The 144179-nt window shown below is 43.3% G+C and overlaps 1 protein-coding gene across 1 annotated transcript; it reads right to left on the bottom strand.

Moving 5' to 3' along the window:
• Positions 1-32395: 32395 nt before the first annotated feature.
• LOC124554033 (BTB/POZ and MATH domain-containing protein 3-like) lies at positions 32396-128503 on the bottom strand. Its single transcript, XM_047128067.1, has 4 exons — positions 128338-128503; positions 76714-77290; positions 68729-68902; positions 32396-32882 (listed from the first exon to the last, which is right to left on the bottom strand). The coding sequence occupies exons 2-4, from the start codon at positions 77277-77279 to the stop codon at positions 32498-32500; spliced, it is 1125 nt and encodes a 374-aa protein (XP_046984023.1). The 5' UTR covers positions 77280-77290; positions 128338-128503; the 3' UTR covers positions 32396-32497.
• Positions 128504-144179: the final 15676 nt, after the last annotated feature.

Here is a 144179-nt window from a genome sequence, read left to right as displayed (position 1 = left end):
GTACACCACTGGTGATCGTCGAGGGGACACTGAATAGTGCACGGTACATCCAAACCGTCATCGAACCCATCGTTCTACCATTCCTAGACTGGCAAGGGAACTTGCTGTTCCAACAGGACAATGCACGTCCGCATGTATCCCGTGCCACCCAACGTGCTCTAGAAGGTGTAAGTCAACTACCCTGGCCAGCAAAATCTCCGGATCTGTCCCCCATTGAGCATGTTTGGGACTGGATGAAGCGTCGTCTCACGCGGTCTGCACGTCCAGCACGAACGCTGGTCCAACTGAGGCGCCAGGTGGAAATGGCATGGCAAGCCGTTCCACAGGACTACGTCCAGCATCTCTACGATCGTCTCCATGGGAGAATAGCAGCCTGCATTGCTGCGAAAGGTGGATATACACTGTACTAGTGCCGACATTGTACATGCTCTGTTGCCTGTGTCTATGTGCCTGTGGTTCTGTCAGTGTGATCATGTGATGTATCTGACCCCAGGAATGTGTCAATAAAGTTTCCCCTTCCTGGGACAATGAATTCACGGTGTTCTTATTTCAATTTCCAGGAGTGTATTTACTGAACTGTGCATTCCGTTATAAATTCCCCAACGTGATTCTTATGCACTTAATGATACCAAGGTAATGCTGTTCCTTATCTATATAAACGATTTCGGAGACAATTGATGAATCGTCTGAGGTTGTTTGTAGATCGGCTCTGAGCACTGTGGGACTTAACTTCAGACGTCATCAGTCCCCTAGAACTTAGAACTGCTTAAACCTAACTAACCTAGGGACATCACACACATCCATGCCCGAGGCAGGATTCGAACCTGCGACCGTAGCGCTCGTGCGCTTCCAGACTGAAGCGCCTAGAACCTCTCTGCCACTCTGGCTGGCTTGTTTGTAAATGATGCTGTCATTTACCATCTAGTAAAGTCATTAGAATATCAAAACCAATTTGCAAAACGATTAGAAAAGATATCTGTACGCTGCGAAAATTGGCAGTTGACCCCAAATAATGAAAAGTGTGAGGTTCTCCACATGAGTCCTAAACGGAATCGGTGAAACTTCGGTTAGACGATAAATCAGTCAAATTTAAAGGCTGTAAATTCAACTAAACACCTAAGAATCACAATTAAGAACAACATTAACTGGAAACCATACATAGGAAATGTTGTGGGTAGGCGAACCAAAGACTACGTTTTATTGGCTGAAGATGCCACAGATCTACTAGAGAGACTGCCTACTCCACGCTTGTCCGTCCTCTTCTGGAGCGCTGCTCTACGGTGTGGGATCCCTACCAGACAGAATAAACGGACTACATCGAGAGTGTTCAAAGAAGAGCAGCACATTTTGCATTATCGAGAAACAGGGGAGACAGTGTCACTGACACGATACAGGATTTGGGGCTGACATAATTAAAACATAGGCGTTTTTCGTTGCGGCAGAAACTTATCACGAAATTTCGATCACTAACTTTCGCCTCAGAATGCGAAAATATTTTTTGAGGCCGACCTACACGGGAAGAAACTGTCATCATCATAAAATGAGGAAATCAGAGCTCGCTCAGAAGGATATAGGTGTTCGTTTTTTCCGCACGCTGTTTGAGACTGGAATAATAGAGGATTATCCTGAAGGTGGTTCGATAAACCCTTTGCCAGGCACGTAAATGTAATTCGCAAAGTATCCCTGTAGGTGTAAATATAGATTAAGGGTTTACTACGAGTGATATTACAGACTTAAAAGGCCGTCTATGGTTCTTTCACTTGCTTCCATAAACTGTGATAATAATTAATTTAATGCATGAAACTTCCTTGGACATTAAAACTGTGTGCCGGACCGAGACTCGAACTCGGGACCTTTGCCTTTCGCGGACAAGTGCTCTACCAACTGAGCTACCCAAGCACGACTCACGCCCCCTCCTCACAGCTGTACTTCTGCCAGTACCTCGTCTCCTACCTTCCAAACTTTACAGAACCTCTCCTGCAAACACGGGACGTTTGGAAGGTAGGAGACGAGGTACTGGCAGAAGTACAGCTGTGAGGAGGGGGCGTGAGCCGTGCTTGGGTAGCTCAGTTGGTAGAGCACTTGCCCGCGAAAGGCAAAGGTCCCGAGTTCACTCATCAAACAACAGCGGACAATTGATACACTCGTTAATATTTCTGTCAAACTGATTTCATGCCTAGTGCATGTCCCACTAAGGTCTCGTTTTCAAGACCCAACGTGAAATACCTCCCCCTTGTTTTCTAACACAAGATTTACTAAGAAGATAGTAATAACTCAACATTATTGTAAAATGAATAGAGCACATCCACAACTCAAAATATCTACAAAAATAATAACAATAATAATAATACCATAACTAGTAATGAGTAAAATTTCCACAAAATAACTTTTTTTTGCTATTTTTTCTCTGTAAATGACTAGATCGTACAATCAATGCTTATTCCCAATCCATTCTGCCACACGTACACATGTAGTGTACAAAGACTCAGAAAAAGCTAAACTACAACAATAAACAGTGCAAGAAACAAGTAACGAAATGTGACTGACAGACTCTCGAAAAATATATATAAAAAAAGGCACCAAATGAAATAATTACCTGGTCAGTACAGTAACAGAAAAATGAAAACAAAGAATGGATTGTCTCGTCTTTACAAGTAAAACGCAAACTGTAATTGTAAAACGAAAATTGTTATTTTGTAAATAAAAGTCTATATACGTTCCAAAATAAAAAAAAAAAGTTCGAGTCTCGGTCCGGCACACAGTTTTAATCTGCCAGGAAGTTTCATATCAGCGCACACTCCGTTGCAGAGTGAAAATCTCATTCTGGAATTATTTTATGCCTGTTTGTTTTTAATGTTGTTGCTTTCTTTTTTCTTACCTCAATTTCTTTGCGATATAACTTGTGGCTATTTAATTCGCGTGAGCTGCTATGAAATTTTATTGTATGTATGTCTATTATCTTTCTTTTCTGCGATACATTCTTTGCTTTAGGAATAAACCTCATTGCCTTCAGATGTAGCGTCTGTGACTTAGATATGGCGTCGAACAAAGACATAGAGTAGAAAAATCTCTGGAGTGTGCACTGCGTGATGCTCACGTTGTCAACATTAAGCAGAAATTATCACGTGATCTCGGCATGACTCTGTTTAAGAACAGTTCATCTTGGCCATTGAGTCCCGTCAAAACGTTCCACAATGCATTTCAAATGGCGGCATTCAGTCAAGCCGTCAACAGACCGTAACGTCTCGTCACGTCACGGCAGGTCACGGTTTCCCGGGAAGGAAATGTCGACGGTATCATCGTCTGCTAACGTCGTAAGTTAACCTATTTTGCCGCACTCACGTGTGTTATAGTAGTGGATATTGTGCTTTGTATCTTCTTAATATTTCTTTTATTATTGTGCTTTATTTTCGGGGCAAATTGTATATGTTTCATGCCGAGTAGCAGGTTTTTTGCATTGGATGTTTTTACACAAGCAGTGTGAGATATCCGAAAGCGACAAATTTATTTAGGTTTGACAGTAACAGAACAGATGCCCACTTTCCCACAGCACAGAAATGTCGACGTTTTGAAATGTTGTTTCACGTCTTAGCACAAACGAAACTGATCAAGAACATACTTTATGAGGTTTTCTTTGGCCATTAACAACCTTGTTTCCTCAGTTGCAATACTATATTCTCACACAGACTAAGCGAACTGACGTGACATGACGTGACAGGCAGTGTGAACACGCGCTGACGTGACGGTGCAGTGAGACGACGCCCGCTCATTTTACTCATCAAAGCTGAGAGAAGAATTTATTCCAGGTATCGAATGCAATTTGTTATGGCGTCTATAAAACGCCTGTCCCAAATGCGCAGCACCTACGAAGGAACTCTGTCGGTACTAAGGATATGGCGGCATTCCAACTTTGTGGGACGTTTTACGGACAGACATACGCCGCCCCGAGGTCACGTGCCCACTGTGGCAATGTGTGTCGACAACAGAAAATTAAATCCGTGCATCCGAATGCTCACCCTGTGGTCAAAGCCGAGGGTGAAACGGGACACTAGAATTTATTCATTGCTTTTTTACCGTTTGTGTGTCATTAAATGAGGCGTCTTTATCGTCCTTGCGCCAATGAAATTCGTATCCTTAACACCTGTGCAATGCTGTCACGTTATGTTGGCTTCTCATCTCCCTGGAACTGAAATAGTAGAGACTGCACGAATTCGAGCTGCTGATACTTTGATTCATTTCGCTGTCGACTTTGGCAAAGGCAAATTCTCGTACTTTTCTGTAGTATGGTACATATGACACATGGACATGTTTCTCATTTAAACCTGTGTATGATGTGGGTATTCCTTTCAGCATGGTGTCACATTTTCATGCTATGAAGTGCTGTTTACACCTTGTAGACACAGAAAACACTCATCTTCCAAAGATGTATTTGTAAGTGTATTCACAGAAAACATAGTTCTTCCAAAGATGTATGATTTTATGTACCTATGATCTTCCTGTGAACATGTCATCGTACAGGGACATACAATGCATGCTATTCATCTGTGGCCATCAGTCAATCAGTATCTTCCATAGTATATTTTCAGACCAAATTCCCCAAACATGTAACTACTGTACTAATGTTCATTCTGTGGCTCGATTATTTAATGACTGGAAAACATATTTGCTACCTGTTTGTCATATATTTAGACGATTTTGGATTTTCTGCATGCTGCACATCCATTTCAATAGATCTCAACGATGACTTCACTTAACAATGTCTAATTATACCGAATGAACGTGGTAATGACTTAAGAACAAAACCATGATATTAATATAGGACAAGGAAGTCTGTACAGTCAGAAGGCGGAAGTATCATTCAAGAGCTGTGATCGTCATTGATTAATGCTGTGTTTCATTTCGGTGATATGTAATTTACAGCAGTGAGCATCATTAACCCGTGACCTCTTACACACTTCTGTGTACTGTTATCTGATAGGTTCGCCGACGACGAGTTCATCTAGCAGCCTACGCATGAGCAATATCTCGCTGGCAATGTCATGAGCAATTGTTGCCAGTAATTGGTCACAAAACACACCAGCGATTAATATAGCAATTTTAATCAGTAATTCGAACGCCACTAGGTCTGGAACACCTGCTACCGGAAATTACGTGGAGTGATGAGCAAAATCTCGCATGTCGGTTAATATTCGCAGAAAAACAAGATTTTAAATGTATTAACGTTGTTTTGGGATGTTACCGACTGAAAATTGTAACATGTCAACTAAAATGGTGCTCAGACTTAAACTATCTGCTCTTCTTCCTTTTCCGTTATCTTGGTATTTCTAACAAGGCGTCAGGATTAACACATCGCAGCTTATATGTATTATGGGTATTTTATGCTGTACTACATTGTTGTCAGTTAATTTTTCTCAAAATTTCCCTGGAAAGAACTACTCGTGACAATTCAAACCTATTCGTGAAAAATGCGTGTTTCTCCTAACTCGTACACATTTTTAAGGCATAATATCCAGGAACCCATAACAGAGAGAAAAAAATCGTAGATGCAAGTTTGGAGAAAAATGCTCTACAAAATCTATTGACACTGCTTCTACCGAAATTTCCACTGGAAAGTAGACATATAGGGAAAAACATTTTGTCGCGATTTCGGCTGGTTTTTCGAATGTGACCACATGCACACGTCCGCTCTAATGTCGAGACCTTAGATTTTACAGCAGGGGTAAGTTAATATAACATACTAAAAATCTGGAACTACCGGAATAAATGCGATCGCGGATTAATGGCATTGAGCTACAGGTTGTTCGGAATTTCCGGTTACAAACTTCTAATACTTGTAGAGGGGAGTGGGTACATAATATTTTGAACAAAAACCCGTGGCCGAAAACGTACGGTCTGTGTTCAGCTGTTGAATTCATCCACTTCTACTTGAGGAATTGTATTATGCGTTGTTGTTGTGGTCTTCAGTCCAGAGACTGGTTTGATGCAGCTCTCCATGCAGCTATCCTGTGCAAACTTCTTCATCTCCAAGTACGTATTGCAACCTACATCCTTCTGAATCTCCTTAGTGTATTCATCTCTTCGTCTCCCTCTGCGACTTTTACCCACAGCGCTGCCCTCCAATACTAAATTGGTGATCCCTTGATGCCTCAGAGCATGTCCTGCCAACCCATTCCTTACTCTAGTCAAGTTGTGCCACAAATTTCTCTTCTCCACAATTCTGTTCAGTACCTCCTCATTGCTTATGTGATCTACCCATCTGATCTTCAGCATTCTTCTGTAGCACCAAATTCCGAAAGCATCTATTCTCTTCTTGTCTTAACTATTTATTGTCCATGTTTCACTTCCATACATGGCTACATCCATACAAATACCTGCAGAAACGACTTCCTGACGCTTAAATCTATACTCAATGATAACAAATTTCTCTTCTTCAGGAACGCTTTCCTTGCCATTGCCAGTCTACTTTTTATACTTCGATCATCATCAGTTATTTTGCTCCCCAGATAGCAAAAGTCATTTACTACTTCAAGTGTCTCATTTCCTAATCTAATTCCCTCAGCATCACATGATTTAATTCGACTACATTCCATTATCCTCGTTTTGCTTTTGTTGATGCTCATCTTATATCCTCCTTTCAAGATACTGTCCATACCGCTCAAATGCTCTTCCGGGTCCTTTGCTGTCTCTGACAGAATTACGATGTCATCGGAAAACCTCAAAGTTTTTATTTCTTCTCCATGGATTTTAATTCCTACACCAAATTTTTGCCGGCCGAAGTGGCCGTGCGGTTAAAGGCGCTGCAGTCTGGAACCCCAAGACCGCTACGGTCGCAGGTTCGAATCCTGCCTCGGGCATGGATGTTTGTGATGTCCTTAGGTTAGTTAGGTTTAACTAGTTCTACGTTCTAGGGGACTAATAACCTCAGCAGTTGAGTCCCATAGTACTCAGAGCCATTTGAACCATTTGAACACCAAATTTTTCCTTTGTTTCCTTAATGCTTGCTCAATATACAGATTGAATAACATCAGGGATAAGCTACAATCCTGTCTCATTCCCTTTACACCCACTGCTTCCGTTTCATGCCCCATAACTCTTATAATTGCCACCTGGTTTCTGTACAAACTGTAAATAGCATTTCACTTCCTGTATTTGACCCCTGCCACCTTCAGAATTTGAAAGAGAGTATTCCAATCAACATAGTCAAAAGCTTTCACTATGTCTACAAATGCTAGAAACGTAGGTTTGCCTTTTCTTAATCTATCTTCTCAGGTAAGTCGTAGGGTCAGAATTGCCTCACGTGTTCCAACATTTCTATGGAATCCAAACTGATCTTCCCCGAGGTCAGCTTCTACCAGTTTTTCCATTCGTCTGTAAAGAATTCGTGTTAGTATTTTGCAGCCATGACTTATTAAGCTGATCGATCGGTAATTTTCACATCTGACAACACATTCTTTCTTTGGGATTGGAATTATTATATTTTTCTTGAAGTGTGAAGTCTTGAAGGCCTGTCTCATACATCTTGATCACCAGATGGTAGAGTTTTGTCAGAGCTTGCTCTCCCAAGGCCATCAATAGTTCAAATGGAATGTTGTCTACTCCCAGGCCTTGTTTCGACTTAGGTCTTTTAGTTCTCTGTCAAACTCTTCACGCAGTATCATGTCTCCCTTTCCATCTTCAACTACGACCTTTTCCATTTCCGTAATATTGTCCTCAAGTACATCACCCTTGTATTGACCCTCTATATACTCCTTCCACCTTTCTGCATCCCCTTCTTTGCTTAGAACTTTTTTTCGATCTGAGCTCTTGATATTCATACAAGTGGTTCTCTTTTCTCCAAAGTTCTCTTTAATTTTACTGTAGGTAGTATCTATCTTCCCCTCAGTGAGATAAGCCTCTACATCCTTACATTTGTCCTCTAGCCATACCTGCTTAGCCATTTTGCACTTCCTGTCGATCTCATTTTTGAGACGTCTGTATTTCTTTTTGCCTGTTTCATTACTGTATTTTTATATTTTCTCCTTTCATCAATTAAATTCACTATTTTTTCTGTTACCCAAGGATTTCTACTAGCCCTCGTCTTTTTATCTACTTGATCCTCTGCTGCCTTTACTATTTCAACTCTCAAAGCTACCCATTCTTCTTCTACTGTATTTCTTTCTCCCGTTGTTGCCAATTGTTACCTAACGCTCTCTCTGAAACCCTCTACAACCTCTGATTCTTTCAGATTATCCAGGTCCCATCTCCTTAAATGCCCACCCTTTTGCAGTTTGTTTAGTTTTAATCTACAGTTCATAACCAATAGATTGTGGTCAGAGTTCACATCTGCCCCTGGAAATGTCTTACAATTTAAAACCTGGTTCCTAAATCTCTGTCTTGCCATCATATAATCTGCCTGAAGCAGTCCAGTGTCTCCAGGCCTCTTCCATGTATACAACTTTCTTTCACGATTCTTGAACCAAGTGTTAGCTATGATTAAGTTATGATCTGTGCGAAATTCTACCAGGTGGGGTCCTCTTTCATTCCTTACCCCCATTCCATATTCACCTACTACTTACCCTTCTCTTCCTTTTCCTACTATCGAATTCCAGTAACCTATGACTATTAAATTTTCGTCTCCCTTCACTATCTGAATAATTTCTTCTATCTCATCATACATTTCATCAATCTCTTCGTCATCTTCGGAGCTAGTCGGCATATAAACTTGTGCTACTGTGGTAGGCGTGGGCTTAGTGTCTATCTTTGTTACAATAATGTGCTCACTGTACTGTTTGTAGTAGCTTACCCGCGCTCCTATTTTTTTATTCATTATCAAACCTGCTCCCTATTTGATTTTGTATTTATAACCCTGTATTCACCTGACCTGAAGTCTTGTTCCTCCTGCCACCGAATTTCACTAATTCCCACTATATTTAACTTTAACTTATCCATTTACCTTTTTAAATTGTCTAACCTACCCGCTCGATTGAGACGTAACACATTACAATTATTGGGTAACAGTTCGAAAGGAAGCATAACGAAACATCCACTTATCACTATAATACATTAGTTTGTATCAACACACTACGCCCTTCCTTACACGTCGGTGATTACATACAAGCATCGGAGTCATGCTGGCTTTCATATTCTTTGCAGCAACACCCTCATACTGAAATTTTTAGATCGCTATTTACAGCTCCTCTCAAAATACGGAAAGTAAAGAGCTGGCCGTAGAAGCGATTTGCTTCACGGTATCGAAGATGAAGAAGAGGTCACAGCTCTTAAGGTAAGTGCTTTAGAGCACACGTTTGCTAAGGCTTTTTTGTTTCGAGTGATTGCCGCTGGAATATCCGCGAATATCGAAGGTCCCTGCTGAGACACCTTCTGCATTTGTGTCTGTCAGGTATATTGTAGCGCTAACAGTAGCCCGGCAGTCATTTCAGGCTTCACAATATAGTTGGCGGCACTGCTGCACCAACTGGTTGTCACCAACCCGACACCACAGCACCACAGCTATCGATTCGTTCAGTACAGCGTTTTCGAATTCAGATCATTCGTGTGCCGCGCAAGGTATGATGAAGATAAAAATGTCGTCAGCGTCAAAGTAGGTGCCATCAAATTCGTAACACGTATTTCCTGATTCGCATATCGGAAAAACCCAAGCCACAAAAGGCATTCGATATGACCAGAAAGGCATGCTGTTATGGCATTGACGACAACACATCAAAGTTTTCTATTTGTTGTGAAAGACAATCAATAGTTACTGTATCGGTTCTGCCTATGAAGGTTGTAATGTATACTGACTATTGTGGAACAGGGAGAAACAGAGAGAGAGAGAGAGAGAGACAAAACGCTAAAAACTATCTGCTTTTCGAGCACATGTGATTCATACATGTTAAATGGCGTAAGACAAATGTCACGAACTACATACGAACATTTCAGCTCATTTCCCACCTGGTCTGGAGGCGAGTAACTCACACCGCAAAAATTCGCAACTGCGACTGGTTACCATCACAGCTGTCTCCGCTCTCCTGCTGACTGGTGAATTATTCTTACCTTTGCGCCGAGAAAACTTCCTTGTCCTCACTGAGAACTGAAATTCAAATCTCGTGTTACCGATTTCTTTAAAAGAAAACTAGTAACTTCGAATTCTCTTTTTATGCAGGTGTCTATTACAGAACAACCATGACTAAAGCCGAAAAGGAGTAAATAAGATTTTAGAGCCGCGTTTCTCGACCTTTTCGACTCTTTGGCACACCAACTTACGTGACACCCCTGCATCTGACCATTTTTCGTAGATGCAGAAAAGCGAACACATTATGTTCATACAATACATCTTTTTATTATTATGCGTGTAATAATGATGAGTGATTTCTCTCGAATTCAGCTATTCCAAGAAATGGTTTGGCGATAAATTTTTTGTGGTCAAGATGTTTTATCTGCGGACCACGGGAACACAAAGGACTCCGCCCGAACACGCTTTGAAGGCACAACGGTTCCGACCAGCCGCCGTGTCATCCGAGGCTCACAGGCATTACTGGATGCAGGTAGGGATGGGCATGTGGAGAGCACACCGCTCTCCAGGCTGTTGCCAGTTCTGGTGACCTATGTCGCTGCTTCTCACTCGAGTAGCTCCTCAGTTTGCCTCACGAGGGCTGAGTGCGCCCCGCCTGCCAACAGCGCTCTGCAGACCCGGACAGTGACCCAGCCAGGTGCCAGCCAAGCCCGACAGCGCTTAACTCAGGTGATCAGATGGGAACCGGTGTTACCACTTCGGCGAGGCCGTTTGCTGGGAGACCAGAAGGCGCTGAGGATCCTACGACACACCTGACGTGTATTTGTGTATATCGCGTCGCAGCGGCTGCGTGTTGTCTAACCACAGTCTGGAGTTAACAGGTTACTCTCACCACACTGGTGCCCGTTTTCCTTATGCACAGCGACGGCAGCGCCCCAAGCGGACAGTAACCTGCACTCCTGAAGACGATAAGGGATGAGAGCCGGCAGTAGTGTGTGTGTGATGACTTACAACACAGTTTTCACAAGAGGCAGCGCGTGTAGTGCAGTAAAAATCGGCATCAACTAAAAAACTGCGCCGTATTTGTCTCTCTCTAGTTTGCTAAAGACCTCGGGAGGTACAGAGTGGTACATTGAGCGGGGTTTACACGGGCACGTATCGGTCGCGCACGTCGACTTACACATGTAAAGGTGCACGTGTGGGCGCCCAAAATAGCACGTCGTAGCAACTGGCGCACGTAGAAATGGAAATTCAAACCAGGTGTCCCTAGTATCTTGTCTCGTTTTGACTTTAGCCATTTACCTACCTTCGTGCAAAATTTGAACCCATTTATGCAAGTTAAAAGTACAGAAGCTGCAAGTTTCAAAAAATTCGCGGAAAAACGTTTTTTCTGAATGCTGTTGCACGCAAAATGCTATCGCTGCAACTACAAATGGTGCCATTAGCTGTGCACTAGTTTCATCCCAATTAAAATCTTTTGCAAAACGAATTAATCGCATTCCACAACTTGCCTGGGCGCCAGCTCGGGGTCGTCGTTCGAATCTCGCTTAATACATTACTCTGTAACGTAGCTGCACTAAGACAGATGTCGAATGGCTACACAAATGGCCGCCGGTTCGAAGTAAACCAAAGGCAGTTAACCCTACGCAGCCAGCTCAGACAGGAACCGAGCACCAACACCTCCCTCCCTCCCTCCCCCCACCCACACACACTGTTACAGTGGTCCTGCGTTGTAACGATAAGTAGCCCGGGACGGGAAAGACAGTCTCGTAGCGAACGTAATTCAATGTTTACTGTCAGTCATAACAAAAAAGTTAAGCGAACTGTCGATTTGAGAACAACTACGGCGATGGTACTAGTCCCACGTTACCCAGTATACGTATTGGCAAAAATGTTACTCCAATTCTATCCAGTTAATGAATTTTTCGCCCCTGTATTTTGCACGGCGCGTCTTTTTCAGTAAGCCGAAATTAAACCTCCTGGGAGATTAAAACTGTGTGCCGAGATTCGATCTCGGTCCGGCACACAGTTTCAGTCTGCCAGGAAGTTCCATATCAGTGCTGACTCCACTGCAGAGTGAAAATCTCATCGTGGAAGCCAAAATTAGACGCACCTGTGCAACTGTGTTTTGTTAGTCTGCTGAGGATGACAACCAGATTCGCAGTGTGTCTCAAACTAACCGGTGCTCTTTCACCCTGCACTCAACACAGAGCATTTTCTTAGAGCAGGGTTGCCCAATCTGTGTCCTGTGGAACATTGATGCTCCGCGAGGGCAGAATATGTGCTCCACGAAAAAATGTTTATAACATGGCCAGTTTTTTCGTGAACACCTTGACGATATTAATTTTTATTTCATTTTATTATGATTACTGTGTTATTAGTCATGAGTTAAATTGAAGTAATCACTGAATAAAACAAATCCTTCTCATTTTTTAAAGTTTTTTTTTAACATTCAAAACAAAAAAGGCGTTCCGTAAAAGTACCAGCATTCTCGAAGAGTTCCGTCAGAGGAAACGTTTGGAAACCCCTGTGTTAGATGGGTACTTGATATTACGTTACAGTGTTTGTGCCACGCCTTGTCCGTCTCTGCGCTATATTCGGAGTAGATAAAAGTGAGGCAAAGTACCTTAGGTTTCAGAGCAGTGTGTTCTGTACGAAGCTTAACAGAGCGGCACAACGAATGGAACCCTATACGAAATGGGCAGTGGCGAAATACTCCGTGTTGGTGAAAGAGATGTAGGAGAGACGAGCACTACCGCAAAACACAAGGACAACAGACTCTTTCTCTCTCAGGAGTTTTCCATCTTCAAGATGTCCTCTATGAAAATGGGTAGGTCGTAGATTTGTGTTTACAGACAGGGAAGGTAATATCGTTGAGTTTACTGGATTACAGCGAACGACATTCTGTGCTCCTTCTTCTACATTCGAGGCATACGAGGGTTTGTAAGGGTGAGTGATGCGTGTAGGTAGAGTGCACCACACGAGGACATTAAGACAAGAAATGGAGAACGAAGCAGCCGGCTGCGGCAGCCCTCGAACTGGAAGCTTTGGACCGAAGTTCGCCTCGTGCGCAGCTGTGCGCAGCTGTGCGCCGCCGGTGTAGTGCGCTGCTTCGTGAGGAAAGCCTTCGTAGGGCGAGCACGGCGTGGCAGAGTCCGCGGGGGACGCAGCCGGGAAGCTGCTCCAGCGGCAGGGGGGGGGACCCTCAGGTCTGGAGCAAGGTGCGGAAACTTAGGGACGGTACGTTTTTGTAGTACACTCCGCAAACGAAAGTGGAATAGAATAGTACACACTATTTTCTTGTACCAGCCAACTAGGTAAGTGTTTTCAAGGCCGTTCCGCTCCCCACACAGGGTGGAATGGACCTCGACCTTTTCTTTTCTTTTCTTTTTAAGTTTCTTCGATGACACGTCTTAGAGGTGAGCTGGGATCCACCGTCCTCGCTGCCTGTGCCAGCACACGAGTCACCAGCCCACTGTTTGCTCTTCTGTCAGGCAATCCGTCCCTCAGTTGGAGTCCAGTACAATTCCTTGCGATATGTTCATGCCGCATCTTTGTCGTCTTCGTATGTTTCATTTTCTGTAGAGTCAATTTCTTTTTCTTTTGTGTTCCTCTTCTGTAAGGGAAGACATGTTTCTTCTTCTCTTCTCCAGCCAGCAGCCTGATCTCTGCTCTATTCTGTTCAGATTCTTTAGCTTAAGTGGTTTCTTGGTCTCTGGTTGTACCTCATTCTCGTAGGCAGATGATGTGAGAATAGCGGTTCGACCTGTCTTTCTCGTCACTCTCAGGTGCTCTGGATACTGGCTTGACATTTTCCGGGGTAAAACCAGGGACGGTTGACCCAGTGGAGTTACTTATGGACGAATTTGGAGCGTCAGGCGTCAAAGAACACTGACGGCTTTGCTCCAGCTCAGTATTTTATAATCTGGCGCTGCAGTCAGCTTGCACGAGTCCACGAGATGCGTCTGGGGAGTCAGCGGGAGCGTCAGTGCGTGGGTTTTGCTGAACGGTCGGCTGAAGGCTTCTGGGTGGCGGCGGAATACCAGTCGTCGCGGCTGGTGGCAAGTCACCACCTGAAAAGGCGTCGAGGATCGTTGGACAAACACCAGTCTTCTGAAATCAGTTCATTGCAGTTCTCATGTTGGCAGCAAACACGTAGGATGAGATTTGCCACAACATAACATATTTCCCCGGGTTCTATCTTAACCACCTTCTCAGTTTGTCATCATAATATGGGCATTTGGAGCCGAAGGCCCACAAACCTTTACGCCTGGCCTGGGCCCGTCAACACCGACATTGGACTGTTGATGACTCGAAACATGTTGCCTGGTTGGATGAGTCTCTTTTAAACTGATCGAGTGGATTGACGTGTAGAGCTATGGACGCTGCGTGTCAGCAGTGGACTCTTCAAGCTGGTGGAGGCTCTGCAAAGGTGTGGGGCGTGTGCAGCTGGAGTAACGTGGAACCGCTGATACCTGTACATACGACTCTGACAGGTGACACATACATAAGCGTCCTGCCTTGTCGCCTGCATCCATTCATATCCATTGTGCATTTCGACGGACTTGGGCAATTCCAGCAGGACAGTGCGACACCCCTCACGTCCAATATCGCTACAGAGCGGTTGCAGGAACACTTTTCTGAGTCTAAGCACTTCCGCTGGGCACCAAACGCCCCTTAGTGAGCATATCTGGGGTGCCTTGCAACGTGCTGTTCAGAAGAGATCTCCACCCCCTCGTACTCTAACGGGTTTATGGGCAGCAGTGCAGGATCCATGGTGTCAGGTCCCTCCAGTACTACTCCAGACATTACTGGAGCCCATGCCACGTCATGTTGCGGCACTTCTGCGTGCTCGCAGGGGCCCTACACGCCATTGGGCAGGTGTACCAGTTTCTTTCGCTGTTGGGTGTATTATATTCTGCTACCTCAAATGCTCTCTACTGATTCATATATGAGAAGTAGTAACAGAGTTGTTCTCCACTGATTTACCACAGCAGGTTACCAAGCGTCTTCTGGCTGCCGCCATTTACTCTCCCATCGGCTGCTTTTTGTCTGCAGACAGAACATGCGATACTCGAAAACTGGCTTCGAGCGGTAGAGAAATGAGTACTTCTTTCTTTCATTTGATAAAAATGATATCTACAGATTCCTATAAGAACTGTAGTACATCTGCATAGGTACCCCTGAAGCCACCGTATGGTGCGTGGCAGAGGGTACCCTGTACCACTACTTGTCAGTTACTCTCCTCTTCCACTCGCAGACAGAGCGAGGCAAAAACGACTCTCCATATACCTATTTATAAGCCCTAATTTCTCGTATCTTCTCTTCGTGGACCTCACGCACAATCCTTGTTGGTGGCACTAGAATCGTTCGGCTGTCACCGTCAAATGCCTGTTTTCTAAATTTTCTCAGTAGTGTTTCTCCAAAAGAACTATTATATCGAGTACATTTTATTTGGAAAGTGAACATGCCCTACTCAAAAGATAGCATTGGGAGGTAGGGAAATGAGTACTTCCTTGATTCGTGTGGTAAGTAATAACGTCTGGTTAGCATTTATAAAATTGCGTTAATGCAATCTACAGATTCCTGTACGAAACGTTGCAATAGGGTTGTTCTCCTCTTCTTTATCAGCAGGTTAACGACCTCCTTTTGACTGCCAATATTTACTCAGCAATCGACAGCCTTTTTCTTGCGAAGATGAGATGCGTTACACGAAATCTGGCTTTCAAATGTAGAAAAATGAGTACTTCCTTCTATCGGATGTTAAGTAATTAGATCTGGTTAAAATTTTTAATATTACATTCTGCTACGTCAAATAATATCTACAGATTCCTATGTGAAATGTGATATTGAAAGTTTCCTTTAAAATAATTCCTTTCATTTTATTTGAGATTTCGTACTAGTTTCCTGTTGTTTAGTCTTGGCAGCATTTCCAACAGCGAGAGAAACGTAATATAATTGTCTGCCAGAATGAGACATGTTGCATAATCGTTCTAAAAATGTGAACTTTACTATTAATCTCTTTAATTAAATTAAGTAGTTCCTATGCGTTAATGATCTGCCAAATAATGCTGTTCATGAAATGGTCTCTGTGCTCTGATAATTTTCGTAGCGAACAAACAGATCGTGAAATGAAAATATCTCACCTCGTAATTTAACCGCTTGGAAACGCAGTGCTTGGTGCTCTCTCTGCAAGCCAGTTGCGAATTTCTGACTACAGTTGCTGAGAGTCCAGTGCAATGCTCCAGACAGCAAGTACACTATTTCACACACATCACTGAGTGAGGCAGTCCTTAAATGAAAATGACTTGGATCGAGGTTGTGGACAATGCTCGTAGATGAAATGTCTCTTTAACCACCTTTTTTTAAAAATTATCTGATGTATTATTACTCGTACGCAGTTCATATTACAAATTTATTGACGCTGACAAAGGACGAAACCGATACCAAACTCTCACTCTCATAAACGTTAGACAGATAATCAATAAACATGAAAAATACCTCACAGTGAAAATTACAGAATCTTTAATGAAAAATCTGAAGTTCCCTGATGTGGATGTCTCATTCAACGTGCGACTGCGGTGTCACTAAATAAGGAATGTTGCCTTCATTCCACCTCATACTCTTCCCTGATCTCATTTCATTCCAAATCACTAGTCAAATCTTCCCCCCCTGTCTCACAATATCCAGCCACAGTTCACTTTAACTCAGACGCGCCCACGCCCACCTCCACGGCTGCTCTGCCACGAGTCCCCTGCTCGGCGCCTGCCTCGCTACCCCTCTGACGTCACAACTCCCGCGCTCCTCGCTGCCAGGCAGACTCTGACCAAAGACTGCCCGCGAAGAATAACAGACTCAACATTGTCGTTTGGCGTCTCAGACACACATAGTACGTATAAAGTACTGAAATGCAAATGACAAACTCACAGAAGGTCAGAAGAAGAGTTTTAAGGAAAATACTGGGAGCTAAAAGAGACGATAATGCTGAGTACAGGTTAAGACCAAACAGAGTGCTGTACTTGAAAACTGAAAAACTAAGTGATGTAATGTAGAAGAGAAGACTACAGTTTTTTGGAGGTATATTCGGAATGGACAACAACAGACTAACCAAACGTATATTCACATTACACTATAGCTACAAATCCTAGCCCACATGGTTCATAGAGAGTGGAAAGGACATGGAAAACGCTGGAATTACAATACACACAACAGAAAACAGAATACATTTCAGAAAGTCAGTACAAAAGGCAGAATTTCAGGAGGAAAAGAAAACAACTAGACGAGAGTGGACTCAACAAGAAAGGGAACAACACTCTAAAAGGAGGATGGAAATCTGGAAACTAAGGAAATCTAATACAATGAAGAGTAGCCAAAGTTGATTCATCGTACCCTCCAAATAGGTTATTCGAAAGAAGAAGAAGAAGAAGAAGGAGAAGAAGAAACTTACAGTAGACCTATTTCACAATCTATTTCGCTATCCCACAGCATCTCCAGCCAGAATTTTGCTCGAAGATGTTTACACATGTCAAAGATGGTACTGAAAAATTCGTCTGCGTAATATTACACGAAAATAGTAGTAAGCTAGGAAGTGGTATAGTATACTATAAAGAAATATATAGCGATAACAGAATATGCAATATATACATGTTAAGTGCGTATATATGCACTATAAAGAAGTTTTGTAAGTAGCAGTGCTCTGTCGCTCATAAATTAATTTGCAAAAATCATCGCACATTTCGCGCTCAGCTGCACTCCAAATATAATGCTGATTACACTGGTGCTCAGGTCTATTTAGAATGCGCTACATTTCGTTTGAAGGCAGTGTGCACAAGTTAAAGAAAATTGTCCACTACATTAGTGTGCACTAGTTATAAAGTCGTTAATTGTGGGGAAAATGACACTGACGGAATTTTTCTTTGTCGTTATTCCGCACAAAATGTCGTGAGACTGGCTGTGATTACGTCGTCTTTTTGTCGTAGCAAATGTGTATCGAAGCAATGTCTTTTCGTGGTTTTCGTACACGAAGCTGCTGGCTCGAGTGTACACAGTGCGCTGTGTAGCTCATGCTGAAGTGTCTTCCAGCACTCACTCACAGCGCTGTGATATCTGACCAGGTGAGAGCGGCGCACCCTGACTGCGTGGGAGGCGGCTGAGGGCGGACTCGGTGGACGCTGCACCTGTCCATAATGAACCCAGTGACAACTCAGAGCCAGACCGCTCACAAAAGGTACTTCCACGTCACTTTAACAAAATGTCCCTTGAACCCATCTAAAATCACGATAACCCATTTGGCTTGCCGTCGGAAAGAAAACGTCCATAATACGTCCAACTGTCTCACTGTGCAGAGAATATCTCTACTCGAGTCCATCAATGTGCTGTTTTCTCAAAGTACGTGTATCCTGCTACAACGCAGTGAAAGAAAATGAATCTTTTACATTTATCTAAAACTACATAAATTATGGTGAATTCTCAGATTAAAAAACAAAGAATAACAAGCATTTCTTACGAATATTCAAATTACAATATACACTGCTGTGTCGGCAGTGACATGTCACACAGAATAATCATAATGGAAATCGGTTTCACGCTGTGAGAGAAAAGAAACATTAAAATACAGTAACCACTACACGTACAATGCGTTGTGAGAATATCAGTAGGCAAACATTGCCGTCTGCCTTCTTACTGTTCACACGAGCATGCGTCTGCCACTCGTGTTGTTATGCAAGCGCACAATACTGATTTCTGCAGCGTGTATGTTTTTATATACTCGAGTAGATGCCCATAAGGATACAGGCTAAAGGGAGGGAAAGGAATGAAATGTGAACAATATTTTACTTCTGTAGAGAAAAAAAAAGAAATTATTACATCTGTCTTTTGCCTCTGAGTCACAAAACATAAAGCAAATGAAAATGTGTTCACAAAACCTATGCACGTGCCAATTACAAGTAACTCCCCCAAATGAAAAATGTAAGTGGTATCAGGAAGAGTACTTAATATCTACGAAAAAGTAAAGTCAAGGTGCAGAGCGAAAACAATTAAGAATTTATCTGTTTCCGATTAAGTCTATTATCTAGAGGCGAAAAAGAATGAGAAATGGTATTATCCTGTAAATGAGAAAAAAATACACTAGCGCAAGCAAAGTCAGAAATTCATCAAAACAAGTACATCGTAATAAGCGTCTTCAACCCTTCTCATTGCTGTTCACAAAAAAATGCATATTTTTGAAACAATGAGTTTATCTTCCTGTAAATTCATAGCCTTGTATTATCGTTTTGCAACATCTTTTCTCAAACCATTAGAAGTACTACTCGTCAGAGATACACATCAAAACATAATCAACAAAGCATGCAACAAGGGTAAAATCATCAGATAGTCCCTGAAAACATCAATATGACACTTCATATCACAAATAATAAACGTCTGCAAAATAATCATAAAAAGATCGCTATTCTCACTTCCTATTATCTCATCGTATTCTCATTATAAAAATCTATAAATCATTGCTACACATACTTCATCTATAATGAAGGCTTAAGTCTTCACTTCACATACGACACCGACAATAAAATTCTGACAGTGAATGAAGAAATCCTGGTTATATCTCAGGGTTTGAGTATCTCAGTGCAAGACGCTTAAATTGAATATCTCCTCCGATTACTGACAGTACGTGGTATACCTGTGAAAAAATATATACTCTACCTGTTTTATCAGTACTGTCTGGAATCCGAAGCTGCATACTTCTGTACGTTAGCTTGTAAGAGAAAATGCTTTATGACGCGCAAAATTCGATTTATTGTTTCTCGTGTTGCTTTTATCTTCTGTGATGCCTTTGTCATTGACGAAAAAAATCATTGCTGCCTTCTTTTACGTAATCTCTGCTTGTAAAATGATGTAGTGTAAAGATCGGGGTGAGTTATGTTAGAGCTTGCGTGATATGTGTTCTGTTGTATCTATTGCATAAAAATAATGACAGTGAAAATTAACATACAAAGTGGCTTGTACTTATAGTACTGTATGAGAAAAAATTGTTATTTTCATGTACACATACATGTCAGTAAAACAAAAACTGTAGAAAAAGCTTAACTACTACTTGCAAACGCTTGACGTCATTAGAGAGTGAAATACGTGTTGTCAGAACATAAGTGTTGTATATTGGTGTGGTGTAGTCATCTCAAGGAAGAGTAGAAAGTCAAATAATTATACAATGAAAGGTTTTATGTTGGTGAGGTGATGGAAACCTCTGGAAACTTTCGTTCTGAGTGTTTCAAGATGTACTACGTTCGGAAGTGGGATTCGTCGACTCCGAAATCGTCCGTTATACAGGAATACAAATATTTGACACCTGTTCTTTGCTTTAGAAGACAAAGGGTGTGCTCGAACTAAAACTTTTTGTCCAACTTTGAATTTTCTATTGTGACTTACCTTCTTTATTAGCATTTTCCTTTTCTCAGCTGCCTTTTTTGTATTAGTAATTGCAATGTCATTCAATTCACGATGACGTAAACATTGTGACTTGCGGAGAGAAAGAAGTTCTTTTATTTTGTCTGGCGGATTTTTATTCTTCAAAACTAAATGCAGCGAGAGCAAAGTTGAATCATTAGAAATTCCATGAACGGTGTGCTGAAATATCTGCCCCTTCAGTGTGTTGTTTGGTTCGTCTGTTGCTGCTTCACAAGTGTCTACCTTGGCTTTGATTCTTCACCTGTATTGGCGAGAGCAAAAGACGTGTCGGTGAAAAATTGTGTATACCATTGTGTATTGTTTGTGTGTGGAAAAAGCTCCAATCTGTTAATTTCCTGTTCCTCGATGGAAATGCTCTGCTGAAACTGTACTGTTAATCTCTTGAACTAAACAAAGTTGTCCCTGTGCTTCAGTGGTCTGCCAAATAATGTTGTACATGAAATGGTCCCTGTGCGCTGATCATTTTCGTAGCAAACAGATCGTGAAATGGAAATGTCTCACCTCGTAATGTAAGTGCTTGGAAACGCAGTGCTTGCTGCTCTGCGCACGCCAGTTGCAAAGTTCTGACTGCAGTTGCTGAGAGCTTACAGCCGATGCTCCAGCCAGCAAGTAAACTGTGTTATACACACCACTGAGTGAGAGACTGCTTTAAATAAAAACGACATGGACTGAGGATGTGGACAATGCTCTTAGGTGAAATATGCCCCGACAAACAGTTTTTACATTAACTGATACATTATTAATTCTATGAAATTTATGTTACAACATGCATTAACATTGAAAAAGGACAACATTGATGTCAAATGCTTACTCTCACAATTGTTAGAAAAATAATTGACAGACATGAAAAAACCCTTACAGTGAAAATTAAGCAATCTTTAATGAAAAATCTCAATTCCCTTCACATGGCTGTCTAATTCAACAATGAATCTAACTACGCGCGACTGCAGTGCCACCAAATAAAAAAATGTTTCCTTCATCCCAGCAGCGATGACAAAAACGAACACACCTTCCAGCGACACAGTTGCCCTGAGGAAAGACTGCGAGCGAATAATAAGCGACTCAGAAGTGTCTCTCAGCGTCTGAGAGATACGTAGTACGTACAAAATCCAGGAGTGCAAATAACAGACTCCCAGTAGACCTGTCCAGTGACAGGTTTGTTCTCCTGCTCTTTCTCGGCAGGTTAAGCTGTGTATTCTGGCTGCCACCATTTACTCTGCCACCTGCTGGGCTTTAACTCCAAATAACGATGAGCTACTGGAAAACTGGCGTTGAGAAATGGGCAAATAAGTACTTCAGTCTTTCATCTGGCAAGCGATTACATCTGATTAACGATTTTAATATTACATCCTGGAACCTCGAATGCTGTCTACAGATTCCTATATGAAATGTAGCAATGGCTTTGTTCGCCTTCTCTTTATCAGCAGGTTAATGAGCATCTTATGGGTGCCGCCACTTACTCTGGCATCGACTGCGTTTTATTTGCAAAGGGAAGACGCGCTGCTGCAAAGCTGGCTTTCAAATGTAGAGAAATGATTACTTCCTTCTTTACTCTGGTAAGTAATTACATCTGGCTACATTTTTAACACTACATTCTGCTATCTGGAATGCTGTCTACAGATTCCCTTATGAACTGCACTAATAGCATTGTTCTCCTGTTGTTTTTCAGCACATTTATGAATTTATTCTGGCTGCCACTATTTTTTCTGTCAACAACTGTGTTTTATTTTCAAAATGAAGATGCTCTGCCCGAAAGAAAGCTTTTAAACACACAGAAATCAGTACCTCCCTCTTTCATTCGGTAAGTAATTACATCTGGTTAACATTTTTACTATTACGTTCTATATACTAAAAGCATCACCTCGGTTCCGAGACTTCCGGAAAATTAATAGATGCAAATTTCTCCACAGAACTCACAGAAATAGCTTAATTAAGAGATTAATGGTTGATTGTTAATAACGTCGAAATAATATATAATCAGAAAATTGAAACTACTGACTTATTTTAGTCTTTCATTATCATAAGAATGTATATTAATTCACTTGATGGCTGCCAGACACAAATCCGTCTTGTTTTCATTTGATGTGGAAGCTGTAAACGAAGAGAGACCGGCAATATCACGAAACATACACACGGGTCACGTGGAGAATGACCCCGCACTGTAACTCAGCTTGCTCTGCGCAAGCGCGAATCTGGCATTATTAAAAAAAAATTTCTGGGTACCATCTGGCTGCTCGCTGCTGCTGCTCATACGGCAAACAGCCGCGTTTCAAGTAGCCAGGAGCGGGAGAAGGCACTGCACATACGCGAATTCAGCTCTGCGCATGCGCACGAACGCGCTGGCAACTGCTCACAGGAACCTCGGGCTTCCCACGCAGTCGCCGCCGCGCGTGCGCAGTGGCGCCTGTTTCCTGGCGCTCCCTGGCAGCCGCTCAGACGGACGTAAGCAGCCGTAGCAAGACGAAAGGCCCCACAAAATTGTCGCCAGAAATAGAAAATACTTTTTTCCGTTACAGATGTGACACAGGCTGAACTTAATTTAATGTTTATCAGCGTATGACGCGGAATGTACAAAGTAGCTGTTTAGCGGAAGAGTGGAACTGTTTTCTGGCAACACTTCGATGATTAATTCTGGTTGGGAAAGACGGTAGCTTTTTAGTTTCATTCCGTTCAGCTAAACACAAATCTAGAAAGAAGAGGGATTTGGTTCGTGAAAGCGGAAGGAAAGCGTGACGCATTACAACTGTGACAACACTCATGTTGCCATTTTTCCAGATGTCGATGAGTCTATCACTACTTTGTGTGTGGGTGACGTTGACCTTTCCACAAGTCCTGCACTTTCCAGCCGATTGACACAGGTAACAATGAACACCTGACCCACCCAGAGTGATAATGTGTATTACCCTGTATCCGCCTCTTAACGCCTCTCAATGAAAGCGTCCTTTTATCCCAAATTCAGGGACTGGTATCATTGTTCACGGTAGAGTCACTGTGAACAGCGATCGTATTCTTTACCATCAAACGAAACGTACTAACACCGAAATTTGAATTATACAGTTTTAAGACCTTCTTCTCGCTACCTTCTTTATTATCTTTCTAGACGTGATTTTCTGCGATGTTTTCGAAGCGGGTTGTCCAACTTGGTGAAGCACAAATTCTTTCGCTCCTTATATCGTTAGCAATATCGGAAACCATGTCCTGCAAGATGGTGTTTCTGTCACTGATTGACTTTTCTATTGCTTCATAGGAATAGGTCCAAAGTGTGTACATTAAACGTCGCGATTATTAACGACCGGATTTCACGTTATTCTGCATCTTCCTATTCATCGGATTGCTTTCCACCAGGGCTACCAGTATGTAAGCATTCCTTACCACACACTTCTCAGCACGTTCTTTCATCCCATACACCAACGCTTTCCGTACTTGCGGCATGGAAATTTTAAGTCTCAAATTTATTTCGGAAACATTTGCTGGTCATCTAAGTCACTATCGTTGGCCGTTTCTTTACGAGAGTAACTGCCTACGATTTCTTCACTTCGGAGAACCAGCAGTCGGTTTTATCGAGCATTTCAGTCCCAACGAACCACATGCTGCACTATTCAAACGCTCATCTGGGAGGTTAACAACAATTTTGTTCTTCACACAGTCCTTACAGGTGTCTGCCTTTGATGCGTGTTTCACTTTGATGCATTCAGTTGGCGCCAATCCTAAATCTCCGTAGCAAGCTGCGAAACATTCACGGCACTCACTATGACCTGGGTGGCGAGACTGAACGCGAAGAATTTTTTTAACACGAATTACGCTCATGAGGTGATGGTGCGGATTTATTCTTTGCTGGGCGTTGTGTAGCTGTGGCTGTGGATAAATGACGAAACGTGTAAGCAGTGGGCGTGGCGCGAATTGTGTACGACGTGAGATCGACTTAACGGCACTACTTTGAGTTCTGGAGGACGCGGTGTGTGTTTTGCCGTAACCTCTCACACCTCGCTACAGCCGGCAGCTGGGTACAGGAGTGCGCTGTGTCGCCTCTACACAGGGTGTCCAGCACCACGGCGACGGTGTGGAAGATTGCGTGCGACGTGGTACGAAATGTGTAATGCAGTTCCTATCGCAATATTGGGTATAAATAGCAGAGGACGCGAAAGAACAAGACTAAAGCCAACAGGTGCTCGCCATCCAGAGTAGCTTAACTTGGGTCGGCGGACGAGAATCGGTGTATTCAAAGAGGTACATCCGTGTGGGCGTCTCTCCAGACATACAGAATTCACAACTGTCGGCCGAAACCGGGCAATATTTTATCCAAGGATGGCCGCCCTGCATTGTGTAGGATGCGGCAATGAAATTACGTGTGTAAGTGGTGGTGAAGTGTTGGTCTGTTTCTACTGTACTCCACTCCGTTCCACCCTCGACTGGATTCAGGAGTTGATACTGCCGCTAAACTGGACGCTCACGCTTTTTTGAAAATGCCCATAATGCAGAAATATCTCGTGTTGGCACTTGAATGAGAAATGGAAACGGGGTGTCCTATTTTCTGTGTCAATTTTCTAGACGTCTGGGCCACAAATCTGAATGAAGTTGTGAATGTGACAAATCCACTCAACTTCTGTAGTATCGGTACAACCATATTCGTTGTAGGTGTGTTGCCGAGACCACACGTGTTGCTTCCTTTCACGGCAGTAGCAGGCAGTGTCTGTGTCGGGCGGTCTGGCTGTGTACTCGGCCTGCCGTGTGCTGGAGACAGCGTTAGCTCAGGGGGACTTTGTACCGACATACGTCGAGTAATGAAAACATGTCCGTATTTCACATACTTGTAACTGTGTAGTTTGTTATTGTTATGACACTGCGTACGGCTGAAGTTTGCACAAGAAATTTCAAAATGGTTCAAATGGCTCTGAGCACTATGGGACTTAACATCTTTGGTCATCAGTCCCCTAGAACTTAGAACTACTTAAACCTAACTAACCTAAGGACATCACACAACACCCAGCCATCACGAGGCAGAGAAAATCCCTGACCCCGCCGGGAATCGAACCCGGGAACCCGGGCGTGGGAAGCGAGAACGCTACCGCACGACCACGAGATGCGGGCGAAGAAATTTCATATTGCAACATAACGTTTTGTCTCGTAAGTGAAACAACTGTCGTCCAAATAGTGTTTAGTGTTGGTACACCGTATACGGCCATTAGGTAGATGTAACCTGCTGAGATACAACTGCGAAATTACTGGTAGATCGGGAGAAAATATCTTTGTAATATCGTGACATTAACATCGAGCCGGACGCTGGTGTCTGCGATCACGGCTGAATTTTGAATTGTTGAGTAGAACTGGAGCTCGAATCGCCAAACAGTGTTGCAGATTTTATATGCCAAGTGATAATCCCGATTTAGTTTCGGCCTCCCCGTCGCGTGGCCGGTCTTCTCTCTCTCTCTCTCTCTCTCTCCCTCTCTCTCTCCCTCTCTCTGCTCGCAGCGCCCCTACCGCCTGTCCCCGCCCCGCCTGCTGCTTCTGCGCATGCGCGGCCCTCGGCCGGATTCGCTGCCCGCATTCCGCGTCGCGCCCCCACATGCGACTTTCCCCGCGCGGCGTAAATGTCGCCCCCTGCAGCTACTTGTACGTGGATAAAAGTGCTGTAAGCGTTTTTGCCTAAACCACCAGACCGAATGTTTACGCAGGTTTTCGTCACGTAGAGAGTAACGCAGCTAGTTACAGGTGTGGATCGCTTCCCACAAAGAACTCTTTCTTTGGCTCGAGTTCCATTGTTGACATTCGGATCTCTGACATTTCTGTGCTGTTCTCTCGTGTTCTGGCGTGCGCCGAGGCGCACTTGTATGCAGATCGGTGCCTTAAACTCATCGCTGTGATCCTAAAGCGTACTGTACGATACTCTTCAACTTCTCCCACTGACACCCACGCTGTTTGTGCTGCAGAGGGAATTTTGGTGCTGACTGCTCAGGTAACCTGAAACCTGTTTCTCGTCGCTCTTGCTAGGCAGAACGACCTTCCCACCTTTCTTTGTATTCCTGTTTACAGTCGTCTTCAGTGATGCTGTAACGGCCTTGTGATCGCCGATTCCCATTTCTACCCCAACACATTCGAAAAGTTCGGGTCTCTTTGTTACCGGCAGGCCTAAGATGCTATCTTCACCAGTCGCTTCTCAGACTAATGGCTCAAGGTAGTTTTTGGGTAAAGCACTTGGATTAATTTATTATGATTTTCTGGCCCTACCACCAGTTTTAGCCACCTGAGTCTCCCTGTATACATGGCAGCATAAAGTATCCACCTAAAACTATAACATGGCCAGCAAATCCACGCGAAATATTCTCCAGGTTCCCCTCAAACAGTTGCGCCACTGTTGCTGCTGAGTCTATAGAAGCGTCCGATCACCACGTTTGATCCAACTTTAATGCTTGTCTTGACACCAATTATTTTACATTCGGGATCTCCACTGATCTCTCTAATGTAATCCTACTTTTCACTGCTTTAAACACCAGCGGTCGACCTCTCTTTACAACCTACGTTGCGACCGGAATTTAGAATCTCGTTGCTACTGACTTCGCGCTTCACCCAGCTTCCCGTCCCTACTGCTGTGTGGACATTGTTACCGCTTATAAGCTAGATGAGTTCTGAGAACTTTCCGTAGACGCTGCTGCAGTTAACTAATACCACGTTGAGACAGTGAGAACAATTCAAGGCCAAGTTCTCCAGATTATAGCGTGCTGCATGCGTGACGGCGCTGGATCGGTTGTAATAAACACGTCACGAGTTGAGTGGATTCTGGGAGCAGTGGCCGCCCAACGTCGGTCTGTCGCCAAAGGACGAAAAACCAGACAGAGCTCTTAACAGACGAGTAGTCTGAAGATATTTCTCGAACCGTCCCTGAGGACTAACCTGGCACGGCCTTTTACTTACCAAATATTCTACAGTCCTCCGTTCCGAATCATTGATACATGGGAAGTATGTCAGTACAAACGGCATAATTTCAGCTCCGTTCTCGATTGGTTCCTGAGTTACAGTAAGCCTAGCGTCAGAATGAACCTTGTCCACTACAGTTGTGAAGCACCTTTTTGGAAAAGGAGGACAATGCAATTTTATAATCTCAATGCAGTTCTACAGAACTGTATAAAAACTAAATTTTGAACGGAAGTACGTGAAGGATGCGCTTGGCACTTCGGCTAATCGTAATTGGAACTGATACTTTGAGCTGAAACTTATGAAAGCTGTTAACTCTTGTGGGCGTAAAGTTTTTCAGTCGATTTCAAACTTTTTGATGAGAGTACAACACATTCGCGACTGCAACAGGAAATGCTGAAACACCTGTGGTACTGACAGTATCCTCCGCCACACACCAGAATGCATCTGTGAAGGTATCATATCATTTCAGACGTTTCTGATCGGTAAATTCTTTCAGAAAGGTGTTATTTGTCAATTTTTAAGCAGTTTGACACAAACTCAGATGTGTTAGATTCTATGTTCATTTGAATTATAAATACAAAAGCAGTTCTGGTACAGTCATTGTTTCCATGTCTTAAGATAAGTATTAACAGTATCAAGGGCCAACATTTTAATCTGAGTCATTAGTTTTGTAGACTAGTTGCGTATATAAATTACATACAAAACGGCCTGCTCTCTCGCAGGCAAATTGTTTGATGAACTGGCTACAGGGGATTTCGCATCGTGTAGCGTGTCCTTCACATACATTTTTATACAGTTCTGCTGCACTGTATTGAGATTTACGCATTTCGGTATCAAATTTCAACAATTTCTCAGATACCAGCCACACACTTAAAACGACGAGTTTAAATGAATACGAACACGTTTCAAAAGATATCTCTTTACTTTTATCACAACATATATGCTGTGAATGCCGTTGTGTTTGGTGATGCGATGAACGCAGACGGAGTTCTGGGCTGTTTCCCCTCTGCTGAAGCGTGCCGTACCGTTGCAGTGCGCCGTAATACCAGAGAACAAAAGACGAAGGCCGTTAAAGGACCGTTCCGAATTTTCGGCAGTCGCCGTTCTTCAGCGCGCTCTAGCGCCGTCATTGCTCGTCACAAAATCAGACCTGATTGTTGCGTTTCGTAGAAGAGTTTGACTGCTGTAATTTTGTGGCGGGTTTTCAACTCCCAGAAACGCATAGTCTTCGTGAAACGAACGAAAATCTGAGAAAAGAGTGAAAATTTGTGGGATCTTTCGTTGTGAAGCCGATCTCCTACAATGCACCAAACACGAAATTCGGATTATAGAATCACAAAACACGTAATTATAGAAGCGCTGAGAAATGATGTTCCGCAGTTTCGTTATGGGACAACCTCCAGTTTTCTGCGCTTCATTCAGTTGCGGAGGTAAAAACAGACATACACACAACGTTGTATTTTAAGAATCTGCCAAAGGAAAGACGTCTAAAACTAAACTCTGGAATATTTCTAGTTATTTAGCTCCGTTACTTTGTAGATTTTTCCATTTTCTTCGAAGGCGGTGCGCTCAACACCGATTATGTTAATTATTTTTCCACTTCAGCTCTAAGACATTTTTTTGCACAATCAGATGTCCGTTGCGTCACTTGAATTACATTACAGTTACGAAATTACGGTTGAACCTTTCTTCGCCCGATTGTTCTGTAGTCTCCTAGAGACTGTCGCAACATGTAAGAACTGTTCTATAACTGGCAATGGGAGAAAAACAGAATACTTTTCCTAATATCAGCCTTTACTGTGCAGCTGTCAATAAACATATACAGGGCTGATCATATTTCGTAATTATTTTCTCATGTAGGCTGTGGGTCGTCAAGCACTGCATTCAGACTCAGTTCTGGAGACATACTGTGCTGGACCAGCTGGAGGCTGTCAACCACAGACGTATCAGTAAAAACACGAAATGTAGAAATTACCCCAAAACTAATAACATAACACAAAATATTTAAAATATGAAACGATGTAAACAATCATGGTGGCAAGGTGGACAATATGTTTTGCATTATAGCACAGCACTGTAGCTATCAACGCAGCACGCGAAATCACAATAAATTCTCCAGTTCCTGCGTGGTGAGTCGTTTTAAGTATTTTACTCGTAGTATGTAAGCGCGTCGCACCAGGGAGTGTGCTGACATGTGTGGTTGTGAGTAATTCATGAAAGGGTGTGTTGCTGTTGTGGATTAGTGAGGCATAGTTATACTTGGAACCTTTCTCTCATTTGTCAGACGATAACTTCAGTTCCTCTTTTTTGGTTTTTGACAGTTCTGTCATTATACTAATACTAAATAGGTTGCAGAAGAAACGAACCTTCCGTTCTCAGAGGTAGGCCAACATATTTAATTACCATTGCCCACTGTCAGAGAGTGTATTTGTCGGGATATATCTGCGAAAGTACATCATTTCAGAGGTTTCAAATCGGTAGATGATCTGAGACAGGTGTTGCCTTGGGGGGGGGGGGGGGGGGGGTGTTTGGAACAGTTTTAACACAAAGTCGGATGCGTAAAATTTTGTGTTCATTTGCTCTGTAATTACCGTAAAACTGCTGGTACAGTGATTCTTTGCGAGGCTGAAGATAAACATTAACAACATTCAGGGCCAACATTTTAACCTGAATCATTTGTTTGCAATCAAATAGCACTTGTAAGTTTCATCGAAAACGCCATGCTCTCTCGCAGGCGAATTGTTTGACGTGGTGCCTCGACTGGATTTCGCATCGTGTAGCGTGTGCTTCACATACTTCCGATCAAAATTTAGTTTTAGAACAGTTCTGCGGGCCTGCTCTGAGATTAACCTATTTACATATCAACATAAATTTTACCAGTTTCTCAGATACCAACCAGACATTTACATACACGAGTTTAAACAGGAACACGTTTCAGACTATTTAGCGTCCGGTTGTTGAGCGATATGAGCAGTGAATTGCGGCGTGTCTGACGATGCGAGGAAAGGGGACGGAGTTCTGGGCTGTTTCCCCTCTGCTGTAGCGTGCTGTGCCGTTCCAGTGAGCCGCACCAGCTGGAGGGCGTCAGGCGCGTGCCGAACTTTCGGCGAGATGCACAACATGGCCCTCTGTTACCTCCACGAAGAGCGTTTAATGTCACGGCGGAGGCGTGTAAGATTGTGTCTGATGTGGCAGTCATAGTTGCACACAGAGCAACGAAACGTCAGCTTACATGTGCCACATGTGGGGAAGACGTGGCAAAAAGAATCACTCGAGTTAACTGCGATACTTCCCCATGACGTTTCTCCTCTGTCTCCAGTACAACTGCTGTTTCTAAGGAACTCATTTAAAATGAAAGTGGCAGCTACGGACAGTTTTAAAAGAAAATATCGGCAACGAGAGGGTCTGTGTGGGTAGGTGCCATGGATCCATTTGCCGAGAATTGGCCAGGATTACAATGGGCGGTTGAACTTGCTAATAACCTGGACTGCGGGAGCAACACATTGAACTAAGGAGCATTCAGAAGTATTTGAAATTATTGGCTGCAATAAACATACGTAAAGTTGTACTTCAAACCAGAAAAACAGATGTTTCAAGTAGTAGTAAGAAGAGTCTCGCGGAAGAATTAAATCAGCTGAGAAATGTTGAGATACTATTTACGCAGAAAGTTGCGAAGTAGCGGAAAATATTGGAATATCACCTGAAGTGAATGTAATGATTGATGACGGAGAAAAACGGCAAGGCAGAAGAAAACGCTTTGTTGATGAAGCATCAGGGGACGATTTAAACCATAGCTCGCTAAATGTTTGCCACGTTATTACACAGCTGTAGGGAACTTGACTGTACCGTGTGCAGCAACACGCAACACGGACACATTCCGTTTCCCGTGGAACTACGTAAGCGAACACGATTCTCCGGTCCAAGAGCTTGTGGGAAACGACGAATCTTGCTACAGTGTAGACGTTAATAACGAGGGTCTCGGAGAAGAAATTTTACTGTTGAAAAGATTCGTGAAGGCAATGTTGTGTGCGAGCATTTCTTCTGCGCCTTGTCAGTACTCTTTGTGAGTGAAGTTTGAGTGACGGCCTCACGGACTGTTCTGCCGTTTGCCTGCTGGCGCCTCACAAGCAGAGGGGCGGCTGACAGTTGTGGCAGGAGCCACGGACTGGCGGGGAGCGGCGAGCTGCGGACACAGGGAGTGAAGTGAGGTGACAGCAGCTGAGTTGACAGGCGTACACTCTCCACTACACTTATTTACTCGATGTACGAGTCAAAGTAAGTGTAATTTTATTACCTGTAGCTCCACGACTTGCGTCACCGTCTCAGCTGTGCCGTTGTGGCCGATGAGTGTGGAGACTCGTGTGCGTCGTCGCGAAATTGCTTTCGTGTGCTGAAACTCGAGCCTCGGTGTTCTGTCTCCAATACAACTAGGATTACTTTGCTCGTTGCAATCTTTTACGTCAAGTAGAGACAACAGTACCAGATAGAGAGGATTTCCTTCACATTTTGTATGCGTGTCATGTTGTGGTCTGATTGTGTTTAGTTCAATGTAGACTGACTGTATGGTTCCAGATGATGGTCGCATTATGTGGTGTGAATACCGCTACTACTATGTCATTGTTATTAAACACAACAGGTACGGTAGAGTAGAATGTTTGCTGAATATGGAGAAGTAAATTGAGTCTGGTATCAGGAGCGAGAATTCTGGTGATAGAACTGATATAGCATTAATCTCGGTATGTTGCAAATTAGAATAGTCTGATGCAGCACCTTGCTGACTGGTATGAAATACTTTTCAGCGATCAGATATTATAGAGCAGTTGTGATTGTTCACAATGAACTGTGGACTTTTGCCAAGTTTAGTCTGGAAGTTTTACTCGGGACATTTTTCTTGAGAGAAGGATTGTCCGTTGTTACCTGAATTATTTTGCTGTTATCTGGCGTTGTCTCAGTTTTGCTACAGCATTGCTTAGAGTATTTGTGTGCTGTATGCTACTCGAGGAGGGCTGAAATTAGTGAGTCACAATAGGATTGAGTTTTTTGGATCTTTATTTAAAAAAATATGAATATTGCTCTCGTACAAACTCTTTCAGTTCCTGTTTTTTTTGCACAGAGTTCGCTGGACTGCCTGCCTCATGACAGCATCTCCACCAGCCGCCTGTAGCCAGACTCCCTGGCGAGGTCCAGCGCTGTCTCCCCACGACGAGTTGTGGCCCCCCTGTCGGCCCCCGCGACGAGCAGCGCAGCCGCCACTTCTGCGCGGCCACTGAGTGCCGCAACATGCAGCGGCGTCCACCCATTATCATCCCTGGCGTCCACCGCCGCCCCCGCCCCCACCAGCAGCCTCGCCGCCTCGACGTCTCCCCTGCGCGCTGCCCAGTGCAGGGCGGTCCACCCCCACGGCACGCCCCTCGCCTCCACGTCGGCCCCTGCGGCGATCAGCGCCCTCAGCTCCCCCACTGCCCGCTGCTGAGCCGCCTGGACCAGCCTCCTGCCCCTCTCCTCTGCAGAGAGGCTCCTGCACAAAACACACAAACTGCCACTCTCTGCTGCAAACACACAACACACAGAACAAGGAAAACAGTCACACGAGGAAACAACTGTTGCGAATACAAATCTGTCCTGAAACAAACCTACCGTACTCCCCCTCCCACACTACAAAACAGTGCGCAATTGTGTGGATGTATTAAATTACAGCAAATCTGTTCTACCCCCCTCATAAGAAAATCTTCATTCATCGTCCATTACAAATAGCATTATACAACCTCTGAAAGAATTTCATTACCACATTTTGTCACACTCATTCCTGCAAGTCAGCTCCTTTGCTCTCGGGACGCTACACCTAACCAGTCGCTCACCTCCACTACAGAACACGCTTCTTACAGCTGACACTGGTCTCTGTCTGCAGCTTCACTGCCAGACGTCACACACAACAAGAATTCCGTCTCCTGGTTTTCAAACAGACACTTTCCTGGTATGCAGGCAAAAAAATTTCACTGCAGTTAACGGCAGTTTTCTTCATTCAGCCTCACCAAACACAGAAACTTTCTGACACACAGACAACAATTTATTCAAAACATGTGAGAGATAACAAACACCAAATCGGCAACACCACCCCCATAAAAAAACTGTGTGTGTGTGTGTGTGTGTGTGTGTGTGTGTGTGTGTGTGTGACATTTTATGAACTCATAGCATACGCACATGTATTTAATATGTGCTATCATGCTCAAAATCATCTGAACTATCTCAGTTGTCGTCCATCTTAATGTTGTTGCGGCGTAAGGACTGTTCCATAAAGGTTCTGGCGCGCAGCAGCATAAATTTAAGTGGTTCGGTCCTCGGGTTTAAAAAAACGGAGCCAGTGCGGCAGCGTCAGTCACCACAGCTCACTCTGGAGATGGCTGGACGGTGTTCGGCCGAAATATTAGGAGAAGAGGCTGAATTTATGCGGCTGCACGCCAGAAACTTTATGGAAAGATCTGAATTCTGTTTCGCCTAATTTGTGATCAGTCCACGTAACATTGTTCCTCTGCTCTCTTTTCGGTACAGTCTTTGCCTATACAAAATGTTCACTGCATGAGGCCACAAGAGACAACAGCTCTGTGCGACCATCAGTTTAGATGCAAATTAATAATTCGATAATGCAAATACCAGGAAAGGTGTTATTCGAGATTACACAGCCATTACGCTTCCAAATTCAAATGTATTGTAATAAATGAAACCTCAGAAAGCAGCATCCTCCTTTAAATGACACGACGAAAGTTTTCTTACTGCGCTACTATCCGGGAATGCAATCTAACAAGTAAAGACGAAATATCTCAAGTATGGTTTCAGTCAAAAGTAACAAACAGTGTGCAAGTTTAAACTCGAAATGATCTGCCATAAAGTTGTGTGTTTCCTGGAGATTCGAACGCAGCACTTAATCGGATGGTTCACTGAGCGCAATCAAACGTTAGAAATCGTTAGTTTTAACCAGCAACGAGATGACAAACTAAACCCAGGAGACGAAAGTGTTGTCTTATGGGCATTCGAAACCAACACCAATCGACACGGACCTCTGGTCACGCGTAGACGTTATATAATGATTTACAGGGTTATTACAAATGATTGAAGCGATTTCACACCTCTACAATAACTGTTATTTGAGATATTTTCACAGTGCTTTGCACACAGATACAAAAACTCAAAAAGTTTTTTTAGGCATTCACAAATGTTCGATATGTGCCCCTTTAGTGATTCGACAGACATCAAGCCGATAATCAAGTTCCTCCCACACTCGGCGCAGCATGTCCCCATCAATGAGTTCGAAAGCATCGTTGATGCGAGTTCGCAGTTCTGGCACGTTTCTTGGTAGAGCAGGTTTAAACACTGAATCTTTCACATAACCCCACAGAAAGAAATCGCACGGGGTTAAGTCGGGAGAGCGTGGAGGCCATGACATGAATTGCTGATCATGATCTCCACCACGACCGATCCATCGGTTTTCCAATCTCCTGTTTAAGAAATGCCGAACATCGTGATGGAAGTGCGGTGGAGCACCATCCTGTTGAAAGATGAAGTCGGCGCTGTCTGTCTCCAGTTGTGGCGTGAGCCAATTTTCCAGCATGTCCAGATACACGTGTGCTGTAACGTTTTTTTCGCAGAAGAAAAAGGGGCCGTAAACTTTAAACCGTGAGATTGCACAAAACACGTTAACTTTTGGTGATATGCGAATTTGCTGCACGAATGCGTGAGGATTCTCTACCGCCCAGATTCGCACATTGTGTCTGTTCACTTCATCACTAAGAAAAAATGTTGCTTCATCACTGAAAACAAGTTTCGCACTGAACGCATCCTCTTCCGTGAGCTGTTGCAACCGCGCCGAAAATTCAAAGCGTTTGACTTTGTCATCGGGTGTCAGGGCTTGTAGCAATTGTAAACGGTAAGGCTTCTGCTTTAGCCTTTTCCGTAAGATTTTCCAAACCGTCGGCTGTGGTACGTTTAGCTCCCTGTTTGCTTTATTCGTCGACTTCCGCGGGCTACGCGTGAAACTTGTCCGCACGCGTTCGACCGTTTCTTCGCTCACTGCAGGCCGACCCGTTGATTTCCCCTGACAGAGGCATCCAGAAGCTTTAAACTGCGCATACCATCGTCGAATGGAGTTGGCAGTTGGTGGATCTTTGTTGAACTTCGTCCTGAAGTGTCGTTGCACTGTTATGACTGACTGATGTGAGTGCATTTCAAACACGACATACGCTTTCTCGGCTCCTGTCCCCATTTTGTCTCACTGCGCTCTCGAGTGCTCTGGCGCCAGAAACCTGAAGTGCGGCTTCAGCCGAACAAAACTTTATGAGTTTTTCTACGTATCTGTAGTGTGTTGTGACCATATGTCAATGAATGGAGCTACAGTGAATTTATGAAATCGCTTCAATCATTTGTAATAGCCCTGTACTTCATTAGCAGCGAAATGTGCGCATGTCTGTATTGTAAATACAATTATGAAAATTTTCTGCTGAATAGGAATCGAACCCTGGACACACAGTTGTTGACTACATATAAAGACACGTTGACTACTATCATCTTTCACGAGTAGCTGTGAGTGGCATGTTTGAAACTGACATGATAGGACGAAAAGCTGCGTGTCTGACTAGGGAGTCTAATCCGGAACCCACCATTATTGTTGATAAAGCGCAGAAAGGCATTAAAAATCATAATAATATCTCACATGTATTTTGCTGTGCTCATGTTGCAACTTAAAGTGACATGCCAGGATTCGAACCCCACAGACATGTCTTTTGCGAACGTCTTTATAGCTTTGCAGGCAAGTGGAAACAATGAAGCAGTGGAAATGCATCATTGCAAACCGATCAAACGCGACGAAAAGGGAGATCTGAGTGCTCCACCAATATTTTCTACATCTCGGGCTCTGATAGAGTCAAGTCCCCTGTGACCTTGCACAGCGATTGGCTCATTCATAAAACAAAAAACAAAACAAAAAACTGGCATAAGAAAGGTGACTGGTGACAGAGTTTCGACCCGGCATGACCTCCTCCTCTGTCAGGGCCCAGCCTGTACCGACTCTCGTCCAGGCTACCAGATGTGGGAGAGTTGCTACTTCTGTTGGATGAGAATGACTGCCGGATGTAAGAAACGAACCCAGAACTTCAGCATAGGTAGCCGGAACCACTTCAACTTTTTTAACTAGCAACCTTTATCACGAATTTAAATTCATGTAAGTTGCGGATTCGAACACACTACGTGCAGACTAGAAACTCGCGCCCTTAACCCCTTTTCTTTCATTTAATTTTTTAACCATTCCGGGGCCTGGCCACGACGCCTCCCGCCATACATGACTCCGAGTCACTCCGTTGTTTTCGTGGATTATTTATTTTTTTATTTTTAGTACTTCATCCGGAAGACTGTCTGCACAGAAACTATGTCAGCTCCGGGCGACGGCTTCGAAGTTCGTGTTCACTCTGGTTGGCTTTCCAATTTATTTCGCAGTATCTTCTTCCTGATCCAATGCATAATTTTCGCGAGGTTTCTTTGCCATGTTGGTCTTCTCTTAACTCCGAGCAATCCACTCGCTGGAAGCTCCGTGCTGCCATTTTGGATGTTTCGGATAACGATGAATGTAACACAGAAAAGAAGAAATGAGGGCAGTCCCGTCTTCTGGTTAAAGCAAGTTGTGGCATACGGAATAAAGTAAAATAAAATGCACTACGAAGTACCATGTCTTCTGTCGTGAGGACATAATTTTCCTCCGAGATGCCTTCAACACGAAATAAAGTGCGCTTCTGATCCACTTATTTTAGTGTAGATTTCTGTTTCCTTAAAAATAAATGAATAACTCTGTAAAAAATAGTGTTGAAGACAAAAGAGGTTAAGCACGATTCATTATGTTGTTCTTGCGTTTACGTCTCTTTCTATTCAGTTTGCACACTATTTCACGTAACTATACGTACTAAAAAATTTTGCGGAGTTTGTCCTGCAGTTTTCCGCCTCTGCGATGCACACCCAGGGCGGCCGGAGTGGAGGAGACGCGCCGCCCCGTTGTCCGCTTGTGCCCGGCGTGCGTTTTGTTTTGCTTTGTTGTTTTGCTTCCTTCTGTTAGCAGGTGACACGTTGTTTGTCCTTTTAGCCACTTTACAGCATTTCTTTATTCTAAATGACATGTCACCTTGCTGGAATTCGAAGAATCGCCAGGCAAGATGTTGCAGTTAGTGTTGGTGTTATCGCGGCCAACATTTGTCTGATAAGTCCCCGGAAATCCTCCACTCAGTGCTGACAAACCTGTCTTCTCTTGCTATCAGGTCCCAATTATCACGTGTTGGCGAATCACCAAGGTGGACTGCCTGAAGTTTCGCTTTGTTTGCTACTTTCCTGTTTACTGCCCTCTTCCGAGCAGGTTTCACACTTGTTGGTAGGTGAGGGGTGCTGATGTTTATCCAAATGACCTTCCATCTGTTGTGCAGCTACTTTTGTACAGCCACATTTCCGCATTCCTTTTCCGCTAATTGCACGTATATGTTCCTAACTTTTACCATATTCGACGGGCGAACTCTGGTCAGAGTGTAACTGAGTTCGAATCAAAATTGTTCAAAATGATAAAAGCCGTGCATCTATGGCTGGATTCAAGACAGTGGGAGTAATTTCGTCTGCTAAGTGAGACACGAGGGTCGTGTGTGTCTTCTTCCGCATCTCGTGTGTGGAACACACGAATACAGCTTGTGATATTCTCCCAACATCTGAGAGATTGTGAGATTTAATCTCTCTTCCCCCCCCCCCTCCCCCCCACCCCCGGGCATTTCCTGCTGAAGGAGTCAGCGTGTCAAACTTTACTCTGAAAATGTTACCACGAGCTGACAGAAATCTTGCTGCTGTTTCACGTGATTTGGGTAAAACCTTTGCTACACTGACTTTAAAAACCACGTACATATTTGAAAAGTGTCCCCTTTTGGATATCGTCAAGTCTTCTCGCACTATGTTCTTTGGCGCTAGCTGGCAGACTGGCAAGGATGTTCCTAGAGTTTGCAGCTGTAGTACAATTTATATATAACTGTAGCTGATACCCAAAATTTCCATATGGGGCAACACTTTAAGGTCTCCCGTGTTTTGCAGAGATATTCCACGTGTGGCTTAATGTTGCTCGGCTTCGCACCTGATGCAAGTTCGGATTTGCTGATGACCTGCAGTGCCTTCTCCCAGTCGCTGTCGCCAACGATCACTACATCCACATCACCTGTGTACGCCCAACACACGATACTCTGGCGGTATGTGTGTGTGCGTGTGCATGCGTGCAGCCCTCGTAGCAGTTTCTGCAGAGCGGCTAGCAGGGCCTCAGCGGCAGTGGCGAACGAGGCCCTCCACACAGGACCACCTCTCGTCGCACACAGCTCTTGAGTGCGAGCTGCCTTGTTAGCTGACCACTCACTGATCATGATTTGCAAACTGCTGTTCTTCAACACTATACCAATTACCTTGACAAAATATTGCAGAAAATCCAGTACTGTCATTGCTTCAAGAAGGCACTGGTGACTCACCCTATCGAAAGCATTCCCGAAATGGAGCGACATTACGGCGCACTCGAGCGTGTGAACATGTGCCGCAGCTACGATGTGTCTATATTCACGGACAGTTTGAATACTTGATCTGTCTCTACCCACCGTAGTTCCATACGGGCCAGTCACCTCATCCATTATCATTTTCACTCTCCAGGCAAGAACGCGCACCATTAATTTTGTAACCACCATTCAGGGCAGTAACTGATCTCAAGAGTCCCTTTAGTGAGCCATAGTGCCAGCAGTGCTAGTGTTTTGAATACAGTCCTTAGACAGGTAGTGCTTTTTTCATTGTTTTCTATAAGAAGTGTCTGGTAACCACAGTTAAGTCAACTATCAGCCGCCTTTAGTGAATTAGCAGTCTAGTTAAAAGTTTATTAACTATCTACAGTAAACTGATTTCTTACGACGGATAGGATGTGTGACTGCCGTGTACGGACGCAGGGGGAGCTGGCCACTGTTTGCGAACAGCTGAGCGTGTTGATGGCCGCGGTCAGCCGTCTTCAGGCTGCTGCCTCGGAGTGTAGCGGCAGTGGGGAGTCTGGTGCGTCGCACGGTACAGCCCAGGTGTTACACATGCGTCACCCACTGTCCCTGCTGTCGAGACATCTTCGCGGGTACTGGGCGCGGTTGGGCCACCCTCTCCCCAAGGGGAGTGGCGGGTTCAGCGGCGCACGAGGCGGAGGGTCAATGTGGAGGCTGGCCGTGTGGCATCGCCCGCTCTGCCTGTGAGTGGACATGTGGCCGCTCCTTCAGCAAGGTCCGAGCACGCACACGGGGGGAGGGGTTTATTAGTTATTGGGAGCTCCAACGTTAGGCTTAGGGAAAAAGCGGAAAGGTCTGGGAAATAGGCCAGTGTTCACTCTGTCTGCTTGCCAGAGGCTCTGATCCAAGATGTGGAGGAGGCCCTGCCGGCGGCCATAGACAGCACTGGGTGCACCCGACTGCAAACTGTTGCTCATGTCGGCACCAATGACTCCTGCCGTCTGGGTTCAGAGGTCATCCTCAGTTCGTACAGGCGGTTGGCGGAGTTGGTGAAGGCGGAAAGCCTTGCTCGCGGGGTGCAATCTGAGCTAACTATTTGTGTTACTTAAAATCCGTCTTGATTGCAAATTATTTTATTATTCATATGACCGGTTTCGGTTCATTCAGAACCATCTTCAGATCTGTAAAAATAATTACGCTAATTTACTATTTCACGAAAGCAAATCTTTTTCGTCCTATCTAATCAACATCAAATGTACCAGAACGTACCTGTTATTTCTGTTACAGGAGTAACCCGTCCAAATCAGCCACTTTCACATGCTACGTCACATAAAATTGGTTGGCAAAGTGCACGTCATTTATATTAAATATAACACTATTACCGACAGGTGGCGTCTGGTACATTTGTTACATTCCATTTGCACATACTGTATTCAGTAGATCTTTTGTATATTACGTATTTTGTATATTATATATACGTGTACAGATCTAGTTATCAATGAGCGCTCTTGTCACCCACCGCGATACAAATGGGCATATTTTACTTCGATGGTATACAGGCTACTAAGATTGCCACTAAGCCAACACGAAGTAGAAAAGGAATTAAGTATTTTAAAACAAGTGGCCGTTGCGAACGGATATACGTGTAAGCAGGTGATGAATATTTATAGGAAGATAAAGAAGAGGCAAAGGGAACAAACAGAAGGAAGTCAAGTAGCAGTTAAGAGGAACAACAAGAAAAAATATGTAGCTCTCACTTACAATGGAAGAACTGCAGACAAAATTGAAAGATGCTTTCGTAAATCCGACGTTAAAATAGGGTTCCGAACAAATAACACGTTAAAATTGAAGCTCCGGCATAGAATATGTAATAGTAGGAATAAATTTCAGGATTCAGGTGTATATAAAATCAAATGTAATGAATGCTGTAAACAATATATAGGGCAGACTGGTAGGAACTTTGAAACCAGATTCAGGGAGCACACCTACTCTCAAAACAAAACAGCTTTTGGGGCGCATATGGCTGCGACAAAGCACTCAGTCACGAATATTGAAAATAACTTAGACATCCTGCATAGAGCTCACAAGGGACGGTTTCTTAACATTTTAGAAGAGATCGAAATATACACCCACAAAAATAAAGATCCTGATTTAATCCTCAACGAACAAAGCGAATTCAATCATAACGCCTATTTTAGCATTTATGACGACCTACTAAGATGACAACTGTTGCGTATGGAGATCCAGGCCGAGGGATGAGATACGGTGCGCGGTGGAGAAGCCGGAAGACGCGTGCAACGCCTGGCGTCGTTGACAGGGCCCTCCTGTGCGGCCCTCTTGCCCGCGGCGATGGACAGCAGACGACTGAGCGGACCGAAATGGCGAGAACCACGGAAGCAGACCGTAGAAGAAAACAAGTTCACACCAGCACCATAGATATATAAATCGCCCTATGCCTTGTAGATCGTATAAAAACGATAATTTTACTGTTTTTTAATCCTGACAAGTACAGATTTTAGCTTTGACATCTACATATTTTAATTAAAAAATTTTTAATATACAAAAGATCTACTGAATACAGTATGTGCAAATGGAATGTAACAAATGTACCAGACGCCACCTGTCGGTAATAGTGTTATATTTAATATAAATGACGTGCACTTTGCCAACCAATTTTATGTGACGTAGCATGTGAAAGTGGCTGATTTGGACGGGTTACTCCTGTAACTGAAATAACAGGTACGTTCTGGTACATTTGATGTTGATTAGATAGGACGAAAAAGATTTGCTTTCGTGAAATAGTAAATTAGCGTAATTATTTTTACAGATCTGAAGATGGTTCTGAATGAACCGAAACCGGTCATATGAATAATAAAATAATTTGCAATCAAGACGGATTTTAAGTAACATTATAAAATCACTGATTGCGGTTATCCCGTAAGACATTATGTCTGTTTTTGCTAACTATTTGTAGTATCGTTCCCAGAACCGATCGCGGTCCTCTAGTTTGGAGCCGAGTGGAAGGCTTAAACCAGAGGCTCAGACGATTCTGCGGAGATCTGGGGTGCAAATTTCCCGACCTCCGCTATCGGGTGGGGAAATGTAGGGTCCCCCTGAATCGGTCAGGTGTGAGAAAGCGGCTACAAGGGTAGCGGAGTACGTGTGGAGTGCACATGTGTTTTTTAGGTTACAGAATTCCCTCCCTAGGCCCGACAAGGCCCCTCTTGAGACGCGACAAGTTGGTAGTAGTAGGCAAAACGCAATCGGGAATAACAATATTAATAAGTTATTAGTAAACTGCAGGAGCGTCTATAGAAATGTGCCGGAACTGCTCTCATTAATAAACGGTCACAATGCCCACATAGTACTAGGGACAGAAAGTTGGCTGAAACCAGATGCAACCAGTAATGAAATTCTAAACTCAGATCGGAATGTATACCGCAGAGACAGGCTGGTCAGTGAAGGAGGAGTCGTGTTTATAGCTATAAGAAGTGCAATAGTATCGAAGGAAATTGGCGGAGATCCGAAATGCGAAATAATTTTGGTGAAGGTCACGGTTAAAGCAGGCTGAGACATGGTAATTGGATGTCTCTATAGGCCCCCTGGATGAGCAGCTGTTGTGGCTGAGCACCTGAAGGATAATTTGGAAAATATTTCGAGTTGATTTCCCCACCATGTTATACTTGTGTGTGGAGATTTTAATTTGCCGGACATAGACTGGGAGACTCAAACGTTCATAACGGGTGGCAGGGACAAAGAATCCAGTGAAATTTTTAAAATTGCCTTATCTGAAAACTACCTTGAGCAGTTAAACAGAGAACCAACTCGTGACGATATTAGACCTTCTGGGGACAAACAGACCCGAACTATTTAAAACAGTTAACGCAGAACTGGGAATCAGCGATCATAAAGCGGTTACTACATCGATGATTTCAGCCGTAAATAGAAATATTAAAAAAGGTAGGAAGATTTTTCTGTTTAGCAAAAGTGACAAAAAGCAGATTTCAGAGTACCTAACAGCTCAACACAAAAGTTTTGATTTAAGTACAGACAGTGTTGAGGATCAGTGGACAAAGTTCAAAACCATCGTACAATATGCGTTAGATGAGTATGTGCCAAGCAAGATCGTAACAGATGGAAAAGAGCCACCGTGGTACAACAACCGAGTTAGAAAACTGCTGCGGAAACAAAGGGAACTTCACAGCAAACAAACATAGCCAACGCCTTGCAGACAAACAAAAATTATGCGAAGTGAAATGTAGTGTGAGGAGGGCCATGCGAGAAGCGTTCAATGAATTCGAAAGTAAAGTTCTATGTACTGACTTGGCAGAAAATCCTAAGAAATTTTGGTCTTGTGTCAAAGCGGTAGGTGGATCAAAACAAAATGTCCAGACACTCTGCGACCAAAATGGTACTGAAACAGAGGATGACAGACTAAAGGCCGAAATACTAAATCTCTTTTTCCAAACCTGTTTCACAAAGGAAGAATGCACTTTAGTTTCTTCTCTAGTTTGTCGCACAGATGACAAAATGGTAGATATCGAAATAAACGACAGGGGGCTAGAGAAACAATTAAAATCGCTCAAAAGAGGAAAGGCCGCTGGACCTGATGGGATACCAGTTCGATTTTACACAGAGTACGCGAAGGAACTTCCCCCCTTCTTGCAGCGGTCTACCATAGGTCTCTAGAAGAGCGTAGCGTTCCAAAGGATTGGAAAAGGGCACACGTCATTCCCGTTTCCAAGAAGGGACGTCGAACAGATTTGCAGAACTATAGACCTATATCTCTAACGTCGATCAGTTGTAGAACTTTGGAACACGTATTACGTTCGAGTATAATGACTGGAAACTAGATGTCCACGAGACTCAAAGAGGGCCATAGACACGGGTTCCCACGTAGATGCTGTGTTTCTTGACTTCCGCAAGGCGTTCGATACAGTTCCTCACAGTCGTTTAATGAACAAAGTAAGAGCATATGGACTATCAGACCAATTGTGTGACTGGATTGAAGAGTTCCTAGATAACAGGACGCAGCATGTCGTTCTCAAAGGAGAGAAGTCTTCCGAAGTAAGAGTGATTTCAGGTGTGCCGCAGGGGAGTGTCGTAGGACCGTTGCTGTTCACAATATACATAAATGACCTGGTGGATGACATCGGAAGTTCACTGAGGCTTTTTGCAGATGATGCTGTGGTGTATCGAGAGGCTGGAACGATGGAAAATTGTACTGAAATGCAGGAGGATCTGCAGCGAATTGATGCATGGTGTAGGGAATGGCAATCGAATCTCAATGTAGACAAGTGTAATGTGCTGCGAATACACAGAAAGAAAGATCCCATATTATTTAGCTACAATATAGCAACTCAGGAACTGGAAGCAGTTAATTCCGTAAATTATCTGGGAGTACGCATTAGGAGTGATTTAAAATGGAATGATCATATAAAGTTGATCGTCGGTAAAGCAGATGCCAGACTGAGATTCATTGGAAGAATCCTAAGGAAACGCAATCCGAAAACAAAGGAAGTAGGTTACAGTACGCTTGTTCGCCCACTGCTTGAATACTGCTCAGCAGTGTGGGATCCGTACCAGATAGGGTTGATAGAAGAGATAGAGAAGATCCAACGGAGAGCAGCGTGCTTCGTTACAGGATCATTTAGTAATCGCGAAAGCGTTACGGAGAAGATAGATAAACTCCAGTGGAAGACTCTGCAGGAGAGACGCTCAGTAGTTCAGTACGGACTTTTGTCAGAGTTTCGAGAACATACCTTCACCGAGGAGTCAAACAGTATATTGCTCCCTCCTACGTCTCGTGAAGAGACGGTGAGGATAAAATCAGAGAGATTAGAGCCCACACAGAGGCATACCGACAATCCTCCTTTCCACGAACAATACCAGACTGGAATAGAAGGGAGAACCGATAGAGGTACTCACGGTACCCTCCGCCACATCATCTAACTTAAAACTAACTTACGCTAAGGACGACACACACGCCCATACCAGAGGGAGGACTCGAACCTCTGACGGGGGCAGCCGCGCAGACCGCGCGGCGAACGGTGGAAAGTATCAACACCAAGGCATCAGACGTGACGAAAAGGGAGATCCGAGTTCGAATCTCAGTCCAGCACCGATATTTTGCACATCTCTTGCCGAAATAAAATAAGAATCAGCTGCCCAGTGACCTTGCACGATGAGTGGCACATTCATCAAAAAACACTCTCGCGTAAGAAAGGTTACTGGTGACTGACTTTCAACCTGGCATGATTAGGCCTCTGTCATGGCCCACCCTATAAGGACTCTCGCGCAACAAGTATCAAAGTGACGTCTCTTATGTCGGTTTGGAACCACAGTGAAACACTAAATTTTTCAAATGACGTCATCAGAGTGTGTTTGTACTTCTTAAATTGATTGCCTTATGTGAGAACCTAGCCCCGACCATCACAAGAATCATTCCAAATAAACACCCGTCTGCACAGAGCATTGGTTCATGACTGTGTCGTAATGAAGGCCTTTCCGTACTAATGGAAAATTCCGATTCCGTGGAGGTCGATTACAACCTGTTGGAAACAATTCTTTGTTGGTCCACATCGACAGTCACTGGCCACCTTGGCTGCCTAAGGCGTGCTCCTGACTTGGTTCTGTTATCGCCGAAATAAGATCACGTTAAGAGGCAGCTGCACGAACGGGGAACACGGTATAGTGCGCAGATTTCTGCAGGATGTCTCTCTCCACTTGCGATTCTATGCTCATAGTATTTCGGGTCTATTCACAAATTTGTGTAAACCCAAAGGCCAGATATCGAACATACTCTCGTCTTAGGTTTCGAAATTGCATTTCGTCTCGCATAATTGCATTCCTGCAGAATTTTATGGGGAGAGTACTGAAGCATGTAAGCAACCAGGGTAGATTATACCTAAAAACTGGACAAGTTTCTGTCAAAACTTAAATCGTGTTTGCAGGTGCTAGTAACATAATAATTGGTTGGATGAAAACGTGCACTTTTGAAATGCAGCAAACAGCTGAAGTATTGTTCTGCAAGGCGATTAAGGCCCACCTGCCAGGAAGGTGGAAATAAAATAAAATCAGAAACTAATAACATATTTTAGTCTACCGTACTCATATCAATGTATTTTACTTCGCTTGATAGCTCCCGGCCACAGAAATCAATTTTGTTTTCGTTTGACGTGAGAGCAATAAACGAAGAGGAGACAGGAAAACCACTAAACGTAAACGCAGGCCACGTGGAGGTCAGCCACCTCCCCACCATAACTCACAAGGAGACGGCACGACCACGGGGTCGGGGATTTGTCCGAAATTTTGCGTGGACCCGTAACACCTCACGTGGTTAAAATATTAGGACGCACTACTCGGAAAATCCCGAGAAAAATCGGTCCAAAGTTTCTCAGGTGCCTTATGAGTATAAAATGTTGGTCCAGTGCCGAGCCGCCGTGTGGTATTATTTTGTGAATAGGAAATTTTCTACGAACTCCAGGCTACATTCCATTAATCTGGCTGATTCCCCTTCACGTACCACTTGCAACCTGATTGACACAGTTGAACATCAATTTGTCTGTGGAAATGCAAATAATATATAGTTGTCAATCAGAAAAAAATTAGCAACTATGCAGAGAAAACCGCCGTATTTGATAACGCCAGCGTGGCTTTTATTCCCGGAAGAAGAATTATACCCCACCTCAAAGAAAAATGCCGTCAACTGGTTGAAGGGACACGGTATTTTACCTGCTGTCCAGTAAAGAAAGGAGCGAAGGAGATTTTTGGATGTACATCTCCGACTGGCATCACAAGCTACTACGCATAAATAATTACTATGATACATACGCCAACTTCCTCAGAAGAAGCGTCATATGAACTCCATTTTCGATTATGCGATTCAGAACATGAAGAAACGAGAGACAATGTAATCTTTGAAAAACAAATACGATCAAGTGACGAATATCACTATCTGGTTTAGGCCTTGATTTCTTCTAAAATGTGAAGGAACCTGTAATTAATTTTCGTTAGTTTTATTGCGCTCGATGAAGCAACAGATCTTACAGATACAGCCCAAGTTGTGATATACATACGAGGTGTCGATAACGCACTTTGTGTAACAGAGGACGTTTTGGACTTAGTACCTTTGAAAGGGACTACTACAGGTGCGGACTTACTCCAAGCTGTCGAGCAAGCAATTGATGGTGTCGGTATGGATTGGAATCGGCGAGTCTCAAATGGTTCAAATGGCTCTGAGCACTACGGGACTTAACATCTGAGGTCATCAGTCCCCTAGAACTTAGAACTACTTAAACCTAACTAACCTAAGGACATCACACACATCCATGCCCGAGGCAGGATTCGAACCTGCAACCGTAGCGGTCGCGCGGTTCCAAATTGTAGCACCTAGAACCGCTCGGCCACCACGACCGGCGGTGAGTCTCACTGACCACAGATGGAGCACCATCAATGCAAGGCCATCGGAGAGGACTCATAGCACTGATGCGCCAAAAGCTAGGGTGCACAAATGAGACGTATGAAATTCACTGCATTCTGCATCGAGAGGCGCTTTGTGCAAAATCAGAAACGTTAGCAAACGTCATGCAAATTGCTGTGCATACTGTAAACTACCTGAAGACACATGGGCATACACATCGCCAGTTTCGGCGGTTCTTGGAGGAATCAGGAGCGGAGTACGGTGACATAGCTTACTATACTGAAGTACGCTGGATCAGTTGAGGTAAAATGCTGAAAATATTTTGTGATTTACGTTTGGTCATAGTAACATTCTTACATGAGAAGGGAAAAAGTGAACCTATGTTGGAAGACCCTTGTTGGATATCAGACCTTGCATTTCTTGTGGACATTACGTCTCACATGAACAGCCTGAACGTCAGTTTGCAAGGTGAAAATAATTTAATTTCTGACATGTTGGAAAAAGTAAATGCCTTTGAAAGGAAGCTTGCGCTTTGGGAGCGCCAGCTAATGACAGAAAACACTGCACATTTCCTGACTCTTGGACTGTTCCATGAAAGTGCTAGATTTCAAGAATACGTATCAATAATTGGAAAAATTAAGGAACAATTTCGAGCACAATTTGCAGATGATACGAGTTTGCCTCCTGCCATTCGCCTCTTTGCCCGACCGTTCTCGTCGTCAGTTGAAGATGCTCCAAATGATCTACAGATGGAACTGATCGACCTACAGTGCAATACAAGACTGAAGGACAAGTTCTTTGGAGTGCGAAGTACAAAAGAATTCTACAAAAATTTTTCACAACAAGAATTTCCACACCTGCACAAAGATGCCGCGAGACTTATGACCATGTTTGGGTTGACATATGTTTGTGAAAGGTTTTTCTGGGTGATGAAAATGAATAAATCAAGGTTTATATCAAGCATAAGTGATTAAAATCTTCACAACTGCTTGCGTTCGTCAATGAGCTGATCTTTTATGCCCGATATTAACTATATCATTTTTCATGACCAGTGATAAATGTGTTTGGATTTATTCCTTTCATAATATAAAAATTTTTGCATCATTCTGCTCCATGGTACATTATTATCAGGAAAATTGCTCATTAAACCGATTGTTCCAATGTACACTTACATTTACAATTTTTTTTAATGTGTGAAGGGCTACGCTCAGCTGAGGTCGATAAACAATAACCTTCATCTAATCAGTATCTCTTATTGAAGGAAATAGTGCGCATATAGTATTAGGAACGGAAAGTTGGTTAAAACCGGAAGTGAACAGTAACGAAATCCTAGACACAGAATGGAATATATACCGCAAGGATAGGATAAACGACAATGGTGGAGGAGTATTTATAGCAGTAAAGAATTCAATAATATCCAGTGAAGTTATTAGCGAATGCGAATGTGAAATAATCTGGGTTAAGCTAAGTATCAAAGGTGGGTCAGATATGATAGTCGGATGCTTCTATAGACCACCTGCATCAGCAACCGTAGTAGTTGAGCGCCTCAGAGAGAACCTGCAGAACGTCGTGAAGAAGTTTCGTGATCATACTATTGTAATAGGGGGAGACTTCAATCTACCAGGTATAGAATGGGATAGTCACACAATCAGAACTGGAGCCAGGGACAGAGACTCTTGTGACATTATCCTGACTGCCTTGTCCGAGAATTACTTCGAGCAGATAGTTAGAGAACCAACTCGTGAAGCTAACGTTTTAGACCTCATAGCAACAAATAGACCGGAACTTTTCGACTCCGTGAATGTAGAAGAGGGTATCAGTGATCATAAGTCAGTGGTTGCATCAATGACTACAAGTGTAATAAGAAATGCCAAGAAAGGAAGGAAAATATATTTGCTTAACAAGAGTGATAGGGCACAAATCGCAGAATATCTGAGTGACCACCATCAAACGTTCATTTCTGAGGAAGAGGATGTGGAACAAAAATGGAAAAAATTCAGAAAAATCGTCCAGTACGCCTTACATAAGTTCGTACCGACTAAGGTCCAAAGCGAGGGGAAAGATCCACCGTGGTATAACAATCATGTACGAAAGGTACTACGGAAACAAAGAAAGCTTCATCATAGGTTTAAGAGTAGTCGAATCATAGCTGATAAGGAAAAGCTGAACGAAGCGAAAAAGAGCGTAAAGAGAGCAATGAGAGAAGCATTCAACGAATTCGAACATAAAACATTGGCAAACAATCTAAACAAGAACCCTAAAAAGTTTTGGTCATATGTAAAATCGGTAAGCGGATCTAAATCCCCTATTCAGTCACTCGTTGACCACGATGGCACCGAAACAGAGGACGACCGAAGAAAGGCAGAAATACTGAATTCAGTGTTCCGAAACTGTTTCACTGCGGAAAATCGTAACACGGTCCCTGACTTCAGCCGTCGCACGGACGCCAAAATGGAAAATATTGAAATAAACGATATCGGAATTGAAAAACAACTGCTATCACTTAGTAGCGGAAAAGCATCCGGACCAGACGAGATACCCTTAAGATTCTACAGTGATTATGCCAAAGAACTTGCCCCCTTTCTATCAGCAATTTATCGTAGATCGCTGGAAGAACGTAAAGTACCTAGCGACTGGAAGAAAGCGCAGGTCGTTCCCATTTTCAAGAAGGGTCATAAATCAGATGCGAATAATTATAGGCCTATTTCGCTTACGTCAATCTGTTGTAGAATAATGGAACATGTTTTGTGTTCTCGTATTATGACGTTCTTAGATAATACAAATCTCCTTCATCATAACCAACATGGATTCCGCAAACAGAGATCATGTGAAACTCAGCTCGCCCTATTTGCCCAAGAAATTCACAGTGCCGTAGACACTGGCGAGCAGATTGATGCCGTATTCCTGGACTTCAGGAAGGCATTTGATACGGTTCCGCACTTACGTTTAATGAAAAAAATACGAGCTTACGGAATATCGGACCAGGTTTGTGATTGGATTCAGGATTTCCTAGAAGAAAGAACACAACATGTCATTCTTAACGGTTCAAAATCTGCAGATGTAGAGGTAATTTCGGGAGTACCACAAGGAAGCGTGATAGGACCTTTATTGTTTACAATATACATAAATGACTTAGTTGACAACATCGGTAGCTCCGTGAGGCTATTTGCAGATGACACGGTTGTCTACAAGAAAGTAGCAACATCAGAAGACTCGTACGTACTCCAGGAAGACCTGCAGAGGATTAATGCATGGTGCGACAGCTGGCAGCTTTCCCTAAACGTAGATAAATGTAATATAATGCGCATACATAGGGGCAGAAATCCATTCCAGTACGATTATGCCATAGGTGGTAAATCATTGGAAGCGGTAACGACCGTAAAATACTTAGGAGTTACTATCCGGAGCGATCTGAAGTGGAATGATCACATAATACAAATAGTGGGAAAAGCAGGCGCCAGGTTGAGATTCATAGGAAGAATTCTAAGAAAATGTGACTCATCGACGAAAGAAGTAGCTTACAAAACGCTTGTTCGTCCGATTCTTGAGTATTGCTCATCAGTATGGGACCCTTACCAGGTTGGATTAATAGAAGAGATAGACATGATCCAGCGAAAAGCAGCGCGATTCGTCATGGGGACATTTAGTCAGCGCGAGAGCGTTACGGAGATGCTGAACAAGCTCCAGTGGCGGACACTTCAAGAAAGGCGTTACGCAATACGGAGAGGTTTATTATCGAAATTACGAGAGAGCACATTCCGGGAAGAGATGGGCAACATATTACTACCGCCCACATATATCTCGCGTAATGATCACAACGAAAAGATCCGAGAAATTAGAGCAAATACGGAGACTTAGAAGCAGTCGTTCTTCCCAAGCACAATTCGTGAATGGAACAGGGAAGGGGGGATCAGATAGTGGTACAATAAGTACCCTCCGCCACACACCGTAAGGTGGCTCCCGGAGTATAGATGTAGATGTAGATGTAGATTATGCAGATTTTAGACGGAACTGATAATAGTATTGAAATGACAGGTGATCGAGACGTCTGCGGTTGTCATTCTGTTCAGAGGTCAGTGAGACAGAAATTATGTGGGTGTAACTGAGGGCACCGAGAATTAGTTATAGGAAACCTTGCATTAGTTTAATGTTATTTGAAATCATGAATAAGGTTCGCTGGAAGTCACTAACTGCTCTCTTTCTTAAATACTAGATCAAAAACATTACGCGTATTTGCGTGCCGTCAGTCAAGCTGCTTTAATAAAAACCCACGGTTGTTAATTGTATTTCTTGTCTTACTGGGTTAAACTGGCAACATAAATGTAGACGTCTCAATGAGTATACTGTGACAGTATTTTAAATGTTTTAATATACAAAATACCTTCCCATGGTTGGCTTGCAAGCTGGGGAAAGAGCACTAGAATGCACTGGTACAGAGTACCCCAGCAAGTGGATAAAGCGACATCTGTGCATAGAAACATGCACTACATGAACGCTGGCGGCTGTGGCATGCACGCTGTGACCCGGAAGTTGCACATGTGCAGGAGCACCACACGCGTACAGAATTTCTGGCCGGCCCTGGGAAAGCGGAATTTATTACTATCTTAAAAAGCAACAGTAGATCATTTTCGGCTAACCCGGACATGCTCAAAATTTTGGATACTGTATTGCAACTCTGGATCAAGATCCATTCTTTGTGGAACCATATTCGGTACCTATTCTAAAAAACAGGCCGTACAGAATGAAACAGATAAAATTATGGAATGAGGAGTGATATAACACAGTAACAGCGAATATATCAGTCCACTTATCATTGTAAAAAAGATGGAGGAGTACATGTGGCCATTGATGCACAAACTCTAAACAAAGTAAAAAGAGAGGTGGACAGGCCTGAAAATCTGGACAAAATGTTGCAAAAATTTCATAATGAGGCATTTAACCAGCTTCAACATGACTGCTGGCTATTGGCAAATCCCATTAAGTCTAGAATCGCATGAATATAAAGCAATCCTGTTTACTGGGAAATGTTATCAATACAAAGTAGTTCCATTTGGACTGAATACCTCTCTGGCAGTGTTTATTAGAGCTCTGGACTTTGTGTTAGGGGAGGAGTTGAGTTCCAGGTTAACTGTTTATGTAGATGATTTATGTATGTCCAATGAAAACTGGCAAAAAAGCTCCAAACTGTTGCTCTTCAACCAGGAGGCATCACTTTAAAATTATAGAAATGTGAACTTGTAAAATTAGAAATTAAATTCTTGAGCCATATAATTACTACTACCAGCATTAATAAGGACCTGGAGACAGCTACGTGCCTTAGAAAAATTTCCCCCACCAAAAAATAGGAAACAGTTGTAAGCCTTTTTAGGTTGGTGTGGATTTTACAGAAAATTTGTTAAGGGGCAACCCTTCAGTAATCCACACTTGAACAAACTATAAAAAGATTTAGTGCTTTTGTTTGGACAGATGAGTCGGCAGGATTGTGAATCTTTAAAGATTAAACTTTGACATGATAATGTTTTACATCACCCAGTACTGCCACACACTTTCAATATGAATACTGACAGTAGGACCTATGGGATTGGTATTGAAATTTTCCAGGAGATAAATGGTACAGGAAATTTAGCACATAGAACTATAGCTTTTGCCAGCAGGGCACTGACAGGAAACAAAAGGAACCATATCATATCAGAGGAGGTAGCCTTGGCCATATTATGGGACCTAAAGAAATTTATAGATTGATGGGGTTTTAAGATCATCACACATTGACCACAAAGCTCAAACATTCCTTAAAGGTTGTTGCCTTCTAAATGGCAGGCTCACCCAATGGGCTTTATACCTGCGACAATTTAATTATGAAATCTGCTATGTAAAGGGTACAAAAAATTATGTGGCGATGAAGGAATGCAATGAAGATGGAACTTTCCAAATTAATTACATTAAGAAGTTCAGGCAAAAAAGAATTTGAACAGATTTGCAAAACCATGCGATATCATCAAAATGAGCATCCAACTTGGAAATCTGTGAAAGTAAATTTTGATTTTTAAAAGTATCTTGTATAAGAGGAAAGGCTTCATTACTGAAGAATGGATTGTGTGTTGGCCTACCCAATTTGATACAGATGTCAGATTATTTTCACTAGCATTGGGCCAAAGGAGTGTTTAGATAAATCGGCTAGTGTTATAGTGATTGCCAATAGTACGAGTCGAAAGGTAACTGAACATATTAGGTCTTGTGACATCTACCAGGGAGCTTGGGTAACCAATAGAACTAATCAAGGCCAAATGCAGAACATGTTACCTAAAGATACCATGGATTTACTGTATGTGGACCTGTATGGACCCCTCCCCACAACTTCTGGTAATTGTAAATGTATTTTAGTGATTTCGGAAGTATTTTCTAAATTTATAAAATTGTATCTCCTGAAAAAGGTGGCAGCAATGTCAGTATTTGATAGGATGATTCAGTATTTGAGAACCATTGGAAAACCCAGTGCAGTACTGCCCAATAATGACCCCAATTTAATTTCAAAACCTGGAAAGATGGAATGGAGCAGAATGGTGTAGAAACTAAATATATTAATGAAGACCTTGCCTCATGGGTTTACTGAGTTCACACCTGGGGAAATTCTGCTCAGTACCAAGAGCAAGTGTTTAAATGAGGAAAAACTAGAGTTCCCACCGTTTACAGATTTAGGATTAGCCCAGAAGAAAGAATTGATAAAAGAAAAAACAAAGCCAAAACAAGATCTAAAACGCACAATAGCAACCTGAAGTTTGCCATGTTCAAAATTGGAGACTATGTTCTTCTGAAGACCCATGAATAATCAAGTGAACTTAACCACGAAATATCTAAATTTATGTATATATAATGGGCCATTCACAGTACAAGACACACCTCACAACAATGCCTACTATTTACTCCACCCAGAGTCGAAGAAGCTCCTTGGTGTCCATAATGTAGTGGATCTCAAACTGTATGTACCTAGGAATGAATAAATGAAGAAATCATACCAGACTAAAAATGTATATTATGCTGTAGATGAAATAATGGATCTATCTTATGAAGCTACTATACTGTATTCAACTGTAATTTATGTTCTTATAAAAATGTTGTTACCTATGTAAAATTGCTGTTACTATCTTCGAAGTGTCAGATTCTAAAACCTGTTGTAAAATATGTGAAACCCTGTACTGAAAGGGCTACAAGAAAATGTTGCCAAATTGAAAAGAAATGTGGAATGCCTTAAATACAGAATGGGCAGCATAGAAGACTTGCCAAAGTGGGGGAAAAAACTATGTCTGTAATAGACTGCCAAAACCCAAAACGGGCAGCCAATTGATTAATGTGATATGTAATTTGTTAATGTTGTCAAATGCAGTGCAAGATGCCATTGCAGGTAGCAAAATCATTTTATTTTCATATCTGTTAGTGTTGTATGTGTTTTGCTACAGTTTTCAAAGACGGACTGTGTTTCAAATAAAGGCAGTAAGAAAAGAATAGTAGGTTCAGTTTAAATATGTTTGTTTATGTAAATATCAAAGAATGAACAACTATTATTAGAATCAGCATTGATAGTTTCCTCCTTTGTAAATTCAAAATCACGCTATAGGATGTGTTGCATGTACAATGTCAAATTGCTTGTGATATTTGTAGGGGGTATACTTGTATGTGTATACCTACATTTCTTGAATGCTTACAAAATGCTACTCAACATTCTTGGCAATACAGATGAATTTTGCTTCCTACTCAACTTACTGTTTCACAAAATGAGAGTCAGTTGTGACAGGTGTACATAATTGAATAATGTTGCTTATGTCTTGTTTTGGTAATGAAGTGTATAGAGTGTATAGTGTTTTAATGTGGTTTGCAATGTATTCTTTTCATGCTCAACTCTGGATGAAGTGATTATTATTTTCAACTGCTTGGTACGATTAAGGTGTTATTGATGTTTGCCTAGCAGGAATCTTCAGTGAACCCTGGGGCATATGTAACATCCATTTTTGACCTACTTTGTATTGATATTTCTATTTGTAGAGTTGCTTATGTAGAGTGCTGTATTTGTCATATGTAGAGTGTTTTACCTGTCATGGAAATTCTTTGACAATGTATACATATTTCAGTTATGTGAACTTTTTGAACAATGTTCAATTTATGCTTAAGAATGTAAATAACTACTGGAATGATTGTTATATAACGTACTGTAAATGACTTGGTCCATAGTTAGGGAATGCAGGGTTGAATGTAAAAGATGTGGGGAAGCCCTACAGCTACAGAAGTAGCCTGGCGGAATGGAAAAGGAGTGGTTAGCGCAAGCTGAAATGGGTCCTTTGCAACGGGTAAGGAGTCTGGCTTGAGCAGTGCTGTGGTTAACATCTCGCTAGCAGTAGCGGAACATTGTAGTTCATATTCTTGGAGTTTTGAGGCAGAGGAACTTAAGAGCGTTATTTATGGACCTCGGATGCTGCATTTGGTGATACCATGTATAATGGCACGGTTTTTGGCCCTGCAAAAATATAATTCAGATGATCTATAACAGGGCAAGGCCAACAGTACTGCCATGACTGCATCGCCGCCATGTTAACAGCCACTGCAAATCATGCCACCAGTGCCACCAGCCTTCCACCAAATTGTTTATATTTGGCACTCTGTGAATGGACCAGGTATTTGTGAAATTTGGTTGATTTTAATAACAATCGTGCTGTTGCTAAAAGCTCTATATTACACCTGTGATTATCCCAAATCACAAACCTTGAGAATCCTATACTAGTGAATTTAATTCCGAGTGTGCTAATTTATTATGAAAAGACTATTAAGCAGCCGTAAAAATAGTTGTGATTGCTTTCTAATGTGTGGAGTTATTGTTTCAAGTTCAGTTTAATAATTTGAGAGATACACCACTTCCAGTGCATTTTTAAATCGACCTGCATTACTTTTCTTAAATACTTTGTCTTACTTAAAAGCTGTCCAAAAATAGTAAAGTTGTTAGTTAAAAGAATAATAATACTGATTAGAAGTGAAAAAGATTATTAATTGTTGCATTTATGCATTTTGATCAGAATTACAAGGTTTTATTACTGTTCATTCCATGAGAAGGTGTTTGAACTTGAATTTAATGGTGTTGGCATTTGCCCAGCCAACTATATTTGGAGAAGGTTAAAAGACTACTTTTCAAAGCACATTTGTTATTTGAAGAGTTATAGTTTGTTGTGCTTCACTTAATGAATAATTATTGATGAGAATACTCACCATTTTCCATACACACTTGTGAAGATTTGTTAATGAGCATGGCTGTTCAAACCATGAAACTAAGGCCCTCATGTACTAAACTAGTTAGTTAATGAAGCAAACCAAAGGTCCCTCCACAGCCAATGTAGTTAGATTTGCATTCTGTTTAATTGCTTCAAACTGGGCTCACTAAAGAAATATTTACTGCATTAGCTACTTTAATACAAGCTGGGTAACATAAAGGTATAGAGACCGTGTACTAGCAATGATGTTATATTGTATGATAATAATAGACCTCCTGATTTAAATCAATCACTTCATGCTCTGCCCTGTTCAGTATTGCTATTAGTATCATGTGTGTTGGTGACGGGTTCTATTAACTGCTGCATCTAGTTCATTCAAGGCAGGGCTTAATTTTTAAACTTTTAGGTGCCGTAAGGCGCCCCCTTCTACCACTCCCCCCACTGGCCAAGGAGAGAGACTTGTGATAAGACTTACAATGAGAAATTCTTTCTTAAATACAGTTCTGAAATTCAGGTTTTTAAACCATAATATCTTATAATCAAAAACATAACACCACAAGGTTCCACCACCTGCCGTACCAGTGTCACTTTGCTCCATAGTTCTGCTTCACACGTATTGGCACCAAGTCATACTCATGACATCACGTTTTCAAATGCTGCCAGCCACAACGTTCAAACAGTTTTTTTGTAGCTGCTCTATGAACGTGTGTTCATTATTCATCAACAAGGCATTTAGCAGTTAATGACTAAGAAATTCCTGCTCCATCTGGGTCTAGTACAATTTTGATTTCCCACGTCTTCACGCAATGTTAATTCTGTGAGCATTCTGTACCATAGCAGCTGATCGTTGCGTCGTGCCCGAGTTGATAACAATGCAAGATAAAGTTAAAACATTACCCCCTCCCCCTTACTCACCCTGAGGCTGCCATAATCTTCCTCCTCTCCTCCCCACATCATGATACACTGCCATGGGGAAAGACTATATGTAATGTTCTTCAGTCTCATTTTGTCATTTGAAACTTTCATGATAGTGAGTGAAAAAGAAATCACAAGTTTTATTTATACAGGTAATAAATAAATTCCCTTCTGAATGTAAAATGTAGCTAATAGATTAAAAAATATCTATGACTTAACTTTTGCACTTGTAAAATTATTAAGTAGTTCCTATGTTACTAGCCAAAGAGAAAGGTCTTTACCATTTAATTAACATGAGACTCAACATGTAAAAATTGAGCTGAAAAACCACTGTTGTTCCCAGAATGAGATTTGCACTCTGCAGCGGAGTGTGCGCTGATATGAAACTTCCTGGCAGATTAAAACTGTGTGCCGAACCGAGACTCGAACTAGGGACATTTGCCTTTTGTGGGCAAGTGTTCTTTATGTTACAATAATCAGGAAATGATAAACTCATCATAGAGATGACAGATTTGTTCCTTTCCATAAGCCCATAGTGTCTTAACTGAGAAAAACATATTTCATGAGTAGCCGCTGCAAACTGAATATTTATTTATTAAAGCACAAACAATCAAATGAGACCTGTTATTATAAATGTTAACACATTTGCTGCAATCTGACCGAAAAACGTTTTACATGTAGAATATATCTTGTAGGAAAAGCAATCAACGCATTTGGCATTGAGAGAGAATTATTACAAAAATAAACATGCACTTATATTAAAATCAGCTTCACAGTGATGTCTACCATTTCAGTCAAAGTCGCACTTATAACAATCATCCATCTTTGGCGAATATTTTACAAAAATGTCAAAGCTTCTTGAGTTCCATTATAGCTCTGTTAAAATTACTTTTTCATTTCCAATAACATACTGTGTATATAAAAAAATTGGTTTGTACATTAAACCATTATTTAACCAATTTTACTTCAGCGGGCTGCACGAAGATGTTATACTGTTTCAAGCAGCAGTTCATAACTTCAAGAATCCCACATCTCAGTAGATTTTTAGCTCGATTTGCCATTCAACAATTAAACCGCTAATGACCAATAAACTGAATTGGTCGGATTGAGTATTGATATGTTATCTCATTTATGATAAAATTACAAATGATTCCAAATCAAGAATATCACATTAATAATAAATTGTACTGAGCATTAATTTTGTGATTACAGTTTTGTAGTTTGAAATATGAATTTAATTTCCCTTCGCTCATAAAATAACAAGTCCTGTCAATATGCAGTATATATCTTTGGCCTAAGGGTATACAACTTTGTTTAAATATTTCCCTTTAAATTTTATTACACTTTGAACATAGCGTATTAACTTAAAATGACAAACATCTGTTATCCTGACAAAAGTCAGTGGCATATGACCAGTCAGTTTATACAGAATATACATTGTGTATTTATTGTTAAAAAGTACCTTTTTAGGACGTATTATTAACTGAACTCATAGTTTTAACTAAGTTCATACTCAGTGGCTCAAATAAAGGAAAAAAAAGTAAGCACTGTGAAATTATTTCAAACACAATCAATGGAGATGGATTAAGAAATACATTTCCATAATACAGAATTATCCTCATTATACACTATCACTTCGTACTTTTGACTGTGTAGCAAGTGCACAATGATATCCCTTCACCATCCAAGACACCCATTTTCATATCTAGCTACAGGTGGTCCCAGAAGTCTGATGCGTAATGAACTACAAACAGTGCTGATGTAGAGTGAAGATCTCAGTGGTGTCATAATTAAGTTCATTGCAGAAATGCCACGTTCACACTCTGCAATCGACACTGCAATGCTGTTTATTATTGATACAAAATTTTTGAACATTGGTGGCTGTACAAGAACAGTTGGCATTTCTCCGCTTAGTACTGTTTACAGACCCCGTTTGTACTCCCTCAAGTCCTTCATTATTTCAGAGGGCTATTAATCTTAAATCTTTCACACATTCGAAAAATCTCATTTTCTCCGTAAGTGATCGATATGTTTTTAGGCCAGAATTTCAGGTGAATGGCCTTCATGTAATTCATAACCTCATCGTAGCTTTCAGATGCAACCTGGATGACAAATTATTTGCCAAGCTGCGATAAAACTGTTCATCAGGAATCTTAGGAATATTTGTTCTTTGAGAAAGTTTAACACATTGAAAGTTCATATTTTCCAGTGCAATGTTAGCTACATTTGCATGTTGTCCCATTGCATCAACCAGACTTTCAAACACTTTTAATAAAAGTGTAATGTCGTTGTGAGCTTGAACAAGGTTAACACTTGATCTTTGAAGCTGTAGGGATAGATCGGCCAACTCTTCTAAGGCATCATACATTACAGCTAGGTTGGAGACGAAAGATATAGATGAGAATGTATTACAAAGCCCTTTGGAAGAAGACCGTTGTTTTGAATCTCGTTTAGTGTCCTGTGATACTTCTAAAAAATGACTGTACCGAGCCCTGCAATCTTTCCACACAGCTTTTACTGCCAATGAACTGGAGGCCACCCAACGAGTGTCAAAACACATGACCAAGTTTTAAATTTCTTGCTCCAAACATTTAGCAGCAACTGCCAACTCACTGCTGTTTTTTGGAGAGCAGCTGAAGATATACAATCCTGGAAATTGAAATAAGAACACCGTGAATTCATTGTCCCAGGAAGGGGAAACTTTATTGACACATTCCTGGGGTCAGATACATCACATGATCACACTGACAGAACCACAGGCACATAGACACAGGCAACAGAGCATGCACAATGTCGGCACTAGTACAGTGTATATCCACCTTTCGCAGCAATGCAGGCTGCTATTCTCCCATGGAGACGATTGTAGAGATGCTGGATGTAGTCCTGTGGAACGGCTTGCCATGCCATTTCCACCTGGCGCGTCAGTTGGACCAGCGTTTGTGCTGGACGTGCAGACCGCGTGAGACGACGCTTCATCCAGTCCCAAACATGCTCAATGGGGGACAGATCCGGAGATCTTGCTGGCCAGGGTAGTTGATTTACACCTTCTAGAGCACGTTGGGTGGCACGGGATACATGTGGAAGTGCACTGTCCTGTTGGAACAGCAAGTTCCCTTGCCGGTCTACGAATGGTAGAACGATGGGTTCGATGACGGTTTGGATGTACCGTGCACTATTCAGTGTCCCCTCGACGATCGCCAGTGGTGTACGGCCGGTGTAGGAGATCGCTCCCCACACCATGATGCCGGGTGTTGGCCCTGTGTGCCTCGGTCGTATGCAGTACTGATTGTGGCGCTCACCTGCACGGCGCCGAACACGCATACGACCATAACTGGCACCAAGGCAGAAGCGACTCTCATCGCTGAAGACGACACGTCTCCATTCATCCCTCCATTCACGCCTGTCGCGACACCACTGGAGGCGGGCTGCACGATGTTGGGGCGTGAGCGGAAGACGGCCTAACGGTGTGCGGGACCGTAGCCCAGCTTCATGGAGACGGTTGCGAATGGTCCTCGCCGATACCCCAGGAGCAACAGTGTCCCTAATTTGCTGGGAAGTGGCGGTGCGGTCCCCTACGGCACTGCGTAGGATCCTACGGTCTTGGCGTGCATCCGTGCGTCGCTGCGGTCCGGTCCCAGGTCGACGGGCACGTGCACCTTCCGCCGACCACTGGCGACAACATCGATGTACTGTGGAGACCTCACGCCCCACGTGTTGAGCAATTCGGCGGTACGTCCACCCGGCCTCCCGCATGCCCACTATATACCCTCGCTCAAAGTCCGTCAACTGCACATACGGTTCACGTCCACACTGTCGCGGCATGCTACCAGTGTTAAAGACTGCGATGGAGCTCCGTATGCCACGGCAAACTAGCTGACATTGACGGCGGCGGTGAACAAATGCTGCGCAGCTAGCGCCATTCGACGGCCAACACCGCGGTTCCTGGTGTGTCCGCTGTGCCGTGCATGTGATCATTGCTTGTACAGCCCTCTCGCAGTGTCCGGAGCAAGTATGGTGGGTCTGACACACCAGTGTCAATGTGTTCTTTTTTCCATTTCCAGGAGTGTATTTCTAACTTTATCCATGAATATTTTAAAATGATTAATTCCCACCACTTCTTCTATCGTGTCGTGCATGGTGAGTTCTGAACGATGATTCAAACAATGCCAGATGAGTAAGTTTGGAAACATCAGCTTTGCAAGGTCAGACTTTTTTCCTAACACGACAGAAGCTCCATCCCAAGTCAAAGCGATTAAATGGTCTTTCAAAAACTCACAGCCTAGTCCTAGTGATTCTAACTGCTTTAAAAGTTCTTTCAAGATATCAGATGCTGTTGTGTCATTTAGCTCAAAAAGTGTCAAAGAAATTGTCATGGCGTTTTCCCTTTTAACAATGTTCTGAACTATACAATCAAAGCTTTTTTGTGTGAAAGAGAAGTGGCTTTATCCAAAAGAAGTGAAAATTTGGAATCGCTTTTTATTAAATTATTTATTAGATCTGATGTCATCTGGTCAGAAATATGAATCACTATATTAGATCAAGCAACATTTGAACATAGTATTCGGCCCATATCCAAACCATTTTTAATTTGGAGATCAATTTCTGTCTCAAACTCATAAAACGGTCTATTTAACTTTGCCTGCTTATAAGGTGTCCAAAAACACGCTCAGTAAGAACTTGTTGTTCCTTTACCTAGTGTAGATACACTTCTACAAACTTGGCCTTTTTTTAATAATTAACCATGGGTTTTTAGCTTTATAATCTGTACATTGTTCAACAAACTGACAATCTGGCTTTTCATCATCATTACAATTATCAATACTGTCTATAGATGTTTTGTCTGTATCCATTTCCACCAACTTGTAGAAATTTTCATTTTGCTACAATGGCATAGGAGAACGATCATCCGATTTTTTGTTTGCATCTTCTTCTCCAGCGACAGCTGACGTCATGGATTCTACATCTAAACTGTGGTTTCCATTGCTCTCACTAACTTTTTGTCTTTTAGATTTAAAGAAGTTACTAATTTTTGTAGAGAAATACGTAACTATTAAACTCTTGTGTCCAATCAGTCTCGCTGTGTAAATAAACACTATGAACAAAGCGAAACAATGCTGTCGGTTCTGAGCAGAACAACAACTGAACTGCAAGCGATTGACCTACATAGAGTGACTGAGTAATATTGTTGAACTTGAATTCCTGAAGTGCCTGTTTGATTGTCTGTTGGCTTCTCTGTGAGGCAGCGATGGCTAACAAGGTAAACTGATTCAAATTGAAAAAGCCATAGACACGACCTGTCTGAATCGTGGACTACAAAGGCTGAATTCACAAACAGACATACAGATAGGCGATTGTAACGTGAGAACCACTTATGGGATTTACATGTTTCTTTCTTTAACTCACAGACATATTCATTTACTATCTATTAGTATACATTTCGCTACTTTAGGTAGCACAAGAAATAAGCTGTGGCTATAGTTGTAAGTCAAGTCGCAAAAAAGTGGGCTGCCTTCGTGCTCTCTTACAGTACGCTACATAAACTATTAGAGCAAAATCATTTGATTTTTTTAATGAATTGTAGACCTCAAGAAGAACCACGAAAAGTCAGCAAGAGCATATGTTTGTCTTCCACAGTTGAGTCACACTCACTTTTTCTGCTTTGTGGGTGCCGAAACAGGTAATTTCAGAAGACAAAAATAGTCATTATTCTTCGACCTTAATCTTTTATTTAGGTACATCTTTTTGAGCTCTACAGTTTGGCACTACGTAACGTGATGTAATTCTTATGGACTAGAGAGCATGCTGGTGGAAAACATTTTTATTCATATAGCTCATGACATTTAAATGGCTGAACAGACTTTCAGAAATATATCTAAGAACCGTCCTGATTGAACCAGCTGTCAAGTAAAAAGACGCCTTTAAAATTGGAACTTTCGTTTGAGAACTATGTTGAGACAGACAGACTTATGGGTCAAACATATACATGTCCGTTCTGCATTGGGAGTTCAAATTTGCCCCCTGTGGGAGCTCCTCTCTACTGTATAGTGTCAACCATGTTATAACAAGGGTGCGGGCAGATATAGACAAAGGTCAAGAGTGCCGTGGACAAAGGGACGTATTGGCTCGAAAGACTGCCAACTTTTAGTCATTTTTGTTCAATACCCACATTTGATTTTTAGCTGTGACATAAATTGCAACATGGAATGAAATGATTTCATGAAAGCAAATTATAAAGACATTCACATTCAAACATGGCTTACATTATTTATTTCTCATTAACACACATAACATGAGATGTTGCCTTGCTACTACATCGCTGAGGTTGTTGGCAGTTGTAAACAAAAGGCGATATGTACCAATCACAACTTTTGAATGATACTTCACTTATCTTACTTACACACACACACACACACACACACACACACACACAGTACCTCCTGCCCATCACATCACATTGGCAACCCATTGTCACGTTCACTTGTTCTGATGCAGCGGAAAATTATAGTTACATTTTGATTTAATACTATTTCAAATCTCCAGTGCTGTACTGTAAAAAAAAAAAAGAGAGAATTAGAAGAAAGGGAGTTTTTGGGAGGTGCCAGAACATGTTCTGACCGAAATTAAGCCCTGATTCAAAATGGTTCAAATGGCTCTGAGCACTATGGGACTTAACAGCTATGGTCATCAGTCCCCTAGAACTTAGAACTACTTAAACCTAACTAACCTAAGGACAGCACACAACACCCAGCCATCACAAGGCAGAGAAAATCCCTGACCCAGCCGGGAATCGAACCCGGGAACCCGGGAGTGGGAAGCGAGAACGCTACCGCACGACCACGAGATGCGGGCAAGCCCTGATTCAAGGTACGTGTTGTTGTGAGGCATATGCTACTATTTGCTATCTCATTGGCCATTTGTTTGACTTCCAAATTAGTACTACATTTATCAAGGCTACGTTACTCTGTTGTAATGTGAACAGATATAAAGAAAGAGTTTTGTGTGTGTGTGTGTGTCTCAAGGAAAGTTAGGTTAGCCTTAGCACTGCCTTCTGCTTTATTACATTGTTTGACAAGAATGCCTGATTAGGCTGGTGACTAATTTTAATACATAACTAATATTTAATTAATAAGACTTGCTTTCATGCTGGAGAACATCTGTTCCTCACTCAAATTTTTAGTGTTGGTTATACTCCGCTGGGGTGTTTTGGAAACGAATCCCAGTCTGTTTGTTCTGTTCCCATTAGGCTATCTCACAGTCACAACTTTCTCAAAAATTCCTCTGAGAGGTTTAATGTAATCACTGACTGCCATTTATGGTGGTCGGTGTTACTGTTACAAGCACTCCCTTTGGAGGAGCCCTCCTGCACCATTCCACCACATGTGGATGGCTGACTTGCTGCAAGGCTATGCTCTGTGTTTTGTGACATTTGTGCAGTTGCTTCGGTATCTCAGCATTTTCAGCTCTTAAGGAGGGAGGCAGAGCTTTAGCTGGTAAAGACATTTCCAGCTGGAGTACATCACAACCAGACACACACTCTGGAATCAGGTATTGAATTGTAAGGTGTATCCAGGAACAGATATGCACTCAGATCACAATTCAGTTATGATAATGACTGAGCCAGATCGCTGGTCGATCATCAGCAATCGGCTTATCTTTGGTGCGTCCCCGGGCATGAGCATCTTTGCATTTTCGGCTGGGGCACGCGGGACGGCGAAAGGCAGTCGTTTGGGGCGGCCGGTGAGACTGGCGGAGTTGTGGCTAGGGCATAAGCACATGTGTGATGTCTGTTACGCTGGGGCTGTTTGTGAATAGTGAAACTCCTGCGGCGGTTACTGGTTGCGTGGAAGGCATTTTGTATAAATTGTGCCAAGCCTCACAGTGAGAGGGGAGTGCGGAGTTGGTGTTGGCCTATATGTTTGTACAAATTGAGGTGCCTGTGTGAGAAGCACGGCATGGGCCTGTTGGTTGCTTCGTCCTTCTGGGAGCCACCGCAAGCAGATGTTCGGTCGGAATGTGTACAGTTTGTGGTGAGCATAGTGTGAACAAGTTCTCGTGGGATGTGCTCCCGGCCTGACTCTTGGCCTATGTTATTTGTGGGCGCCGACCCCTTGTCTGTTACTGCTTTCGGGTGTCCCGTAAGATTTCACAGCAAAACTGTGATTTTGGGGCATTCTGTGTTTCTGGCTCAGCCTCCGCCTAGAAAGGGGAAAGATTTGGAATTCCTTAATGCTGCAGTTTAAACATATAAAAAAATTGTATTTTATTCCTGTTTAATGCCAGACAGATTCAAATTTAGTTTACCTGGTTATTGGCTTAACTCACACTTCACGCACTGAATCAGCTGATTTTGAAATTGTTTTTTTTTTTATTCCTGTTTAATGTCAGACAGATTCAAATGTAACTTCATTTATGTATTTGAAATAAATGTGTTGGATTGACCTTAATGAATTATGTGCAATCTAAGTAAGAGATCCAGTCCTTCATTAGTGCTTAACAGTGGCGCGTGGTCCGGGTTGTGACCCCCATGCTCGGACCAGTTCGTGAACTAAATTTTAAGAGAATTGTTATGAGAATTCAGTGTGTAAATAATAAGACACTGAAGTACACTGGAATGGAATGGGAATTTTAACTTCTTTGAGGCTCTAGACAATGCAATGATAAATGGCAATCACGTGAGTATTCACATTTGTCTGCGCAATCCATGAGACAGGAGTCATAACAACAGACTGCCAGAGAAACATCATCCAGGCACTACAGAAGCAACCAAGCGCCTATAAGTGCAGTAGCTAAACAGCTCTTGAATAGAACTTACTGAAAAAATAACAACATGCGGAAGAATGGAAGACAAAGGTGACAATCTGTTTGAGAAAACTGAATTTGGAGTAAATGATAGAGGGATAGTGGGAGGGATGTTCAAGAAAAATCAAGAGATCTTTATTGGATTTGCAGATCTTTACATGACATTTGACACCATGAAACAGTGAAAGTGCATGAAATTTTTTTAAAAGGTACATATAAGATATATGGAACAGCAGGTAACAGAATATGTACAATAATCAACAAGAATTGGTATTCTGAATTAAAGATGGTTAAAGATAAGGATGCAGGAAATCTCCACAAATGTTCAGATGAACACTGAAGAATCATTGGTGGAACTGAAGAAACTTATAGCAATTTAATTAAAACTGAAGGTGAAAAGGATTTCATTGATAAAATTGACTGGTGATATTTCTGTGTTCACTGAAAGTCAGACAATCACCAGAGTTGGTGAATGTAATAAACAGTTGAATGAGTGCCAAATCAGGATTAATGAATGGAAGAAAGAGGAAAGTATTGGGGTGTGGCAGAAATAATATTGGTGGCAAAGTTAACAGAATTAAGTACCACACAGTAGACCACTTGTAGGGACTCTGGTACACGTGATGCTAATTTACACTGAGGGTCAAAGCATGGTTGTTATAAGGAGTAATGTAGCATGGAATAACAGGAGATTCCTCGCAAAACAAAGTTACTGATATCACAGATAGGCCTTAATTTGTGTTAGACATACCTGAATGTATGCTTGGAGCACAGTACTGCATAAAATTTAATCATGGATTATGGAAAAAACAAGAGGGGAATCGGAGCATTCTAAATGCAGTGCTATTGATGGGTGTTTAAACTATGTGAACTCATAACAGAAGAACTATGGAACATCTCTACAGAATAGGTGAGGATAGTGTTATATGTGGAAAACCGTGAGAAGTACAAGGGTCAGCAGAGTAAGTTATATTTGAAGGCATCAGGGAATAACCACTGTGGAACTAGAGGTGGTTGCTGAGGTTAAAAACTGTAGGGAAAGACAGAGATAGGAAGGCATGTAACTGTGGACTCTGGGAGCTCATGGCACTGCAAATCTGCTGCTCAGACAGACAGGCACATTGTCAACAGAAGGCAGAGTTTCCCCTTTGCATGTCTGTGGTTACCGAGACTGGCTGTTACAGCAGACTACAGTGGGGCAACCAAGGTGGTGCACACCCTGGCAAGCTGAGGCTCTGCTGGCGTTTGCTTCTGTTTGGTGATTGCAGAGTATATTTCTTGTGACTAACAGAAACTTTATAACAAATTACTGGGTTCTTTCTCCTCTCTGATTCCTGACAAGCACCAAAAATGGTCTCATAAATGTGTGTGTATGAGTCTGACCTCTACTAGACCATTACAATACATCTAAAGTAATAGACATTTATCTCATCTGACAGTGTTACACATTCAGTGCACTCATACTCTCCCCATCACTAAATTTTCTGGGCATGACATTGTCTGAATTATTGAAACTTCCTGGCAGATTAAAACTGTGTGCCGGACCGAGACTCGAACTCGGGACCTTCGCCTTTCGCGGGCAAGTGCTCTACCAACTGAGCTACCCGAGCACGACTCTCATTCTGGAAACATCCCCCAGGCTGTGGCTAAGCCGTGTCTCCGCAATATCCTTTCTTTCAGGAGTGCTAGTTCTGCAAGGTTTGCAGGAGAGCTTCTGTAAAGTTTGGAGGGTAGGAGCCGAGGTACTGGCAAAAGTAAAGCTGTGAGGACAGGGCTTGACTCATGCTCAGGTAGCTCAGTTGGTAGAGCACTTGCCCACGAAAGGCAAAGGTCCCGAGTTCGAGTCTCGGTCCAGCAGACAGTTTTAATCTGCCAGGAAGTTTCAGATCGGCGCACACTCCGCTACAGAGTGAAAATCTCTGTCTGAATTATTGTTGGCATTGGTTTGCTGGTCTTGATGAATAAGACACTGAACTGTTGACAATAACTATTTTTCCTACCAACCGATTCTTAACTAACCTCTCTTCCATGATACTATGATCTAGTCGTGGGGATACCACCTCTGATTGTATGTTTTGATTTTATTCCCAGTTCACTTTGCTGAACCTCATTAAATCTAGACTGAGCATTTACACTTTGCTTTTCAGTATTTATATCCTATCTATCATATAATGGTGTGTGTGTGTGTGTGTGTGTGTGTGTGAGTGTGTGAGTGTGTGAGTGTGTGAGTGTGTGAGTGTGTGAGTGTGTGTGTGTGTGTGAGTGTGTGAGTGTGTGAGTGTGTGTGTGAGTGTGTGTGTGTGTGTGAGTGTGTGAGTGTGTGTGTGAGTGTGTGAGTGTGTGAGTGTGTGTGTGGAGTGTGTGTGGAGTGTGTGTGTGGAGAGTGTGTGTGTGTGTGTGTGTGTGTGTGTGTGTGTGTGTGTGTGTGTGTGTGTGTTTTGAGGGAACTCACCGCATTTGAGAGACAGTGGCCTCATCAGGTGGAGGAGTCGTGGGCCGCGCAGCAGCAGGTGTCTGGTGAGGTGCGCTGCCAGAGGTGGCGGTGGCAGCGGTGGTGGTGGTGGCGGTTCTGGTTGTGGTTGTGGTGCCGGTGGTGGTGGTCCTCGGCTCTGTAACGACTGGTGCACTGCACATACAGAGAGGCAGGGTGTGAGCTGGCTGGGCGTGTCCTCGTGGGGATGTGGAGGTGGCTCACTATGGCCAGCACTGCTGAGGGACCATCCACACAGGGGATAGGGCTCCAGTTAATACAAATGAATTACCAGTAAGCTAATAACAATCAGTCGTACCATCTGAGCTTTCCATGGCAGTCGCTCAACCCCATACAACAGGTAGTTCAAATCTAGGTGCAGCCAGAAGGTACATACAACGCCCAATACTTGCACAAAACATAATTACAGAATTACTGGACATGTTAGCTCAGGTGCTATCGCCATCAAAACTATCCAAACGGCCTGAATTCCACTCCACCTAAATTGTATGATGATGATGAAGTGCCATATTCCTCGACAGAGTGTAGGGGAACGACGAATGCACCCACATAATGTTACTGTCTTGCAGTTCCTCTGATCTCTTTTCGATATGGACATTTCACTCTACAAAATGATTACTACAAGACCCCACTTGAAGCAACTGATTTGTAACACTGAGTCCACAATCAGACTAATATCACGATAGTGTGAATATCGAAACCTGTTATAATTAGATGGCAGCTTGTAAACTCAAGTTTATTGCAATAAATGACTTTTTGGAAACTAAGTTTCAACTTGAAATTAAGTGACGAAAACATTTGTATTAAGACTACCATCCAGGATTCCAATTGAGCACCTATTGTCTCTGTTAACTAAGTACGAAAGATCTTAAATATCATTTCAGCCACAGGTAAGCATGTGTGTATGGGTGCATGTTGAAATGTTGAAATGACTTCGCATTGTGTTCGATTATTCAAACCTAGCAACTAATAGGATTGTTAACTAAGTGCAATAATACATTACATATGCAAATATAGCAATATGAGAATCTGAACTGTCGAGAAAAAGTATTTTGTTCCTTTGCTGGGATCTGAATCCACCACCTCTCATTGTTTTCTAACCACAAATACATGTTAAACATCTGCTTAGTTTAGCTGTAGCAGGATGTGCCCATGTATGTACTGGAAATAACCTAACGGAACATTCTGTGTAGGGTGGGAATCTATACCCGCGTGCTGCATGCACCATCGTTGTTGACTGCACACAAGATGATGTTGATTATCGAATTCTTTTTCGCCACTTGCTACGAGGTACGTGTTTTAACTTTTCGAGCAATCATTTAAAGTTGTGTGTGACAGACTTGAAATCGACACCAGCTGTCATAGTTGACAAGACATGCAGAGGTGATAAAAATCAAAATCGCTTTTCTCCTCTGGTTTTATGTGCACGACACAATAAAAATCTTTGCAGACAACCATGAACACAATGGATGCTAATAACTATGGACATATCCGTGGGAAGAATTTCTTAACACAAAAGAGCTTCATTACACCAGATGTGTACTGTTACATTCTGAGGACTCACATTAGCCTTTGATTTTACGTTTTTTTGTCAGGACCAAACATTTTTGTTTTATGAAGGTAAAGCCAAATAGTTCAAATGTCCATCCAACCATCCTGTTTTAAGTTTTCCTTTATTTTCTTAAACTAAGCAATGCAAATACTGTGACCATTCCTCTGAAATGGCACTATCTATTTCCTTTCTAACATTTGAGAGCTGTAGATTCTACTTTGTCTCTAATGGTCTTGCAGTCGATGGGATGTTTGACACTTCATTACTTCTTTCTTTCTTCCTCAACATTTCCTATTGAATTAAAGTGCCGCATGATGGCTAATTGGTCACATTTCATGACATTTGGCAGTAATCGATTGAGCCATACTGGTAAACCACCACATCAAAACTAACCAATTGAAAATGAGAAAATTATTTCCTGACGTAATTTCTTTGACACACTTACCACATACGCGCACAAAATAATACAACAAAACAAACACATTTCCAGAATACAAAAGGACTTACAAGCTGAAAACTTACAAACACACACTGAGAACACCACACAGAAAAGAACTAGATGGTACACCATGACCTACACACACAAGCAGAGCCAAAATAAAAAAAATACCACACCATAACACACACACACACACACACACACACACACACACACACACAAACGTGTACACAAACAGATGACAGATACTTCAATAATTACACTCGAAAGTTTGGCAATAACATTCGATCTTTGGTAAAAACATTTGACAGTCGGCAACAGAAACCAAAACATTGCATTGAAACAATCTTTCAGTTCATAGTGCTGTGGAGTGTGGGAAAAAACTGCAAATTGGCATTCATAAGAAGAGCAACACCAAAAATGCAATGGGAGTGTAATATGTAAGAAATTGTCCACACAACCTGTAAGTACAGTTCAAAACATTACTACTTAATAGGAAATACCAACCACCAGAACTGTTTATAACCTATAGGCACAGTGACAAAAATGTAAATTAAATAGCTAACATATGTACATATTCCAGGCCACTGATAACGCCTTGCACAAAATAAACTCAAAACGCGTATGGCACTATAATTGTGTTTTATTCAGTTGCTGTCAGATGGTCCATAAGTAAAAATTATCAATATACTGTGACGCACAAAATACTTCATGCACCATTTTCGAAGGTTTAAACAACAATCCTCATGACCTTCAAGTGTACAATATTCAATAAGTCACTCCATGAATACTTTATAGCTACAAATAAAAAATTATGATTGATAAATATACTTATTCCAACCTGCATGACAACACGTCAGACAAAAGTCTATGATATTATGCATGAATCTACCTGTTTCAGTTAAATTATGGGTGGTCCTTTTAGGCTACATGCATCAATGTAGTATGCTACATGAGGAAAAATTATGGACTTTCTTACGCACTTGCACGGTACATTTTTAGGCCTCCTTTTTCCACATGGAATTTATATGGAGGGATTATCTGTGCTACATGAGCTACATTTACTAAAGACAAGCCTCGTCTTTGCCAAGATTGATGGTGCTAATAATAACAGAAGAAATTATAATAATGAATGATCTCTTCAAAAAACTATTATATTGGATAAACAAGGCTGCTTAGTAGCTTAATACCACTTCAAAGTAAAAAATAAATTCCTTCTGAAATTATAATAAAGGGAAGCCACTTCAAGAATAACAATGGACGCATTCTCAAACAACAGTCACTGCCTATGATTGACTTCCTTATATATCAACTTCATCTCTTCTTTTAGTAAAATTATAAGCCTCTATCACAATAATAAAGAACTAGAAAATAATTAACGTTCCTTGACACAATGGCACACTACTGCAGTTATAAATGTGACAATGGAGAACATTCTGGAAGTTTGATTGATACTCGTCGCTGAGTTTATTTTGTATGATCTAGTGTTGGTGTAAAACTCTTACAAGATCACAGCAGCTCAGGTGGGAAAAAACACTTCCTGCAGAAATTTCTGTAGCCTACAATAATGCCAGTAGTGCAGCTGACAATTATGTGATTTTATTTCAGTGATTACAAAAACAGCTCTAAAGTAAACATTACATAGGTAGCTGAGGCAACTAGTGGCCATTGATATGGATTAACAAGGAAAAGAATGTTTTGTAAAGGCTGTAATGAACCTCCAGGGAAACGGAACGCTCATCCAGTGAGGAGCATCCTTCGTTAATGGCAAAACAGCGGCACTGCATTGAAAGTAGTTTGGTGGTCTGTTAAAATTGCTCTACCTTCATTTGCTTAAGCTCTGTGTTCGAGTCACTCATCAGCCAAACACTTAACAAGTATTAACAGACCCTCTTTGCCTCCGGTGACTTCTGTTGAACAACATAAGGTTCCACTTTCCTTCCTAATCTACAATAAAGCCGACGCTCCTTCACTACCTGCTGGAGGAGAGTCGGTGTATGTTGGGCCATGACAGAGGCAGACGTCCGGCTAGCGGAAGCTCGCCATTAACCTTTCTTGCACCAGAAATTTTACTTCATCCCTGGAACAATTGTCATGTAAAGTCACGGCACACTTATTTGAACTTGCAATGTTGAAAATGTTGGTGCTGAAATGGGAATCTAACCCAGATATCTCTTTCTGCCATCTTTAACACTTTTCGGACAATACAGTTCCATCGTTTTGTTGGGTCCCAATATTCCATAGTTATCCAGGTTTCGATGAATGGGGAAGGTCAGGTTTTAAATACTGGTTGGGTACAAAAATTTTCGCTGTGGGATTTCAAGTTGTAGCATCCGCACTGCAAGAAAATGTGGAAAGCAATTATGATTTTTAGCATTTGTGCATGCAACGTCAACAATAACAATTGGTGCCAATTTTGACCCTGAAACAGGCAGAGAACTTTTTATCCTATCATTTCAGATTTATAAATTCCACTCGTAGTGGCTGGTGGAAAAGTATTTGACAGGTGTGTAGCCAGCGGTGATAGCATATACAGGGTTAAGAGTCCCAGTCAGCACAGAACTTTTCCTCGCATAATTTCTAGTTCAGACATGAGCATATCTCACTGGTGGTGAAATAAACTGACATTGTGTATCTACATGTGGCTAGAAAACAACATGATATATGCTGGGTTCGAAACGCAGCAGGGGAATACTCTGTTGTATAATCATTTCAGTTTAATCATCCCTCTAGCGGTGAAAAATTTCGATACCTAAAATTATAATAGTTTATTGTGCTTCATTCACAATCCCTGCCCAAAACAAAACTTTATGCCCCATCATATCAAGTTTGAAAAAGTGCATATGATGTTACACGTGGTTAAAATGATAATTAAGATCTGTAGTGACCGGATTGGAGTCCTGGATCCCAGTCCAATACCAAAAGCATGTAGTTTGAAGCTGAATCTTGCTTTTTGAAATCTCATTTATTGTAATTCACTTCAGTTTACAAGCACTGAGGACCGTCATCTCTGGTAAAGGGTTTTCTGATATTTACATTACTGTGGTATTGGTTTTCATATGGACGATAATAGACAAAGTGCAAGAAAGTTATGTGGCTGCATACAAACCAGATGGAACACAGTTCAGGAAATTTGGCTGCTTCTGAGCATGGTAACACACGCATATAAATTTGACAGGCACGACACTCGTCTGAGTGTCAAACATTTCGTATTGTAATTAATGTGATACTTTGATCATCAGACATCATTCAAAGCCTGTCTTAAAACTGGTCTTTGAAAGGTACAGCTACAAAATGGTTGACAGCGTGTTTCAAATTGAGCTGGAGAAGGAATTCAGTACAGCGGGCAGTAAGGCACGGTGAAACTCGTGATTTGACAACAGAAAGAGGCTGTGGGTGTGCAACAGTTACGTGTCATAACAGTATTACCACATTCATCTAAAATTCATTCATTAAGTATGGTTGACAGGAATTTAAGTATTTTTCAAGTGAGTACCCTCACTTTGTAAGCACACAGGAAACCATGGGGTAGTTAAAGTAAGCCGTGTCATTCCCCAGTGATGGAAAAACACACACTAATTGAGTGAGTGAGTGAGTGTGATGAGCAATGTTTGTGATTGATGATGTAAGATGTGCTGTGAACTTGCTACTGAAATAAAATTAAGTTTGTCCTCCACATACAGTAAGTATGAATGGTAAATTCCGTGAGAATCTGATGTCTATCTAGAAGGGCTGGCATGGGTACAAGGGGATAGTGAGAAGGATGAACATGGGATAGTGAGACATCCTCCCCAAAAAATGGGAAAACACTATCACTACACTGTGTGAAGTGGACACTGTATGAAGTAAAAAATAATTCTGCTTACATGTGGTTTTATACATCTTATTTTAATTATTAAAATCATAGGTACCTGTGGTGTATAAAATTTGAGTGTGATACTATGCATAATTTTGAGAGGCGGGGGGGGGGGGGGGGGGGGGGTTCAAGTGGAATGAGTGAAAGACAGAGGCAGTTCCAGAACCAAACATTGTATATCTGTCTGTAACTGACACCCAATAATGTGGGAAGTATGAGGCAGTGAACTAGGTGAAGATCACGACAAGAATCTATTATACATCATCAAGAGAATTTTTAAAATATACACAAAGATAACTGTTAGTAAAAAGATTCCCGTTAACAAAAATTTTTTCAAACATAAGAGTTTTGAGTCATTTCCCACAGCGTGCATAACGAGTTTGGAATAATGTAATGTTTTACATTTTTTTCAAGAATGTAAATAACAATTGTAATATGTTTATTGCTTAAACAATGAATTTTGATGTTAATCTTTATAGAATAAAAGAGAAAGACACTGAAAGATTTACAACACTGGCTCTATGTTCATTACAATTGGTTCAGGGAATGCACAGTGTCATCTCGAACACAAGATTTCCAATATGTCAAATAGCACATAAAATAATACATAAGTATTAAAATCTAAATGAGAAATAAATGATCATTTATCAGTGTTAGTGGCTATTAGACTTGTATGAACATATGTAACTGTAAGATGGTGCAGAAAAATGGTAACTCTGGTCGCACAGACACTTTAATGGTCACAGACTATCAGAGTTGGAACAGCAACAACAATGGATGAGATAGATAATATCATAAGGTGTGCCACAGGAGAATGGAAGCCTGTAGTGTTTACTGGGTGGCTATAGTGAAGCCATAGATCCACTGAAACACACACACACACACACACACACACACACACACACACACACACACACACACACACACACACACACACAGGGGTGCACACCTGTTCATCGAATACACAGTAAGGCACGGTATTCTGTGTGTCACAGAAGGGAACGTATCCAAGCACTGCGTGAGCTTTATGTAATGCTGAGTACAGAGGCGAACAAAACGAGGTGGGAAGACTCAATTTTGTGGGACCAGCTGGAACTGCTGCTAGGTCTGGCCTGTGATCCTGCGAGGTGGTCTCAGGCTGCAAGAGGTGTGAGCAGTCAGCCACTGGGGCACCGATGCTTACTTCACCTGGTTTTCTGAACATCTTCCAAACAAGCCCTCACAGCAGAGCATTCTTTTATATTATGTGCCTTTAGAGCAATTAACATCTTCCGTGTACTGTCTGGATTTGGAGAGAACTAAGAATTATCTTGGAATAGTTACTGGCATATGGCTTGCACGTGGAAAGAAAGTGACAGACAACTACGTAAGAGCCAAAGCTGTAATACTAAGGTGTGAATAGTGATTACTCTGATAGTCTCCTTTACTACACGAAGAAAATTCCACAGGTCAACATCAGCAACATAAAATTGTAGATAAGTTGATGCCCTCCTCTAATCATTCTGCAGTACACTACCTTTCTCGAGGTGTCGGCTGTAAGTGACTTACTCGGTCATCATCTTCATGCAGTGTGGCACTATTCAAAGGTGTCTCATTGTCATCAGCCACAGAGGCAATGGACAACTTTAGAGACCACTTCATGGGAACAGGCCTACAGCAACCAGTACAGGCTGCCGGTTGCAAACTACACCCGTCACTGCGTCTGAGCCTATGCTGGGCAATACAGCTTCGTGTCCACAGCAGTCTGCCTCATGCTCTATTCACACAGTGAGTGTACCCTCTGTCATGACAGTTGATGCTAAAACCTAAACAACCACTTTCTGTATACATGTAGTTTAATATAATGCCCACAAACTGGCTCTTTGATGATTTTTGTTAGCTAACATACCTGGTAATGAACACTGTTCAGTTTAGGGGTTCACTGAAACTGCTACACGAGGGTAATGATAGCATTGTGAGCTATCGTGAAATGACTGTCTACGATGGTGTATTTTACAGCAGACACACATCTGCGAAAATTCAGTGGGAAAAATTATACAGTTGGAAATACACACATCTAGAACCGAGAGACACGAATGAGTTGGTTGTCTCACACTTACCTGGTTTGTGGTGGTGGATCGTACAGCAACCGGCTCACTTCTATCAAGTCTTCCGGCTGCTTCCGCATCGCATCTGCCCACCCCTGAGTGGCCATCACCTCGTGGGTACGAGTCTTAATAAATTCGATGGCGGCTCGCCTGAGGTCACTGCAGGAGTGGCGGACTGCGAGTACGGCTGCGGCCGCCGCGGTCTCCACGGTCAGCTGAGCGGCCACCTGCCGCTCGCACTCCTCCTTCAGCCGCGACACCCCGTATTTATCCGCTGCGGCCAGCAGCTGGGGGGCCGCGCCGGGCCGCTGGGGGGCCCGCAGGGTGTACAGGTAGGAGACGAGCTGCCTGAGCACCGGGCCCCCCACGTCCGGGATGCTCACCGCGCCGCTGCTGGCCTCGAGGGTGTCGTGGGCGAACATGGCCGCAAATACGGGGCTCCTGTCCGCGAGGACGGCCCTGTGCACCACCAGCCGAGTCTCACCTGCCTCGAGTATCACCATGGCGTCGTCCCCGACGTCCAGCAGGTCCCCCAGGTCGACAGCCACCGTCTCTGTGATGTCCTTAACTGCTTCCATTGCGGACGATTCTGAAACACGGCAACACGGAGCAGCCGTTTCAGCATACAGGTGACTGACAATACTTCTACGAGTGACAGCCACATCTGTTTCCAGCGACAGTTGATAAATACAGGGTGAGTCACCTAACGTTACCGCTGGATATATTTCGTAAACCACATCAAATACTGACGAACCGAGTCCACAGACCGAACGTGAGCAGAGGGGCTAGTGTAATTGGTTACCACAAACCATAAAAAAATGCACGGAACTATGTTTTTTAACATAAAACTACATTTTTTAGTTGGAACCCCGTTGGTTTTGTTAGCACATTTGAACATACAAACAAATACGTAATCAGTGCCGTTTGTTGCATTCTAAAATGTTAATTACATCCGGAGATATTGTAACCTAAACTTGACGCTTGAATACCACTCCTCCGCTGTTCGATCGTCTGTATCGGAGAGCACCGAATTACGTAGGGATCCAAAGGGAACGGTGATGGACCTTAGGTACAGAAGAGACTGGAACAGCACATTATGTCCACATGCTAACACCTTTTTATTGGTCTTTTTCACTGACGCACATGTACATTACCATGAGGGGTGAGGTACACGTACACACGTGGTTTCCGTTTTCAATTACGCAGTGGAATAGAGCGTGTCCCGACATGTCAGGCCAATAGATGTTCACTGTGGTGGCCATCATTTGCTGCACACAATTGCAATCTCTGGCGTAATGAATGTCGTACACGCCGCAGTACATCTGGTGTAATGCCGCCGCAGGCTGCCACAATACGTTGTTTCATATCCTCTGGGGTTGTAGGCACATCACGGTACACATTCATCTTTAACGTACCCCACAGAAAGTAGTCCAGAGGTGTAAGATCAGGAGAACATTTTCATTTATGACATCGGTAGCACCTATCATCACAGTGGGTAACGCAAAGTTGTTCAATGCGCTAACAGTTTCGCAAACCGTCGACTTTTACACGCATGTTCGGCACAAACTGTTCTCCTGGTTTTCTGACGACCGACTTTCTCTCTCGTGGTATTAATCGTGTTTCGACGTCTGAGCTCCTGGTTCGGTTCTCGCCTGATTGGTTCGTGACTGCAGTCCACAAAGGACTGCCGCTTCGATCGGGTGGTCTGTACGACCGGCAGAAACCTTTTTGTACTAACTTAATCAGATTTTTACGTTTTGCACAAACTGCAACACCGTTACAGGTTTTCACGCTAATTAAGGCCGTGTAAGCATGGTCTCTTCCGAATGTAGTTTTGACCAAAATGCGATTCCGGTAGCCGGTAGCTGGAGTCCAGAGTTTTTCTTTATCGTGCCTTTTGCGTTGCTCTGCAGATATTTCCATAGCAAGTTTGAAACGCGTACGTTTCATAGGCAGCGATGGCGAGCCACAGAATCTCTGACCAGAGAGCATGTAGTCAGTTCAGTTGCGAGAGAGTAATAGCGCGCGAGAGTTCAGTTCTGCTGCGAGGCAGTAGTGGTACGTAGCGAGTCGCGAGAGCATGTAGTTGCTGTTGCGAGTTAGCAGTTGTGTGCGAGGAGTCGGCGGGCGTCGACATGGCTCTATGGTCGACATTCAGGACGAGGTAAATTTTTTAAATAAGGTAATGAAGCAGCTTTGCGCACATCTGATAATGTAATGGATCTTAAGTGTAATTAATTTGTTCAAGAATCGCCCCAATAATAATTTTGTTTTCAAACCAAGCATTTTAACAAAACAAAGAATCCCTTTTTGAAATAATATTTTCCTTGCATTTCCTTAAAGAAAAGTCTCCCTTAAATTAAAAAAAAATATATATATTTGCGATGCATTTCCTCCAAGCTATGCGAAAAATAAGAGCAGATGCAGTATTACTGAGGTAAGAATTTGAGTTTAATCAGGGCCTAAAGATCGACATTTCGGTCTATTTGTGTTTTCATTGTCACTGAGATTTCATTTTTTATTGAATTCATATCAGCTGAGATTTCATTCATTTTTTGTTGAATTGACTTAACATTTTTGTGGGGAGGTTACACTTTGCTCCATTTATATTTAAACATTGTCTTTCAAATGTCACGGGGGAGGTTACAAGTTCCATACCGTGACAAATATTTCTTTATACCTAACCCAGAGGTGAAACAGCAACTTTCATAAACGCAGCTTTGAAACTTTTTAATGCAATGAAATATTTTCTTAAAAATTTTCATCCCCTATTCCACTCCTTTAGGGGTTGAATTTCCAGAAACACTCAAACACGTATTTTTTTTATTTTCTGACTGAGAAATCAAACACTAGTTTTTGTAGTTCTAGCTCCAAAATTACCTTAATAGAGACATTTCTCAAAAATCCTTCATCCCAATTTCACCCCCTTATGGTTGAAATTTCGCGCAATCTTCTTACACGCACCTCCTGGAGATTTCCAGTTTCGGTTTGGGCTGGGCGATGATGGGTCAGACGGGCAGGACATTCCCTTTTATGCAGAGAGATTATTAATTAATAATCATACAGTAATTTTTGCTCACGAATTGACCTGGTGACCGATCTCGAGTTATTTTCCGTCTAAGCTTATGGCTGATGCCGTTTATTTATTCCATACTTTTATCTTTCGTTACTGTGTAAAACCAGTCGCACAGTAACAATTCGTTTACAAGTGTATCTGGATTTTTTCGTATTTTCATTATTCCTCGGAACATACGCGTTCCCAAAGTAACTGGGAAAATTAGGCGCACGCCTCATGTAAACATCCTAATTAAACGGAAGTCCAGCTCCGTTATAACTTGCGTAGTTACAGTTTATCGCAAGCCGCACCTCGACACATGTTCAGTCATTCTGCGTATATTTCGGGTGACCTAACACAGTTATACAACCGCTGTGAAGAACCGTAACCGAACTACACTCCTGGAAATGGAAAAAAGAACACATTGACATCGGTGTGTCAGACCCACCATACTTGCTCCGGACACTGCGAGAGGGCTGTACAAGCAATGATCACACGCACGGCACAGCGGACACACCAGGAACCGCGGTGTTGGCCGTCGAATGGCGCTAGCTGCGCAGCATTTGTGCACCGCCGCCGTCACTGTCAGCCAGTTTGCCGTGGCATACGGAGCTCCATCGCAGTCTTTAACACTGGTAGCATGCCGCGACAGCGTGGACGTGAACCGTATGTGCAGTTGACGGACTTTGAGCGAGGGCGTATAGTGGGCATGCGGGAGGCCGGGTGGACGTACCGCCGAATTGCTCAACACGTGGGGCGTGAGGTCTCCACAGTACATCGATGTTGTCGCCAGTGGTCGGCGGAAGGTGCACGTGCCCGTCGACCTGGGACCGCACCGCAGCGACGCACGGATGCACGCCAAGACCGTAGGATCCTACACAGTGCCGTAGGGGACCGCACCGCCACTTCCCAGCAAATTAGGGACACTGTTGCTCCTGGGGTATCGGCGAGGACCATTCGCAACCGTCTCCATGAAGATGGGCTACGGTCCCGCACACCGTTAGGCCGTCTTCCGCTCACGCCCCAACATCGTGCAGCCCGCCTCCAGTGGTGTCGCGACAGGCGTGAATGGAGGGACGAATGGGGACGTGTCGTCTTCAGCGATGAGAGTCGCTTCTGCCTTGGTGCCAATGATGGTCGTATGCGTGTTTGGCGCCGTGCAGGTGAGTACCACAATCAGGACTGCATACGACCGAGGCACACAGGGCCAACACCCGGCATCATGGTGTGGGGAGCGATCTCCTACACTGGCCGTACACCACTGGTGATCGTCGAGGGGACACTGAATAGTGCACGGTACATCCAAACCGTCATCGAACCCATCGTTCTACCATTCCTAGACCGGCAAGGGAACGTGCTGTTTCAACAGGACAATGCACGTCCGCATGTATCCCGTGCCACCCAACGTGCTCTAGAAGGTGTAAGTCAACTACCCTGGCCAGCAAGATCTGCGGATCTGTCCCCCACTGAGCATGTTTGGGACTGGATGAAGCGTCGTCTCACGCGGTCTGCACGTCCAGCACGAACGCTGGTCCAACTGAGGCGCCAGGTGGAAATGGCATGGCAAGCCGTTCCACAGGACTACATCCAGCATCTCTACGATCGTCTCCATCGGAGAATAGCAGCCTGCATTGCTGCGAAAGGTGGATATATACTGTACTAGTGCCGACATTGTGCATGCTCTGTTGCCTGTGTATGTGCCTGTGGTTCTGTCAGTGTGATCATGTGATGTATCTGACCCCAGGAATGTGTCAATAAAGTTTCCCCTTCCTGGGACAATGAATTCACGGTGTTCTTATTTCAATTTCCAGGAGTGTATGTGTGGCATCTGGAGCAGAGAACAAGTTTTCCAAGCATTTCTCAAGAGAACTTTCAGGGATTAACGATCTCTAAAATGTCGCTGCACTGCTGTTACGGTTTTCCGGTAGTGTCAGACGGCGTGCATCGCGTCAGCCCAGAGGGAGCGGCAGGGCAGCCGGCTGTGCTGGGAGCGGAGCCTGTGCGCATGCGCAGCGCCGGTCAGCTGGCTCGCCAAAAGGAGTCAGGCATCACGTACCGCTCACGGATCGGATCGGATTTATTTCAGCCACAGACGACACGAAAAGAAGTTTCATCGACATGGACTTTTAGTAACTTCCAATTTGGGTAGAAAATTTGACGTTGGCTACATAGATTTTATTTCTCATTTTGTTATTTGTTATTATGCAGGAAAGCTCCCGAACCAGATACGCATGTTGGGTGCGACATTACACAAGTAAAGGCAGCAGAATGGGCGTTCTGTTCCTACTTGTCTGCGTTACTTGATGCACTTTTGTTTATTTTACATCATCTTCACTCCCCCCCCCCCCCCCCCCCCCCACACACACACACACACACACACACACACACACACACACACAGGCACAAAATGCGACATTGCGACATTGTGGTTCATCTCTCATTTGCTACACGTTGTCAAGATTTCGAAATTCTGCCGTCCGTTACCGCTTTAACACACAGCATGTGACACAGCGTGTCCTACAGAGACTGGCATTCACGATTTGTGCAGCAGTTTCCGCAGTCCATGGTCTCGTGGTTAGTGTCCCAAGTTCGATTCCCGGCTGAGTCGGTGTTTTCCCTCTCTACGGGTCTCGGTGTTTGTTCAGCCACCATAATTGCCGGTCGGTTTCACCGCCGCGCAAACCGACAAATTCGAGTGAAACAGGTGGTCTTTCTCCTACCGGCCGAGCAACCCCAAACGGGATCATCTCCCGGTCAGTTCACTTCATTTTTAGGGTTCCAGGCTAGGCGCAAATTGAGACGCATATAGCGCGTGTGGCGCGACGCAGCGCAGCGCGCGTTTTCCTAACTTCAGGTTCAAATGGGGCCGCGCAAACTGCGACGCGACGCGACTGGGACGCGACGCGCGGCGTTGTGGTTGCGGCTCAGTTTCTGGAGACGCGCGTCACGCGAGCACCGTGGGTGGGGGTGAGGGGGGGGGGGAGGAGGAAGGCAGTCCTGCCGTGTGCTCACCCCGGCATGGCGCGTATGGGCAGTGGAAGTATTGCCCGTCCGAAAAATACAGCCTTATGGTATACCGAATTTTATTAACACTGAGTAGTGTTTCGTCTTTCGCCGTTCAAGAGCTCCATCTATTTACGTTACTCCATAATAGTTTTCAGTTGCGAATATCTCTACAGTTCTTTTGGTTTGTTTCTTCTTTTGTCAAGAACAATGGACAGTTCAGTAACTGGTGAGCCCTTCGCCACTGGCATTATCATCTTCTGCCTCCGCCATGTTTTCAGATCGTAAGAAGGGATAGACGATTCATCCTGAGGGTAGTGAATAAGGAACTAAGGAATAATTATAAAATCAAGTGATTTAGAAAAGAGGCAGGAAATTAAAATAAGGGTATCTACTTGCTGCCCGTAATGCTGACGTATCTCTACGATCTGCTGCAAGAAGTCGAAAAGGCGTTATTTCCACAGGTATGACCTCTTTCTGCTTCTGATAAAACGTCGAAGATATGAAGTACGTAGCTTTCACTGTCGTTACTTGGATATAGGTGTAATAAGAGATATTATAGTATGTACCTGTGGACATTACATTTCCACTGCAAGCTAGAAACACTCGAAAAGCAGTCAGAAATAGCAGTGTTTCAATTGGCTCGCCAAGATGAGAAACAGCATTTCAATTGTTGCATGCACATTATTCAGCATTAATAAACTAATTATACAAATGAAAAAAATGGTCCGTATTATTACGAAAGTAGGAATATCCCAAAAGAGTGTGGTGCTTAGATATATTTAATTTGTTGAAATGTACTGCTGACAAAGGCAGATCTACTTTCATGACAATGTTCTTCGAACTGCAGCTCACAAGGCACACATGGCCAGCTTCTGCATTCCTGTCGCGCGTATTATCCTCCGCTGCTGACAATACACTGACCAGTGTGTTGTGCAACAGATCGATTCTTTCCTTTTCTCAGTAACAACTATTTCATTCGCTATCACACAGTTTGCCCAGCCGTAGGTGAGTAACCAGCATCCGGCAGGTGCGTATTATTCCGCCTGAAGGAACGGTCGTCATTATTTTAATACTGCTCAGACAAGAGAAGGAATAAAATCCTTTGGTAAGTTTCCAGTCCAGTCCCTCAGTGTTAGACACCAATGGGTTACGGGCATTCGACCAAAACTCCAACATAATTGGTAATTAATTTTTGTGTGAGTTGTTAACCTTTTCTCATTCGAAGAAGCGTCACCATTTATGAGTAACGGACACACTTCTGTTGACAATTTTAATTGTACTTTGTCAAAACACAGTGTAATTTGCGCAAACTCATCTCACAGCAGCTACTGCGGCAGAATCCTGAAACAGAGTGACTCAAAAAACAAGTAACTGGCAATCACAGAGGTCAATAGCTTACGAAAACCGCAGTGTCGGTTTGTAGTAACATAAGAGAAGAAATTTCATTTTTATTTTCATACTAGGAAAATAAAATGAGAGAGGGTTGTAGCCTATCCCCGATGTTATTCAATCTGTATATTGAGCACGCAATAAATGAAACAAAAGAAAAGTTCGGAGTAGGTATTAAAATCCATGGAGAAGAAATAAAAACTTTTAGGTTCGCCGATGACATTGTAATTCTGTCAGAGACAGCAAAGGACTTGGAAGAGCAGTTGAACGGAATGGACAGTGTCTTGAAAGGAGGGTATAAGATGAACGTCAACAAAAGCAAAACGAGGATAATGGAATGTGGGCGAATGAAGTTGGGTGAAGCTTAGGGAATTAGGTTAGGAATGAGACACTTAAGGTAGTAAAGGAGTTTTGCTATTTGGGGAGCAAAATAACGTATGATGGTCGAAGTAGAGAGGATATAAAATGTAGACTGGCAATGGCAAGGAAAGCGTTTCTGAAGAAGAGAAATTTCTTAACATCGAGTATAGTTTTAAGTGTCAGGAAGTCGTTTCTCAAAGTATTTGTATGGAGTGTAGCCATGTATGGGAGTGAAACATGGATGATAAATAGTTTAGACAAGAGGAGAATAGAAGCTTTCGAAATGTGGTGCTACAGAAGAATGCTGAAGATTAGATGGGTAGATCACATAACTAATGAGGAGGTACTGAATAGGATTGGGGAGAAGAGGAGTTTGTGGTACAACTTTATTAGAAGAAGGGACCGGTTGGTAGGACATGTTCTGAGGCATCAAGGGATCGCCAATTTAGTATTGGAGGGCAGCGTGGAGCGTAAAAATCGTAGAGGGAGACCAAGAGATGAATACACTAAGCAGATTCAGAAGGATGTAGGCTGCAGTAGGTACTGGGAGATGATGAAGCTTGCACAGGATAGGGTAGCATGGAGAGCTGCATGAAACTAGTCTCAGGACTGAAGACCACAACAACAACAACAACAACTAGCAAAATCTTGTTTCGGTAGCTGTCGATAACTCAAGAAATTAGTACCAATGGAGTCAAAAAAATAAGAAGGGAAGTATAAGTACTGATATATCGCCAAAGATAAAGTTCCCTGTGTTTACGAATTAGCAAAATACTCTCCTTGTGTGCTATCATTCGCCAATCTTTCGTTTCGATGTCTCAAGCGGTTTAGGAGATACGAGAGATGTTGCGAGTATTTCATTCTCGCGGGCGTGAGATCGGAAGTGAGCGCGCTACGTAGGATCCGTTTAATCGAGATTGGAGGCAGATAGATACCTCCTCCCAAGTCTAAACAAAAATTCAACACGTTGGCTAAATTTCAAACGCAACAACATATGGTGTAACCAAACGCAAAATCGTAGCGACCCTTCTTTTTCATTGCAGGCTTTTCGAAGTTTGCGTAGCGTCTAACTATAATGTGTATATCGCAAGAAGTATGACCATTAGCGAGATGATGGGCACTTGGCCACGAAGCTGCCATATAACGCTACAAGCAAGTAAAAAATGAAATATTTTTAGTGAGTAGTTTCTGTAAAATCGTTTGAGAAAGAGTACAGTGTGCGCGGGCTTCGTTTCTGTCAGCGTGGAGCGCCGTCAGCCGGCGCGTGCAAAACACGTGCACGCGTCTCGACCTGCGCTGGACACGCGTGATTCGTGTGCGTCGCGCTGTAGCGTCGTGTCGCGCCCAGGCCTAAAGACGGCCCTTCCTCAGCAACGGGCGGGCTGGCACCAGCGGGGCTCTGGTGGGAGTGCCGTGGACTCGGTGGCGGCAGGAACGCACTGCGGAAGCGTGGAGCAGGAAGGAGGACGCCGACCGCCAATCGACGAACCACATTCACCACAAAGCCGTACAATTTGTGTTGTCAAAGTACGCCAGCATGTCAACAATTACATTATTTATACGACCTGAAGGAAACTGTTGTTCCACCCGTAAACGGTAAATTTTAAGTGGTTCCAGTGTTTCCTGTTACGAATGTACCGGTATACTCTCATCTGCATAACTGTTAATTCGTTACATCGCCCCTTACGCGTAGCAATCAAATCTAAACATGAAGTACTAAAAACTAATATTGCGATGCATAATGTAGCAGGAATGAGCTACCACCTGCATTTTCAAACCTAAGGCCACTTTACGGTGTGTGGTGGAGGGTATTTCGTGCACCGAGGCCATTCTACTCTGCGCCTCGCTGGCTTCCCGCCCACCCCCGCCGACTATCGCCAGCGTGGCCGCGTGACGTCACCTCCAGCCGCTGCCGACCCTGGACTGGCGACACGCACTTATCTGCACCCACCGCGCGGACGCCCGCTTCCTGCCGACAAACCGCAGTGCCGCAGTGCAAGCGCGTCTCCTCGACGCTTTCAGGCCTGCGGCGAAATGAGCGCGACGAGAAAATACGAGAAACTGCAGCCTACACACGGGCTTACCGCCGATGACGCCAGCCACGTACCACTCGCGAGCGGCACAGCCAAGGCGGAAGGGAGCAGTCAGTGGTACCCTCTGCCACGCACTGCCACGCGGCTTGCCGGCACGTACATAAAGACTTAGGTGTTAAAGTTTGCTGAAAGTCCTACAGCGGCATGAGGTACAGTGCAGAGGTCTCACAAGTCACATCCAGTATAAACCCCACGCCACGGCCGATTCTGTCAAGACTACAAACTCGCACTTATACTACACGTGTAATCTATTACTTTACAAATGCGCCACTGTCTCTGTTGAAACTTTGTTGCAAGTTTCCAAGTGCTGTCATTCCCAGACAATGGACGAACGTATCGTGGGTTGTTTGGGCTCCACGAGATGCGATGGCAATCTCCGTATCTGTCTCGTTCAGCGTAATACTTGTCTCGCTGTAAGAGGGCTTTAAACACAAGTTTGTACCTCTTAGCGAGCAGTTTACGCGGATAACAGAGTGAAATACTGAGAATAAAAGTTTTGTTGCCTTCAGAAGTCGTTTGAGGAGCCTTATTTAACGAAATAGGTTCACCTACGTAACTATTTGTAAGAGGCTTGTACAGACGACGTGGGCCATTTCTAGTTTGATGTAGGCTTGTCGATATAAACGAATTTTATTTTGTCAAGACGGAGTCCGAAGTATCCTACTTACTTCACAAGAGTACTTTCAGTCACAGTTTCACTTCTGAACATGGAATAAAATTTCCAGAGTGAAATTTTCGCTCTGCAGCGGAGTGTGCACTGATATTGAACTTCTTGGAAGATTAAAACTGGGTGCCCAACCGAGGCTCGAACTCCCGACCTTTGCCTTTCGCGAGCAAGTGCTCTACCACTTTTTTTTTTGCATTTTGTTCGTTGTGTACGTCACTACGTCACATGACATTCGGTCAGGTTCGTTTGTTGATGCTTGGACTCAGTTTTTTTATTACAGAGGCCAAACACCTCTCTGACCGAACACGCTGAGCTACCGTGACGGCTTATCGGAGCTACCGAAGCACAACTCAAAACACCTCCTCATAGCTCTACTTCCGCAGCAGAGCACTTGCCCGCGAAAGGCAAATGACCCGAGTTCTCGACTCTCGGCGCGGCACACAGTTTTAATCTGCCAGGAAGTTGCGTGCAATAAAATTTGTTTCGCGAGAGGCCGTGTCTGAGGGAACAAGTAATTTTCTTTCATTTCTATTGTGTCACTTAGTAGCAAGCTGAGTTTATTGTACCTAAACTAGTTGTGTTGCTGCCTTTTCAGATCACTACAACGAAAAAATTTTTTTGTTTTGAGATTAAACTGAGTACATACTGTCAATTGTAACAGCTGTCTGTACTTTGCGGCTCTTTATACTGAATTCAACTATTAGTACCGGCAATAGTTGCAACATTTTTTGCAAACAAATCTCGCACTCTTCAGACAGCACGGGGCGACTGCGCGTCGTCCCCACCTGCTGCTGCGCCCACACGCACACTCGCCCGCCTCGCCGTGGGAAAGCGACTGAGCGCCGCCTCGCTGCCCCACAAGCGGCGGGCCGGGCCGGCCCGGGGCAGCGGCTCTCAGGTCACGTGACCCCCTCCGCCGCCAGCAACGCCACGACCTTGGCGCTTCGTGGCAGCGTTTCATTCCCTTCTCCGAGAAGCGAGCACACGCAACGCTTACTGCGACAGAACGCTGCCTAACGAATGAACATCTCCGTCGCTCGCTTCTCCCTACGTTCAAAAATGGCTCCGAGCACTATGCGACTTAACTTCTGACGTCATCAGTCGCCTAGAACTTGGAACTAGTTAAACCTAACTAACCTAAGGACATCACACACATCCATGCCCGAGGCAGGATTCGAACCTGCGACCGTAGCGGTTGCTCGGTTCCAGACTGCAGCGCCTAGAACCGCACGGCCACTCCGGCCGGCTTCTCCCTACGTCATCGCCTGTATCTTCCGTAGTTATTTTGATTTCAGTCTTAACCGAGAAGCTCATAGGTCACAAGTACATAACGTAATTAATTCGCATGATCTGGCCATTCATCTTATAGCGTTTCAGTTGACTGCCTGCTGCCCTGGTGTCCATGCAAGAGCTTAAAATTTCCTGTCTGCTCCTATGTACTGCGCAAAGTACGACGGTCGAAATGTTTATTTTGCAGCAGCAGTTTTTGCAGTAAGCGGTAGTAATATTTAACAGTTCGTAATAACAGTGTGTCATCTGTGCTGTGATTGGCTGAGGCAGAACACACTGAGCAGTCGTCGTATCCGGTTTCATACTATCGGCGCTTTGGTGCCACATTTGCTAACTTTGTATTGAAACTTACGTCCAAAGCAAAAAAGGCCACCGAACACTCGATATACCTGCGCAATTTCTTACAATACAACGGTGCAAAATAAACGAATACCAAAACGTCATCCACGTAAGCTGCAGTTACTTTAGGGTCAAATACCAAGTTTAATTTCCGCCGCTTCAGTGTAAGGCCAACACTGTGGATCACCGCACAAAACTGTTGACGTCATAGTAGTTTTGTATAGTCCTGCCTGAAAAATTTCGTTCCAGAAAAGCCGCGTTCATAAACTTTCGCATCAGCTGGGAACACTGTGCTATTCGTCATGTAAAGAGTGGGTATTGCATCTCATAATGCGAGAAAAGACCCTACCACACCAATTACTACACTTTTTTCAAGACCTTCCCAGTGACCTCTGCTCGTGTTGAGACAGTATTTGACTGCAGTGTCCTCTACTGAGTCCTGACTACTGGACCGGCGTAAGGGGGCGTGGGTTCTCTCCCAGCAGTTGCTTTCCTGCTCAGAAATCCGCGCCCCGCCGTGGTGTGTAAGAACGTGGCGGCATCTGCTGGACCGCCGACACACAGGACGGGCCCGGGAATTATTTTTGCATTTTTCATTATTATTCACTATCGTTGTTGGTTGGAGTGTTTAGTTTTGCTACCAGTCGTTCTCAGCCGACGGTAAACTGCTATAAAGATAATAAACATCAAATAAAAATTTGATTAATAAAAAGATAAAAAATCAGCTCCTTATTCTCGTATCAAGTAGACAGACTTTCACCCCAATTAATTCTGAGCCGACAGGTAAGACTGCGTACTTCCGCAGGTGATGTACATCGAAGATACCCCTAAAGTATAGATACACTTCTCGTCCAATTTCGCATCAAGAACTTACTTACATTTTACCATGCAATATGCAACAAAGTTTTCCAGATGAATCATTCATATAATTTATGCGACACAACATTTTCACCATGTACATGATTACGGCGCGATTCACTCTTAAGAGCCTGGCAGAAGGTTCATCGAATTACCCTGCGACTAATTCTTTCCCGTTATACTTTCCCAAGAGCGCGCGAGAAAAATGCACACTTCAAGACGTTCCACGACAACTTTCTCTTGCGACGGTCATTTCACTATGCAGCAAAGTATTCTTGTATTGGCAGGACAATACTGGTGACTAAATTTCATGAAAAGATCTCGCCCCGACGAAATGGCCTTTCACTTATTGTCATCGCAACTCGCGTGTCATATCCGCGACACTTTCTCCCCTACTTAGTAATAAAACAAAACAAACTGTCCTCCTTTGGACTTTTTCGAAGTTCTCAGTCAATCGCATCTGGTAAGCATCCCTTCACCACAGCAAACATTCCGAACGAGGAGACGTCAAGGGATCACCAATTTGGTAATTTAGTAATTTGGTACAAGCGTGGTGTCGGCCGTCTCTCCAGTAGCTCTATTGTATCTACTAAGTGTTCTGCCAATAAAATGCGCTCTTTGGTTCGCCTTCACAACAACATTTTCTATGTGTTCTTTCCAATTTAAGTTGTCCGTAATGGTAATTTCAGCCGGTTTTGCATAAAGCTTAACACGTCATTATGTAGGATCAGTTGCCAGTATCCGTACAAACAAGTTGCCGTCTCCAAATCATTTTGCATTTGGTTTCCATGTTCTGCTGACCTTACCAGACGGTAAATGTGATAATTTTATACAGTCTAAAATGGCTGCTCAGATTATCTAGTAAAGCAATTACGTACGTCAGGAACGGCAGAGGACCTTCAACACTTCCTCGGAGCACAATAGATGTACCTTCTGTTTTACTCGATGACTTTCCTCGAATGACTACGAACTGCGACCTTTCTGCGAGGAAATGACGAATCCAGTCGCACAACTGGGAAGGCACTCCCTGGACACGCCGTTTCAAATGGTTCAAATGCCTCTGAGCACTATGGGACTTAACATCGGAGGTCATCAGTGCCCTAGACTTAGAACTACTTAAACCTAACTAACCTAAGGCCATCACACACATCCGTGCCCGATGCAGGATTCGAACCTGCGACCGTAGCAGCAACGCGGTTCCGGACTGAAGTGCCTAGAACCGATCGGCCACAGCGGCCGGCGACACGCAGTTCGATTACAAGTTGCATGTGAGGACCGCTGTCAAGAGCTTTCTCGAAATTCATAAATATGGAATAGATTTGAGATCCTCTGTCGACAACGCTCGTTATTTGGTGTGAAAAAAAGAGCTAGTTGTGCTTTACAAGAAATTTATTCTGAACAAATCGCTTTCTTTGAGGTAACTCATTTTCAAAATTATTCTGCAGAATGATTCCAGTGATGTGAGGCTGTTTTTCATCGCATTACTCCCATTTCCTTTCCTGAGTATTGGTGTGACCCGTGCGACTTTCCCGTCTTTAGCTACGTATGTTTCTTCGTGTGAGTGGTTGTACGGGATCCATCGGACGTGGCTTGATGCTGACTAATTACTTTACCAAAGTAGAATATTCAACAAGTAGAAGATTAATCACCTCTAAAGTATCACTGCACTGTAGAACAACGTCTGAAGCAAGAGATCAAACTGGTAACTGTACCCTTCAGCATCACTCAGGACGGCTGTAAATACGCATACAGAGGCCGGCAGGTTATGTGGGGGGTCAGCATGAAAATATCACCAGCGGCTGTCTTGAGCACCAGTGGGCAGAGTTCTGCAGCACTGTGCGACACGCTTCCGGCACGGGTGCGCCGGCCAGAGTGGTGACGGAGGGCCGACACCCGCCGAGGTTCCGCACCAGCGTTAGGAGGCAAACACGGCTCCACTGCAAAACTACGCGCGGCCAAAACCCCACAGCAGAACTAAATTAGAGTAAGGAGAGCCTTATGTGCAGCATTCAACGAATTTAGAACTCAAATCCTGTCTACCAACTTGACAGGATGTACTGGTACCAGGAAGTTTTAGTCCCGCTTTAAGTGAATAAATAGGTCGAAACCATCTGTCCACCCCAACCCCCCTGTTTTACACTTCCCTCCACTACTAAATTGGGGATCCCTTGCTGTCTGAGAATGTGTCCTGTCAACTGATGCCTTCTTCTAGTCAGGTTGTGTCACAAATTTCTTTGCGCGGCAATTCTATTCAGTATCTCATTACTTACGTGATTACACATCAATTCTTGTGCATTCTTCTGCAGCACTGCAATCTAAAACCTTTGTTCCTTTCCTGTCTGAACGTTTTATCGTCGACATTTCACTTCCAGAAAAGGCTACACACTAATACTGTCAGGAAAGACTTCTTAATATTTAAATTTATATTCGAATTTTAAACATTTCTCTTCTTCGGAAACGCTTTTCTCACCCTTACCAGTGTGCATTTTATATCTTCTCTACTTTGTCTACCATCAGTTAAGCATAACTAGGAAAGGTCACCTACTACTTTCAGCGTCTCTTTTCATAATCTAATTTCCTCAGGATCGCCTAATATGATCTGGCTACATTGTATCGCTTTTGTTGTTGATCTTGTATCTTCCTTCCACGGCACTGTCCATTACGTTTAACTTCTCTTCCAATTCCTCAGAAAACCTCAAAACCTTGGATTGCAGAGAAAAGCCCAAAATACTAAACGTCCTTTCCCAAAACTGTTTCACTGACGAATATTGGTCCGTAGTTCCGCCTTTAATAATCGCACAAACGTCAAAATAGCAGATATCGAAAGATGCGACCATGTGATAGAAAACCAAGTGGAATCGCAAGAGAAAGTGCTACTGCGCTTTTTCTGAGAACTGTCTTGAGCCGCTATTTCGGGAACCCACACACATTGGGAATGTTTTAGACGATGAAACTACAAAGTGACCTGACGCTATAGATATTGCAACTATAAGGACAGGAATTGATGATCTCTATTTCAACGTAGGGACGATGCTTACTGAAGCTAATACATGCTTCACGAAGCCTAGGAGAATATGTATGATGGATATAGTAAATAACGAGGTATTAGTATCTTAAGACAATGAATAGGCATCATTTAATTTCGATACGATGGACGTGAAGGAATTATGGACAAGGTGTAAAATAATTGGAAATTGCTCTCTGAAGCAGTACGAGCCGAGTGAGTGGATTAAGGGCAGTTTAATCACAAAATTGCGGAAAATCCAGAGCATACAACTTCCATGTCATAACTCACTTTGCCAAGTACCTGAGAAAATTCTAATCCCACGGCACAGCTGGGGTGTGATCCAAAAGGAGAAAGTAACCTACTTCCAGCCGCTTTACGGTGTGTGGTGGAGGGTACTTTCAGCACCAGGGCCTTTCTGCGCTCCGCCGGCGCGCCGCCTTGCCTGCCGCACATTCCCCTTCCCCCCCCCACCCCTCCCTCCTTCACCCACTACTGCCAGTAGTTTTCCGCGGGTGTGGCCGCATTGCGTCAGCTGCTCGGGGAAGTCCCGGCCTCTGTGCAGCCCGGGCTGGCCGCAGCGGACGCAGATGTCTCCACCGGCGGACGGCCGCTCCCTGGCGGCAGACCGCTCTCTCCCGGCGGCTGTGTTGTGTGTCTCCCCGGTGTCCAGGCTTGCGGACACAGTGTTTACTTCCGCGCCTGTCTGTCAACAGGACGCCAGCCGCACCCGAGTATTCTGGCTGTTGTGTCGTTTGTGCCCCGAAAGAGGCTTCCAGCGCGGAACCTTCACTCTTGCCAGCTGAGCTAGCCGCCCACGCCTTACGACACAACTTTAAACATGTCCAGATACGCAAGCTTCATCTGTCGTGCGTCACAAAATTAAAATGTCAGCAAGTTTTACAACAGTATACGCTACCCTGCAGCGTTCACGGTTCATTCTGTTTGTTACCTCCTTTATACGGAAGATATGCAAGCGTCACATCTGACACACTAAAAAAAACTTACAAAATTGCAATTTGTGATGTTTTTCCGATAGACAATCTGTTTGCGTGTGAGAAACATAAGCTCAGTAGAAACGTTACCATCGATCTGTGGTTCATCTAGCTTGGAAAGAGTTTTACATTTATTGTGAAATTTATTCAAATTTCGCGAATCCGAATTGACGTCCGCTATTTGCGAAACATGAAACGTTTTGCCGGAGCGGGACTCGAACCCAAATCCCGCACAAACTTCCATGTGCCACAAACGGCTCACGTAAATCCAGATTCGTGAAATGCGAATCCATTTCGCTTTATTTACGCAGCTGTAATCGTGAGACGAGAGTGTATGCATCTCCCAAGGGCAGTGTAATGTGATACAGAGATGGTATTGACACAGCCATTGTAACCATCGAGTTCTATTTGTTTCAGAGTATCTAGGCGTTACATTAGCTCGATTACGGATCTAGTTGAATACACTGGAATATGCAGTTGGAACTATCGTGCACTGACGGAGACGGAGACTATTGGGTTAAGATTTCCCACAGCAGTCTTGTCAAAGCGCGAACAAGCGCATACGTCTGTGACGTGGCCCACTTGTACTTTGATAGCGATTTGTCTCTACTTCGAAATTACGCTGTCTGCTTCGCGAGCGGTAGTTTCAGCTGTCATTCCTTGCACAGAAGGAAGGACGTTTCTAAGGCAACCTGTAATTTTCTTTCATTTCCATTCCGAGCTCAGCAGCAAACTGCACTCGTGAATGACGCTAGCAGGGCGGTGTCGTACACATTGATGTCTTCTGATGTCACTTAAACGATGTGAAAACTGCGTCTTCCTTACAGGTAAAACACAGCACATGTCGATAATTTTGAAATTCGTCTCTGCTTGTACGTATTTAAACTGATGTCTGCATGTAACTGCCGAAAACAGGAATCACGTTTTTGTGAATAAAGCTAACACACTAGAGAGAACAAGACGGGCTGCATATCGTACAGAGAAATGTGCCAGCCGATATGCAGCATCTAACACCATAGCTCTAATGCTCTACTGATTCGTTTTGCCTTTTGTTTTATTTAATGTCAGATCGTTGAGTTTCTGTAAATGATGTTTGATTGAATCGATGACAAAATTGTGTAGTCCTTTCTTTGTAAAAACTCTGACGTCATGGTTTGATTCTATGCAATGTAGTGTATCTATCATTTAAATTCTTTGTCTCATTCGGAGGGAGACGAAACTTAATGTATATAATTGTAATTTTGTTTAAATAATTTTTTGTAGAAATGTCAATATATGCTAATGTTCTGTTTTTTTAAACGTTTGTTTGCTGTTATGTAAACTACTGACCTTCATTTAGGGTTCTTAAGTTATTTGAAATGTAAAAGGTGTTGTGGTTCCCCTCGGGAACGGAACTCCGTAGCACGCGCTAAACGTGGTGGGCATGGACAGAGAGGTGGAACCAAGAGTCAGTCGGGACCGAGCTACCTAACTGTCAACCGCTCATGTAAAAGTTGTGTATTGTGCTGGTACCGAGAGAGGCTTTCCGTGGCGCTTTCCAATGCCTCAGATGGATGGATGGATAAAGAGCTGGAACTATGTTTGAATTGATATCTGTCATCGCCACCAAGAAATGACAGGGTCCAGCAGTTCTACCTGCAAATCCACCTACCTACATGCAATCGCCACCACATTGCGCAGCCACTGAAAAGGAACCAAGGAATAGTAGAAGTGTACGGTGAAGGATCAGCTCATTGGATGGTTAGTGTGGGCAAATACAAGGTAACTTACACTCGAACTCTTATACCTACCTTGATTTTTTTATCCGTAGTCACACAACCTCTTAGGGTCCTTCCCATGCTAAAGTGATTACGGAGTGTCTTTATTGAAAGAACATTAAAGCTCAGTGTTTTAGCACAACTGAGTAACATAGTAAATAATGCTTGCTGAAAGTAATTTCTCTATTAAAACTGCTTATCAAAATTTTATTGCCAACTTCTAAAGTGAAAGTCCTCAAAACTGTGGCTTATGAAGTTTGCTTAGTAAATGATGACAGTGCAGTCTGTTGAAAATCAACCAAAGGCGAGCTATTGTCTTATAACCACATCGAGTTGTGTTCTACTGCAGTAAGAGTTGAGAACTAATACTATTGAAGGTTACGTGTTCATACTTGTTAAGGCCTTGTTTCTTTAGTGTATTGAAATTGTGCTTAGTATGCTCGGCTACAGTGGTCATGATTAAGGGCCCCTCTCCACTCAAAGTAGTTTCTACTACTCTTGCTATTCAAGTGAAATTCTGTACAATACTGGGTTCCTCTTGTGTATTAAAAGTGACCGTTAATGGTGTAACAGGAGCAACAGTTTGTCTATTGTGCCCATGCTAGATAACGATTCATAGAAAGACCACTATCTATGAAAACAATAATTTCTTTATTCAAAAGACAGTGAGGAGTAATCTGTTAGTTAATTCCATTTAATTTTCATTTTAAGTAGAAAGGTGCTTAGTAGCGAAAGACTAAATCTACGCACAGTAACTAAATTTGCTGTGGACCATATCCATATTTCATGTCAGATAGGAATTTGTTTGAAAAGTAATGTTAAATCTGTGTCCAATTTACGATTCTACAGTGAATATTAGTAGTAACGATATTGAGAGCATTCAATTTGACCAAGTCTTCAAGGTAATAGTGTGTTTTGTTATGTGTTATATTTATGCAAATAGTTTGTTCTGATTTGGTAGCTCCAGCCTTAACGTGAACGTGCTGTATTCAGGTGCCAGAGTTCATTGCAGTCACGTGTGGCGAAGTATAGGTTGTGTTGGTCCAGTGAAGTTACTCACACCTATTTTGTTGAACAAGAATGTCAATCGTTCTCTTGCCTAATTAGGCTGGCGACCGTTTTCTTTATTCTTTGAACAGTGTAGATCGGTAAGATATTGTTTGTTACTGTTTAAATATTTACGTAACTTTGTGTTTCACTTCCGATAAACCACCTCCGTTAGGTACAACACGGTCAACATAACAAAATTCCTGTCAGAAGGTAACACTGCTCCGTTGCTTTATACTATAACTGCTTGAATAAAAATAATTTCATTATACGAACTGCGTCCAGTTTTGAGGTTACGGTATGACAGTAGGTGTATTTGACAGAAGTGTTATACGTGGCTTTTCCGGGACAGGACTATTTGCTCTTCTGGGGCATAGTACGTAATATACCAAATTTGGTATGATTGCACACGCTACGTACAACCGGTTGCAGTGTTACAAGCAGCCTGCGTCGGCAGCTTCGGCAGCATTTGGTCTGGACTGGGGACACGTCACGACGCTGCAGAAACAGTCTGTGTGCGCCTCGCGCCGCCCTGTACCACCTGTGGGGCAGCCGCCAACGGCACTCTTAAACCTGAACTCCAGAAAGTAAGTTGCTCATACACGAACGCTACTGAAGAAGACATGAGATAATGTTTTCCTAGCAGAATATATGAATCAAAATCAACTGACAAAGTATTGGCGCATTTGTGGACGTCACGGACACACGCACTCTGAGAATAGAGATTGGCCAATGGCGAGTGTCTCAAACAGCCACTCAGCAGCGATCCGGTAACATTCTCGCTCGCCACCCTGTCGTGACTATTACTATCCGTGAGTCCAGCAGCGCAATTCGCCTGGAAGAGCTGAACAAACTGGCACTCGCGACCCCACTGCGTGGTTCGGCCTCTGCCAGCCCGACTGCCGTCCCTCCACTCCTTAGGGCGTGGAGCGGCTCCCACTCCCTCCCTCCCGCCCTCGTCACTGCGCTTAGCGTCCGGGGCAGTTTCCTCGTCGGCGCTATGCGACACGGCGTTTTACCGCGGGGGAAAATGCGCGGTTTGCCGGCAGGGGAAGCTGTCAGGGCGTAGGCGGGAGTGCGCGCATTTCCCGCCGCGGGCAAATTGTTCGTACGAAGCGCTGTCCCACAGGACACTTTCTCCCGGCAGAAAACGCGCGGATTTTCGGTGGCAGAACCGACTGTCAGTCTGTTGTGTGGAGCGGGACAGGGTGGACGACGACGTCGTTTGGCTGTCGCTGTGCGCACTTCCGGCTCTGAAACTATACGGCTGCTTGAGCAAGAAGAGGAGGAGGACACCAACATTTTCGACGAAGAAATGGCTGCAAAGAAGAGAGGAGAGTCTCTCACCTAGAAATGTTGCCAGTTTTAGAGTGTGGTGATTTCGACAATTACCGAAGAATGGATGGAGAAACTTACCAGCACTTGCTCCCCCTTCGTGAGCCCTTTACTACAAAGACGGGAGACACAGATAGGGAGAGCTGCGGCACCGCATGAGAAATCAGCACCAGCATTAAGGTACTTAGCTACTGGCCCTACATACCGTCATCTGCACCACTGTGTTGCTATTTCACAACTGGGTCTCTCGAAAATTATGCCAGATACTTGTCCCGCAATTTTCTATGCTTTGATAAATGAACACATGGAGGTAGGTTGTAAATTAAAAAAAAAGGTTGACGTTATATGTAGCTGTGTTTTTCCTTCCTATGTTACAGTTCCCAAGGTCTCAAGAGGGATGGATTTACAATGCAAAAGAGTTCCGAAATGTCTTGATCATATCGACGGCGAACACGTGCGCATTAATCGTCCCTCCTCCTGGAGAGTGGTAACTACAATGGCTACTGCAACATGGTGCTGCTTGCAACAGTAAACGCAAATTACGAGTTCACTATGGAGGCTTTGGAACCAATGACGGGATACCTGATGGTGGCGTTGTGCGAAACACAGTATTTTGCAACAAACCGAAGAAAAGTAAGTTAAGAATACCGTGTGAATCTTGTGTCATAGGTCACAAACTGCCGTATGTTTTTGCAGGAGAAATGCCTTCTGCGTAAGGCACGATTTTATTGATCCCTATAGTCTCAAGGTACTAAATTCTGAGAAGGTGGTTTGCTATTATCCCCAATCCCGTTGTCGAAGAACTGTGGAGAACGTGTTTCCGACTCTCTCTTCCACATTCCAGTCCTTTAAAAATTGATGCAGAAAATATGCAGAATGCGGTGCCTGCCTGCTGTGTACTCTGTAACTACTTACGACGAAGATGCGGCCAGCTCTAAGCACCACCAAGCACGTTTTACGCACAAAACCCGGAGGAAGGTGCTTCTGCTGAAGTAGAGGTACCAAGTTCTGAATATTGCCACGATTGGATGTGGGGAGCAGTCCCTTCAGGAAAACTAATAACAGAGTAGTCTACGCCTAATCTTGCCGTTATTGCACTGGAAATGACAAAATTCTACCGTCGTTGTAGGCTGGACGTGAAAATTTACACTACTCTTTAATCGTGTCATTTGAACCTCAAGTAAAGAAGTTTGTAAGTGACAGCGTCAGTCGTCCATTCTTTCGTAACAAAGGACGCTATTAACGCCCAAGCACGACTGCGGCAAATTTTTTGCACAAAAAGCCACACAGAACTCGAGGCGTTTCGGAGAGATCCCTTGTGCTTTGCTTTGTCAGCACGCCATGGACTTCTCACGCAAATTTTAACACAAGAACAGCCAAAACAAAGCACTGCAGCGTTGCATAGTACAAAAAAAAGTGTTGTGTCTGATAGCTTCCCTTTCATCAGCTAATCTCAAAGCAGGAGACGTGACATCACAGATGAAAAGAGAAGTATGCAATATTTGATTTCACGAAGCAAAACATCACGACAAAACTTCGAGAATCCGCCTGCTGCTAATCCAGCCTTCGCCTCAGTCTAACCGAGGTGCTGGGGAGCGCAGCAGCTCTCTCGCTCACCACAGCCTTAGTTATATAAAATTGTGAAAATACTGAAATGAAGAAGGTTGTATACATAGAAGAATCCTGGAGATACTAGAAGGTATCAGATAGATTATATAATGGTAAGACAGAGACTTAGGAACCAGGTTTTAAACTGTAAGACATTTCTAGGAGCAGTTGTGGACTCTGACCGTAAGCTATTGGTTATGAACTATAGGTTAAAAACTGAAGAAACTGCAGAAAGGTGGGAATTTAAGGAGATGGGACCTGCATAAACCGACTAAACCAGATGTTGCAGACAGTTTCAGGGAGAGCATAAGGGAACAAAGACAGGAATGGGGGAAAGATATACAGTAGAAGAAGAATGGGTAGCTCTGAGGGATGAAGTAGTGAAGGCAGCAGAGGACCATGCAGGTAAAAAGACGAGGGTTAGTGGAAATCCTTGAGTAACAGAAGCAATACTGAATTGATGAAAGGAGAAAGTATAAAAATGCAGTAAATGAAGCAGGCAAAAAGGAATACAAATGTCTCAAAAATGAGATCCACAGGAAGTGCAAAATGGCTAAGCAGGGATGGCTAGAGGACAAATGTAAGGATGTAGAGGCTTATCTCACGAGGGGTAAGATAGACACTGCCTACAGGAAAATTAAAGAGACCTCTGGAGAAAAGAGAACCACTTGCATGAACATCAAGATCTCAGATGGAAACCAAGTTCTAAGCGAAGAGGTGAAAGCAGGAAGGTGGAAGGAGTATATAGACGGTCTATACGTACTTGAGGACAATATTCTGGAAATAGAAGAGAATGTAGATGAAGACGAAATGGGAGATACAATACTGCGTGAAGAGTTTGACAGAGCACTGAAAGACCTAACTCGAAACAAGGCCCCGGGAGTAGACAACATTCCATTATAACGACTGACGGCCTTGGGAGAGCCAGTCTTGACAAAACTCTACCATCTGGCGAGCAAGATGTATGAGACAGGCGAAATACCGTCAGACTTCAAGAAGAATATAATAATTCCAATTCCAAAGAAAGCAGGTGTTAACAGATGTGAAAATTACCGAACTATCAGGTTTAAGTCACAGCTGCAAAATACTAACGCGAATTCTTTACAGACGAATGGAAAAACTGGTAGAGGCCGACCTCGGGGAAGATCAGTTTGGATTCCGTAGAAATGTTGGAACACCTGAGGCAATACTGACCTTACGACTTATTTTAGAAGCTAGATTAAGAAAAGGCAAACCTACGTTTCTAGCATTTGTAGACTTTAGAGAAAGTCTTTGACAATGCTGGCTGGTATACTCTCTCTCAAATTCTAAATGTGGCAGGGGTAAAATACAGGGAGCGAAAGGCTATTTACAATTTATACAGAAATCAGATGGCTCTTATAGTCGAGGGGCATGAAAGTGGTTGGGAACGGAGTGAGACAGGGTTGTAGCCTCTCCTCGATGTTATTCAATCTGTATATTGAGCAAGCAGTAAAGGAAAGAAAAGGAAAATTCGGAGTGGGTATTAAAATCCATGGAGAATAAACAAAATCTTTGAGGTTCGCCGATGACATAGTAAATCTGTCAGAGACAGCAAAGGCCTTGGAAGAGCAGTTGAATGGAATGGACAGTGTCTTGAAAGGAGGATATAAGATGAACATCAACAAAAGCAAAACGAGGATAATGGAATGTAGTCGAGTAAGTCGGGTGATGCTGAGGGAATTAGATTAGGAAATGAGACAAAGTAGTAAAGGAGTTTTGCGATTTGGGGAGAAAAATAACTGATGAATGTCGAAGTAGAGAGGAAAGCGTTTCTGAAGAAAAGAAATTTGTTAACATCAAGTATAGATTTAAATGTCAGGAAGTCGTTTCTGAAAGTATTTGTATGGAGTGTAGCCATGTATGGAAGTGAAACATGGACGATACATAGTTTAGTCAAGAATAGAAGCTTTCGAAATGTGGTGCTACAGAAGAATGCTGAAGATTAGATGGGAAGATCACATAACTAATGAGGAGGTATTGAATAGATTTGGAGAGAGGAGGAGTTTGTGGTACAACTTGACCAGAAGAAGGGATCGGTTGGTAGGACATGTTCTGAGGCATCGAGGTATCAGAAATTTAGTATTGGTGGGCAGCGTGGAGAATAAAAATCGTAGAGGGAGACCAAGAGATGAATACACTGAGCAGATTCAGAAGGATGTAGGCTGCAGTAGGTACTGGGAGATGATGAAGCTTGCACAGGATAGGGTAGCATGGAGAGCTGCATCAAACCAGTCACAGGACTGAAGACCACAACAACAAACTGAAATGAACGCGAGTGCTGCGTTTCATCGCCACAATCATGTCGGGATGACGTCACGGGTTCCGATTCGCGAGTGGATTACAGGACACGCAATGCCGACACACGAAACAGCACCCGGCGACTGGCTGCTTTATAAATGAGTTAACGCGTGTGATATCCTACGTTACGCATGTATGAGAGGAGTTTGGGAACGGTTTGAAATTATTCTTAACGTGTGTTCGATGTGGACAAGTGCTCTCATTCTGAAACACAGTTGGATTACAGTGTGGCTAGTTGACACTCCTTTTTACACAAAAGGAAGTCTCTCGCGCGACTAAATGTCCGACATGCCAATCTCCCAGTGCGCGCGCATGTTTATGTGCGTGTGTGTATGTGTGTGGGGCGGGGTGACATTAGGGGAAATTATCTCAAGTGTTTGAAATGTTGTCTGAAGTTGGTTCCGGGTCGCTAACTGCCATCATTCTGAAGTACTGGGTGAATGACGACCATGTATTTCAGAACTGTGAGTTGCGTCACCTCGAGACACGCCAAGTTTCCAGCTGTGATACATCCCATTTTCTTAGCAATCACGGAGACCACAAGAAGAACTGCACCACAAGATGATTATTTCTACACCAAGCCAGGTATTTCCATCGCAGCTCTTCAACATATATCAGAACAACCATCAGATTTCATAAAACCATACTCAACATTACGTTCAATAAACTATGTTTGGCTTCTAAAATTGTACCTAACTATATAACAATAACTGTAAACAACATGTCACCAGCAGCACAGCAGACAAAACGTAAAGCAGAAATCATGTGAATAAAGCAAGAAATCCGGTCTCTGTATTCCAAAAAACTGACTCTGAATATTGAATTATACAGATTGCATATAGAACTAGCTAATCACATAACACACCCACCATTTTTTGATGAACTAATGTACAGGGTTAGAGCATACACAGATACCATAATAGGCAGGAAACAGACAATCCAACAAAAGAAACACACAAAAATGTTAAATCACACAAACACCCACCATTCCCACCACCGATACAACAAACACACCTTTCACAAAGGAGTGATTAATCTAACAGACATAAAATTATCTGAACAAGAAAGCAGCCTACTTGAAAAGGGTCCCAAACATAACATTAACACAGCGGTGTCACACAGGACAGTAGAAAATATAACAGAAGCTGAAAACATCATAAAGCAACAAGAAAGACTAAACACACCTGTATTCAATGCAAACCTAACAAGAGAACTAATTGCTGAGGAAATAAACATAATCAAAGAGAACAAAACCACCATAAAAGAAAACACTAGGACTCCTGAAGAAAAAACCTACAGAAAACTACAGAATAAATTAACACAAGAAAATGCCATCATCACAAAATCTGACAAAGGTAATTCAATAGTAGTCATAAACAGGAATACATTTACAAAATATTAGAACTCATCCAAAGCAACAACATCACAGAATTAACCAGTGACCCAACAAACCGATACCAAAGTGAGTTACAGAAAACCCTGAGAAACATAGAAACAATTTCCACAGAAACACAGATTAAAAAAATGATACAGTAAAATCCCAAGGCCCCCACCCTAAAATCATTGCCTTAAGTTCACAAACCCAGAATACCCATGTGTCTTAATAAACTTCAATAAAGCCACAAAATACCACTTCACCAAACACACTCTGCTACAGACAATATACAAATACACTGACAACAGAAGTCTTAGACAAAGTAAGAAATGAAAACATACCAAACACAGCAACATTGGTTTCATTTGATATAATTTCAATGTACACACACACACACACCCCAACAGAAGAAACCATCAACATAATAGAAAGAAACCTCCAACTGCAAGGAAACATACCCACAACAAACATACAAGAAATATTAGCCATACTCCGGCTCATCACAGAACAAAACTACTTCACATTCAAAGACAGATTTTACTCTCAACAAGATGGACTACCCATGGGATCCCCAATCAGTGGCCTCCTACCTGACATTTTCCTCAGTCAGATGGAAAAACAAATTTTTGACAAAATAGTAATACCAAAACAGTACAAAATAATACACTCCTGGAAATTGAAATAAGAACACCGTGAATTCATTGTCCCAGGAAGGGGAAACTTTATTGACACATTCCTGGGGTCAGATACATCACATGATCACACTGACAGAACCACAGGCACATAGACACAGGCAACAGAGCATGCACAATGTCGGCACTAGTACAGTGTATATCCACCTTTCGCAGCAATGCAGGCTGCTATTCTCCCATGGAGACGATCGTAGAGATGCTGGATGTAGTCCTGTGGAACGGCTTGCCATGCCATTTCCACCTGGCGCCTCAGTTGGACCAGCGTTCGTGCTGGACGTGCAGACCGCGTGAGACGACGCTTCATCCAGTCCCAAACATGCTCAATGGGGAACAGATCCGGAGATCTTGCTGGCCAGGGTAGTTGACTTACACCTTCTAGAGCACGTTGGGTGGCACGGGATACATGCGGACGTGCATTGTCCTGTTGGAACAGCAAGTTCCCTTGCCGGTCTAGGAATGGTAGAACGATGGGTTCGATGACGGTTTGGATGTGCCGTGCACTATTCAGTGTCCCCTCGACGATCACCAGTGGTGTACGGCCAGTGTAGGAGATCGCTCCCCACACCATGATGCCGGGTGTTGGCCCTGTGTGCCTCGGTCGTATGCAGTCCTGATTGTGGCGCTCACCTGCACGGCGCCAAACACGCATACGACCATCATTGGCACCAAGGCAGAAGCGACTCTCATCGCTGAAGACGACACGTCTCCATTCGTCCCTCCATTCACGCCTGACGCGACACCACTGGAGGCGGGCTGCACGATGTTGGGGCGTGAGCGGAAGACGGCCTAACGGTGTGCGGGACCGTAGCCCAGCTTCATGGAGACTGTTGCGAATGGTCCTCGCCGATACCCCAGGAGCAACAGTGTCCCTAATTTGCTGGGAAGTGGCGGTGCGGTCCCCTACGGCACTGCGTAGGATCCTACGGTCTTGGCGTGCATCCGTGCGTCGCTGCGGTCCGGTCCCAGGTCGACGGGCACGTGCACCTTCCGCCGACCACTGGCGACAACATCGATGTACTGTGGAGACCTCACGCCCCACGTGTTGAGCAATTCGGCGGTACGTCCACCCGGCCTCCCGCATGCCCACTATACGCCCTCGCTCAAAGTCCGTCAACTGCACATACGGTTCACGTCCACGATGTCGCGGCATGCTACCAGTGTTAAAGACTGCGATGGAGCTCCGTATGCCACGGCAAACTGGCTGACACTGACGGCGGCGGTGCACAAATGCTCCGCAGCTAGCGCCATTCGACGGCCAACACCGCGGTTCCTGGTGTGTCCGCTGTGCCGTGCGTGTGATCATTGCTTGTACAGCCCTCTTGCAGTGTCCGGAGCAAGTATGGTGGGTCTGACACACCGGTGTCAATGTGTTCTTTTTTCCATTTCCAGGAGTGTATATTGGTACAGATACATAGATGACATAACTTGCTTAATAGATGAACCACTGTCTCGCATAAAAGAACTTCATGATAAACTCCATCCACCCACAAATACAATTCACCATAGAAACACAAACAGATGAAAAACTTCATTTCTTAGATCTCACTATACACAAGAGAAACAACAAACATGAATTCACAATCTACAGAAAACCCACACCCACCAGCACCGTTATTCATAACCAATCCAATCACCCCATACCTCACAAACAAGCCAGCTTCAGATATTTACTTCACAGGCTGAACAAAATACCCACAAACAAGCATGACTACACACAAGAACTGAACACGATAAAGCAAATTGCAAAGGAGAATGGATATGACGCAAAGAGAGTAGACAAAATAAACCAGAAAATACAGAAACAAACAGCACATAACCATCAAACACACACATCACCCAACAAATCAGCAGGCAGTAAGCAACAAATGGCACATAATGACTTGCAACAACAAGGTCACACACAGGGTGGGTAATATACTAAAGAAACAAGGACTCAACATAGCATACAGAACCAACAACACAATACAGAGCAGACTCTGAAGAAATATCACCAACACTGACAAATACAGCCAGTCCGGCATCTACCAACTTGCTTGCAACTGCTGTCAATATGTATATGTGGGCCAAACATGCAGGACCTTCAGAACCAGATATAATGAACACCTCAGAGCACTGAAAAGCAATAGCACACACTCAACATTTGCAGACCACCTGGTAGCACACAACCACTACCCAACAACTGACCTTCACATCCTAAAAACTAGCAGCAGCCTATACCAAAAATTAGCTACAGAAGAAAACTACCACATCCAAAAATCAAGAGCCCAAGGCAGTAAAGTACTCAATGAATACACATCACTGTGCAACAAAACCCTCTTCGGTACAATAGAAGAACTATACAAGTAACACACACACACACACACACACACACACACACACACACACACACACACACCACTAACGCCAAATGTAATTGAAGCTCGCGCGCCCCTCCCAGCAGAACACGCTACGAAACAAATGAACGCCACACAGCCACAACAACACGTAATGGCAGCGAAAACTCCGCCCATGTTTTGACAAACTGCATTGCCACGCGAACAAAGGCACAGAAGTAAGCCTATTTACTTCTCCAACAATACCGGGAAACGTACCACAACTTCGAAACTGTAAGTTACGGAAAGAAAACGCGATACAGTCTTATTTCCGTTCGTAAATGCATAACAAACAAAAAATCGTAACACAACACACAAATGTAATACTTACTAATGTAAATCCACCCGATGATGGAGGTTTAAACCTTCGAAACGCGTCGTGGAAATAAATAAAACGGTGACTGGTAACAGTGAACTTGTTGTTTCATTTAATGTCAGCAACAGTCACGGTAAAGCCTAACCTAAAAATGTTCGCATTTAAAATAAATTACGTTTTGCTGTTTGCAGATGACAAGTTGTATATTGTGTAGCAGAACAGCTACCAAAATAAGTGGACACATATCATGTAACGCATGTTACTCATGATTACACCCACTTTTCGCCAATTAAGTTATAAATGCAACTTTTACATAATGTTGTAAACGACACAAATGTTAATATGTCAAGAACAAATTTACAGTTAAAAGGAGACATAGAACCCACTGACGATAGCACAAAAGTGCTGAAACATGCATGTGTGAAACAAAGAAGAAAGGTGTCTTGCATAAGGCGGAATTTCTCATCCCATTTTCTTAGCAAGCACGGAGACGACAAGAAGAGCTGCACCACAAGATGATTATGTGATACTTTCCTTACTGCGTGTCAGATTATACCTCTTAATCAGTACATTACAACATTTTAGATGTTTAAAGCCGGCCGAAGTAACCGAAATACGCAAGCTATAATTAACGAGTTCCCGTTATCAGCTTTCGTAACTAGGGCGCCATTATTCTCCAGTTTACGATTAAAACTTTTCACGGTTCTATAACGTAATGCTTTGATTGAGCAACAGACAATTCATTTCCTAAGATTTCACAGAATTCTTAGCCTAACCGCGTTTGAACATTCTTTGGCGTTTTGGTACACTCCAAACCTAATTTAAGGCCTGCTATGAAATTGTCTACCACGTGTGGTTCTTTAATCGCAGGTGCGATATTGAATTTCAGCCCTTTGGACAGTAACTGGGTCTTAGCTGTTGGAAATATTATCTAAGTTTTACTAATAACACGTTCACAGAACGTGGGTTTAAAACTTTATTATTCGAACATCCTTGTTGGTTACCTCTGATAACACCCTTACACAAATTTGACGCTTTTTCGCATGACTTGCAGCGTGTTTCTTCTTTCTGTTTACCAATGAAATCATTGGCCAGTGCCCAAAAATCATCTATTCGATAATTTTAAGACTTCGAATAGTGCATCAATATTTCAAGATACAACAAGTAAGCTTTCTCGTTTAACCCATCTTTCTTTGTATACAATTCCGCAATTCTGTTATTGAGGATCTGAGCTATGAATTTCTTTTTGAAAGTAGGCGATTTGTAATATAATTTTCCTACATAATTGCGAGTACTAGCATGGCCATTTCATTTATTAATAAGTGTAAACAGAATAACGTGACCCCGAAGCTTGTCAGCGGATATTCGATGCCGCAAAACACAATCTTTCTTTCCGTTGAACGGACAGCACGGCTCTTATCAGAGACCCATCTGAGAAGAAATTCGCATGTTCTAGGTCAAAATGCGAGTAGATTTTTGTTTTGTAGAACGTCTTCACATCCCCCCCCCCACAGAGACAAAACGCGACGTTGTTAAGGCGGTAATGAACGGAAGAATTTCGGAACACTGACTGCTTCTAGCAGGAAAGAGAGGCGGTGAGCCCCACACAGCGTATCCCACACCGACTCGTGTTCACGGTCGGTGCAGCAGTGTCCGCAGTCCGTGGTTAGCGTCCCAGGTTCGATTCCCGACAGAGTCGCTAATTTCCTTCTCTCGGGGTCTGGGTGTTTGCGCCGCCCCCGTAACTTCGGCTCATCTCACCGCCGAGCAGATGGGCCAAGTCGAGTGAAACGGGACGGCTTTCACCCACCGGCCGAGCAACCCCGGGAGCAAACCTCCCGGCCAACACCGCCACCTCATTCTGTTTCCATGGCTCCGCAGCTCAGTCGGTAGAAACTAAACTCTTGTAGGACCACTCGTGTGTGTGTGTGTGTGTGTGTGTGTGTGTGTGTGTGTGTGTGTGTGTGTGTGTGAGTGTGTGTCCGCGCCAGTCCACAGACAACTTTTACTATATATCTAAACAGGAACGAAAAATTTATACAATTACTGTTGTCAAATTATGCCAACATGTACACTTCTGTATGATTTATACAAGCTGAAGGAAACGTTCTTCCGCCTGAAAACTTCCTGTGGCGTACACATTTTACGCCCCAGTGTTTTCCGTATCAGCGTGAAACATCTTTCAAACGATATGAACCACACAAAATGCACCGCCATGAATGTACCTGTATACCCTCATGTGCATAAGCGTAATACGTTATAGTACTCTTTCCCAACACACTTCTCAACTATGAATCAAATCTAAACATAAGCACCACAAAATTAATGTCTTGATGGGGCATGCAGTAAAACTAAGTAACCACCTACAGATTCAAACCTCACACGACTTTGCGGAATATGGAGGGAGGTACTTTTTGTTCACCGAAGCCGTTCTTCGCTGCGCCGTGACGTCAGTGTCGCTGCTGCCCCCCCCCCCCCCCTTCCTACCACTGTGTTTCTCACTGCAGCCGGTTTCCACCAGCCTCGCCGCGTGACGTCACCCGCTGACCCTGGACTGGCGACCCGCAGTTGTCTGCACTGCGCGGCCGCCCGCTTCCTGCCCACAAGCCGCTGTTCCGCAGCGCCAGCGCGTCTCCTCGAAGCTTCCAGGCCTGCAGCGAAATGACGACGACGAGAAAAATCGAGAAACTGCGGCCAATAAAGACGCCTTACCGAGGATCACCCTACCCACGCGCCATTCGTGGGCGGAAGAGGAACCTAAATTTTCCCTGTCTGTTCCGTTGTGCTGCGCCGAGTACGCTGGCCAGAACTTATTTTACGGCGGCTGTTTTTCTGCAGTAACCCTTATATATTTGCGCTGCTCACTTTCGACAGTTCCCAGTAAGTGGCTGTTGTCTGCGCTCTGATTCGTTGATGCAGAGGAGACTGACCGGTCGCCGTATTCGGTTTTACACTACCGGAGCACTGGTGCCACATTTTGTGGCTTTGTACTGAAGAAAGAGCAAGGAAAAAAATCCCTCGAAATCCCTTAGTAAAATATACGAATTCTTACAATCTAACCGCGCAAAATATCGCTATATGACGTCATCCCCGCAAGCTGGAATTACTTTAGGTTCAAATACCAAGTTTAATTTCTGACGCTTCAAACTAAGCACAGTAAGAAACTAACTACAGTAAGGTCCGCACTGTGGATCACCACACAAAAACTGTCAAGAGTTGACGCCATCGTTTTCTTTAGTCCTGTCTGAAATATTTCGGTCGAGAAAAGTCACGTTAATAAATCTTTGCGTGAGTTTATAAAAAACTGCACCGTTCATCATGTAATGAATATATTTTTAAAGCACCTACATGAAAGAGGCTACAAAGATGGTAGTAATTCTCTTTTAGCCAATTTAGAGACTAACCGTCCATAGATATATTTTTCATGTTCTACGTCCATCTAGGTGGTAACTATTATTTGCATATTTTTATGTAAATAAGTAAAAAAGAGGAAATAATTTGTACACGCGGTAAGTATAAAGAAATACGCAATACTAATTTCTGTAGGAGAAAAAGAAAGAGAAACAGCTGTTTGAAACTCACAGATAAGGAGACAAAAATCCTTGACTTGCCGGTCATCTTGTTTCCTTGGAGTTGGCAAAATTTACACGACCGAAGAAAGAAGGCATGAAGGTCGGGGACATATTTTGATAAACAGTAAGTAGAACGACATTTGCTATCAGCAGATTTGCCCAAGTATTACGCATTTTAATCGTCAATAAAAGAGACGAAAATTCATTGTATCTGGTGTGCAACTCAGAGACAAGCAAAGGTCCTGCAGTGCTTTAGAGAACGTTACTTCACCTACTGTGGCATTTCGTAACTTGTACTACGAATTTTACGTACGGAAAGGAATGACGCTTCAGTGATACTGTAAGTGAACTAAGGGTAGGTAGGGCGTGAATTACAAGTTAATGAACAGCAACACTGACAGCTCACCATACACTAGGTATTTACGCGTTAAAACGCACTTGTGTATAAGTTTCTCAGCATTATTTTGAAAGAAGAATAAAGCCACTGATGCAGTGGTTTCCGTACTTGGCTCTCCACATAACGAACTTCAACATCCAATTTTAGAATTCAAACACACTCGACGTATTAACGATACCTGCGTCTTTGTATACGTCAGTTACACGCGGAACTGCATCGTTTACATGTACGTACATAATTAACTTGTGTACCACAGAGGAGTAATATGGGTTCAGTAGAAGTAGGCATATACTCATCATTTACGTACATTATCTTTCATTGCTTACGGAAAGATTCGCGACTAAGGTACACAGTGTATGTACTGGGATTAAAGTCGGCACGTGAAGTGTAAGCAAGCGTGTTCAGAAAGTACCAGATTCTGTGAATTAAATATTAGGCGCTGCAGTGATTCATTGTTAGGGCACAGAAGTACTTTGATGGTTAACATTTCGCGGGTGTTCCTGGAGGCACATTACGTGTACAGATATTACGTACGTTATTGAAATAATTCGTAAATGCAATGTTGTCAACCAGACTAAGAATTTAAAGACTTCTTGGCCTTGTGTAAAATGAGCAAGGGGATCGAGATCATGAGTTGGACTGCTCAGCACCGTACTGGTGCAGAAACTAAAGACGACGGGTAAAAGGCGAGACAGAGGGCTACCATGAACGATTCACTCGTTTCCAGAATTCGAATTTTTCCGCAATATTAGATGTACGAATATGATTGCATGCCATTACGAATTCAGCGCCTTGCCAAAATGCCGACAAGGCAAGGGAAGACTTTTCGTGTGTTGCAACATGCGAGGTATTTGACCAAATGTGGCAGGTGCAAAAAACCGTGTAAGCCGTGGGTGGGGGGGGGGTGGGGGGGGCTGAACGAGATTTATGTACGCAGTCCACACAAGTCAACAGCACGCAGAAGCCACCAACTCTGAACACCGCAGCAAAGTGTGTGGAAGACAGTGCGTCGGCGGTTACACTCCAAACCGTACCGTCTGGATCCCTTACAACAATTAAAAGCGGACTGTTACGGCCGGCGCCTCCACATTTGCGCCACATTGCAGGGATCAATTGAGGATGGACATTTCGCCCCCACGCTGATATTCAGCGACAAAGCAACTAACACTTTACTGAAAAAGTTTATCTCCGCAATGTGAGAGTGTGCCGTACTGAAAAACCTCAGGTAATTTCGGCGCATGAAGGAGATTCGCCGAGGGTTAATGTATCCTGTGCTGTGTGACAGGCGAAGCTGAATGGGCCGTTTTAATACTGAGAGACAACTGTGCCGGATACATCTTACCTCGATATGTTACAGTTGTGGTTGTTTGGACTACTCATTCCTTCAGGGAGCATCGATGTTTGTTGCTACCTAAACGACGAAATTTCGCATCGCTGGATTGGCCGTAGGCGGTTAACGCAAGTACTGATCAGCTTGTAAAAGCAGTTAACAAGGGATGTTTGAAAATCTGAAGCTGGTCACGGGTTTGTGTAATTAAACTGTGTGTGTGTATCGTAATTGCGGTTGTCTCCTATATTTAAGTCATAATGTTTATAATTGTACTACAGCCCTGTTTCTCTTAATGTTTATTTTCGAAAATCTAGCGATTAAAATAGGGTTTCATTGCACTGTGGCTGACTCAAATGAACTTGAAATATTAGCAGAAGACCACTCGATCACTGATTACACAAAATAGAGGCCATACTGGATGTTACCGAGAACTCGCGCCACAGGTATGTATGCACGATGATCTTCAGAGCCATTTTGTATCTTTTTAGACCACTCGGCCAATGGGCTTGCGAAAATTTGAAAGGGCGCGAAACACAGCAACGTAACCGTGAGACGCAGTACAAGAAACAGACAGAAAAACACCGCGGGCGGGAGAGCGCGGTCTGTACTCGTCCGGAGAGTGCGGGCTGCCGCGGGGCGCCGTGCTGGCCGGCCGGCTGCACAGGTGTGGACCTGCCTCCACACTAGGGGCAAGCGGGCCCAGCACTGAACCTGCCGATCCCAACTGTGCGTCACCAAAACGGACATACAACACTCTTCGAAAGCTAACATGCGTGAAATACGTGCCACACAAAAATTGTTACTGTAGCATTCCGTTTCTTTGGCTCCGCTGAGTGACAACCATACTGTAACCTGACAACCTGTACCAGAACTCTGGCCAAGCAACGGATCACTTTTCCACCACAACACTCTTTACAGAAAATAATATAGCAGCCACGCGTTCTGTTGTATCCGTGAGTGTGTGTGACGTCACGCAGCAAACCATTACGCCACGGGTCAATGTCGACGGCCGCTATCAGCAGCTGCGAGCTGCTCCAGTTTAGGCAGCCGCCTGTACTAAAAATACGGGTACTGGCAGAGCCTTGATGCTTTGAGAAAAGTGAAACACACGACGGAAGTCTGAGAAAACTGCAGATTTCTTCACTGATTAACTACTAAATGGTTTATGACCACATGGGCCACCAAGGTGACAGCGAAATTTTCACGAACTTTTTTTTTTCTCCGTCTGAGACATTCAAGTAGCGGGTGCTTGTAAGTAAAATGAAGCTACTGACCCAAGTCGACTGTGGTCTGTGAGTATGGTAAGGCAGCGAAACACTGTAGACATGCTAATGCGTTAACGCGAAACCAGTTGGCGCCGGAGGAAATCAATTCCAATACCAGGTGCGAATCTGTCACTGTGCAACACCTCGCGGAAGTCTCCGGTGCTCATACTGAACAAGTTCAGCAAGTGGCGGTTAATAATATCGACATTCTGCCTTTCTCACTTGTTTGTCCCTTCCTGTGCACGTTCCGTTCCCAATCCATTACATATGGGAACATTCCTTCCAGTGTAAATAGGTTCCGCAAGGGCGCATTAGCACACCAAGTTTCGCCGCCATACAGCAGTCACAGCCCACGATGGACCTCAGAGTGGCTCAACTTGAGACTACAAGCAGCCAGTGGTAGGGCACGGCTACCCTCAGCCACGTGTCAGGGCGACACCTCGCCGCCGTCTCCACGCTGAGTCACGTTTACTGCCGGCCCAAGTATCCTGCGAGACACCACAATGTGAAATTTTATGCGGCTATCACATTTTACTGGTGGACAGAACACCTAATGAATTGAAAGCACCCGGAAACACTGCGCACATTCCCAAGTCACGAGTGACCTTACTCCCTTATTATTGGATATCTATGTGTGACCTAAAGAGCTGATTCCACACAATCGCGACCTTTTTAGGAAACACTTTTGGCTGCCGCTGCTGTTCATCCGTGAACGCCACAGTTTTCTACAATTCAGCAAATCTTATCTCGCTACACACGATACGCTTTGAACAGGTCTTTAATACGGCGTGCATCAATTGCGTTGTATATTTTGTGATAGGCGAGTATAAATACGAAAACCACCACACACAGTTCCATGTCACGAAAGTGAAGGGCATTTAGAGCACCGATTCCGGGTTGCTTTTTATACATAAAATTCGCGCAACTTTTATCAAATCATCGTGTCCCTCACGTGTGACGACAGTCACTTTTCCGTGACGTCACGCGTTCTTTGCTTGCAGTGGATGAGGGGGAGCACACTGAACAGTCGTGTTGATCTACCTGTTTCCGGAGATAAAATTGTCAATTTTATGGTTTTGGTATTCAAATTTGCGTTTTACGACGATGTGCAGTCTAACTGACACATGGCATTTCTGAACTCTTCAAGACGGGTCGTTTTCAGTACTTTGTCACGCCGAAGTGTCTGTAAATGCGACGTCAGTGGCCACCCACGATTCCGAAACTGTGACTTACCATCAATAACGGGTAAGGCTTCTGTAACAGTATCTGGCTAAACGAAATAATGTTTGCTGTATGTTTCTGTCAAACATAATTAGCAAATGCCCCTACAAATGTTATAATTTTGACGTGATTCAGCCCTCTGACGGAAACTAACAACAAACCTATCTCGATTCTCGCAACTGTTGCACTGGAAATGGCACAAATTAAACCTAGATTCTGCCGCCATTAGTGCCTGCACATAGAAATCTACACTGCACTTCAATAGTGTAATTTCAACGTGAAATGAAGCTGGTAAGTGACGGCGTCAGAATCACCGACCTTCATCCTTCCCTCACATAATACACGACTGAAGCGCAGGCCGCACACAACACGGCGCGTCTCACAGATCGCTGACTCGTTGCTTTGTCGACACACCGGGCTCTCATCATAGACAAATAGTAACACGAGAACAGCCCAACAAAGCGATGCAGCGTTGTAGAGTGCTAAAAAAAATTGCATCAGCAAATCACAAACGAGGAGACGTGAAGGAGCGATAAAAAATACGAAAGCACAATGGATGTCGGAATGACTGGACGATGAATTAACACCAGGATCAAAGAGCATAAGCGACATTGCAGGTTGGGGCAGGTGGAGAAATCGGCCGTGGCAGAGCACGCACTGAATGAGACCGACCACGTAATAAAATTCCCCGACACGGAAGTTCTGGCTGTAGAGAAGCACTATCACACGCGCTGTAGAAATACAAAAACACGCGAACAGTTTCAACAAGAAAGAGGAAAGCCTTAAGGTAAACGGATCCTGGCTTCCCGTACTGCAGCGAACGACCGTCGCAGGTAGCAAGAGGAGAACCGCACCGGAAATGACCGCGGAGAAGACCTCGGACGTTGGCGCGCCAGCTACATATAGTCTGCGGCCGCGAGCTCGCCTCCAGTTCACCACCGGCAATGGAGGGTGAAGCTTTGACAATGCCAGCCACTCGTGCTGGCGAAACGTCAGAAAAATCATTAGATGAACGTCGGCCGAAGAACCCGAGACAGAAGCCAATAGGCAGTTTGTCAAGTTTTCGAAAACCAACAATCACTTCTTTGGCTTCATTTCACACAATGCCCATTGAAAATGTTTTTAAATTCAATCCAAAAGTTGGAAATAACCACGGTTTCAGCTTGGCTTCAAGAAATAATACCATTTTAATTAACTTTGAAAAGGAAGGTACTTTCAGTCGGTCAAAATACGAGCCTTTTACCAATTCCAAGACACTTCGACACTTTTGTGACTTGTTTGGAAAAGTAGATTTCTCCACTTCAACCTCTGAAATCATTTCATTGGAGAACACACAAAAAAAAAAAAAAAAAAAAAAAAAAAAAAAAAAATACTGTTTCTTGGGCTGAACTTTTAAATTTTCTGATAATTCTTAAGGCAGTAGACTCATGTGCAACATTTCAGACGAGATAGGATGCGTGAACAACATTGTATCCCAGAAACTTGAGGAATTGGAGAAAGCTAATTTGGAAACAGTTAAGAGACTGTGTGATATATTCCACACACTTAAAAGTACAGGTACTTCATGTAAAAAATATAGAAACGCTTGTGAGTTTTGCTCCTGCCGTACTATACACAAATATTGTTGTGGAAAGAATATTTTCAACTGTGAAGTCCCTTTGGAGGGTGGAATGTGTAGTGCTAGAACCACTTCATTCCCCACACGTGTTGTGTGTCTCATATTCTTTGTCAAGTACAGAGTAGAGGTGCTCTTATTCAGTAACTGTACTGTCTAATTATTGGATTTATAGTGAATTCTTGCAATGGGCCTTTGTCCTCAAAAGTTGACTGTCTAAAGTAGTTGCTCTCTGTCCCAGTGTACTTAAAAGCAGAATAAGCAAGCATTCTTCAAAACTATATAATGTATGGATGGTCAGTGTCTGCACCAAGTAAATCCTACCCCATATTTAGCAGATTGGGTTCCTCATTTGGAGGCTGCATTCGAGAGACACGTGCCCTATGCCGAAGTTTAAGCACCATTTAATATTTTCGTGTGTTTTAATTGAGACGTAAACGTCGAGTGGCTCTTTACATACCACCTCACAGCACCACTCTGCTTCCTAGTCAAGATCGCTAAAATCATTCAGTTCTTATCCTCCCTTAATAGCGATCAATAAAATTGTAATATGTTGTCTTGTGTATCCAGTACGAGGATATTTCATTCCTTAGCTCATACAACAGCCTGGCAGGTGGTGGTTTTCTCGGCTATTTTTCCAGTACTTGAACGAATTTCAGCCACAATCTAAGTTTGTGTGTCTGGTGCGTGCTCAATGAAACGAAAACGAAAATAACCTCTGTTTGCCTGGTGGCTGTTGGTATTTGAAGTCAGGAACAGGTTTCATTCGGAACACCGACTTTGCCATTAAATCTGAATTTTGCGGAGAACAGGTAGCCTTCATAATGGCGAGACCCTTTTGCACAGGATTTCGGTCACCCCAGGGATCTTATGTTGATGCTGTGACATTGTTAGGGTGTACTAACACGTAAATTTTATTTTCTACAGATCTCTCACAAATACTTCATTGTGGTTGATCAGCGTTGTTGCTTGCTTTATGAAACAGTGTCGTCTTTGTTGTCTGTTTTGAATTTTGTGTGAAGTGTGTTTATGGTACTCCGGGAGCTTTTCGTCTTAATCCTTTTCATTGGGGAGTTTTTTAAATGTGATTAATGCTCGTGTGACGATTTTGCGCTGGGAATTGCGTGTGAAGCTCATTTTCATTCTATTAGGTTGCTTGTGATGAATACTCTTGTTTAGCCAGTGTGATGAACTTAGTAAAAATTTAGCATGTTATTTAAGTGAATCTGTTTCAGATAGTGTTTTTTCTGTATAAGATTTTCATTTGCGTTATTCGAAAATAATTACGTGTAGTCGCTCCAAAAGCAGTACGAGGAGAAAAGAAAAAAGGTGGTGAGTAGACGAAATGCCTAGAAAAGAGACTTCGAAGGTACAGAGAAGTGTAGGGACATATTCTCCCCACTTTTAGCGACGAAAATGTGCAAAATGAAACAGTAGGTTCCTCCGATGCGAGACAAATGAGTGAGGCAGACTTCAGTGGTGCAGCGGAGATGTTTAGATTTAAAGGGTGTGCACAGCCTGTTCCACTCACAGCTGGCAGTGTTTCGGGTCGAGTGCACAATTTACTAAGTGTGAGTGCGGGCGAGGCTGAAGCAACGATAAGTGAACAGAGGGCAGCAGAGCATGTAGCTCTGAGCAGAACATGATTGGCCAATTTGGCCACGCTGATAAAAAGAATGAGCACATAGCGAAGAGTTAAAGGCAGACTGCAGACTTGCTGGCGTCAAAGGAGGAGCTAAACTGGGATTTAGTTGCCGAATATGGCACCTTAACGACTACAGTAGAATCACTGAGCTCAGAAATTGATGATGATACGGAAGAAACGTTCAGAACTTAGCAATCAAAATGAAGGACGACACAGCGCAATTTGAAGAAGCTAAGGTCATCGGTCTCTAGACTTACACACTACTTAAACTAATGTAAACTAACTTATGCAAAGAACAACACACACACGCCCAAGCCCGTGGGGGGACTCGAACCTCCGGCGGGAGGGGCCGCGCAATCCGTGACACGGCGCCTCAAACCTCGCGGCACTTTGAGAGGTAGGAAACCGGTTGAGTGGGATAGAAGGCGAACAGAAAAGAGTGAGCGGGAAAGGCTGGTTGCCAGGTGGCTAGAACAGGAGCATGGGGGATGTGACTGATTGTGATCATAGGGAATTCTTTAATCTACTAAAACAAATGCCGATGTTCACTGGCAACATACAGGGTGGCGCACGAAATGTGTTACCATTTTGTTTTTGAATATGAACTTTACTGTCAATACGATCTGAAAGGAACATATACTATAATCAAGAGCCGCCCATGGAGATTTGTTCTAACTCCGCGCATACTCCATATGTCCACCATTTCGTTTCCGACCTTCCTTCAAACGAATACTGAAGTTAGTGATTACCCTACGGCACATGTCTTCCGTAATTTCACTGCAAGCTTGAAGAATAAGTCTTCTGAGCTCCATTAAATCAAGTGGACGTTTCGGGGAAATTTTTTCCTTTAGGAACCCCCAAAGAAAAGAGTCACATGGATTGAGGTCTGGACTATTGGAGTTTTTACACGAGCATTTCGACGTGCGGATCATTTCACTCAGGTTTCCAGCTCGCTTCAATCACGGACAAAATTGGCCCCCCAATGGCAGACATGTTGAGCATGTGCTCATTTAGAACAAATCTCCATGGACGGCTCCTCATTGTAGTATATGTTCCTTTCCGATTGTATTGACAATAAAGTTTATATTCAAAAACAAAATGTTAACACATTTCGTGCGCCATCCTGTATGTAAGCCAAGTACGGACATTATCGAGACACTTGGGAGCGAATAAACAGCAGGAGTTTTGGAACTGGAAAGTACAGGTAAGGAAACGCTCGATGTTGCAAATACCTACAGGCAGTCCACTTAAAATGGAATCTTTAACATTTTATAGGAATCCACAGTACTTGCGAGCTGAAATGAGAAACAACATTAGGTAATTTTGAAAGAGAAAATGGGAGCTCAACTTGGAATCGACCGAAGTACACGTAGGAACAACTGTGGATGAATAGGCCAGGTCGAGAAAGTGCAGAAGAAATCTACAGCAGAATTCCTGTGCCTGTGATGAAACGAAAATTAAGATACACTGCGATGAAAAAAGAAAATGACAACGAGAATTGCCCGAAACTACGGAAGACGCTGTGATAATTCGATGCTAAACAGCATCTTCTACATTTGCATCTGCATCTACGTCTACATGCTCTGCAAACGACCGTGGAAGAGAGTGCGTCCCACAGTACCAGTTGTCAGGGTTTGTTCCTGTTCCATTCACGTATGGAGCGCGGGAAGAATGACTGAATGCCTCTGTACGCTTAGTACTTATTGTAATCTTATCCTCACGATCCCTATGTGAGCGGTACGTAGAGGGTTGTAAGTATATTCCTAGCATCACCACCATCTAAAGCCGGTTCTTGAAACTTTGTTAATAGACTTCCTCGGGATAGTCTGGGTGTGTCTTTAAAGAGTCTGGAAGTTCAGTTCCTTGCGTACTTCCGTTACACTCCTACGCGTCAAACAAATCCATGACAATTCGTGCTGCCCTTCTCTGTATATGTTCAGTATCCCTTGTTAGTCGTATTTGGTACTAGTCCCACACACTTGAGCAATACTCTAGAACCGATGGTACGAGTGATTTGTAAGCAAAGTCCTTTGTAGGCTGACTGCTCTCCACCAGTATTCTACCAGTAAACTGAAGTCTGTCACCTGCTTTACCCATAAATTCCATTTCATACCAGGTACTTTTTATGTGTCGGCCGATTCCAACAGTGACTCCATGATATAGTCTTGGAATACTATTTTTAATTTTCTGGAGGCACAATTTTACATTTATGAACATTTAAATCAAGTTGCCGTCTTTCAACCGCTTTGAAATCTTTTCAAGATCTGAGTGAATATGCTGCTTCTTTCAGACAATACATCATAGATAACAGGATCATCTGAAAAAACTATGAGGTTAGTATTAATATTTCGTCTTCCGCAGACATAGCGATGTGGTGTGATCTTGCAGCCGTGTTAAGGGCAACCTACAGTTCTCAGGAGTTTCTGAAAACGTGACGTCATTCTGACGCCAGAAGTTTTGCATTCATGTGGACCAGGCTGTGCATAAGTGAGGGATTAAAACGTTGGCAAGAATTAGCTCTGAAACATACTGAAAAAGTTGTGCCAACTGCTTTTGCTAATACGCCTTCGTTAACATCAAAAGTGAGACCACTTACTGACTTACAAGCAAAAAGAATCTTAAGCCAGCCAGCACAGAATCCAATAACCCGCTCATTAACGTTTCTCAAGAAAAGTTACTTTTTAAAAAAAAAATCTGAAAACTGACGTGTAGAGTTGGAGTCAGAAAAAAAGGGGGGGGGGGGGGCAGCCATTCTAACAAGTGAGGTAAACTATCAGCTCACTCACCTTGCGTCCAGTAAGTAAAGCCGTTTCGAAACAACACAGCTAGCATCTCTCGAAAACACGTCACTATCTGTAGCATTTGGTATAATAAAATGAAGAAAAGCGTAATATAAGTGGTTGAAGAGGTACTTTAATGGGAGATTTTTGTCTGGGAAAGAAGTGGCCTAGAAAAACTAGCCCGTAAATTGTCTTTTGTACACTTCACATATGGCTACATTTTATGTATAGCTGAGACTACGCCACCTTTTTATTCTGTTGCAAATGTGTCAGTCAGTTCTATGCTTTTTATTTTGAATGGCAATTTGCTTTGCCAGATGATAAACGTGTGAATATTTATTAGCATTTGCGAGTTTCACACTTAATACGTAGATTTGTAAATTGACAATGACAACCCAGAACTGATACGCACACCTCCAGAGAAAGGGAACTACTATATGTACACAATATCGAATATTTAAGAACTAACTGCAATTAACGTAATAAAGAAGTCCCAGAACCTTTACAAACGTGAAGGTGAGATGGTAGGACGCGAAGTCACCTCCATAGCTACCCTCTGCTCTGTAACTCAACGCTTACAACCGCTGCCTCACAATCAACCGCTGGAAGATCAGCCCCCGCACCGTAAACTGAATGTAATGAAGGATTTAGCAGCCGATACTTCCTTACATGACGTCTGATTATAACACATCCGAAAGAAAGTGACGTGTTTTTACAAAGCTTCCATGTACCGTTGCCTTGAGACGGTGCTGTTTCATAATACGGAATTTAGGGCCTCAAATCCAGTAGCAGCAATGACAAATGATAGCTTTTTTTGATGCATAAACAATTATAACGGTCACGTGCAAATGTCGTCAACTCACGGGGTAACAGTGTGATAAGTTTCTTTTTTTTTTAACCAGTCTTGACGGCCCACATGAAGTCTGGTCTTCCGCCATTTCCTTTTTTTTGTCTTGACAGGAACACAGCCGACCAAGCGAGCAGAACCGTTGTTCCAGCTCCAAGTACTGGAGACACTGTCCAATGCTCTTACTGCATGCCTGGACTGCACAGTTGCGAAGGACGTCTCCGTTTCGCAATACCTATGTACCCTAAAATGTATCACAGAGTTTCGTGGTGTGCAAATGTCCACATTTCCTCCTCCTCCTCCTCTGTCGTGACGTGCTGTTCTGCAGTTCGCCATCGTTAGGCAGTGGCGCGTCACAAAGCTTCGCGCATTAGTTGCAGTACGTTTGACAGCGTAGTGTCTTGTTATTCCTCGCGACAAATCCCTTAACTCTGCTCCATATCAATTCTGTCGGGTTCAGACTGCAGTGTTACGACCACAACTCTAAAAATAATCCATTTGTACAGCGTGCTCGACGCCATCAAAATTGTCTTCCATCTTTCTGCGACATTTATCACTCTGGCTCATGTGATACCACATCTGTCCTACAAAACAATGGGCATATTCAAACAGTACTTTTTAATTTTTCTCCAAAAAATTTAATCACGTAATGTTTTATCTTCAACCATCTTTTGCAATCTTTTATAATATATCTGTAATTAAGAATGTATACTTGCAATGATCACCAGAAATTTTCGCTTGATACGTAATTGTAAACTACGGGATGTGCATTTTTCTTAAAATTGGTGATGCACAAGTTAATTGCCATATATGGCTCAAAACCATATCAACCAAAACCACTAAAAATAAACGCAAAATATATCTATTTAAAACAGCAGATAAAAATTCGCTTGATGCCTTCCTAAGAGAGAGTCTCCATTCCTCCCAAGCTAATTATGTAAGTGTAGACCAGATATGGCTCAAATTCAAAGATACAGTATCGACAGCAATAGATTCATACCATCTAAGTTAATAAGAGACGGGACTGATCCATCACGGTACGCAAAACACATCAGAACACTGTTGCAGAAACAACGAAAAAAGCATGCCAAATTCAGAAGAACGCAAAATCCCCAAAAACTGGCCAAGTTTCACGGAAGCTCGAAATTTAGTGCGGACGTCTATGCGAGATGCTTTTAGTAGTTTCCACAATGAAATATTGTCTCAAAGTATGGTAGAAAACCCAAAGAGATTCTGGTCGTATGTAAAGTACAGCAGTGGCAAAAAACAGTGAACACCGTCACTGCGCGATAGCGATGGAGAAGTTACCGACGACGGTGCCACTGAAAAACCACAGCATCTGTCAGCATGAGTGGCATAAAAGTAGGTATCTTAGGTGTTGCGACACAACTCGAATCTCTTAAGAAAGGCAATTCTTCCGGTCCAGATGGTATACCAATCACGTTCCTTTCAGAGTATGCAGATACAATACCGCCTTTCTTAGCAGTCGTATACAACCGCTCACTTGACGAAAGGTCTGTTCCTAAAGACTGGAAAGTAGCACAGGTCACACCAATACTCAATAAAGGAAATAGGAGTAATCCATTTAATTACAGACCCATATCACTGACCTCAATCTGCAGGAGGATTCTGGAGCACATACTGTACTTAAACATTATAAATCACCTTGAAGAAAATGACTTATTGATACATAACCAACACGGCTTCAGAAAATATCGTTCTTGTGCAACACAGCTGGCTCTTTATCCCGATGAAGTAATGAATGCTGTCGACAAGGGATCTCAGATCGATTCCATATTCCTAGATTTCCAGAAGGCTTTTGATACCGTTCCTCACAAGCGAGTATTAATCAAATTGCGTGCATATGGAGTATCATCTCAGTTGTGTGATTGGATTCGTGATTTCCTCTCCGAGAGAGGTCACAGTACGTGGCGATAGACGGTAAATCATCGAGTAGAACAAAGTGATATCAGGCGTTCCGCAAGGTAGTGTCATAGGCCCTCTGCTGTTCCTGATTTACATAAATGATCTAGGAGATAATCTGGGCAGCCCCCTTAGATTGTTTACAGATGACGCTGTAATTTACAGTCTAGTGAAGTCATTAGACGATCAACTCCAACTACAAAATGACCTAGAGAGAATTTCTGTATGGTGCGAAAAGTGGCAATTGGCACTAAGCAAAAGAAAAGTGGGAGGTCATCCACATGGGTACTAAAAGAAATCCGAGTAGTTTTGGGTATACGATAAATCGCACAAATCTTAGTGCTGTTAATTCGACTAAATACCTAGGAATTACAATTACGAGCAACTTGAATTGGAAAGATCACATAGATAATATTGTGGGGAAGGCGAAACAAAAGACTGCGCTTTGTTGGCAGATCACTAAAGAGACAGCCTACATCACACTTGTCCATCCTCTGCTGGAATATTGCTGCGCGGTAGGGGATCCTTACCAGGTAAGATTGACGGAGGACATCGAAGTTCAAGGAAGGGCAGCTCATTTCGTGTTATCGCGAAATAGGGGTGAGAGTGTAACTGATATGATACGCGAGTTGGGCTGAGAGTCACTCAATCAAAGGCAGTCTTGATTGAGGAGAGATCTGTTTACGAAATTTCAATCTCCAACTTTCTCTCCCGAATGTGTAAATATCTTGTCGACACCCAACTACGTAGGAAGAAATGATCATGATGATAAAATAAGAGAAATCAGAGCTCGAACGGAAAGATATAGGTGTTCCTTTCTCCCACGCGCCATTCGAGAGTGGAATGGTAGAGTAGTAGTATGAAAATGGTTCGATGAACCCTCTGCCATGCACTTAAGTGTGAATTGCAGAGTAACCATATAGATGTATATGTAGATGCTTTAGGTATTCAAACCAAACAAAGAAAATTACGCACCACGTGGAGCGTAGAACCACCGCCCGCCGGCACACACGATGGTCAGTCTACGACCCTGTCTATCACGCCACGCATGTAGTTAACACCTCCATTATTTCTGATACATAGTCCTACTCGAAAAAAGTCAAAAGCTGATTTTTGTCTAATCTTGTGAAGAACATTAACTACTTGTTTCTCGCCATTAACTGTGTTCCACGCGCCTGTTTCACTACGAAGCAGGAAGCAGTGTCGTCCATTTTCGCGGTACGTATGAACAGCGAGACAATCAGAGCACAAGTAGTGGTTACAGAGACACTGTGACTGTACACAATTTTTAAGATAAAAGTTACGTAGGTAAAGTACGATTAAGATAGACGCTGATGGCTGTTAATACGTCACAATGTCTGAAAGGTTTTTCCGCACTGACATAGTAATAAGCTACCGAACACTTAAGTTGGACCTACTTCCAAGGGCGGAGCACCACCAGTGGTAAGAGAGCTACGGCTGCTGACCAGTCAGCGCGCTTGCGTTTGTTTACATCTGGTTTGCTCTTATGATGAAGTACATGCTACATACGAACCCCGTAGCCCCACCCTTTATTTCGCATTCATGTTCATTGTCTTACCCGTCTCACAACCATACCACCTTATTCCATACCAACCTACATCTCTTGCTGTGCTACAGAGTACTGAAAGCTTGTTCACAACAAATAAGTAGGATTCTCAGCCACACATGTATTTTTCCAGATAGACTGAAACACGCTGTTGTTCAGCAACTGCACAAAAAAGGGGATAGGTCTGATGCTAGCAACTACCACCCAACCCCACCTCTCATAGCTTTATCCAAAATTCTTGAAAAAGTAATGTATTCAGGAGTAGCATCACGTATCTGTAAAAATGAAGTACTAATCAAATGTCAATTTGGTTTTCAGAAAGACTTTTCAACAGAAAATGCTATATATGTGCTTTCACTGATCAAATATTAAATGCACTGAATAACCGAACTTCATCCATTGGAATATTTTGTGACCTCTCAAAGGCTTTTGATGGTCTGAATCGTGAATTTCTTCTAGACAAGCTTAAGGATTGTGGCATGAGTGGGACAGTGCACAAATGGTTTAATTCATATTTAACTGGAAGAAATCAGAAGGCTGTAATTAACAGCACAAAGAGTCTGCGAAAACCAGCAGAGTCCTTTAACTGGGGAGTTATCAAGAACGGTGTCCCACAGAGTTCAGTCTGTTTCCTTATTGGTCTTAATATACATTAATGACTCGCCACTCTATATTCATGAAGATGCAAGGCTAGTTCTTTTTGCTAATGATACAAATACAGTAATCACACCCAAGGAAATTGTAAATAATGTCTATCACAAAATTACTAAGTGGTTCTCTGCAAGTGGACACTTGTCAAATTTTGAGAAAAAACAGTGAATATAATTCTGTGCAGTAAATGGCATAACAACACTGACAAATATAGGCTATGAACGCAAGTCTGTTGCTAAGGCAGGGTATTCAAAATTTCTGGATGTGTACACTGATGAGAAATTGAATTTGAAAAAACATCGATGATCTGCTGAAATAGTTAGGTTGAGCTACTTACGCTACTGCGGTTATTGCAAAATAATGGTGATTAACATCATTAAATTATCCTACTATGCCTATATTCATTCACTGCTTACACATGGTATCTTATTTGAGCAATTCGTCACTAAGAGGAAAAGTATTCATAGCACAGAAGGGTGTGATCAGGCTAACAGCTGGAGCTCACCGAAGAACACCGTGTGGACATTTTCTTAATGAACTTGAGATATTCACCGCACCTTCGATGTACATATATTCATTTATGAAATTTGTCATTAATGACCCACCCCAATTCAAAAGTAACAGCAAAGTTACACTAGAAGAAACGATGATCTTCAGTACTCTGCATTAAATCTCACTTTGTCACAAAAAGGTGTGAATTATGTTACCACAAAAATATTTCGTCATTTGCCAAATAGCATTAAAAATCCGGCAGATATCTAACCAACATTTAAAAGAAAAGAAAATTATGGGAATACGGAAGCGTCCGATCCCGCCCGTCTGCTTTGACTCATGACGTCACAAATATGGCGGAAACGACCATAAACCACGATTCCAATATGGCGCATATAAAGTCGCTATGTGCACATTGTGAGGACGAAAATACATCGAAAAACAAACACACACACTTTCCACAAGAAGCGTAATGACACTAACGGGGCAAGAGCGGGAAATGGGGTGTTTTGGGTGGGGGGGGGGGGGGGCAAACTAAATATAAACAAATTTAGACGCCCACCCCCATACAAAACCACACGAAAAAACGGACATCACAAAACTCCCCAAATACCACTAAACAATATCATCTGGAATCGGACACTTCCCTTGACCTTACTGAACAGATGAATCTTTAGACATGAAGTATTAACTATAAAAATATTTACTATTTTGTGTAAAGAAAACTTATGTTCAAGTGACACATCCCATATCATTACGATATGTATTAATGCTCTATGGAACAAGGATCAGTGTATGTATGTATCTATGGATGCAGACCAATTTGTCAACACAACCCATATTTCAGGGAGGTGGCTACCGTATCAGCCCTTCTTTGTGGAAGTTTGTCTACAACCACCTGCATTGCTATTTTTCCATTTACTTCCACAAAAGACGATGAAATTACTCCCAACGTATTAATGACAAGAGGTCCGCTTGCTGTGACAAACTGTGTATTCCTTCCTCTACGCAACAGCAACACACTTTATACTGTGAGCAACTACAGATGTAACAATGCGTTCTTTTTAAAGCCGCAACAGGTGAATAATTCTTTATTTGTCCTAATAAAGTATTACTCAGGAGCACCCGTTTGGTTTGACAAGAACATGTATGTGAATCTTCAGTTTCTCCCAGCTTATTTTTTGATGGAACAGTCAACAGGTGCACTGACTGTTCGTAGTGTCCAAAGTGCACGCTATGAACCGAAAGTACAGCTATGGACTGTTCCATCAAGAATATGTATAATAGTTGAGTTCTGCAGTGAGATTTGTAACTGATACTCTGTATTTTGATATCGTTCTGAGCACTGACAAACACGTATCAGAAGAGATTCTGAGGATGGCTGGTTTTACTGCCAAAGTGTTTCAGTACTGGTCCTTTACGTGGAGCACTGCTTCACACATCCAGATACCCCCTTAGCAGAAAACAGACTACTTTTTTGGTAAGTGTACGGCACAGTCACTGCCTGGAGATGCACGATTATTAACAGAAGTGAAGACTAAGCCCGTAACGCCGGGAATTTTGACATTTCCAGCAAATTTAGGTCAACGAAAGAATTCATTCATTTCGGCACTTACACATATACAACAAAGACGAAATGGACGATAACATTATCTGTCTTACTGACTACCCAGCAGACTACCTTGTCACCAAAAACATTACTCCAGAAAAGTGAAGATATCGAAATTCAATGGAACAGCGTTCTGTATTAAAACACATTTGCGTGACTTAACGTGCTGACGATTGCTAATGCAGAACTGGGAGAAAGAAGCTAACAGATCAGTTGTACTAAATTCGGCAGTTTTCGTGGAGCTGACTGCTTCGGGAAATACCGGATTCAATGCTCCACTATGGAAATGTCAAAATGCGTCTACCTTGGTTTGATTGCAAACCATTAGGAATAGGATCAGACTGTCCCACGGTCTACGCACTATCCTGACGTAAAGTAATTGTTTGATTCGTCAATAGTGGAAGTTGCCATAGTAGCATCTTATCTACTTGCAGAAGCAGTGTTCCGTCATTCTGTTCTGTTATTCCTAACACGCAGAATAATTCTTTTATGGATCACATGTGTACAAATACGAACCTGTATTTCGGGAAAAAAATTCAACAAAATGGCGCGAATACGAGTAGAAATCTCGTCCGAGCCTACGCTTTTCTCTCATGCCTAAAGTCCGTAGAACAGCAGAATTAATAGGAATGTCGGTAGGACTTTAAAATAACAAGGTTTGTAATACGAAATTCGTTAGTATTTTGAGAGCGTAATAACCGAACGCGATTTGCTTTATAAGCGATAGTCTCCATAGTGAACGTAAATGAAACCTTACAGCTACCGTGACTTTGCAAAAATAAACCAAAAGAAAACAAAGAAAATAATTCAACACTACAGGAACGCATGAAAACAGTCGTCCTTACCTTATTAAGGGTGTGGGTGTAGCAGAAGAAATTCTCGGCGCAGAAACAGCAGCACGAAATCCCAACGCAGAACGTCTCACTGGACACGACTCGCTACAAATGCGACAGACTCCTGAAGCGGCAGGGCTGTGGCACGCAGTCAGTGCTGCCAACGGCTGCGAGGCCGGCAGGTACCAACTGCAGCCTGCTACGGGGGCCTCACACAGCGGGCAGCGCGTTCCAGGGGCCGCACGCAGAACATGCGAATGTAATACGAAGACTGTCGTCCTAATTTTGTTATTGCGGACAAGCTGAAGAAAATAAAGTAACACGTTTGTGAAAGTACTTTTAACGTAATGTAATCCAATTCTACGCTCATTGTGACACTGCTGTGGCCACTTGAGTACCTCTCACAAGGGAACCTCCCCATCGCACCCCCCTCAGACTTAGTTATAAGTTGGCACAGTGGATAGCCCTTGAAAAACTGAACACAAATCAGTCGAGAAAACAGGCAGAAGTTGTATGGAACTATGAAAAAATAAGCAAAATATACAAACTGTGTAGTCCATCCGCAAGATGGGCAACATCAAGGAGAGTGGGAGCTCAGGAGCGCTGTGGTCCCGTGGTTAGCGTGAGCAGCTGTGGACTGAGAGGTCCTTGGTTCAAGTCTTCCCTCGAGTGAAAAGTTTAGTTTTTTATTTTCAGGCAATTATTATCTGTCCGTCCGATGCGAGGTAACTGCGCCGTGGTATGGGGACGCCACACCTAAACAAACATCGAAACACACGACGTCAGTCGACTACAGCGCACGGAGGAGAGACTATTCCTGCTAACGACGCTCCCTGGCTGGCAGTTGACTGTTCGCTACTTTGGACGAGAGTGCATTAAATACGTGAGATGTATTCCGTGGGCAATATGAATTCAGCGAATATAGCTCGCGACTTCAATAACAATCGCACGGTTTTGCGGTGCGGTCGCAAAACACAGACACTAAACTTATTACAGTGAACAGAGACTTCAATGAACGAACGGACAGGTCATAACTTTGCGAAAATAAAAAAGTAAACATTTCACTCGAGGGAAGACTTGAACCAAGGACCTCTCGACCCGCAGCTGCTCACGCTAACCACAGGACCACGGCGCTCCTGAGCTCAGATGCTCCTTGTTGTTGCCTATCTTACACATGGACTACTCAGTTTGTATATTTTGTTTATTTTTTTCATAGTTCCACACAACTTCTTCCTGTTTCCTCGATTGATCTGTGTTCAGTTTTTCAAGGCCTATCCACTGTGCCAACTTATAACTAAATCTGAGGGGACTGCGATGGGGAGATTCCCTTGTCAGAAAATTATGCCCGCACCGGAGTCGAGGGAACCAGGGTTTTTAAGATACCGACGCGCTACTGTACCGTTTATCGTCAACACACGGCTGTTACCCATGAATATATTCGGTTCATTGCTTCTCAGCCCCTGTCCGCGCCATTCCTACTCATTGCTGTGGATAACAATGAAGCATTACATCCCACTCGTCAGCAGGTTGTTTCCCACAGAATGATTGTTTTATTGTTGTCAGTTGAAACATATGCCTGCCGTACTTTCCCACTTCACGTGTTGTGTGTGCAGTGTGTGTGAAGATACAGTATTTTTCCCCGCCCCGTGGAGTTCAAAGTGCCAACAGGGAAACCTTTCCTGAAAGGGACAGATTTAAAAAATACGATTCACGTGCTCAAAAGATCAAGAAAAAGCTACAACTGAACAGTTTTTGAACTCACAAAAAGGCGCTCCCGGAAAATTTTTCCGACCAACAACGTCAGACAGTGAGACTTAAGCGTGCTTAAAAGGCCATGTCCTTAACAGCAGCCTCTCATCGTGTGGTGCTCCAGATGCAAGTGAACACAAGCACTGGAATACGGACCTCCCGCTGTCCCACATTCGGGTAGGCCTACTGCTAGCAGTTGTGAGGCAATCAGGAGTTTGGACGCAGGCACTTGGCCTAATAGGTTTTGAGTATCCTTTAAACGAGAATGGAAGAAAATTTTCAACTCATTATTAACATAAGAAGTTTACCAAATTGAGAAAAACAATGATCGTAAATGGCTTAAGTATTCGAAACCTACCGACAACGTTCTTTGTTTTTATTGTAAACATATTCGATCTCCTTCAAACAAGATATCAGGCGATGGACTCTGTGGCTGGGTTCATTTAGGAAATCGGCTTCAAGAGCGTGAACAATAATTTAACAGCATAAACAGTACAAGAAAGTGGGTAGAACGCGAGGTAATTTGAAACAACAAAGTGGTGTTGATCATACTGACCTTGAACTACTGGAAAAAGAGAAAGAACATTAGCGTCAGGTTCTAATATGAATTATACTCACCATCAGGTACCTAGTTCAAAGTAATATTGCCTTAAAGAGAGGCAGCGACAAGCTCTATCAAGGAAATAACGGTAGTTTTCTTGGTTTGATCGAAAGACAGCAGAATTTGACCCCATTTTGCAGGAACATTAGAGGTGGGAAAAGGCTCAAGTAAGTCATGACCATTTTCTTGGAAAAAAACATTCAGAATGAACTCATAAATTTGCTTGCCAACAAAGTAAAAAACAGCATTGTTAATTCTGTAATCGAAAGTAAATATTTTTCTGACGTGCTTGATTGTACTCCTGATACATGCCACAAGGAACAAATGACATTGATTGTTAGGTCTGTAAATTTATCAGAAGACGCAGCGACTGTAGAAGAACACTTGCTCGACTTCCTGGGCGTCACTTCAACAACAGGAGAAAGTATGACCGAAACCGTTTTTTCGAAATTAGATGAACTAGGGCTCGATATTCATGACTGCAGAGGCCAACGTTATCGAATATGAAAGGTGATGGAAGTGGTGTTCAAGCCCGAATATTAAGGTGCAAACCAAGAGCATTTTATATGCCATGTGACAGCCACAGTCTTGTGTTATCAGATGCGGCGAAATCTACTGCAAAAGCAGTCACATTTTCTGGTGTAATTTAAAGAATATGCATTATTTTCAGTGCATCCACTCAGAGATGGGAAATCTTATTGCGCAGGGCGCCAACTTTAACAGTGAAGAATTTTTCAGATAGTTGATGTCAAAGTAGGGTGTAGAGTGTCAAAGCTGTTAAGGTGCCAGACGAGAGAAGTCAGAGGCGCCCTTCCTGAGGTGAGCGACAGCGCTGTTGAATCGAAAACAAAGAGCGGAGCTCACTCGCTTGCTGTGGACGATTTGAAAAGCTTCGAGTTTATTGTAGGCGTTGTCGTATTGTACGGTCTTCTCTTTGCCATTAGCGCAACAATTAAGGCAGTTAAAGCAGCAAACGTTGACGTGAAAGTAGCAACTAAATCTCTCGAAAGTCTAATTACGTTTATTGGGAATTTCCGCGAAGGAGTTTTCGTTAATGTGCAGTTAACAGCGAAAGAGATAACTGAAACTTCGCAGACTTGACCAAAATTTGGAGAAAGGAGAACTGGCAAGAAAGGCGAAGCAATTTGATTATGAAGGTGACGATTTGGTTTGCATAGCTCAACCGTCAGAGGAGACATATAGGATCGATTTTTTCTACCCTGTCGTTGAGACAGTGTTAAAAAGTTTGAAAGAGAGGTTTCGGTAAATGGCTAAGTATTACGGAGTACTCGACTTTTTGTTTTCTCTAGACAGTTTAAAATACATACAGGACGAAGAATTGAAAATGCTGTCTACAAACCTTGAGAAAGAGCTAAGTGTAAACATAAACTGTGAATGTTCGAAAGACATTGTTGCTTCAGCTCTTTTGTCAGAAATTAATGTGCTCAGAGAAATGGCGCCCAATGACGTGAAAACTCCTACGTTAATACTGAAATAGTCGAATGATTCTGCAAACCCGTTTCACGGGATTTACATCGCCCACAGTATTTTGCCAGCCATGCCAGGAACTGTCGCCTCCGCTGAAACAAGCTTTCCACGTTCAGAGCTCGTCAAGAATTATTTCCGAAGCGGCATGTCGGCCATGTTGTCAATAGAACACGGCGTGGTTCCAGAATTGAGTTCTGAAGATACTATTCATGAATTTGCTCTTCAAATAGCGAGGAAAAGATGTTTTGTGTATACCCTTTGTGTTTATAACCTACAACTCACTCAAATTCTTGTGAGACAAGGAGCAGAGTCGAGTGATGAAAACATTGAAGCGTATATCCTGAACAAAATTTGTGAACCTTACCTGATTTTGAATTCCATTGAGTTGGAAGGATTCCAGTAGCAGTCTTATTATTAACATGTTTTAATAACCATAACTATTAAGTTTTCTTCTCCAATTAACTATTTTCCTACAACGACAGTAGGTCCCCTGCGGTAACAGTCTGCTGATGCACTGGTACTGCGTTAATGACGGAAGTTAGAATTCTTTTGAACGTCACGGAGATATGTGAGCTGTGTTGGAGGAGGGACTGAGAGTTTTGGGGGGGAGGGTGTGGGAGAGCCCCTCGCAGAACTTGGGCACACGTCCCCACGCCGGCTGAGGCCTGCTCACCCGCTGCTGGCTCTGGAATTTCCTGTAAGCAGGCTTTCACGCAAACACTACTTTGTCTATTCGCACTACCCTTCTCTGTACGCGTTCAATATTCCCTGTTAGTTCTCTTTGTAATGGATCCCACACACCCGAGCGATAGTCTAGGATGGACCACACGAGTGTTTAGTAAGGTGTCTCCCTTGTAGACTCACCGCATTCATCCAGTGTCTCGTCCACTCTGCCATCTAGTTTACCTACAACTGAGACTATGTGATACTTCCATTTTATATCACCTCAGTGTGCCACACCCAGGTCTTTGCATGAGTTGACTGATTCCAGAAGTGACTCATTAATATTACAACAACCTTAGAATACGACGTTTCTACGTGTTTTTAAGAGCACAATTTTGTACGTAACTTCTCTGCCAAACAGACTGAAGTGGATGGCAGGGTGTTCGTGGAGCCACCATCACACGATTAGCCTTACATTTCTTCCCGCTTAAAGCAATTTGTCAAATCCTGCTTTACTTTGAAATCATGTGAAAATATGAATAAATATTTGTACAGCTTCTTTCAGACACTCCTTCATTATAGATAATGTATCATCTGCACGAACTGTGGCCTGACTCTTAACATTGCCTCCAAGGTCATTAGCATACGACGTGGACAGCAGTGCATCTCTGAGGCGTGTCTCAAGCTACTTCCACACCTGTTGGTAAGTCTCCTTCCCAGATACCATGCTGCGTCCTTCAGATACCCAGGCAGATGGACAGAGACGGGGAAAGTGGGGGGAGGGAGGGAGGGAGACAGAGCTGGAGACAGAAGCGCCTCATTCGCGTGCAGGGGGCGGCCCCCGCCTCTGCCCCCCTCGTGGTGAATGTCGCCGCAGTCCGACACACACACTGCCGACACTCCTTCCCGCTCTCTATACACCCCTGACAGCAGCGCTCCAAGCGGACACTAAGCTATAGTTCTGAATGCGATATACGAGGAATGCGAATATCATCATTTATATTCATTTGTAACAGGGAACGTCTGTAATTCTGTAAAAATCTGCAGTAACTAAAACATTACACCTCCTTTTTTTTCAAATTCCTAAGGACCGTGGGAGGTATGAAGTGGTACATTTCGGGACGTTTTACTTACGATTCTCTTGTAAGTAACAGATATTTAATGAAGGACGTCGTTTTCTTACAAGGGAATCAAAAAGGCTAGTAAACAGCGGAAGACTTGACCTTCAGCAGAAAGCCGTCGTATATTCATTCGACGACGTGAAGTTTTGTTCACAACACCTCCAGTCGGATCAATGAACGCGAGACATGGGAAACTTCTATGGAATGCAGTATCTGCGTTACGTAAGGTACCAAATAAGCCAACACAACTGTTGATGAAATGAAAAACACACAAATGTGGTAATAATACATAAAAAGCAATGAAACTTTTCCAACACGGATCACATCAATTCCACAACTGTTGCTACATCTCTGCCAAGAACGGCAAGAATATTACAACAGATTCGCTCTTGAAGCAAAAACAATTACATTGAAAGAAATATTCGTCTATTAGAACATCGATAGAAGTGTAAGAATCTGTGAATCATTACGCTGCATATAAAATTGTTACGTGTCAAAGAGACTGTCCATCATGACAGGAACAGAGAGCAAACGAGATATATTTTCTCATGCTTCAAATATGTGTTTACGTTCTCTTCCTTTAAGAGGAGCAAGCTGCAGTTATACAAATTATTGCTTCACGAGTAAATTGTAGGTTACGTCACAGAATCACCTCGGTCGGCGCTTTGGCGCGAGTTTTTCAAACTGGGCGACTGTTATTAGAAAATAGTTTCCAGCTTTCCACAATAACGATCTTTTTATAAAAATAAATATAATTCGTATTTGTTTCGATATTCTGGAGTATAGTATTGGTGGAATCAGTGTATGTGCAGCTTTGTCGAACGAATTTATTACAAAGTAGATTTTGAATGATACTGTTCAAAGCATCGTGTTCCACAAACCCCAACTTCTTACTCTACACAAAACACACGTGCTTTTCTTCTCGCTTATTCCCGACTGGCAACACACACGGCATTTTCGCGTCGGTGCCTGCTTTTACGCGAAAGACTGTGTGTGTTATTCTGGAAGATGTCGTCCCACCAGACGTGTCGGCACCGACACCTGTCAAGGTTCCATGCTGAGAGCATCAACTGACATCCATACTGCCTCTTTCTGTGAGCTTCATTTGAAACTCAACTCTTCGGAATTTTGCACCATGTTGGTTGTACAACAGGTACTGATTCAGAGCTGCTACGTCCATGAAATGGTCAAATCGCTGCATATATATTTTCTAAGACGTTTGCTCGTGGCCGAATAACTGGTCCCGTATTGGTCAGCTAATCAACGCCAGCCGTTCTGTCCCTGCACTCCAGTATCACTCCAGGTTTCGACTGCACTTTTATCTCCTCAGTCTGCCGCAGCTCGCCGCTGTAAACACAGGGAAGCGTGTACAAGTCTCTGCTGTCTCCCCACCGCACTGCCATCAGCTTCCCTCTGTAAGAGGTCTTACATTTACCTCTCTCGAGTTTTGCCTCCTTCAGAGCTGTCAGCACTTCCTTCCCATTAATACTAACAGTTCCAATGCAGCCACTGCTTTTAGAAATGAGAAAATCGAACCGCTCATTAATAATATAGAACCTGTCGGTAGACAAAGTATATCCATTGTTAAAACATCGGTGAAGCAAAGACTTTAGACACTAGAGGATATTCACTATACTGTGGCTTAAACACAATGTCTTTTCCACTGCAAGTTACAAAGTGTCACAAAGAAACGCTACCTGCTTTACACGAGCGAAACTATTTAATGTCAAAGCGAGATTGATAGACGTCCCGCCCTTTCCACAATTAACAGCGATTTATGATGGCATAACTCATGTGCGGGAGTAAAAGGCCTCCTCAAATGTTTTCTATAGATGGTCAGTGACAGATCTGTATCTACACAATTCAGCGGGAATACCAGAGTCATTTTCAATAAACACTCTTGTCATTAAAATGAAGGAACCTCAAATAGTACATTTCAAATGTCAGTCTTTAAATAATCCCTGAGAGGAATAAGATATTGAATAAAGATTACAATTCCCCAATACTTTTTTCTACCCATTTGCGAACACACGATCGCTGTTTTAATGTGGCCTGCGTGTGCGTTTATGAACTGTTCAGCACATTTGTTCGTCTCGCTCGCCATCTTTGCTAGCAAGCTCCCATAAAAAAGTGATTGTGGAGGATCTCCAAAGAAATTTTACATCTAGATTTCGTGTCGAACGGAATTTGCTCCTAGCTACACTGCAATTAGCGGACCACGAAATTACCGAACCGGAACCATTGTAATCAGTTATAACTTCTTGTCTGACGTCCCCTTCACATCCTGACGTTTCTGAGTCATTGTCATTGAGTATCATCATCGCTCTCTTCACCACTGCTCCACACTCCGTAGCTTTTATTTATTTACTTTTTCACTCATCACTCTTCTGACTGGTCTGATGCGGTCCGCCAACCTCTCCACCTCAGAGTAGCGCAGGCAGCCCAGGTCCTCAAATGTTTCCTGGGTGTACTCCAGTCTCTGTTTTCCTCTGCAGTTTCTACCCTCTACAGCTCCCTCTAGCACTGTGCGAGTTATTCCGTCATGTCTAAACAGCTGTCCTACCATCCTCTCCCTTCTTGTTGTCATTGTTTTCTCCATATATTCCTTTCCTCGCCGACTCTGCTGAGAACTTCCTCATTCCTTACCTCATCAGTCCACCTAATTATCAACACTCTCCTGTAGCACCACGTCTTACATGCTTCTATTCTCTTCTGTTCTGGGTTTCAGACAGTCCGTGTCTCACGGTCGTATAAAACTGTGCTCCAAACGTAAACCCTAAGAAATTTCTTCCTCAAATTAAGGCCTATTTTTCATACTAGTAGACAAGCCAACATCTCTTTTTCTCAACACATACTAATCGTACGGGGGTAAATGAGGTATCGTTAGAAAGTTTTTTAACCGGCTTCTGTCATTCCATATTAGTATTGCACTAAAATTTTGCTACTTGCGGAAAATTTACGATAAAGGAGACTTTCAACTGTCACACGCAAAAGGGTATCGCGGATGGTGAGCTTCATACCTATATTCTACGAAGCTATTAAACAGGAATAAGAGTCTCCCTCTTCATACCACCCTGTTACAAAAATAATTTTATTTGTTGTAAAGCACTTATTAACTGGACAGTTTGTATACAACACTGTCACAGATAATGTGTGTGGCCGCTGCAGTTATCCGCTATATCTGCCATTGTACAAGTTGACTTTCCTAATCGAGTATACCTTCTGAAACGACAGACATACCTGCCATTGCCACCTTCAATTCTGATTTACCTGCAGCCACCATGATCTAACGTGCTCACTGTAAGTGAAAATGTCTCTCGAGAGGAAGTTCCAGGTTACGTGGATGCTCTGACAGTCCCTGACCTCTGCCACTCGTACAAACCGGGACAAACAGTCCGAGTGCAAAACACATTTCTGGAAACATGAACGTATCATACATAATCCACGACTATTATTTCACGTCGTTCGGTTAGTTTTTAAAAATGTTTCCTCTTATTCCTCCAAGTACCCTTATACCAATGACTAAACAAACTTATTCCAAATTCTGACATTATTTAAAACTTTCGCACAGGTCCCGTGGTTATGTTGTGTATTCCATCGTCTTTGTCATGGATAAGTCGGGGATTTTCCACCCGATTCTAGATAGCTTTCACAAGCTTTATGGGACCTTTATAGCAATTCCAAAGTGCTTGAGATTTTAACATGGCTGCATCATAAAGTTTTTGTACAAGTTACTTTCAGGTATCGTCTTAGTCACAACCCTTTTAGCTATTTGGTGTAATGTGTCTGACCTCTCTCCCGCCTTTCTTCACTTCCTTTTGATGGCACTATTCTTTATCAGATTCAGGTACGGTTTACATTGATCAAACAGTAAAAATGTAATGTGTACTCAGGACTAACTGCCGTTCCTAATACCTAGGGTCGTGGACATCTTCACTTGACAGGTACGCCTTTCGTGCTTGAGAACTACCAAGTGTGGTACCGACGTCGCAAGACAGAAAGAACGCAAGATCGTGACTGGCGATGTCCTTACTGGAGCTGGAAATTTAGCGTGGAATTCTACACAAGATGAATCTAGTAGTCCCCACAAAGAAAGTGTGTCTCGAAAACTGGCAGAAAATCAGGTCGTAGTAAAAGTACACCAGCCCAAAGGCACAGCCACCACCCACACTCTGCGATAGGAATTCTGATGTTTCCTATGACAGTCACTGAAAGCGGTTTCCCAAATTCAGCGAAGATGATGAAGTAAATATTCCAGAATTAGAGTCAATAACAGCTACAAATATGAGAAACTTTGAAGTCCAGATCCTCAGAGAAGTTAAGCAGTGTAAATCACTTAAAGAGGGCAGGTCCTCAGGTCCAGATTGTACACCAGTTAGTTTCCGGATGTAACTGTCCCGTACTTAGCAATCGTATACAATCGCTTGCTCGAAGAGAGACCCGTACCTAAAGGCCAAAAAGTGGCACATGTCACACCATTACACAAGAAGGGGATCAGGAATAATCCGCTGAATTACGGACCCATATCACTGACGTCAATTTGCTATAGGATTCTGGAACACACACTATGTTTGTAATCAAACTGCACGCCTACGGAGTACCGTCCAAGTTGAGCGACTGGATTCGTGATTTCCTGTCAGATAGGTCACAGTTCGCATTAAATGACGAGACGACATCGACTAAAACAGGGGTCCTACCTGGCGTTACCGAAGAATGTGTTACAGCGCCCACTGTTGTCGTTAATCTACATCAGGGGTGTCCAACGCACAGCGCACGAGCCGCATGCAGCCCAAAGCAAGTATAAATACTGCCCAAGAATTCAACATCTCTCACGCTATCGGAAAAAATCCGTTTGTGTGAAGTTACGATAAACAAAAGTTTTCAATTTGAAATTCTCGCCACACGAAGCTGCAAAGTACAAAATATCTGTCTGATGCGAGAAGCGGCAGTTGACACGATCCACACGGGTACTAAAAGGAATCCGGTAGTTTTCTGTTAGACGATAATTCACACAAATGTGGAGGACGTCAATTCTGCTAAATACCTAGAGATTACAATTACGAACAACTTAAACTAGAACCATCACATAGATAATGTTGCAGGGAAGGCTAACTAAAGTCGGCGTTTATTGGCAGAACACTTGCAAGATGCAGCAGGTCTTGTGAAGAGAATGCCTACACGAAACTCGTCCATCCTCTCCTGGAGTGTTGCTGTGCAGTATAGGCCCCTTACCAGATAGGACTGACGGAAGACACAGAAAAATTTGAGAGAGGGGCAGCTCATTTCGTGTTATCGCGATACAGGGCCAGAGTGACACGGATATGATAGGCGAAAATATTTTGTTGACGCCCACCTACACAGGGAGAAATGATCACCGTGGTAAACTGAGAGACAACACACCACATTTAAGTGGTCGTTTTATCCACGTGGTGTTCGAGAAAGGCACGGTGCAGACAGAGTGCGGAGATGGTCCGGCGAGTCCTCTGCCAGGCACTTAATTGTGAACTGCACAGCAGTCGTGTGGACGCAGGTGTGTGTGTAGGTGGGACAGGGGTAACCAGGAAATGAAAAAAACAGTTAGAAGACATTGGTTAAATGCCATTAAAACACGTTAAATTTATTTTCATGGCAACACACAAATTGTAAGTTATTTTCACTTAAATTTTGCCAAGATACAGAAGAAGTACAATGGCTTTTATACAGTGAAATAACCGGTGCATTGAATTTTAGACGTATTCGTACATTGTTTCTGCTCATCAGGACCACACAGGTGTCCCTGCTGAATTGTTTACATTGGCCGAAGACGGACAAAAGGAAGTAATATCACCATAAGGACTCACCATTTCGAAACAAAGGTGTTCAATTTCTTTCCGTTTCCTCTTCCTATTTGACATCGTTGAAGCTCCAACAACAAATTAAACAACAATTTTGTTCAACAGTTCTACTTTACCCATCCTCTGCAAGACAACTATCTTGCTGACCGTGGACATAAGTACGTTCCTTCTCTTTGACGTCCCTCTATACTCGCAACAGATGGGCCAATAGAGGAAACTACACAACTCGATGTTGACTTGTTAACTGCCACTGCACTTGGATCCCTGTATGCCAGTGGCTGTATTTAAATTTAATGTCTGTCACCATCGATTGTTCCCTCTGCAGTATCCAATGCTATATAGTTACTCAGATGAGCGACATATCTGAATTAAGGAGGGTCGGGTAAGTGAAGTTCCGTTGTCTCCGCACCTGTAACCACCTGCCTCCCTCGGGACAGGAATCGTTACATTCTTCTTGAACTCTGAGGATACGTTGCTTGCCTCATATGTCTTGCACACCAGAGGGGAATGTTTTGTCCTGGCTGGCGTAGCCAAGCATCTTAGTGACTCTGAGCCAATGTCATGTACTCCGCAGAACTTGGGTTTTTTGGTTGTCTTTTGTATCGTGCGGATTTGAAAGCAAAGCGCATAATACGTGTTAGTGATTAAATGACAGAGGCCGTAGCCTTCCGGCGCCAGAGTCACTTTGCCTCCAATCACCGAAGAATCGCTCACATGTGGAGCTGTCGACTGTCGCCCATAAAGCGAGTGAAGCCACCTGCAGCCCACTGATCATTCATCCCAAGACACACACTGATACAGCTGAGCACCACAAGTCACATTTCTGGACTCGTTTAAGGTACTGTAATACGATTTGCGTCCATATTAAACACTGTGACAAAGGCTTCAGTGAACGACGTATAGTCTCTTTTCATAGTTATATTAATCGCAGGGATATCGGCATCAATTTAGCTTTTTGCAATAGGACTGTTGTAGTTTCTGCTTTTAGTATCGTAGTTCTGAAAGAGACCAAGTCTACAGCATTTCGCTCTTCAAAATCTAGTTAGTACTTTCGGAGTAATTACAGTATTTGTAATTTAGGGTTAACCAGAGGCATTAAGTAAGTAACGCAGCACATTTGTTTTTCTCCGCCAGTTTCGCTTGAAATAAATGCAGAATAAGTTGTGGGGAATCGTGGAATACTCCCGCTTCAGCCGTCACAGTTTCATGGAGTTGCGACAGGTGGTGGTACGATACGCAGACTTCAAAATGGCGTCTGTAACGGAGGCGCGTTCCCAGCCCAGAGCCGCCACTGACGGAGGCCTGGCAGTGAACAAAAGCACGGGGAGTCGGCGCGCGAGGCGTCCGTCGTCTTCACAGCGAAGTTGCGCAAACCCGTCCGCTGTCCCGTGTGGCGGCCGGGCGGCCACGCACAGCTGTGCTTCCTGCAACATCAGAACGTGCGGACTCTCATTCGAGGTAAACGGAAGGTCAGCGTCAAGCAGGTCGCCGCTCAGCTGATCGTCTGTGTTGGCAGCGCTGGCACACTCGTCCACACTCATATACACTGCCGACTCAGCTTCGCCAAGCCAGCCCTGCAGACGCACGATATGCGGGTGTAGACACCTGCTCGAGAAAATTTACGTACATTCCGTACACACCGCGGCAGCCCTCGTTCCATGGTACACACCCGTGACGTCACGACATCGACACAGGCGTCGTGTTCAATACGACCTACTTTGCAACGTCACACGTACGAAGCCTTTACAATCGACAGAACTTGTCCTTAAACTCTTATCACTACAAAATTCGCAACGTTTATCAAGTTTAAGCATTTTAAGGTCGTACTTTTTATTTTGCTACAGCTTTAACACATTTTTAAAACGTGTAAACGGTGTTAATGTAATCCATCGTTAGGAATACGCCGGGTGACAAGCCTCGACAGTCGAATCCCGCAGTCTCTGTTGCCAAGCTATTTTCAGTCCAGTCACTTTTACCTGCTGCGACATCTTACACATTCCGGCCACGTACTTAAACCGTACCGTAGTAGCCTTGATGAGGGCAGAGGAGAAATGTATGATTAGTAGCCGCTCGTATGAAATGTGGTGACCGCACTCACAAGTGCTTGACTAGTCCATAGCAGAAAACTACTAGGAACTGGCGCCATTAGTCCGAACAGAATTGCTATGCTAGAACTACTGTGTACTACTGAAATCTTTAATATCTGTTTAGTATACTGACTTTATGTGCCAAAGCGTCTCTGGTATTCACAGCAGTTCTGTGAATGACGCATACTACGACTTTCTTGTTTCGTTCGGACCGGTGCTTCGACTTCCAGCTGCTAGTAAAGTTTTGGCGAGCTTATCCACATATGCGTCTTGAGGCAATATTTAGCAGGTTTTAGTTTAGTTAAGACTGGTGACATATGAAGCTACGTTGTCTTCTGGCCAGAAGAAACTGGTAGCACCTGCTTCTTCCGACAGATTATGCGTAACCGCTCGCGCACGTACATCACGACGCCACACAGATTACGTTACTCTTGTAACTACATATTGAGACGAGAAAGAAAAAGAACCGACTGATATCACCATATTTAACGACGTCTCATTAATTTTTGCGCTTGTCATTCAGCTCTCGCTGTGTGTACTGCTTCATTTGGGACGCTATCAAGCCACGTCGCCCTTACAAACAAAGCGATGAAGCAATTTGACAAACTCGTTTAAATATTCTGTTTCTATGTTCCAGTGCTTCGGGAATAGAGTCAAATGGCGCTGTCTTCTCTCCCTTTATCCAGAGAGAACAGTCTTGCGATTTGACAATAGAAAGGAAAAAATCTTTCACTGGTCTGTAATTCGTCGATACCAGACGAACGAACAATTAAAATGACGCGGAGTTTGTAAGCTGCCGCGAAAACAGCTGTGGGCCGAGAATTCCGTTACAGCTGGGAACAGAGCTGCTCTGGGCGACATTGTTGCGTCAGACGCTGTCCGTGTCGTTGCCGAGTTGAGCTCGAGTAACAAATCGATATCAGCGCGAAAAACTGCACCGCCTTTCTCTCCGTGACCGCATTACTGCCAGGGAAGGTGTCGATGTCTGCGACGCTTTTCCCACACACGGAGACGTAATGAATTCCGGCGACTTTCTCTGTACTCAGTCGGCGCTAAGACAATAGCCGCAGCCAGGCTGGAACTATATTGTTGCGGAATCTGTTTTGTGCGGCGTCTCTGGTCACAGAAAACGTAATTCCGTTTTATTACGTATGCCTCGGTATTCCGTTGATAACACTACTGCAAATGATTTTGTCTAAGACAGTAGTGTGAATTGTTGTAATTAGTTTAGTCACGTAGCAAATTACTGAACATGTTAGAAATATGTGACGATTCCGAGATTTTACTGTTCCCTATGCTTTAGTTGCGTTACACGTATTCGAGTCTCGTAGTATTACTTCGCATTTTCAAATGAGTTTACGTGGGTCGTCCAGCAGTGACGACGTACGTGGCGCCGACAGCTGCTGCCCGTCTAACCAGCATCTGGAACGATACGCAGGCGGAAGACGTGTACTCCACAGAAGCCCTGTGTAGGCTCTTCTGCCGATCACTGAACGCCTCACACCACTGTAGACAACTGTGGCGTCACAACGTAGACATACTTGAGATATTGATTAACACCGAGTCTTCACCGTCATATCTACCTCTGAATCGACGTACAAACCACTGCGACGAGCATGGCAGAGAGTGCTTGGCACCGTAACACTTGTCAGAAGTTTTCGCCTTTCCAGCCGCACATGATGGAGAGCGGGCAGAGTGTTCGCTTGGGCGCCCCCGTGTTGCAGTGCTGTGCTCAGCCCCACTCTGTACCGACGGCCCTCACCACGTGTTTCCTCTGGTATGCGTATAATCATCCCTTCCCAGTCTTAATGAAGCGTAGTTGTACTTGGAGCCTTTGTCCTCATTTATCAGTCGTTAACTTCAGTTCCTCATTTTTCGTTCTTGCCTTTTATGGATACGCTTGCATACTCGGTGCAGAAACATTTTTATGAAAACTGATAAGATAGCCTCTTGTACTGCACGTCGCTCGCAAGCACGGTAAATGAAATTTCGTTTTTGACAGTTTCATCCTTACCTCAATAGTAATATGTTGCAGAGCAGATGAACGTTCCATTCGCACAGGTAGGCCAACAAATGTAATTACCATCCGGACCAGACGAGATACCCTTAAGATTCTACAGTGATTATGCTAAAGAACTTGCCCCCTTTCTATCAGCAATTTATCGTAGATCGCTGGAAGAACGTAAAGTACCTAGCGACTGGAAGAAAGCGCAGGTCGTTCCCATTCTCAAGAAGGGTCATAAATCAGATGCGAATAATTATAGGCCTATTTCGCTTACGTCAATCTGTTGTAGAATAATGGAACATGTTT

Source organism: Schistocerca americana, chromosome 11, assembly GCF_021461395.2.
Source record: "Schistocerca americana isolate TAMUIC-IGC-003095 chromosome 11, iqSchAmer2.1, whole genome shotgun sequence".
Lineage (NCBI taxonomy): Eukaryota > Metazoa > Arthropoda > Insecta > Orthoptera > Acrididae > Schistocerca > Schistocerca americana.
The sequence above is the reverse complement of the archived record's forward strand: the minus strand, read 5'-3'. Positions and strand labels throughout refer to the sequence as shown.

What these genes read in the sequence shown, in the direction of transcription:
- LOC124554033 (XM_047128067.1), bottom strand. Translation starts at nt 77,279, where the DNA reads ATGGAAGCAGTTAAGGACATCACAGAGACGGTGGCTGTCGACCTGGGG. An exon ending in GATCCACCACCACAAACCAG is followed by an intron (nt 68,903 to 76,713) that starts GTAAGTGTGAGA and finishes CTGTATGTGCAG; the next exon opens with TGCACCAGTCGTTACAGAGC. An exon ending in GCCACTGTCTCTCAAATGCG is followed by an intron (nt 32,883 to 68,728) that starts GTGAGTTCCCTC and finishes TGTTTTGTGCAG; the next exon opens with GAGCCTCTCTGCAGAGGAGA.